Source organism: Blennius ocellaris, assembly GCF_963422515.1.
Source record: "Blennius ocellaris genome assembly, chromosome: 17".
NCBI classification, from domain to species: Eukaryota; Metazoa; Chordata; class Actinopteri; order Blenniiformes; family Blenniidae; genus Blennius; species Blennius ocellaris.
The window spans coordinates 12,710,846-12,830,615 of record NC_137666.1 but is presented as its reverse complement, the minus strand read 5'-3'; the positions used below and the strand labels follow the sequence as shown (position 1 = coordinate 12,830,615).

Sequence of the window (119,770 nt, the reverse complement as noted above, 5' to 3'; positions counted from 1 at the left end):
AAAGTTCGGAATAACATGGTAGAGCAATACAAAACTGTAACACTTATTTGGACAGTGTCTAACTGTGTGCATCTATGAATGGATAAATATATATATATTGCCACAACGGAAATGAGCACGTGTTTAAGGACTCTACCACAACGTTTCTGTAGTTTTGCTGATTTCCTTAAACTGCTGAGTGAAAAAGACACAGTTCAACCTCTGACCAGCAGAAAAAGACCAGGTTTTACATAAACAAAATAGATGCTTAAAAATATATATATTTATTAAAAAAAAAAAAAAATGTAAATAAAAAATAAATAAATAAATAAATAAAAAAATAATATATATATATATATATATATATATATATATATATATATATATATATATATAATAATGCACCTGTCTCTTTTGGATTAAGTGTTATTTTTTTCATATTAAATCATTTCATTGCTTGGACAACTAGTTTTTATTGATAATATGGTATTCAAATTAAAGATTCAATGCAAATCTGACAGCCTTCTTTATCTAAAAAGGCCAAACTGCTGTGATTGATCTGTGCATAAAAGCCATTACTTGTGGTTGGCTGAGCACTCAGATGATGGATGGTTAATATCTGCTCCAAATCTAATTAAAGCCGCTGTCTTCCATGAAGGAGTGTTGTTGTGATGGGTCTTAAAATCCAGAGAAACTTGTCAAAAGTTATATTTTGTGAATAGTTTTTTTAGGTCTTTATTTTTCTAAATTTTTTAAATTACAAGACATTCTGCACTATCTATATTCCTAAAGGTCATCCGGGTAATTCCCATAATATGATGGTTCTACACATGAAAGCTTTTGGCAGCCATTGTCCTATAGAATGAGACTGTGAACAGGAGAATAGAGATATAATGACTAGTTTTCTGTGAACCCTTCTTTATATTTCTATGCTATGCTGATTGTGTACACAACAAAGTAGCTTGATTATCGAAGATGTATTGAAATAAATGGTGATAAGTAGAAGATTTTAAAGCAAAATGGACCTGGAAATGTGCAGGATACAAAGGGGAAGCATATATAAGAAAGATTGTCACAGGCTCTGGCAGCTTGGAACAATGCCAAATCAAAAGGTGCTTGTTTCACTCTATTAAAGGAGTTTAAAGGCAGATATGGTTTTATAATGTGAAATGTGCATGACCACTAAGCATGCAGATATGAACACATGCTTCATTGCTCAGTAAGGGAAAATCTAAACATTGGGTTTGAGAGGGCCTCTTCACATAAACACACAAGGAGATCCTGGATATACCAACTCTAACGAAGTTACCACTGGATTTTAAATTCAATTCAGTTTTATTTATAAGACTCTAATTACACCATGGATATCGAATGGCACTTTTACAAAGGAAAGCCAAACGATCCCACAAAACCTCCCCTGAAAGAAACCTTGGCAACAATTAGGGTTTGGGGTTTGTATGAAAGAAAAGAAACAATCAGAGAGAAGCAAACAAGTTGACTGCAAGTTTTGAACACACTGGCCATAGGAAGCACAGATCACCAACTTCCACTATAAGATCCTGCTGTAAGTTACTGAGCAGGGATGTCAAACAGGGGACGACTTCACAAAATATAACAATTACAAAGAAAACATTGCTTTAAACCTTTAAAAAAAGAAAACTTTCCAGCCATGTATTGCAATTTTTGTTGCGACCAATTTCAAAGAGACATAGTATTTTGATTTTTCATTGCATTTTGCACTATGAGGCATTCTAAAAATGGCACAATGTTCAAGTTGTGCGTCTTTCTCTTTGTGAATTTCAACTTCTTCAGGTTTTGGAAAAGATATCGTAATTAATTTTTATTCACTGTTATTTCTTTGCACTGAAACAAAGCTAAACCATCCAGAGATATGTGGTTGCCCGCAGATTATATATAGATTATTGCATTTTCCTTTTACTGCTTCGAGCCACTGCAGATCAAATTTGACTTTATGTAGTGCCTGAACTGAACTGAATTTGTCACACCAAGTACAGAGAGATGGATGTTAGTGTTGGGAATATGCAGTGGTGACAAATTAATATATGGAAAAGATATAAAGAATATCTCCCGCCAATCTCAACCTACAGTGGCTTTATGAAGTCTTAAACTTTATTAGATAGGAAGGTTTCAAACCTAAGCCTAAAAGCAGAGACTTCGTCAGCCTCGATAACTGAAACTGGAAGTTGGTTCTGCATGAGAAAAGCGTGATAGCTGAAAGCTCTCACTCCTTTTCTACTTTCAGCAACGTCAAGAACGTCCAGCAGGCCTGAACAAAAAGTTCTGATGGAATGAACATGATGGCAATAAAACTTAGATGAAAGAAATCAAAACGGTTTGATAGTCTCTGTTTGAAGCACAAAACAATCCAAGATGAAACATAAAATCAAGCCTGCACGCTGTGCACACTTTCCTGAAGCAACGTATACATGTCAGCAGGACCTAAATAAGACATGTTTTCCCCTGGTTGAGTTCTCAAGCTGCTTTGTAACCACTGTCTGATGTGTGTGTTTCATGCCACACACTGTGCAGAGTAAGCAACAAACCACATGGCTTTCAGTGTTTGATTAGCAGAAGAAGAAGAAAAAGAGACAGAAAGGGAGAAAAATGGGGAAGAGAGAGTGGCTCGGAGAGAGCGTGAGAGGTATGGCAGCCATCTGGCATTGTGGGGAGACGAGAAGCAGCCGGAGATGGGAGCGAAGGGTCCCTCGCACCGTTCCATTCCTCCATCGTCAGATCTCCATGTTTACCCTGCTCGCCACGTGGACTAGAGGCTCCCCGTTCTGCCTGAATCCTGCCAGCCCGCACAGCGCCTGCGAGGATGGTAATGTTTTCCAGAATTTCGGGTGCTGGAAGGGTGCGTAGAGAGAGACGGAGGGGGGGGGGGGGGGGTGAAAGAAGCAGATCCAAAGGAGAAGAAGTGCCAGGTAGAGCTCCGGCAGAAGCTCTCGCCTCCTCTGGGAGCTCTTTGTAAAAGGAAAAAGCACCGAGTGTACTCAAGTAGAGGCAGAGTCAGTGATTAACCTCTCAACCTGGGGATTCTTTGGCACGGCCATTGCCAGTAGCTCATAATATTAAAAGATTTACTGTGGCTCACGATGAGGACAACAAATACATCACAAAGAATTGCAGAGAAATAAAACGATAAGCAGATGCGACCATAATTTTCCATTCAGCACTTCTGATTTATGTATTTTACTGGCAATGTACAATTATGAAGAAATATATAGCACTGTTTTAGTAATGGATATAAAATGATGCACAGGGCTTTTGGAAGCTTCTTTTTATTGCAATTCCACAGCTGTATTCAAAAGCGGTGTCAGATTGTTGCTTAATGTGAGCGAGGGAACGTTTTAATGAAGCAATGGAGCAGAAGTAGCTCCATTTGTTCATATAGTGCATCAGCATTCAAATGGAAACACTGCACTTGGTATTAAACGAACTTGAGGAGATTGTTCCATGTGTTATCTTAAGAAACTCAGAAATTGGTTTAATAATCGTGACTGCTGTTTTTCATAATCCATTCATCTTCTATATCAGTCCATTGAAATTGGGTTTGTGGGTTGCAGGGTCACAATGGCTGAAGGCAGGTTACGCTCTGGATGGAGACTCATATTTACACTACAGCAATTCAAACACATGTTTTAAAAACACGCACTCTGCACAGCATTGATTGCATGCCAGGGCTTGATTGAGGATATTTTTTGCTGTGAGGTAAGAATCCTGAGTATTAGACCAGATGGTCATGGATCAGATTAAGAGGTGAGTGTGGTAACCACTACAACACCATGCAGCATAGCACCCCCACAATGATTTAAACTTCTTGTACTTCTGCAAGTTTCGTATATTTCAGTAAGTGAGAAGGGTAACTTGGATCCGTAGTGACCAAGAGGCTAGAGATGAGAAATATGTAGATTTGATTCCCACTGTGGGACAAACCCTGTGTCGTACCATGGCAGCCCACTGCTCCTGGTCGCTAAGGACCATTAAGAATTGTGCTAAATATAGAGAAAAAAAGAAAGAAATTTCCCCAAGGGAATCAAAAAAGTATGCTTTTTTCTTCTTTTTTTAATATTTGTTACAAGAAGGGAATCATTCTTCTTTTTCAGGAATAATCCTCCATACTAAGAACTCACAAGAGTGAACAGGAAGGCTGGATCCCATTTTTTCTTGGAAAAAACAGATTATGATGTATTTGTGGAACCCCCTAAATTGCTATTGCGAAACATCTCTGTTTATTGTCTCCCTCCCCTAACAATAGCTTGGGATTTTCACCCTCGTCGTCACAACAGTCAGAGTGATCGGTTACCCTTCCACAACAGTTTCCCTCTCAAAGATTCCAGACCAATAACACATGCTGGAAACTTCAAACCGCACCAGCAAAAACCTTGGAGGATGTCTCAGTCTCTGTGGTGCATCACACATCCAAAAACTAACCTCAGCATCCACTTAAACAGCAAGTCGAGCCAAGCTTTCATCATGTTTGTTGGGCAATCATTTTCCAGACTGTTACTGAGCCTGGTAGCGCCTCAGGAAACCTCGAGCAGATCACTGACCAGACTCTCCCTGGAGAGGTTCCACCGCCTGAAATCCCAAACTCACCAGCAGGAAACAGCTAAGTGCCCTTTTCACCCTCCCAGCTTGTGTGAGTCTGTGTGTTTTTTCATGTGCGTATACATCATTTCCCTTCTTTTGGTCGATGTCTCTTTTTCCACCTGGAAACAGTGAGTCATTTCTGTGAAACGGTCTGCTCATGCAGGGGAGCACAGAGGCACAGTTCACCACAGAGTCACTCAACCTACAGTGCTTGTTGCTGTCTCAAAAGCCCCACGGCCATCACAGTAAAATATCCCCCATTCTAATACAAATCTATACTACAGCAGGAGAGCCTGTGTAAATCAAAGAGGGCTGTTTGAAGGTAAGCACGTTCTCAGGTAGTTTTGGAGGACTTAAAGACGGGAGGGGAAAAAAAAAAAATCTAATTCTAAAATCCTGAAATGAACTCTTTCCACATGCTGCTCCAGATGGCTGAGCAGCTTGTTGAAGCATGGAATCACAAAAGCAGCCAGACAAACTGTAACATGATCCCAAGGAAGTTTAAGGAATTCACAGTTGATTACTGGTGTGAAAACTGAAAGACGAGTGAGATGTTGTTTTCTGCCCACATGGATCAGACATTCATCTGTCAATGTGGTCGGTGTGATGGGAAACAAACTGCATGCACCAATGCAAAGCTGAGTGGCACCCGGCAGAAATACAGCTGCTTCTCTTTTCTGGCAGGGTTTTTTTTTTCTTCTCTTTTTAACATGGACTGAACTGTTGCATTACTCTGGCAAACTCCTGCAAAGTCAATTCAATTATGAATAAACTTTTTTAGATGGCTTGGTTTTTTTTTTTCACCCCAAGCCCATCGGCCATATTTACACTGTCTCTCTGCTTAGCCTGACCAATATTGCTGGCCCCAGTGGGTCATCAGCCCCGTCTGAAACATGTTAATGATCAGCTGCAAAGATCCACAGGGCAAAAAACAGAAGCGCATAAAAACGGCTGAACTCTCTCGGATGAAGCAGCGGCGTCCAAGTGTGTAGCTCAAAATGATGAGGGAGCTTAAAAAAGAAGCCAAATCTATCGGGAGAGGAATTAGAGCTCTGTGGGGAATTGGGATGACTCACAACTGGCAAACCACGACGTTAGACAGTCGAAATTTCAGTCACACGGACACAGTGAGTTCCCATCGGAGTGATTTGTGTTGGCATGGCTGTAGAAACAAAGGAGAACGGTTCACAGCCGCTGGCAGCGCGGGACAGTTTGTGAACACCGACACCTCCCACACATCCAGCAATGAGCTGCTGGAAACCGTTCAGGTAGTGTGGGCCTGTCTGAACGAGTGATTCAAAGAAGTTAAGCTACTTTTTTTATTAGGATTTTGGAGAATGCCCCAGTTACAGCTGATTCTGCAATGTTGTGGGATGACTACAATAATCAGAGATTTGCAAGGTTTAGTATCATAGACAGGGCAAGCAGGCAGCCTCATAGCAGAGTATTCTTTAACAACACAATAGTGTAATCTTCTATAAATATGAGACATTCTGTAATAGGGCCATGTCTGAACACACGTATAAAGGTTGTTTGTTGTTGTTGTTGTTGTGAAACCTTCCAAGTTGTTTCTCAGGTCCGGTTTACACATCAGCATTTTCAAGTGAAACTTCATTGTCTGTCCATATGAATGTCTATGTTGTTAATGTTTACATTGTAGTATTTTCTGTGCACATGCCTGTGTGATTTCAATACAACAGCACCCACGAGTGGCCCAACATGAAAACTACATTGTTTTCAACATTTCTGCCATTGGCTGTGTAAACGGCAACTCTTTTTCAAAATGCTGCCGTGTAAACGCAAACTTTTTCTGTAATGACAACACAAAATCTTTTGATACAAACTGGCCATGATGATTTAGAAATATAAATATTATTTAAAACAACAGACTCTTTGGTTTCTCACAAATAATTGAAGGATATTAGATAGCTCAAATATCTATGGTGACCCATGGTGAGCAATCTATTTTATTGTTGATTGAAGTTATCACTTGGGACACCTGATGTCCCTGCAATTTTTGAGACGCGGAATAAAAAATAAAAATGTCTTGTGCACCTTCATAATCTTATAATATCCCTTCAGAGACAAAAAAAAAGTGTCACTGCCAGGTGGTGCGTCATATTGGAACTTTCAAAGTAGTGTTTTTATGGCGACTTTGGGAGAGGATCTTCATTTATGTACTCCGACGGAGACAAAATCAAAGCCGCAGAGCTGCAATCAGAGATATTTACTTGAGGCTTACAGCCTCCAAAACCCAAGTAAGCACTTAAACTCACAGCAGGAGTCTTAAACTTGGCAGGAAAGAAGAGCAATTGAGAGATGCAGCTTTTTTTTTCTTCTTCTTCTTCTTTAGGGATAACCTTCAGAAATGTCCTGGTTACTGTACTTTATTTTCTAGAGGCACCAAGTCTGGTGGTGGGTCATGGGGTTTCATGTCCATCCCAAATTAAATTCAGGGGGTGGAATCCGCCCCACAAACAAAGCATCTACAGAGTCCTTGAGAGTGCACAGCAGCAAAACATGACTTTTTCACTGCTGTCAGCTTGTTTGGCTCAATGCACTTTTCCTTATTGCCACCTAAAAAAAACAAAACATTTCAGACCTACTAATGATTGGCAGAAGGTAGATTCATTGATCAATTAGTGCATGATGATTTTATTTAACCGACCAAAAAATATGTCGGCGATACATGAGTTTGGGATGTACAGTACTGTATTTACGGCTCCGTTTACACACCAACATTTTCAAGTAAAAACAGCAAACTTTCATTGCGTTTGGAGACTCTGTTCACAAGACAATAGTGGTTGGAGCCTCTGAAAATGCAACTTTTTAAAAATGCTGACACTGCGCACGAGCACCATGGCCATAGTAAATACTTTTTCTGCACCTTGATGGACAATAACAATATTTATAGTGTATTTGTCTCATGTGTGGTTTGATGACCAAAACAGCCAACCAAGGTTCAGCCAATCCCAGCTGAGTACGGGTGAAGGCAGACTTTCCCTCGACAGGGAAAAGAGAGAGCCATGCAACCCTGCAAACTTGCAATCGCACATACTTGAGTCATCAATTCCCCATTGGTGTTTTTAGACTGTGGGAGGAGACACCTGGAAAAGTCCCATGTATACACAGCGAGAAGATCCACAGGGAAAGGCTCAATAATGCTTGGGTTATCCAACACCACCTTGTTAGATAACAGGGTTGTGTTCACACTATATAAGATACCAAGTTTGTGCTGGGTTTTAAAGACAAAATCCTCTCCTCTGGAGAACGACATACAACACATGGTCCTTGAGCTCATGTTTTGAGTGTTTTCTGTATGCTTCATGTCTTCTTTGCTGTCGTTGTATTTTGGTGGCAGTGTTACAGCCCCACAGCTGGCCTGGTTTAAATACTGCAGCATTTCCCAGCGCACATGCATGTTTTTCGTGTAGATTCATGTGTGGAAGAATATTTTTGAGTCAAATAGCCTTTTTTTATGACTTAAGTGTGCCCTTAAGTTGGCACCCTCTGCCTCTCCCGACAAAAACTGTCTGGCTATGCCACTGCGCTCTAAAAGTGTCTAACTATTTTTGGAAATAATAAAAACGCAAACAAAGGGTCTATTTATAAGATTAAATGTGTGTGTGTGTGTGTGTGTGTGTGTGTGTGTGTGTGTGTGTGTGTGTGTGTGTGTGTGTGTGTGTGTGTGTGTGTGTGTGTGTGTGTGTGTGTGTGACTGTGCGTGTGCGCGTGTGAGGGGCGAGCGCAGTTGTGAGACGCTGCGCTATTGGCGGGCGGGTTTGCGCGTCTCTGGGAACCTGCTACTGGTTTTTCATCCACTCACACACAAACACAGAGTCACAGGCAGACAGACTGGCTATTCAGGGAAAAAAACGGCAGCAAGGAGGGAGAGAAAAACTAAACAAAACTCGCCCCCCGCCGGTCACAAACCTACAACTCCGAGAGAAGTGGAAGGACGCGATGTTGGGCACGAAATGCGAGCATTAATTCAGTCCGAGCGGACAATAAGGAAGAAAAAGTGCGTAAAGTCTGACAGCTGGAGAAATTAAACCGCGAGGAGGATTTGGGGATCTGCACGTGGAAACAAAAACCCTTCTCAGACACATCGGTAAGCTTCAGGTTTACATGTATCTGCATGCATTTGAGCGTATTTTACGCACGGGTAAAGTTTTATTCGTGTTTGCGCGGAGACGCTTTTCGCGGCTGCAGTGGTCAGTTGGCACGGACTGCGTCAATAACGTTGCTGCCACTTCACAGGGATATAAGCCTGCGTGGCACTGGAGAACTTAAACACTTTACGAGCCACGCTTCAAAAACAAACAAACGTCAAGTCTCCTGCGAACTGTGAATGATGTTTTCCATCCACCAAATCAGATTAATTAGAATTACTTTCTATAAATGGTAATTTTTCTGACGTTCGACTAGATGAACCATACCTCCTTGTTGTTGCTGTGATATTTTGTCACATTGGAAGCAAAAGGCACCTTTTCGGTTCAATCACAACCATAAGTTGGGTGTCAGACATTCCTGTCAGCGCAAAGTGGATTTGGGGTGTTGTCCAGCTCGAGAGGAGCAGCCTATTAGAAATGCTCTGCTCTCGCATCATCAAGCCACAGGAAACCCTTCTCTCACATGATAACACTGTATACTTGGAATATTGTCCACACACTGAACATCAGTCACATTCTAAGTACGCAAATACGTCCTATTATCTTGGTTTTGCAAATAAAGTGTTTTGGAATGAGGTGTTTGAAGGCAAAATTTTAAGTAAAATGCATCTTTTCAGTATTTGCATAGAAATATCAGACATCCAAGTGTAATTCTTGAGTACACAAAGTGGATTTGGGGTGTTGTCCAACCTGAATAGAGGAGTTGCCTGTTAGGAATTCTGTGCTTGTGTAGATTCAAGCAGCTAGGAATTCATATTTTACTTGACCAGTGTAAACATGTATTTCAAATCCAAAACTAAGCCTTTGTCGAATTTTAATCTTGTGATCCTGGTTTGCATTTTTCCAAAATGAACCTCAGCATTTGAAGCCTGTAACTAGTCTTTGTTCAATGCAAATGTAAAGTACATTTTTCGGTCAAATGTTTGAGGAGAAGAAGCTGCAGTAAGTTTGAGACCTTCCTTTCAGCACAAAGTGCATTTGTAGCATTGTCAAAACTGCACAGAGGAGTTTCTGGAAAAAAAATCCGGAAACCCTCCTTTCAGGGGATGAAAATGTAAACTTGTTGTCACGTTTTAAGGGCCCAGAATATCTGATGAGCCTGGTATGCATGTTTCCTAATGAACCGTGTGGAGTGAGGTGTTTGAAGTCTAAATATCACCTCAGCAGAGATAACAAGATTAGCCATGAACCTTAAATTCAACATCCATGCAACGGTTTTGATAAATTAGTGCATTGAAATAGAAACAGGCTGAAAACATTTGGAAATGTGTGTTCGTTGCTCCTATTTTAGTGTGTGCAAGGTGAGCTGTTGTTTTGAGCCACTCCGAGTACCCCAAAACAAACGCAAGATAAAAAAGACTAAACAAAATGATCGCTTTTTGAAAATATTTGTTCTCTGTTTTGGTTAGATTTATGGAGTTTGAGTTGAGAAATCTAAAAAAAGAAAGCAGAGTAGAGCCTTTTCTGCATGTATCCATCTCTGTATTTCTGACTCTTTTTCCTCCTTATTCCTGCCCTTGTGTTTTCAAATGGCTTTAACTAACCTACTTATATTTAAAATATTGCTTCTTCTTATTGCTGTAGCGCAGGGTTTAATTTGCTCTGGCTTGCCATAAGAGATAAGTGTCTGCCTCTTCCTCAGCGTCCAATTAGAGTCAGCCTAATGTAAACTCCCCCCCCCCCACCACCACCACCACCACCACCACCATCCTGTGGGTCCGCCACCTCAGCTCGCTCCGCTCTGAGAGGCGACGTATCCTTGTAGGCTGACATGAAGACATAAAGATGGCTGTTCCTGTCTCAATTGTACGAGTGAGAAGAGGAACAAAAGCTGCCAGACAGTGTTTCAGATAAAAATGACATTGAAATTCCTCCCCAAGGATCCCAAAACACAAAGGACCTGTTCCTGTATTGCGGAAGTGCACAGCTCCTCCATATTGAGCAACTCCTCTGTTTTGCAATATATTGGATGGAGAAGTGGTTAAATGAAGACATTCTGGGGTAGTGTTGTTTAGTGTTGGACTGTTGCTCTAAATGTGGCATCCAAATGTGTTGCTTTGTATCAAGACTGTAAACTTATTACACATTCACTATTGTATTCCTGATGTCTCTTGCCATTGCAACAGTAAATCACCAGTCACTGTTGGGGAGTGCTCTATGTTTGTATTTTTGCTATTTACCAAGTCTGTCTGAAATGTTTTACAGCTTTAAGGTGCTAGGCTATAAAGAATGAGCTCATTTGGGAGGGTGTGGGGGGGGTGGGGGGGGGGGGGGGGGGGGGGGGTAGTTGGCATGTCATTCATTGATTGATGGTTAAACCATGCCTCTCTGGCACTGTATAACCTTCACTAGCAGCTGAGTCACCAAGGGAAATGGATGGGTCGTTCCATATCTTTCCTTTGGAGGGAAAACCCAAAGGTGCTGTTCAGTCTGCTGCTGTGATGAAACGCTTATTCTGGCCTCATGATCAATATTTTCTTTCTCCTTTTTCTTTACATAAAAGTAGTAGCCAGCAGGATACACACGATTCACTCTTTGATGACAACCTGTTGTCTCACAGCGGACTATATAATATGTTCCCACTAGCAAAAGACAGACAAGCTTGGAGAGAGAGATGTCTTTTTGAAATTTCTACCAATTCTTGCAGATCCCCTTAGTTCTCGATACTCATTCAATACCATTGTAAAAAAAACAAACAATAGATACAATAAATATGTTATCCTGACACAGTCAGGTTCTCTGCTCATCTTGGCAGCCCTGCTCTGTGAGCATCATCGGAAACAACTGCAGTTCTGTGGTGCGACTCTTTCATTACGTCCAGGCGGGACTCTGACTTAAGAGGCATTTAATCATAATCCAGCAAATGGTAGCTTCACACCTTTGGGTCCTCAGCCAAACACCAAATGTCTGAACCTGCAGTTTCTTTCTCAACAACACATCATCAGCAGGATCAAACTAACCTGTCTTGGAACAATCTAAACTGTTACAGTTTTAATAAATAATAAATATGTGGATAAATGATAACAAAATCAAAAGGCTGGATCAGTTTTACAAAACTAATCAACAGTTGGATTTGAGTGTATACAATAAACTGAACTGTGTTTGTAGGGCCACTTCATCAAAAAACATGTTTAAAAATGACAAAACAAGTTTCATGAGCTTTGAAGTGTTTCCATCTTCTTTTTTTCCTGTGACTTCTGAGGCATCTTTTTCAAATTGGCTTTTGGAAATCTATAATTGAGACTTTGACAAAAAGTGTGACTCCTACTGTTTTTCTTGTTGACAAGCTGAGGTGTGACTGTGGAAGCCAAATTTCTCCAGTCTTTATGTCGTGTTTGCCAACAAGAGATTTCCTTGGCAGACTCGCACATGTGCCAACCTGCCAATTTCCGCTGATGCAACTATGCAAACTCGTACATCTATTATACTTCCTGCACAAAATACTATGGGTAATGGAGAATTTTCTTTCAAGATCGACTTGGTACTGAACTCAGTTCTTATAACAACCCTGCTGGACCAGTCCTCTACATTATTTAAAAAAAAACGCCGAACCTATTTGTTGCAAGTGAAAGATAACGATAACTTTCCAGAACTTTCAAGAGATGATTGACAGCTACTGAGTCCTTATTAGATATATATAGCTGCTTTGCGGTGACTCCTTTACAAAGTGATAGGTTTTCAAAGGCAGAATGAAGACATGACGAAGAAATTACAGGATGGAGCTTGAGGCAGATATTTTTGATCCAATAAGATCAGTCTCAGGCAAACTGCTGTAACACTGCCTCAACAATAAAGTCACTCAAATTGCCAGCTGGATGTCGGGGATGGATTTCAGCGTTCATGAAAATCAGTTTGATTCTTCTGCTGAGCGCAAACCTTTTCAGCTGTGAGAAACCAAGAATCTCTATGGTGTATTGTGTGTGTGTGTGTGTGTCCCCCCTGCTGACGACGTCGGTACACAGAACGGTTCAGAATTGGAGTCGCACATCAAACGACTGTTCATTTTGCTGTGGGGAATCTGGATGTACTGCCTCATCAGAAACAAAACAAACAACAAATATTGACAACTTTTCACCTGAGTCGTTTGAAAATGCGTGGAGATGTGGAGAACGGCTTCTAACCGGATGAACACGAGTGTTTGTTGCTGACTTTGAGCTGAGTGGCTGTCACTTCTCTTGGGTAGTAATTTTGGCCTGTCCCAGGTGTCATGTTTGTGCAACCACAAACTGATAATATCAGAAATTACACAACCACTGTCTTACAACACTGCACAGTGTGACTGCTTCTGTGAGGTACAGTAATCATTGGAAGTGCAGCAGAAAAATCACAATTAAAGCAAGTAAAACACGGTTTCCAGTCAAATATCTTGGTATAATTCCATATATAAACCATTTCCTTGTATAGAAATACTACATGCTTCAAGCTTTTCTTCGTTTTATGACTTCCTGAAGGCACCGTCTATATGCAGATGAAGTACGATTCTACTGTGAATAGAAGTACATTGTCGTGGTCGTCATTATAAAGTCTACTTCACACAGGTAATAAACCTATTATGCTGAAACGGCACCGTGTGCAGGAGCCTTGAGAAATCTTTCCAGCCTTTCATGGCCATACCGTTGTTTTTAACCAAATCAAACACATTTGCATATCTCTGGAAGTCGAAGATGGGGAAAACAAACCATTAATTAGCTTTGCTGACTGGCACATGCTCTCACTCTGAAGGAGGGATTTGGTTCCTCAATCTCAGAACTTGGACAGCCGAATCAGGAATGCCGTCATATACCCCGCTTGAGTGAGCAGCCCTTCTGTTGTGCTTGTTTTGGATTTAGTATTAACGCAAGGGTTTTTTCCAGAGAGAGACTGATGGACCTGGCATTTCACAATCCAGCCCTGCTTGATTCCCTGAATGTTGTTTTTAGGTAATAAATTGTTGAGATATTGTTGTTACTGGGCGCTTTTTCACAGTGTTTTATGTCTTATGAAATACCAGAGAGAGTATTTCCTCAGCATGACCTGGAACATAGTAGCTCTGTAACATAATAGTTCTTTGTATTATTGGCTCTTATCATTTGATGGGCTATTTGTGAGTAAGAAAAATATGTTATACTGTAAGGTGTCAACACTAAGGTTTGCCCGTTATTTGTTGCTGCTCTGAATTTTAATATGTCGCAGGCTGGCGTTGACACCATGAGAGCAGCAGGGCGGATGGTGTAATCTCTCAATTATTTTATGAGAGGTAACGTTCGCCATCTGTTCGTGTGGCGCTGTTGGAGGGCGCTCACTATTAGTGACACGGATGAGTGACAACACTCTCTAAAGATTGAATCTATGAGGATGTGAGCACTGTGGGAGGCCTCTGTCTTTAAAATCAAGGTTGTGCATAATTCAGCATGAAAGACACGCGTGAAAAGCTGCAGATGAGGCGAGATGTTTTATTTCTCGAATCCATGAAAGAAACTACTTTGTCTTTGCAAGTTTGTAAAGGATGTCTAATGTGAGTGGGAGGAGTAGATGTAAAGTACTTCTTGAAGAGGGTTTTTTTTTAAAAATCTGTTTAGTTTGTGATCCTGCCAGATGATTACGTTATATGTTTTGATGTACTTATTTTGTATAACATACTAATTCAGCTGTTTGGCTCATGCTCCAGCTGGATGGAATATTTCTGCACGGCTCTTGATAAACTCTTCTCTGTATCTTGTCGACTTTCCAAAAGGGAAAATATGCATGTTGACACACCAGTACGGTGCACCTGTGTGTTAACGGAACATGACTATATCAGGAGCACGCTATCTCTCAGCTTCTGTACACACATGGAAAAACACTGTCTTTTGAATGTGTGTAGTATTTTATTTAATTAGGGGCAACAAAAAAAAAAGGTGCATTTTCTGTCAGAAGTTCCCCAAATCCAGTCTACCTTTAGGTTTCTTTGGATAATTGTGTGTGTCTTTTTCTCCTGCAAAACTTTAATTCTTTTTTTCTGCTTGGTTTTGCAGTGCTGTCTATATAGGAATATGTAAATTTTCCATACCCAGCAGAGGACCGTAAATATCCAAAGGTTAGGTTGAAGCTGCCACAGGGAATGTCTCACAGGGCTGAGGAGAAATACTTTTTGCTTTCAGTGGTGGCTGTTCTCGGAGATAAGACCTGTGTACACAGATGCAAACTTTCACTTTTGCATTCACACTGACTTAAATATAAACCATGTCGTGCAATTAAGTCTCACCTCTCATACAATCCTTTGACAAATTGAGCTGTTCTTTATTTTCAAGGCATTTATACTCTAATGGTGCAAAACTAATTGCTTCTTCTAAAGGCAGGACAAGCAGGCACACGTACGAAATCTATATTTACTGCGTTTCACTTGACCACCTCCTACATTCTCTTACTCCCACAACAAATTAGAGCTCACTGCTTCATATTTATATGATTGATCCATAATGGCTCACTAAGTAATTGTCACATCAACTACCAGACTTTTAATTACGTGAGCGGCGGAGTGGATATATGCGGTAATAGATGGGATGCAGATGGACGTGGTCTGCGCCAGCTGCTGGTTCGGCTTTGACTTTTCATGTCTCTCCAGAGGAAAGAAAAGCCACACCCCTGGTTCACTTTGATAAGGTGCATCTGCTCGTCTTCTGAGCCCATTTCGTCAGATTCTTCTGCTTTCCAATTCCTCATGTGCACGGACTGGAGAGCGAGCGGGGCTGCTTCATGAAGGTCTGTGCAGACTAACTCAAAGACCACGCTCCAGTGCGGCCCCCGGGAGAGCAGCGATTTCACACTAACACACGAGGGAATGAGCGGGGCCACAACATGCAACCACAGTTAATAAAGTGTATTTGAAAGGAGGCTTTGTTGTAGAATGGGGTGATAAGCAGCCATTAAATATATGTTCACTCTTTTTACTGCCACAGCACAGCTCGGCGGCGACAACTGTTCAGCCCTGCGCTGTGAGCATTGCATAAGTCTGCTCAAAGTCAAACCGTAAGCTGTGCGCTGTAGCTGGCTACATTTCACTGCCTCGAGGCTCCTGTCTGCCGCCTCCTCCTCCTCCTCCTATTCCGACTTCTTGTTTTTTCTTCCTCAAACCCCCCCCCCCCCCCCCCCCCCCCCATCTCCTCGTCCCTGCCTCTCGTCATGCTTCAGTGGGCCACCTGAGGGGGAATCTGTGCTGGTGACAGCTTGAGGCGAGATGTGGGCAGCCTTCCTTCTTCGCTTGAGGATGATGTAGAAATTCTAGGGATTAGGGCTTCCTCAGGGAGGAACTCCACTGCTATCAGAAGGCAAACAAAACAAGCCACTTCTCAGCTGTTAACCTTTTTTTTTTTTTTGTACCATCCAGTGTTTATCCAAATGACAGCGAGAGGAAGGGGATAGACTCGTTTTTTCTTTTTGTTTTTTTAATCTTAATCAAAATGATGTCCGTGTGCTGCAGGTTCTTGCAAAAAAAAATCATTTTTGAAATTAAGTTTCCCCTTAATAAGAATCAGGAAATAAATAATGCAGAATTATACTATTACATTTTCATTGGAAAATTATGAAGAGACCCTGAAAGCTGGTCAAGAAAACAATATTTTAGAATATTGGAAAATGTCTCATTCATTGGATGTGACACCCAGGCCTTTGTCGAGCTTCGAGGTTAGATTGGCACAGCACAGCCCTTTCAGTCTTTATCAATTCTCAGTATGAGGTGCACGCCTCAAACAGGTTTGCACAGTCTTTGCACCATGTCTGACTTGCTAGAAAAAGACTCCCAGTTGAAAGGGCTCTCTTGCTTTTGACACTTGGCTTGAATGCAAAACAACTCTGTGCTTCTTTCTGCAGGAGCCTCACGCGTCTGTCTGTGAGCCAAAGTGTTTGGAATTTGGACATCTTAAGTTCCAAAGAGAGGCATATTTATTAGCCTTTTTAATTACTCTCCACACAGTCTTGGCGTGGATTTTTGTTTACTGTGCCTGCTTGCATTGCTGAAAGGACAGAGAGGAGGGTGGGAGGTGGGTGAAAATGAGCAGATTGGAGAAGGCTGCCAGTGCCTCCATTGCAGGAAAATATAGAATTTTGATCCTGGTGAAGTGACAGTTTAGAGAGGAATGAATGAAGGAGAGCAGGTGTAAAACATAGTACGTGTGTGAAAGGGAAGGAAGATGGTTGGTTAGTGACCAAAAGACGGGAGGCTTTATATGATTTGGCCGAGCTGAGATTTATCGGAATGGACAGCATTAAATAGAAGTAGGTTGAAGCTCATGACGGACTGTTTGGGGAGAATGTGAGAAAGACGAGATAAGAGTTTGGATGGTTCAGTTGTGTATGCAGGGAAAAGGATGTTCATAATAGAGCTACAGGCCATTGAGAAGTTTCATGAGTATCCATTCAGTGAGAGATGACATGCAGGTGATTGGTGTGAGGGAGGAGGATACAAGAGGCCGAGAGTACTGGAGGAAGGTCTGCTGTGAAAGTTATATAAAAGAACTAAAAGAATTACAGTGACATTTTGAGTACTTTCTCTTACTTGGTCTAATGCACAGAAGCTCTCAGGTTTGTCAGCAAGCTTATTAATATACAGTATGTAACTCTTAAAAGACTTTATATATCAAAGAGGTGATGATTTATGTTCCATTGTAAAAGTACTTCTATATGGTTTCTTAGAAATGACCAATAGAGGCAACACATTCAACAAAAATGGAACAATAACAGCTAATACTCTAAGTGGGACAATTTATCAGATTGTGTTGCATTCTAACAAGTCTATTGTATCCAAGGCTTTTATCCTCCACCACTGTCGAAGTGCTCTCTCCGGCCTGACGTAATCCTGCTTTAACAATGACCACAGGTCAACAATGGCCCCCTTTCAGCCTTTGAGTTTATAGATGTGGAAGGCGGCTTGTAGGCTTTTTATTACTTGTGTAAACTGCTTTTGTGCAAGTCAATGAAACTTGGACTCCGATTTGCCTGCACTCACGGTTTCAATGCTGGCTGCACTGCTGGAAAACATCTTTTGAGTTTGTTGGTGTTTGTAACCGTAACGAGTCGGTGTGATGGAGACATTGTTTTGCTGGTTGCTTTGGCTTCACAGTAGCCCAATTCATCCACTGGTTAACACTAACAGATTTGTCCATCAACAGCAGGGTGGAGTGGTATGTGTGGTTAAGAGAAAGATTAAGTTTTACAGTCCTTTTGGGAGCATTTGGATCTGATTAACCCACTTCATCACGTTTGAATCACGGGTTTGAACACTGGCCAAATAAGAACAGTTTTCCCTGACACCACCAGGACATGCTCACTGTCCCTCACTGTGTACTCTCAGTCTCCCAGAAACAGGCTTGCGAGTAAGATGTAGGCTTATGATGGAAACATGATTGTGGTTTTGTATCATGGAGACCCACCACCACTCTTAACAGCCTCAGTTGAAGTTATTTCATCTCTGTGAGTGGCGGTGCTTCCAAGGAGAACATTGGCAAAACATTTAGAGATATGGAATCTGGAGCCTGGCAGAGAAACAGAGTGATGTCATTACAAGCGTTCCCTATTTTAGAAGCCTGTGACTCCCTCTGTTATTACTTTAACTTGCTTTCTGAACTGTGAGCAGCGGAGTGTATGAATTCAGATTGCTTGTGTGGGATTGTTTCAACTGGAGACTCCTACTGGACCGCAGCAGTTGGCCTGAGGAGGAGGTTGTGATCCATTACAGTTTGAACTCTTCCATCATATAATGATACACTCGTGTAGTGAGAAAACTATCTATATCTTTACTCATACTCAATCCAGTTGACAAAGTTGGATTGTATTATGGTTACTTTCAACTATTAAAGTACAGAGTTTGCGGAGAATATAGACTGGGAGTCATGGCACTCTGCCACCTGCCATTGTTGCCTTTGCCAACGAAAGTTGGGCGACCAACGAAGTTGGCCAAGAAGGTTGAGACGCTCCCTGCTCAGTGTTTCACACAGTGATGTAGCTACCTGATCTACTTAGTTAGCATTGATAAGAGCTAATGGTTATCATGCTCGTATGCTTACTCATTTCCGCAAACAAATGTGGAGAGGCGAAGGTACGCTCTCTACCGAGTGCCTGCTCGAGTTATCATTAATATTAGCATTATTTCACAGCTGATAATAAGAATAATCCTTTAATCTATGCAAGTTTTTCTTGAGCATAATTCTATTTCAATGCATTTAGACATTGAATGATGTAAATGTCATAGCCAGATGCAACATAAATACATTTTAGAAGATGGATGAGCTGCAGAAATGATGTATTTCGATGTGCAAAAAAAGCTCCTTAAAGGAAGACGTGTTTAGTTTGTGTGATCTTTCATCATTTTGTCAGTTTTATGTGACATTCAGTTTCATACTTGTGTGATTCCTCAGTGTCAACTAAAAAACGTTTTTTTTCTTAAAAAACTTCCCTAACAGTGTTTCGGTACTATGCACACATGATTACTGTCGTAGTCCTTTTGCAAGTTTCATACTACTTTCAAATGCATGAAGGTGCCAAAACCGTTGCAGGATTTCCTTCATTGTGTGGATGGAGAACAATCTATTGCAAGGATATGTCCCTTTTGAAGTCTGTCACTTCCTGTGTTTGGTCAGTGGAGCCTTCAGGTTTCACTCTTGAATTTCTCTTACCAGAGTTTGTTTGGAGGCAGAATGAAAAGATCTGTTTGTTTTAGATGGGACTGATCTGAGGATTAAGTGCATAATAAGGATTTGGAATAAGTTGGGCTTCTTGGAAGGTGGCTCCGTTTGTTTTATCTTGCACTCATTTTCTCTCTCGTCTCCTCTTCATAGGTTGGATCTCTTCACTTTAACTACTCGCCGGCTGCCTGATACGGAGATGAGTGCCAAGTCAGCCATCAACAAGGAGGTCTTCATCCCCCACGACGAGAAGATGCTCGCTGCTGTGCAGGTGAAGCGGAGGACAAAGAAGAAGATCCCGTTCCTGGCCACAGGCGGTCAGGGTGACTACATGACCTTCATCTGCCTTTCAGGTCAGAACTAATGAAAACTTCTTTGGTGTGTAAAGCGGTTTCTTCTGCTGTACTTGCTCATGTTTCCCTGCGGGCTGGTGTCGGTCGTGCTCTTTCAACCTAAAGTCGCATTTCGCACATGTCTCCTTTAATTCTTTCAATAATGTTCACCCTGACGAGCGTGTTTACGTTTCCTCTGTCGAACAGAGAGCCACGCTAAAGCAATTTCCTTCTGGGCTTCGGGTTAATCCTTTTTTAAACAGATTAGATTTAGGCTGAGATCTAATAATTGTTTCACTTGAAACTGATTGTGTTTAAGTAAATTTTGCTGTTGAACCATCAGCTAATAGGTTTCTTTTTAATTGAATTAGCTATGCATATTACCTTGCAGACAATAAAGCCTATTTCCAATCCAGCATCTTAAGAAGATAATTCTTCGGTTTTAAAGGCCTATTAAACTAACTTAATTAAAGACTATCAAGACAGTTTGCAGGTACACATAGATGTTTTAAGTAAGAATTAATGATATGTTTTAGATTATCTGTTTTTTGTTTTTGTTTTGTTTTTTATTTAATGAAACCTGGTGCAATATACAGTGAATTGTCCTATTGAAATCTAAAATTTTACAAAGTTTTTTTACAAACTCATCCTAGCAGTATGGCTTAGAGGTTAATGTTAGTTTTACAATGAAGTAGTTTTCTTTGCAGCCTCGCCGATATCTCAGCTCGGGTCTCAGTGTCATGTTGTGTACTCAAGTTCAGTGAAAAAAAAAAAAATCTATGTTCTCTTGGACATTTATACCATTTGCTTGGTGTTTCGTAGGCCGGAATGAAGCCTCTTGTTGGCTGGTTTTGGCCCACGAGCCTTATGTTTCACACCCCTGTTTTAGACACCCTGAAGGGTTTATTAAGGAATGAATAATCTTATTTTCATATGAACATGTGTACTGCCTAATATCCACTGTGTGTAATGCTGGACTGGTCACATCCCCAGCAGCAGACCTCGTACCCTCAGTCGCTTTTATATTGAATATGATACTGATTAAGTGGAAAGTTGATGAATTCAACTCGTTTGCTTGGAAATTTCTACCTTGTATTATCAAAATTGTGTTTGTGTTTGACTCACTTAGCAAACAGACGGCAATTGGAAATAACTAATTCAGTATCGCTATCTGAGCTACTTTTAACATTGGCCAAGGTCATTCTGCAGTCTTACGCAGAGGCATAGTGATTCAGGTAGCGATCATCCTTGTGTGAGCAGCAGACCTTACTCATTTGACTCCCCATTGCCTTTCCCCATTCCCTGATGTGACTTTTCTCTCTCTGGGTAATAATATCAAAAAATGCCCCAAAATGATCGTTTCACAATTAATCTCAAGTTGCAAGTTCATTGACCGATCAAAAAAATTATTTATGACTTTTTGAGATGGCTTTATTGTCCTAAATGAAGAAAACATAGTACAATTAGGTCTTTCTGGACAGTTTTCCATTATGTATTGGGCACTAAAACATTTATCCTCGTGTGTGTGTGTGTGTGTGTGTGTGTGTGTGTGTGTGTGTGTGTGTGTGTGTGTGTGTGTGTGTGTGTGTGTGTGTGTGTGTGTGTGTGTGTGTGTGTGTGTGTGTGTGTGTGTGTGTGTGTGTGTGTGTGTGTGTGTGTGTGTGTGTGTGTGTGTGTGTGTGTGTAAGACACACAGAGTGATGGAGACAGGGTCAATGTTAAATCCTCAATGATGCTTTGGAGAAAAGCCAATTTAAACTGCAACTGAAAGTTGCTATCATGGGAGGATTTACAGAGATTTACCGTTATGGAAATTTGCTGTTGTCAGAAGCCCCGACCTCTTAATAAGGACTCAAATGCTGAATCGTGTCTGTAAATAGACTGTCCACTTCTTCTTTACAATGAATTTAGTCCATATCTATCCAAGTTTGGTGGTTTACAAATGATGCATATGGGTGTCGAGGCTTTCACCTTTCTCGACAAACAAGTGTTTCGAAACCGTCTTTGCTTGAATTTGAGCAGATACATCCAAGGCTTATTAACACTTTTAATGAAAAGCTGTCTTTATCGTGACGTATTGATGCAGATTTCTTAGATAATCCTTTAACTGATGATGGCCAAAAGCAATTAATTTCACGTGTTTAGATTTGATCAAAATTGACATGAGTTCCTTTGATATGAAGATTTATGATTTAATAATCACAATAAACTGATTATATATGGCAGTGTTCTTGTTTATTTGCGTTTCAAAGATGCTCTCGGGAGGCTTAGATAACATTCCTTCAACCATGGTAAATATATACAAAATATATAGTACCCATTATTACTTTTCACCTGTTTTTCTCATATCTGAAATTCACGGGGCGTTTGTGGCTGTCAAACAGGCCAGGCGTCTGGCATTGTGTGTTTCCTGGATCCATAAAAGAGTAATTGACCCTTTTTTTCAATGTAGGACTTTGTGACACTCTCTTGCACTGGAAGTTGTTAATGCAGTTGCTTTCAATCTTGTTGAGTGTGATTCAGCAAAAACAGTGTTGTTCATTTATGACCTCTGAGTTGACATATATCTTGTACCAGCACTTTTAAAGAAGACGGTGTGTTTTGCTGTAGCTTAGCATTGAAGAGCACTTGTGGAGCGTAGCTCTTTTTTGACACTGTAGGCATTTCAAACTCAAACACACAAATTCTATTCATGGTTCTTACTGATGTTCATATGCAATTTTGGTAACTCTCTTGTGATGATACATGGATTGCCATAAAAACTGGAAATAAAATATACATTTTCCAACCCAAATCTCAACACAAGTGTCCTGAGACTATGTATGGTTGTAGTTGCCATATATATACTATATATGGCAGCTATATGGACTTCAACAAATCCAATTAAATCGTGTTCTGTGAACTCTCCTATCTGATATCGATCGGCTGTTCCAATTGAATTAATGAATTTATTGGAAGAAGGGGTCTAACCTGGCTCATAATCCAATAATCATTCGGGGGCCAAATATTTGGCCCATTAGTTTGTTGTCCACCTTCTTAGTTGTCTTTACATGTCTGTCTCCACATGATGTGGTTAAGAAGTGATTGCTGCAGGAGACGACACTGCTCTGAAAATGTTTTTTTATTGTTGAAAGGCTTGAAAGACATAAAGTTAACATTTGCAACTTGTTTAAGTCAAGTCCAAGAGAAGAAAGTCTGGAAACAAACGCACATCTTATCCGTCAGCCTTACTGGTTGTAATATCAAAGGTAAATGACAAAGATAACACAAAGCTTCAGAAATGTCTTTGCAGTTAGTCCTTTTAATAGCTAATGTACATATGCATACATTTTTAAGTTAATAAAACAGGAAAAATCCTCAATAAATGATTACTTTTATGAATCCACATGATGATCACAGATAAGAAAATGTCCTTTTTTTAAAAAACAAAAATGACAAAATGTTGACACAAACCATTTCATTGCCTCATTACATAGAAGAGAAACAACATTGTTGTCTTTCAACACAAAGTCCTGCACAGTGCAGCAGTGCTGATTTTTATTGTAGGACAATCACATGCATTTCAAGAAAACCTGGGCCATATAAAATCACACGGAGGGCCAGTTTTGGCACACGGGTCTTGGGTTTCACACGTGTGCTTTAGACAGTTCACAAGTCCGGATGAACTTTGTATTTTTAGTTTTTAGATTGGTCATTTTTGAAGTACCAAGGGAAAATCAACACACAGGAAGTAGCAGAATGCTACACAGAAAGCCCAAGTTGGTGAAATGGTTAGAAATAGGATTTTATTACAAGGCAACATATTAATGTCAACCTAACCCTCCAAGCATACATATATTTTCACGAGTTGGTCGATGGGTCGTGTGTGCTTTTCACTCCACTTTTCTGAATAAATGTAGATCATTTCTTTCCAGTTAGCCTGTATTTAGAAATAAATGTTGCATAATATTCTAAAACCTCTGCTAAAACGTGCTGATTTTTTTTTTTTTTTTTTTTTTGCTGCCTGCTTTATATCAACGGCCTCCTGACCGAGCTGATGTTTTGTGTCACATGAGGGAACACGGTGATGAAGGCCAGCATTGTAATGTACAGTAGTTCACTGAGTCATGTGGCATTTCATTAAGCCAGCGAAGCATTGTTGGGACTCGTCTGCGCGCAACCCTGTGTGTGTATTTTATAGTCCTGTAATGAGTACGAAGACAGCCAACACACGCCTCCCAGAACATTTAAGACACAAGGCGAGTAGTGTGACTTCAGAGTTGCTCAGCGTGTGTATGTATATGAGGTTGGGGGATGGAGGGCGTCTGACATTCTCATGGCTCCAGTAGCAGATAGTTAAGGCCCAAGGCCATACAGTGGCAACGTTATGTAATCTGTGGCATGTCACGGCGGCAGGGAGAGCCTGTTTCTACAGTAGCTGTGCTGCAGAGACAACCGCAGGCACTTCAAGCTGGAGATGAACTGGGTACTGGAATCAAACACCAGGCTCAAACACTGCTGCTCCAATTCCTCGATCATATGCTGTATTCACATTGAAATCCAGTTAATATGAACCCCCCCCACCCCCCTTATAAAGAAAAACATAATTCATTTCAGTAGTTGATGGATTGACTGCAAATCCTTTGTTTTGAATAAATCACAGCTTTTTACATTGCTGCTGCAGCTGACCTTTTAACCGCAGCTCTCGAGGCGAGTCTGACTCTTTAAATTGCCTCTTTGTTGAACCAGCGGTTGTTTGTTTTTGGTAGAGAGTTACATTTATCAGTGCAGTGATATAAAGAAACGTGGACAGCCGCCACTTGGAGAGCAGTGTTTCCTACTTCAGAATTACATTCAACTCCACCAAAACCAGACTGGCTTGACTCACTTCGCTAACGATTGTTTAGCTTCAGGGTGGAAGCTCCGATATCAGTGTCATCTGAGCAAAGCAGACCAGCAAAATTGCCAAAACCCCTTGGAGAAATACAGGGATTTACATCATGTTCAATTCAATCAGATTTATTTTTTTTTCCCAGAAGGTCCAAATATTCAAGGTGGCTTCAAACAGGAGATTCATGTTTATGTATGGAGCTGTTTGCTCTGGTTCAGTTTGACCACTTTGCTTTTGCTGACACAATCCGGAGGGTTTCTGGGAGGATCTGGGAGTTCGGCCTGCTTCCAAGTAAATTCTGTGTGGTGTGATTGTGTTGAGAAAACAACACAAGCTGGATTATAAAACAATGCGAAAGCAAAAGTAAACTGATTATTCCTGTTCACGTTCAGACCATTGTTATTGTTTATTCATCGTAATTTCACAGCGCCAGACAGCACAACTTTATTTTTATATTATAATTCATTCCTAGCTAGGACTTGAAGGAGAAATGCCATAGCAATTTCTGTTTGGTGAGCAAACAAATCCAGAGGATTAAAATTGATTGTGTATAATAGAAATGAAAGCTTGAGCTGAAGGTGTTCAGTTGTTTGTTCATTCTTCTGTCGTGTGCCTACAAAGATATCACAGTAAATGAAAAACACAAAGTTGGACTTAAGAATTAACAGGTGGAATGTTAAAGCCAGTGACAAACTTCACCTAAAATTTAACTTTTGAATATGATTTCATACCAATCTCTCCCAGGTCAAAATATTACGATGCGATTGTGTTTTTACCTCTATAGGAAGCCGTAAAACAATTGTTTGTGTGTAGTTGCTGTGAGAAGGCCATCATTACATTTCTGACAGGCAAAAAATAGCTGTGCCTCAGGTGGGAGAGCTCTTCCATTGGTGTTCCGATGATTTGTACATCGTGTGAATGTGTCACCCTCCGAACAGCGAAGTTGCTTCCTATAATGGTCGAGCATCTTGCATTGTTTTCTGAACAAATGCAAGTCTTTTTTTTTTTTCTTGCTCCATTGTTGTGTGATTTGTGTATGGCTGTGTACTGTGAGATGATGTGGGGGGGGGGGATTACTACAGGTTTGTGTTGGTCAGGGTTTGATATTGTCTGTGCTCACGAGCTCATTTTAGAATGAGCTTTGATTGTTGAAAAACATGCTTTGTGGTTGTTTAATTTCAGTAGAGTCATGGTCATTTTTACTGCATATTGAGTGTTTTAATTGATGTAATTCAGAAACTGATGTTTAAAGTTGTTATGCTGTTTTTAATTAATATATGATGAAGGTGATTGATTTTTTTTGGGGGGGGGATCTGGGATGGAAAGCTAAAGGTTTTTTTATTTATTACAAAAAAATCAGGATTAGTCCGGCTTGGTGTGTATTTATAGGTCCCAGATGTGTATTAAACTACCACATATTGTTTATTTCAGTAAATCTATGGTCGCAGGACTGTGGCAACGTCCGTCTTAAAACGTCTCTTACCACATGAGACCATATATCACCGGTGTTGCAGTTTTCTGGGCTCAACATCCCAAAATCACTTCACTCCTATTTGATTGAAAACTGAGCTGGTGGGTCCACAGCCTGAAGTTTGGTGTTCATGGTTGTATCTTCTGTGCAGTGGTGAGTATGTGTATATCTGTATTTGAACCATTCGGTCAAAGTCTGCTCTATATCAGCGCTGACCTGACTGTGAACTGCAGCTCCACTGACTGGTGGAAGCATATGTAAGGTGGAAAGTTCACTTCAGTGTTGATATTATCATATTTGTCTTACTAAACCAAATGTAGTCCAGAAACCAAACACTCCTCCTTTCATGTTTTGTGAGGATATTTCTGAGCCGACTTTGATCCTGTTCACGTACACATAAACTCTCTGAGTTGTTCTCCTGCACCCAGAAGCATATGTTAACGCTTTCACAACAACATCAGGGGTCTTGATGATAGAGGAGTGTACTGGAGTGCTCCCAGAAGCTCCACATGACAAAGTTGGTTAGTGGGATTTCTCTTTGATCACTGGGCTTCACGCGGTGCCTTTTTGGCTGGACCTTGGGGCAGAAACACTGGACCGCCCACAGAATGTTTGGCAGCAGAGATGTGAGGCCACTTCGACCAGATAAGGCGCTGGGAAGGTTCACTGGACGTAGCCCATTTGTCTGCATGACTCTCATTTTTCTTTTGACCGAAGAAAATAGTAATTTTGTTCTGTCACGTCTAAAAATTCCTTTTGTTTATGTGTATATGACTGCTACAGGTTGTCAGTGAATGTGGGATAATTGAGGGAATTTAAAAGTTGCCTAATGTGTTAATTTCTATGGGGATTACCAAAAATTCCATTACTTAACTGGACTGGTTCGATGCAAGCAATCGTCCTACACACTCTTATCTGTCTTCAACACAAGCTTTGTGCCTTTGACTGCATTTATAGCTTGTGTTGTTTTAATGTTCATATGGAAAACATGGGTGTATCCATGCATTGTGTGTTCATGCACGCATAGTATTTTGTAGGTGGGTTTGCATGCCTAATTGTATGAGTAAGGCTGTGTTTGATTCATGGAATGGGTTAAGAAAAATTGCTGCGATGTTGTTTCTGTGATGTTTAAGCTGAATTTTGAATCACAATTTAAAGAAAATATGCTTCGTCACACCATGCATCAGTTTTAGAACCATTAAATATGACATGTCCTTTGTTTTTGGGACAAAGATCAGGTTTTTTTTTACGTCTAGTCTAAGAGCCCATCATATCTGTAGTTTCCTCTTTTTAGCTTTTCTGCATTTGTACTTTTGTACTTTCATCCCCACTCCATTTATCACCAGTCTCCTCCTGACTATTGATTCGCTCCTGAGATGAATGGGCAAGCAGGTTGTGTTGCTTATACCATTCAGAAAGTCAGAGCAGTTTTGACATTGGATCTTTGTCTCCACCCCCAGTAAAAAGCTTTAACCAAGACTGTGTTGCATTTAAGGTATTTACTACAAGGTGTTTTAAATTGTGTTTCAATTGAAATTTCTCAAGGAAATATTGTTAAGCTTCACAGTGGAGGCCGTGAACAGTTTGGACATCATTAAATATAACTATGCGCCTCCAGCATCCCATATATTTTAAGCGTGGACTTGAAACCCTGAAGAAAATGCAATGGACTCCACGACTGCCGCGCCTGGATTAAATGAGCTCTTATTTTACTCTCACTATCTCCCACTTGATGTCTTTGTGTATGAGCGATTCCACTGGGTGGTGATTAATTGATCTAATGAGAATTGGTTTAGGAGTCAAAAGTTCCATATTATTTCCCTATATGCCAAATCTTGATTGGTGTCTTGAACATAAAGTCTTTGACAACAATGCAGTGTCATTAATTATAGTCAAACTGTGTGCAACACAACAAAAACAACAACAAACCGTTAAGGTTTAAATTTACAGGTTATTATGGTATATTATATGGTATTATAATATATTGTGGTCTTTATGGCCCTGATATTGTCCATAAAGACTGTGCTTGTGTTGGTTGACTGCTTTTAATTTTAAAATCTAATGTTATTTTTTTTTACATTATATAAAATTCCCATTTCACAGTTTGAGTAACAAATAACTTCTAAATGGGAGCGTTCATGGTGGTGATGGAGTCGATGGTGCCACTGGCGCTGGTAGTTAGTGAAGCTCTGCACTCTTCTACAGTTTTCTCATTTGCTTTCACACTGCCTCCAACTGATAAAACTTTTTTTTTTTTTTTCTTAAACTTCTCAGCGAACCCAGACAAATGTTTAACAAGGTTTAGCCAAGCGTGGGCGTGTGGGTGGTCCGAGCTCTGTTGTGAAGACTGTTGCCTTCTGTGCATTGCCAGTTGTTGCAGCAGTGACTGACGCTCGTCTCCCAGTATTTACCGAGATGCACACAGCCCACTCATGCGGGACCAGATTCATCAGCATGAGACTAATACCATCTTTCCAGAAAGGTTTCAGTATTCTCATATGCATGCCATGCATACCACAGCTTCCTTTGTATCTGCGGCAGATCTAAACTAATGAGGTAGTTACCGCTCGGACCGCTCTCAGACTTTCCTCCCGCCCCCTTCATTTGATAATGTTTACCTCCCACCATCTGTCAAATGTCTTGGCCAAAATGAAAGTGCCAGCTTTTTAAGAAAGATTTCACAATCTGACTGACCGGAGCAGCATTTCTCCTGTGGACCAACACAAATAAAAGGGAGTTGTTTGCACTGTGTGTGGGTAAGAGATAAAACTCTGCGTGGTATCGCTGGCTCTTAGCTTTCGGTTGACTGAACACACGATACAGAAATTGTGGGATTGTGATTGATCCGACACACCTGACCTTGACGCTTGAATGCCAGCAGATGTTTGGTTGTTTTCCCATCCTCTCAGTCTCCAATAACCCTTCATTCCCTAGTTGTTAGTAGTTGGTATGAGTCCAGTCCAGTCTGCTCATGTGTTCTCACTGTGTCCTCATCTTTGCACCCAACACAAAGCCTCATGTCTTCTTGAAATATGTTGTATCTTTTGAGCCAATTCAAGTGTTATTTTTTTTTTAAGTCACAGGTATTTAAAAAAAAAAAAAAAAATCTTACTGAATTTATCTGGATTTGAAGAAAGACAAAAGAAAAATTGCTCAATAAACCCAAAGACATGCAAACAGTCAAATGCATTATCCAATATGATTGGAATCTGCTGTCTTTTACACACACACACACACACACACACACACACACACACACACACACACACACACACACACACACACACACACACACACACACACACACACACACACACACACACACACACACACACACACACACACACACACACACACACACACACACACACACAGAGCATGTGCAATTTTCATCTATCAGCTCCACCTGTTCTGTGTGTGTGTGTGTGTGTGTGTGTGTGTGTGTGTGTGTGTGTGTGTGTGTGTGTGTGTGTGTGTGTGTGCGTGTGCGTGTGCGTGTGCGTGTGCGTGTGTGTGTGTGTGTGTGTGTGTGTGATGTTGTGCATACAAAGCTTCCCTCTGTGGAGATGGCCAGGCTGTTTCATCCAGTCAGCAAAGAATAAGTGTGTGTGTTGTTTTTGACAGCTCTCTTCACACTACTTTCCCGTGCCAAAACCAAGCTGTCCATCATCATCCCCCATCAGCCCCTCCGCCTGTTCATTAATGTCCACCCCATTCTGTTTGCCTTCTAACCAAACGCTTCAGTTCCCATAGCACCCTCACATTTTTACATCATGATCCCCTCACAGTTCAACCCTTCTCATCTGTGATTTTCACCTACTTTTATCTTTTGTACTTGTGTGTGCATCTTTACTTCTCATGAAAAAAACCAAAAAAAAAACCCTGCAAGGTCTTCTTCTTTTCACAGGAATGCGATGATCGCTGTAGGGTAGGCTGCACAATGTTGCCGGTTGAAAGACTTTCCTTAGCTTCTTCTAAATCGTCTCTGTTTGGCTTCTGTCAGTGTCGCTCCCCCCTTTCTTTAGGGCTCTTTGTGTAGGAAAGTGATGTTCCTGCTTCCCCTGGAAGCAGAAAGAGGGAGTGTTAATGTAGGAATCAAAACAAGAGAGTGCTTCATTCTTTCACAAATGGCATGTTTGAGTACAAAAAGTTATTTGTAACTTGTTATTATAGTGAAACATTATGTTATACTGTGAATTTCTTATAATTATAGTTATATGGAAAGATGTGGTTCAGTTGGCAGACAGCATTGTCTTCCAATGGCAGTTACACTGTGCAGACTGTGCAAAAGCATGGTAATAGATTACCAGTTGTTATATTAGTGAAATGAGTGAATCCTGAGTTAAAATGTTAGTGATGTTAAACATAATAATAATATAAATATTAATAAAGGGATTTATGTCACAATAAAAAATAAGCATCAACAACAATCTGAAATCCACTTAAACTATAATATGTTGATACACATAATATAAAAGCAATAAACAGAACAAATGAGTCATGATGGCATAAAAGAATATAAAGTTAAAACTACTGCAGGTTACAAGAGTCAAATAAAACGAAATAAGATGCCATGACAACATCATTTGAATGCAACAATAACAATAATATAGAGCAACAAACAGATAATAAGTTAAAACATAAGAAGTCATGACTAATATAAATGGGCCGAGGGCTCAAAATATCAAATAGAAACTATATTACAGAATTTGCTTTATTGCGTATCCATCATTGGAAGTTATCAGTGAAAACATGCAAAGAAATGCAAGGACTTTACCAAGGCAGAGTGGAAACTGTATGCCAAGATCGTTGTCGCGTCCTACTTTTCGATAAGGATTAAAAAGACCTCAAGACTCTGCCCTCCACAATAATTCAGTTTTTGTTTTGAGTGAAAAGAAATCATCTAACCTTTGCGATGAACCCAACTGATCATGACGGAACATTGTGGTATGTTTCGTTTTAACCAGATGACTTCACGACTCTGCCGTCTCGTTTCTGGCTCCTTCGTTGTTTTTCTGAAAGTTGTCAAAGTGTTGACGGCCCAAAGACGGCAGCGAACGGCCCCGGGAGATGAGCTGATGCTGCCATTGAGGAGGTCATTATTGGGGAAGAGGACCACGCCACACATTTCTGTTCCTGTGTACTGTGACCTTATCGATTGGCTCGCTAACATAGCAAATAACTTTGTGTACACAGCGACATCCTCAACATTTTCTCTCTTTGCAAACAAGGCTCTTACTCCACATCCTTCATCTCATGTGAAATCAAGGAACAGAAGGGGTGGAAGAGAAGAGGGAAGAAAAGAGCTGTAATACACGAGTGAAAAGCCTGGCCTCATAAAAGGCAGCCATCCATATAATTAGCTGATGTGCGGTTCTTGTCAAACTTGGGAGCCTTCATAACTAAATATTTAATAACCAACTTTGGTTACTCAATCCAATTGACTTTCCAACAAATTTATTTTGCCGGATTAAACAACAAAAAAATTAAATAAAATAAAACCCCAAACCTCCTGGAGATATTGAAAGTAGAAATTTGCTCATGTGAAGCAAGTGGCCAGCTTTGTTTGGGAAGAATTTATTTTTTATTTCACAGAGTATTGACATTCTTTGATTACAGGAAGGTCTGCCAGTGTATTACGCCTCCGCACGTTTCATGAAGCTATGTTTCTCAATCTGTCACAGCAATTTGGAGGTAATCACAGTCCTCCTGCAGGGCAACGAGTTGCCAGATCAAATGAAAAAATATCCACCCGCCGGTAAGAAGAATTGCTCTCATGGCAATGCATTCATTTTGTATCCTGGTCATGAGTGTGACCACATATGATCAAATTCATTTTACCGGCACTGTTTAGTGCTATACATTATGGTTCTGTGCCTCGTAATCACTCTTCCAGTCAGGTGAGGACACCAAGGAAATAAGGTGCTCATTCCTCGTTTTCAGAGAAGCCCGAGCAATAAATCAGGACTTTCTGCAGGTGTATTGGTAACATCACTTCTTTCGGCCAGCTAATTGTGAAATATTAGTAACAAGATAGGTTTTAAAGGTGTCCTTTGTCGTTTGTCACATTCATACACTCGCTCAAAATTGATCTACCATTCATATACAGAGAACACAAGAATTGAGGAAAATAATTGGGGAAAAAAGTGTATTTTTTGTATGTTAACTCATCACTTATTAAACCATGAATTTATTTGAGGGCAAAGATCTCATTATCTAAGGGGTAATAAAATGATTCTAACAATATAACTGAAACAAATAGCAGAATCAATTATATAAAACACTGAAATAACAATAATGATCATCATGGGGAATACTTCCACACACTGGTTGGGAGTATTTGAAATTTAAAAAATGGCATGTGGAGGGCATAATTATTTCATATTTTGTAAAATCACATATTACCTCTGAACGTAATTAAAAATAACAATTGAGAATGTGAGTAGATTAAGGCTGGAATTGTTTTTTGTTTTTGTTTTTTAACTTTCTGAGATGGAATCTTTCTCAGTGCACTTGAGAAAAGGTATTTTCTGCATACAGATCATATCGATTCAGGAGATGCATCGGAAAACAAACCTCTGTGTGGAAAGCAGATGCTACGCTTGAGAATGAGAGCATTGCTTGGCCCAGTGAATAGAAAGGTGTTTTGGTTTAATTTCAAAATATGCAACGAAAAATCTACATACCACCACATGTTGTAGCCTATCCATGGAATCTACCAAAATCAATTTTAGATAGAAAATGTTGTTACAAATGCTGAGATGTGATTAAGGAGTTTGAACGAGACACTCCAGTTAACTACAACACCCTTTACATTTAATTATATGATTTTTCCCCCCACCATTAGACTGTGTGTGTCTAGTCTTGCATGAAATGTATTTTCAAAAAGCTTTAAACCTTCTCCCGTGTCAGGACTTCTGGTCTTAAATGTGACCTTTCCATGGTACGGATTAGGTTTTGTTTTAACAGTTTACTCAATCACAATACAATTTAACTTTGTGGGGTTTCTTGGGGACTCTTGGTTCTGTGAAGTCATTGCTTTTTGGAAAAACTAAAGTTGTATTGATCATGTCATAACTTCCATCCTCCTTGATATTAACCAGCAACCCAAAATGTTTTCATCACAGCTGCCAAGGAAGTGACAGGAGTGCAATTGGGTGCAAGTGAGGGGTGGATGGGTTTAAACTGAGGTTTGTGAAGAAGGAAAGACTTTCCAAATCAAAGTTTTTGGTTCAGCCGTGTTTCCCTTCTAATTTTAGGATATATCCTGCACTTCACTGGTCATGTCAAATAATTTCTCAATGGTAGCATTGAACACTTTGATGATAACGCCACAATCATGACCTCACAGCCTGTCATTCTCTCTGCCAATCACTGGCCAGCTGAATGTTGCAGTGATTTGAAAAAAGCACATTTATGTTTTCATTTCAGAAAAAGTTTGCATTTACACAACAACGTTGTGAAAACAATGTCCGTTTATACGGAAAGGGCAGAAATGCTGAGAACAATGTTGTTTTCCTGTAAGGCCACAAGTGCGTGCTGTTATCTGTTTTTGTAATGGAATCCCACAAACATGCAGGCAGAGAATAATATGCTACACTGGCGAATACTCGGATATTTGTCTAGAGAGAATACGAAGCTGGATCGTTATTATGACTCAAATAATTCCACCTTGGGTGCCGTTATCAAAAAGTTGTTTTCAGTTGCTCTGAGCAACGTTGTTGATCGTTGTCAGACTCCCAAAATGTAACAAAAGTTTTCCGTTTTCACTTGAAAACATCGTCATGTAAGTTTTTGCCTTCGTCCTGCATCCCTGCAACTTCAAGGCTGCTTCAGTGGGTGTTTCATTATTGAGATGGTACCCTCCGAACTGGACTTGTATGCATATAGATCCACAGCTTTGAAGCTTTTGAAAAAAAGAAAGAAAGAAAAAAGATTGGTTTGGAGATTTCTCTGTGGATTTACACCACTTCAGCTGTCTTCAGAAGAAGTGTCATCTGTAACCTTGTGATAACATTTCCAGCTTGTACGCAGCTGCCAGGGGTTTTCAGTATGCACACCAACATGTTTGCGAGAGCGGACCTGATTGATAGGAGTGCGATGACTGACTGCAGAACCATGGTCACCTATCGACTTTAAATCAAATATCATCTGTTCAGCTTTCTCCACTGCGCCTTTGCTGTCACTGCTGCGCTGTGGATTGGAGGGATGATGCATCACTGTGTGTGATAGTCAAGAATAGCTGTGTCATTAGATAATTGTATTATGTAGCTATGGGAGTTCCTACTCACACACTGATTTGTACATAATGTGAGGAGGAAAGGCTTGAGGTCTCTCTCGTCCTTCAGAGTCGTGTTTTTTTTTGTGTGTGTTGATTTTAGGGTCAACGTTTTCACTTTGCTCCACAGTTTAACTAGGTCTTGCTATATTGAAAATCCTGGTACGTGGACTTGTCAGTGTCAGTTGGCTGACGTTAAGTGCGATTTGTCATCAGTTTGGCTGAAAACTGGAAGAAGTATCCAACCGACATGTGACTAAAACACACGAGTAAAATGCTGCCAGATGGCATATTTTAGAACTGAGGGTATATGGTGAGTTGGTTTTTGCAAGACTGCAAATAGTCAAAAGGAATTGCGGATATACTTCATTTGAATTAAAAAAAACAACAAATGACAACATGTTATTGAGGAGATAAGGAGGTTTAATATGTCCTTGTTTTATTGAAGTTTTAATGGGAATGGCTGTATCACCCACGACAATATCTGTGATTTATCTGAGAGCCTCAAGCCAAGTTTCCATGTATTACCACTGATTTTATGGAAACAAATGACGGATCTGAGTTTGGCTGGATATTTCCTGTGTTCCTCTACAGGTGCAGCCTGTAAATCCCCTCAGTTATAAGTTCCTATGCGACTTAGCTTGTCTCTGAATCTTTATCTGATTATTAGGCACTATCTGAGATACGTGACGGCATTAATCAAACGGAAAGGAGGACTATATATTGCAGTATATATACCAGCTCTGACCGGGAGAGGAGAACACGGGGAGAGATAGTTAGACAGACGAGAAATGTGGGGGAAGAAAGGGAGGGAAGCATCTCAAGGGTCCTAACCTCTGACAGTCTTTACTGGAAGGGAGAACGGGATAAAATGGAAAGGAAATAGCTGCAAAGCCATTACTGTTTTTAATCTGTTATTTTATTTTTATTTTTTTTTAGCTGTGATGGAGCAGAAATAGTTCTTTCTTGTCATGTGGGGTGGGTGGAAAGACATATGAAGGGCTTCATTATTTACTCGGCAAACAGTATTTGTCCTCGGAAACCTTGAATTTTTTTGCTGCATTGTACATGACTTTGTTTTGAAAGTGTTAATAATGAAGCCAAATCGAATAATGGGCAAATTAATGGCTCAAGTGTGTTATATGAATTAGATTAGTCTTTAATAGGTTTTGTTGAGGTTACTGTTTATCCCTCATCTTCCCACTGATGTGTGTCTTATCATGATTTATGATTCCTTTGATGGCCTGAAAGGTGTCTCATACATCGAGTGCTGCATAAATAAAATATCGGCTGGTGGCAAAGGAGCAGGTCAATTTATGCATGTCCTTTAGAGACTGTCAGCTTCTCCTTTGACCATGTCTGCTTGCTGGAATAAAATGCATCCATTCCCCCCCAATTTACTGACGCCTTCTCGAGAGAGTTTAAGCAGGAGAATCATGAAGAGAGACAAATTGTAGTCTGCTGTCCTTTCTTGAAGCTCCTCTTTTTTTTCTTCTTTATACAGTCAATTTACTCTTTGTACTCGTCTATTACTGAGACATATTTGATTGGTTCTATGTGAAAACATAAAGAGAAGTGGGGTTAATAAAGCTGAAAGCTTGCTGTAATCAAGTCAGGACTACAAAGAGCTTAAAGACTGAAATTTACATGTAATAACCTTGAGAACTCCTCCGCCTTCTGATGTTTTATTTTTTTCTGCTTTACTGGTCTTCTTTCTCTCTGAACTGTTCAATTATCTATTGTTGAAATATATTCACTATTCGGTTGTAGAAGCAACACATTGTGTTAGTATTATATAATGTATGTTTGGTGGTATCATAACTTATTTTCTTTTGGTTTTTTTTATAGTCGATGAACATGGATAAGGCACATCAGATTTAAAGTATTGCCACACATGAGTAATGTATTTGAATTCACCTTAATTAATCATCCGTGTGTTCATTTGTAGGCTACAACTACGCAGGACATATTTATGAGACGCTATATTTTATGAGGAAAAACTCAGCCAAAGTGAGATCTTGTGATTTGGTCATTTAAAATGAAATGTGGTAGCATTTGGCTGACTTTACTTTTTAGCTGAACCACTTCCAGTAGGAAAATCCAATCAGCACATTATATCATTGCTAGAAAAATATATATTTTTTAAATGTTTTTCTCATAGGTTGTTGAAATGACTGTGGCTGTTCCTCCATAAGGAGTGCCAAATTCGTCATCTGTTGGTCTGTTCCAGCCTGCAGGATGAAAGAATAAAATAATTGCTGTAATTTATTCAAAATGAATTAAATTTAACCACTGACTCATCTTAACAAGGACTGCATGATATTAGATCATAGGATGTGCAGAAATGTTGATTATTGCAATAACAACATCCCTTCACAAGATGATCTTAATATCATTTTGCCTTTGACATTTGTTCTTCCATATAATGGGGCTCCACCTCTTTGCTGATTACAATTTTTTATAAGTTCACCACCTACTTTTTGTGAATTCATTGTAATTAATCATTTCATTTCATACAAAAAAAAAAACAAGCTGTAATTTTTGGCTTTACAAAGCATGATTTCACAGTGCATGAAAGAAGTTTATTACGGTTCAGTCAATATATGTACAATATATATATGATATTGCAGTAACGATAAATTGAAAACATTTGTGCTGCTTGATTGTCTATGCATCATTTCCTAATTTTTTGTGTTAATCGGTCGTCAAATACAGTCCAAGCTCTGTCTAAATCGCCGGTAGAGACAAACACAATGTACTTAACCTCATACTGAACAATTACCAATGTGGTTCGAATTAAAAACGTCCTTTTCTGTTATTGTCATCAAATATTATGTGTGAATGGGTGGTCATACAAGAGGGCGATGAGAAGTCAGCGACAGGTGCTGAATTTTGTTAAAATACTGTAATTTTAAAGCTTTGGATGGCAACTGCGATGGTGAGCTATCAGAGGATCAGGCAGGATATGAGAACAACAGCAACTTGGGTGAAGAGCCACTTCAGTGTACTGTGAGGGTGAACTTGTGAAAACATACACGCTGAAGGCTGCAGAAATTGTGTTCCCTGATTAAAAGAGGCTTCTGCCAGCATTCGCTTGACAGAAACTCCACCGCAGAAAGGATTTTATGATATTCTAGCACATTTTGGGAGTTAAACAACCCCAAATCCTTTGATGCATAGTTTTGTGATGCAGTAGATTTCCAATAGGAAAGATGTTGCACATTGGAGTGTATAATGTTTCTGAGACGCTGAAAAAAAAAAAAAAAAATTGCATGATGTTGAAGTCCAATTTTTTTTTTCTTATAGCAAGAAAGTCCTCTGGTCAAATTGGGCCGGAGGACCTTTCGATGTTGAGTATTCATGTTCTCCCTGTGTGTTTTCTCTGGATACTTCAGTTTTTCTCCCACAGCCCTAAAACATGCATGTGAGGCTCATTGTTGCCTCTTAAATTTAACATATATGTGAATGTGAGTGTGCTTCTCCTGTGATAGGCTGTTGACTAGTCCATTTTTTTTTAATCATTATACTATAATCTTACCAGTCTGATTAACTAGAGATCAAATCATGCTGTATGTGGCCATTGAACTGAACTCTTCCACTGTTCTTTTGCAATTATAATCAGCAATAAAGTGAATCTTCACCTCCATATTCCCCTTTTCATTCTGCAGGAATGTGCAAAGCATAGAAATGTAATGACACTGCACATTTTCAAACTCGGGTTGCTGCAGAGAAACGTTTTTCTATCGCTGGTGAAGAAGAAGTGGCTTGTTAACTGTGTGTAACTGATTGAGCCGAAGGCTGAAAATTATCGATTACACTTTTCCCACTCTCGAAAAGCCCTTTTAGTTTTCTCAGTAAATATTTAGGTGCCTCACTCCCTCACCAGCCCCGAGGATCGAGAACAATGCAGGCGGCATATGCTGAGTTATACCTTTGTAAAGTAAATATTTAACATTGAGTCTCTCCTCCCGCTTCTGTTCATAAATAAAGAGACTAAGTGGAAATGCTGATCCATCCAATTCATCTGCGTGATTAACGATCATTGTCCGTCTGGCCCAAGGTTTACCTATGACCTCATGTTTCTTTAATCGACAAACAAGGACATAAAATAATACAAAGCATGTTATACAGAACCATCCATTTGTTATTTCTATAAAGTTTGAGCTTCCTCTATTCACATATCACCACTATGCAGTGTGTGTATATATATATATATATATATATATATATATATATATATAGGGGTGGGGCAGATCCGATCCAGTATGGGGTTCCAATACTGGATATCCGATTCCAACATAATTCACAGATCGGAAATCTCCGATCCAACCTGTGGAGATCTCTGATCCATGCCTCGTTTGCAGCCAGTTAGCAGGCTAGTGTAGTAGCACTGGGCTAACCAACTTTTCATGACAACATGTCGCTGTTTGGGGCGTATTTTATGCTCAAAACATCGCAAAGCATCGACGTGGATGTTTGCAAAGCCGTTGAACAGCGAGGTGGCTTCTTGCTGTACATTCAAAACAGAATTTGTACACATACATTTAAATGTCAAGCCAGTTCATAAACATGTCATCCTTCACACACTTCGTAAAAAGTGATCTCACAGACGTGACTGAGTTATTCGCTAATGAAACCATCATATAATACAAGGCTGATGGTGAGCATTTTGTGAAATGTCATTCCTGTCGTATATTCCGATTTTCAAGATGATCTTTTACCTCTGACTCTGCAGAAATCTTCTGCTCTGTCCACTGTTGGAGCCTATTGCTGTCTATGAAAATAAAAAAAAAAGAAGATATAAAGTGAAAATAGAAGGAAAGCTTCTCCCTGCGGGGCTCGTATGAAGCACAGCAGGATTGATACCATCAGATGTAATGAATTCAACAGCGTATCTGATTCCATGGTCATATGCCTGCTGAGCCTGATGATTCCTATATCATTTCAGGCTGCTACTATTGATTTTGAACTGAAGCACATGGATTTGCTGAGCCAGTGCATCTGTATTTAACTCTATCAGTCTCTTCAAGGGGAGTCTGGATTTATCTGTGGTCCCCAACATGGAAGCGAGTTCTGCTTTACAAGCAGATCCGAGTCCGACTGCAGCTTGATAGTGCAGGTATTTCGTCAATTTTAGGGGTAGTTTCAGCTGCACTGGTGGCTCTGAAGGATAAGGGACAGCTGTTCCAAAGAACTGATTCATCACAGTGTTATTTTTAACCTGCGTTAGCACAGTGAATGATTTGTGTTTCCCAATCTTAAATGCAGACAAAGCTGAATCTACATGAGCCAACTTTTGTGCTGAGCAGTGCACCGTGCTTATTCCAGTGAATGAAGAGAGTACAAAACACTCCTGCAGACCTCTGAGTTAGTAGTTTAGATCATTTTGCCTTCTAAAGGCCACAAACAGGCAGCATATTGAGGGAGGAGGCAAAAGCATAATCGTGAATATCGTTCACAAAACTTTAAACCAGTTAGAATTATGGGGAGAAAAAAAAAAACAAAGACAAAAGATAGGACAGAGATGGGGAGCAACAAACAAACCATGCAGACTTGAAGGGGGCGGGAGGCTCAGGTCATAAAACTTTAATCTCCACTGTCGGAAGTTGTGCAGGAAGGCACAGAAACAAATATGGAAGGAGAGAGACTCAATGTTACTCCAATGCCAAAATGGATGTTTGGAGAGTGAGAAAAAGTCTTAACCGATAGCAGCACGACTAGAAAATGGAGTGGCCTGAGCTAGCCCAAACTGAAGAATCTCTCTAATAGGAGCGTTATGAGCCCTGATATTGAAATGGTAAATGGTCTAGATTTATATAGCGCCTTCTAACCACACTGAGTGCAGTCCCAAAGCGCTTTACATATCAGCTCACTCACCCATTCACGCTCACATTCACACACCAATGGGACAGAGCTGCCATGCAAGGCGCTAGTCGACCACTGGGAGCAATTTAGGGTTCAGTGTCTTGCCCAAGGACACTTCGACACATAGACCGGTGTAGACTGGGATCGAACCTCCGACCTCTCACTCCGAAAGACGACCACTCTACCACCTGAGCCACGGTCGCCCAGGTAGAGACTGAGTCAGCGTCCTTCACTGAAACATGGAGCTGGTTCCACATGGGTGGAGCCTGATAGCTGAAACCTCAGCCTCCCATTCTACATTTAGAAAACCTCAGAATCTCCAATAAAGTGAGAAAGAAGTGTTCTAATGGTAAAACAGATGAAGTACCACTAGAAACTAATTGGAGTGAAATAGGATTTCTCCTGGCAGTGGAGATACTTATCTAAAGTACTGCTGGTCTCATGTAAGCTCAGTCGGCCAGACTTCCTACATAAATCAAGTTATATGAACCCTCTCCTCCTTAAAATTAGGTCCTTTATTCATACGTCATATCTCTGTTTTGTTTGAGTGAGGAGTCTTTGTTTGGTTGATTATGTATGTAAGTGTGTGTGTGTGTGTGTGTGTGTGTGTGTGTGTGTGTGTGTGTGTGTGTGTTTGTGTGTTTGGTGAGATGAGACCATTAAATGTTGATGTTGCTTTGATTCAAACAGACAGCACTGTATCTACTGAGCCTGAGTAATTGGACCTTGTGGGGAATATCAGACCCACTTCTGGAAAGTGGACACACACACACACACACACACACACACACACACACACACACACACACACACACACACACACACACACACACACACACACACACACACACACACACACACACACACACACACACACACACACACACACACACACACACACACACACACACACACACACACACACACAGTTATCGGATAAAAGCCTGTCTATTGTGAGTTTACAATAAATGGCATTTGTTTTGCGCAATGATTTTTCTCTTTGCTCGTAAGAAATCTTCGTCTGGGTCAGACCATCTCAACAAAGGTTGATGAGATAACCAGTCTGGAGAAGGACTGCTTAATGTCATGCCACAGGAGGGAGAAGGAAACATTTGAGCTACAAGTCTTTATGGGTTTTCTTTCACTGAAGTGACACATTCTCCAGGAACACATTCATTCTTACTTTATTCTTTAAGCTCTAACCATTAAAAATGTGCAAATCTTCTTTTTTTTTTTTTTATTCATTTGGGTTTTTCACATTTATAGCAGTATTTATAATTGTCATAAAATTCATGTATTTTAGTCACAGTCGGGATCTGTTTGACATCAAAAGATCAAAAAGCAATGTCGCTATGAACGCTTGGCCGCCACAAGCCAGTTATCCCCGTGGTCACTTTTCTGACACTTCCCGCTTAAAACCTAAAAAGTCAGAAGGCTCTTGAGGCCCCACTTTCACGGCCTGTATTAGTACTGAAAATCAAGATCAAGCGAGCTTTTCCCCTTCTGCTCTACTGCTCCAGAATTCACCAAGTGTCAGATTGCCACTAATAGGGAACGAGAGCTGGGTGTAGACTGTTGTGTGAGAGGTTAGTTTTAACCTACTGACAATGTGTTTTGTTTTGGGTTTTTTCAATAGTAATCCTTTATTACTAAAAATGGATGCATTAAATGTATACAATTCTGGTTAGTCTTCTTTAACTTCTTCTTTCTCAGTTCAATCTTCGGCATCATTTGTATGATTATCCATCATTATAACTCGCCTCGGTCTAAACCACCACAACCTAATTTTTGAAAAACATTCCTGTTGATTTTTGTTGCATTTCATGCACAACAACACCAAAGATAAAGTTTCCGTTTCAATTAAGGGATCTATTTTAATTTACTAATGTTTGGGAAACATACTTCCCATGTGTGAGGTTTGACTGACAACCTTGAGAAATACAGAGTGAAAAAAGGTTTTTATCTGCATGTCTTCATACCTTCAGCAGGCGTTACACAATCATTAAAGCTGTTTTTGAACAAAATGTTCTTTTATTGAGGCGTTTCATGATGATCTTTAAATGAACCACGAGGCTTTGAGCGTAGCCAAAACAAAAACACAAGAGTGAATCTGGCTATCTCCGAAAAAGTGAAATAGAAATATGTAATACTGTGAATGTAATAAACAAAGCAAACCAGATAATTATCCCTCTGACAAAAATCTTTATCAAATATCAAATCTACTTTGCAGAAAAACACCACCAGACGAATTCTTTTGAAAGAACACATCTATGACACAACTTCATGACATCAGAGTGTTTTTTTATTTTTATATGCACTCATTTACAGTTGATTTCATGGAAATGTGATAAGAATTTTTATAGATGGGGATTTAGAGATGAGATGTTCTGAAGCCTCACCCTGAATCCAGCTGTTGTACTCTAAATATGTGTAAGACTCAGGGGCCTTTTGAGTATAAGTTGTGATATTGTTCACTTTGCATTGTTCTCCCCTCCCAAACCATGTAGCTTATTACCTCAAACAACTGCGGATGATTAACCTCTTGCATACATTTAATCTCTTGATGTTTTTTTTTCTTCTTTCAATTTACTCCTGCGCTGTTTACCCAGACTCTCTGTTCCTTTACATATTGGTTTCTGACCGAAACTAATTAAAATGTACTTCTTGTTTGTGACATGAATGCACTTTGTAAAAATGCAATAAAGATTAGAAATTATAATTCAGTGATTATAATTTCGACTGAACTGGCTCGTCTTGCTGTTGCAGGATATAGTAACAGGTGTGTTTGCAAACTGTAAATCTTTAACAGCCATCCAGCCGTCTTTCTCCATGCAGTGTAATACCTTGTCAACACAAAAAGGGACGTGTTAACGTGTGGGTGAAGAAGTAGCAGATACAACTTCAGTAGTCGGTCCTCACAAGATGCCTATCGTTACAGTGTTGAGAATAGAATTGTCTATAAATATGCTCAGAGCTCAAAACAGGAAGTAGTAGTTCTGCATGGATTATACAGAGACATAAACTTGGAAGAACTTTTGCATTTGCATATTTCACTGTTTACAAAACATAATCCTTCATGTTTCAAAGAAACTACATAAAGGCTCTTCTTTTCTTCCGTTTTTCTTAGACATTGAGTTGAAATATTGCAATTTGAATCTCCATTATCAGAAATGTCACCCATTTATTAATATTGAGGGGATATAGATCAAACTTATAGCGATAAATTGTCTGCCCCTGGCTGAGACAGCAGAATATAGCCTGAGTTGAACATGTTCTCTCAACACAGTGTTGTTAAAATGACATTTTTCACTAACTGTGGGGTTTGGAAGGATTGGCACTGCAGGCTGAAGCTCTGCGGATTGTTTTGAGTTGTTTTCAGGTGACTGTGCAGAGAAGGTAAATATCTGAAACTCGCAGTAATCTGGAGCTCACAGCTGCTTTTTTGGGAGCTGAGTGCCAGCCTGTGTTTTTTTGTTTTTTTAACTGTTGCTGCTGACTAAGCTAATGTTCAGGACCAGCAGGACTCTAATTACACATGCTTTCAATAAAATGAAAACAAAACTGATGAACTGTGTCAGCTAGGCTCCCCCTGTTTTGAGTGTTAAGCACATTTTATCGAAATGTTGTTTGGAGACTTTGAGGTTAGACATACAAATATTATCCACAGCATGTTTGTTTTTCACTGTTAGTTGATTGAACTAGAATATTGATTTCTAAGGCTGATCACTGCTTAACAGTATTGGTTATCTGCCTCCCTTAGGAGTGTTATATTGAGTACGAAGGGATCTCATAGATTTTATAATATAGTTTTGAGCACTCTGTTTTGATTATTGTTAAAATGAGAGCCAGCAGGCTAGATGCTGTGGCAATGGTTTGACCTGAGGCTCATGTCTCTCTCACTTACAGCTCAGTGTTGAAACCTCTTACAATTTTAAAGTGGCCTTGTTGAGAGGAAGCCAACACTCTCGTCAGCGACACCACAGCAGTTTCCCTTTGACTCGGCTGCCAGCTGTATGTCAATAAAGATCTGTAAGTTTAGTGCCGTGGACAGTAGGATGAAAAAAACAAAAGATTTTAAGCGTTTGTGATCCAACCTATCTTGAGTCAATGTACTGTATGATGTAGTCAGTCAATCCCAAGTCAACATTTCAATTAATAATTATAGTAAAAGTTTTTGCCAAGTTACAAAAGTTGTGGACAACTCTACTATATTAGTGATCAGTGGGCATGTTTACATGCACATTAAAACTCTGATCATTGCCAGATTTCTGGAGATTATCTGAGTGATCATGTAGTGATATTCTCCAATTTCTTATTACTTGCATACCCAGAAGGGATGAATGAAGCTTCTTGAGTTAAGCGGAGATGAATTTTATCAATGAAAAAAAAACCCCAACTCGATACAGTTAACTATAGTTGCTATGTTCAGCGAGACAAGGCCAGATGTTTTGATAACATCAGGGTGTTTAGTCGACATTATGACCGGTACATTCTACATCTGGTTACCACATTTCCCAGTTAAATTTACTCTTCATTAGTTTCCTTCAAACAAGCAGCCGGGCCTAGCAAAATGGGAAGTTCTTTGTCTAAAAGCAAAGTAGTGTAGCACTGTTCTTTTCTTCTGTCATTACAAAGCTGAAGCCTCGCTGACCAATTAAGTTGTGTTGTTGTTTGTCTCTCCTCAGCACCGAGGGACCTGACAGGTCATGTAAATGAATGAGTTTGTGTTGAAAAACAAATTTAAAATGGGAGGTAATGGTCCCTCTGCTCACCTTGCGTGATCTCTGCTCTTTGATTGATTTGCTTTAGAATAACAAACAAAAGATTCAAAAGAAAGACCCCATTAGCTGTTGTGCAATAAGTGTAGTTTATTGTTTTGTTTTTTTTTTTATTAAAAAGCAGAACGTCTATATGATTTCAGGCCTCTTTAGATGATCTAACCCAGCTTTTGTCTGTTAAATCGAGGCTTCAACAGACTGTCGAGCAGTGATGACAGATTTGTGAGGAGTCAGTCAGGCATAATGGTAATGAAGTCACTCCATATGTATAGTCGCTAAGCAGCTCAATAAATACAGCTCTTCTAATTTTTCATTCATTTATTACGATGTCTACTAGAGAGTTTCGAGGGCTCCAAGCCTCTGACATATGCCTGACAACAGGCAAAACTTATAAAGCTACACCTTTTAAGGATTCTCAAGCATTAAGCATGACCAACCTTATTCATGTTACAAATGGAGATTTACAATGCTGAGCACACATATGAAGTTTTTAGATGATCAGTCGCATCATGGATAGAAACAGGATGACGCCTTGCTCAAACAACTGAAAAAGAGATACCACTGTACAGTTATTTATTCATTTGAACCAACATTTGGTTACATTAACCAAAATTTTCTTGATCATTTTGATCAATCACTTGGTAAAAATATGTTATTCATGGAATATGTTATGTATTGGGGGGTGTACTGTTGCTAACAAAAGTTGCTGAAAATCTATTTAAAAACAATAAAGACTCACATTTTTTTGAAGATTTGAGTCTCACTCTGTCCTTATTGCTGTCGTTGTTTATACAGGCATAAGACTTTGAGCTTAAAAAGGCATTGTAGGGTACAGCTAAGCCAAGTGCGAGTGAAGTGTGAAATAAGGACAACTTGAAAGACACAGCTGAAATATTCAGCCAGTGCATCATTCTAGACAAATGAAGAGTTTAGCGTCTGTGGCTCGACTCAGGGAGGAAAATTAAAGTTGGAGCTTCTGTGGCTTCAAATATAAGACGTACCTCTGATACGATGACAATGCCATTTCCTGTTTGTCTATGTTATTACATCTCCAGTGTGTTTTTTATTTTCTTTTTTTTTTTGCGTGTGTGCTTGACTTTATTGCAGCTCAGTTTCAAGGAGCCCGATTGGTAACAGAAGGCACCAGGTTTGTGGATCTGTGCATTTATGTGTTTATTTATGTGTCAGAACTGGCATTGTAATAACACTAAAAAGATGATATACTTCTGAACATATGGGATCTCATGGGTTTTATGCAACATCAGAGAGGTTGTCCCCTCAAATCCCAATGACTCATACAAGTGAAAATCTCAGGTATGGAAACTGGAGCTGCCTGTCTGATAGATTAATGGCAGAGGAGCCTTGCATTTTCAACAATTCCCAGTTGATATAAAGCTCTTTAACATTTGCTCGTTTGACTGAAGTTAGCTTGGGGATTTATGCATACCAATCATTTTGCAACACTAAATAATTTCTATATGTCTTTCTGAATAAATTGGCATACAATGTCTATTTAGCGATGTGTCAAATCCCAAAGCAGAAACTGAGATCTATTTCTTTGTAGTGAAGGCTCAAAAGAGCTGAAGCAACATTTGTCGCCTGAAAGAGGTTTTACCAAACCACATTTTTTGATCTGACTGATGTACTTTTTTGAGCATTTTCCCACTCATTGGCCAGCTGTGTCACGCCTTCTGCCCATTTCTTCTGCGGCCATGCTTACAGTGCAACATCCACTGCAGACCAGTGTGCCTGTGAGTGGCATGCATGTTAATTGTGATAATGAAGGTCACTGAGTGGCAGCTGGAGTCCCTCTCTGTATCTACAACACTGCCTGTAGGGGAACTTGCTGCCTGGTGCGAACCTCACCGGGACATCGAAAAACACCATATGCTCCCCTCCCACCCCCTCGCACCTTATTCCGGACCTGCCACTGAGATATTCAATCACATCGCCCAGGGCCATGTAAGATCTGAGATACTATGAGGTCTATTGTCCTCACTCCAATTGAATCAGACATGACTATCTGCACTCACTAGGCTAAAAGTTGAATAATTCTATCAGACTTTCAGCCAAGATTGGGCACAAAAGCAAAATGGCTATTAGGGGCCATTTACTAAACAATTAGCCTCCAAAACAATCGTTTAGAAATGATTGTTTGACCAACAGATGAAAGTTGACAATAAGTGAGCAGTTTGAAAAGACTTGGAGGGCAAAATCCAACTGTACTCGTTATATTCAGCCTATCTGTGTTAAGCTTTTTATTCTGTCACAATCAGGACAGCTCATTAAAGGAATTCAGTCTGGGCACCTCCAAGACAGAAAAAAAAAAAAAAAGTCAATACTGCTGTTGGTGGAGCTCAGCATGGGTGCTGCTCTTTGCTCATTCTGGCTGCAATCACACCGAACAACCTGCTCAGACGTTTTCTTTTTGCGAGTAATTTATGCACCATTTCATTGCACATTTCTTTTGCAGTTGCTGTTGGGTTTGTCCTCTCTGCAAGTGCTGAGATGCCCTGTGGTGACTTTCAACCAAGAGGACACCAATGCCTTAGCTTCTGTCAACGGGTCTACCTTTCTAATGTTTCTGTATTTCAGCGTGACTCCGGTCTGACAACATCCGTTCCCTCTACCAGAAAGTTTGCTGCACATCCATTATAGGCTGCTCGGTCGCCTTTTGGATTTTTCTGGGAGAAAGCAATTAATCTTCAAAATGGCAGCTTTTCCTAGAGAGGACAAAAGGGAGGATTTTTGTTTCACGATACGTACATAAGAAATGTTGTACGTCTTAAAGTCTGAAGATTTGTTTTGTTTGATTTGTTGTTGCTACCTATCCTCATGTGTCCATGACGATAGGTAGCAATATGCACTCTTTCATCATCTGTGTTTTGGTTGACGGCAATCTTAGGCAATCTGAAGTGTGTGCATGCGTGTGTTCGTCTTATAACAAACTCCATCAGCTTTCTTTGTGTTTGTTCGCGGGTTTCTTCTGTTTGAGTCTCTTCTTCCCTTTTTAAATGCTGCCAAACTTTCAGTTCAGGATTTGTCACAGTTGTGTGTTCAAAAATCCTTGTTCCGTCTCGAACGTTCTACTCTGTATTCATGCAGGAGTAAATCAGGTTTTGATAGTGTATGATGTAAACAGTGGAAAACAATGGTTGGGAAAAGTTGAGCTAATTAGCAGTCATCAATAATAGTCGCATTTGTGGAATGAATATCAAAAATTAAAGTCACTGCTTCTTCAATGGAGGATACTTTGCCACTGAACCCATCCTGAGCTTTGGGTTGTTCTTCATTCCATGATAGATTCTGTCTCTTCACCAGGTGGTTTTGGTTGTTTTCCACCTCTTTGGGTATCTTTCGAACGTAGTTAATCTATCGCAGCCAGTGAGTCTTCATTTGAGGAGACATATTCATACTATCGGTCTTCTCATAGCGTTCCTCATTTCAGACCTTATTGGGCCAGTAGATATTACGGATATCTGATCTTACAGAGGCAGCTGTGATTAAAGACATCAATCTTTCTCGTCAAAACAGATGAGAAATCTTAAACAAAACTCTGGATTCCTGGTTTACTCGTACAATACAGTTCAGAACATGAATGTCTAAATCATGACAAACCGGATGCTTTTAAAGTGCTACATATGGACAAGTTGTGGAGTCTGTTCTTGAAATAAGTGTCTTATTAGTGTTTTCGGGTAGGTTTTCGGGTCAAGCGCCACGCTGTCAGGTAACGTGAAGTTGAGAGTGTCAGGATTTAAAGGTCAGATGGGATACAGGCTGGCACCGTGACATCTGACTCTCTCCAGGCGTCTCATTCGCCCCGTGTGTCTGAACAGGCCGGGTGACAGCAGGCTGCGGGGATTCGATTGGTCTACAGTTGAGCCTTCCTGTGTCGGACCCTGGGTGGGCTTTGCTCTGGTATTTCATGTTAAGGGCACAGATTAGCACCCCCGCTGACATCCACAAACAGTGTATAATGCCAAGCATGAAGATATTTATAAACTTCATAAAATGTTTATTTGTTTAACAGTTTGCTTTTATTGTGTGTCAAAGGTGATGTATCTCTAGTTACATTAAAGCAATTTATACTTGCTTAACTAAATACAAAGCAGCTTAGGCTATTTCTTGTATTTTTTCTGGGTCTGACGAAGCATTATACATGCAAGAAAAAAAAGAGGGTTATCACAGTTAAATATCAATCTCTCAACCACCAGCTGTTTCCCTGCTACGGAACATCATTCATGGAAAGAGCAGATGGAAACCCATTGACTCCGGGAACAAATGAAAGTTTTCCTGCATGTTCGTGATCCATCCTGGCAGAGCAGCAAGCTGTGCCCTTAAGACACTGTGTGTGTGTGTGTGTGTGTGTGTGTGTGTGTGTGTGTGTGTGTGTGTGTGTGTGTGTGTGTGTGTGTGTGTGTGTGTGTGTGTGTGTGTGTGTGTGTGTGTGTGTGTGTGTGTGTGTGTGTGTGTGTGTGTGTGTCACACCCACAGGGGACACATCCACTGTCTGTTTTCACATCGTGTAGTCATATAGTCATTACGATGTAACTCCCTCGACTTAAATTGAAGTCGCTTTAAGTTATGATCGATTACAGAAAAGCAAAACTATATTGAAAACAGGTTTTCTTGCCCTCAGAGCATCAGTTAGATGTTGACAGCTCTCCATTTCACTACTTGGCTCAAGGATTAATAGCAGACTCACATGTGACTTCAAACTAATGTAATCCTGTAAAAATGGAGATCAAAAATCAAAACAGAACCAGAGTATTTTTATCCTCGGGATCATTCGGAGGTCAAACCGATACGTCCGAGAGTTTCCTGACTGTTGGCGAGTTTTGATCTTTCCACAAACTTGCTTTAGTTTTTGTCAAATACATTTTTTTAAATATGCAGTTTTGGCTACTGTTACTCTAAATCCTATGTTGTGTTTTATTGGCATGCTGCTTTTAACTTAAGCACATTCCATATCCATGGACAATTACAGCTTTTCCTGAGGCTGCACTGTATTGGATGTTGTACATCTCAGTTTTTTTGTTTACTTTTATATAATAATTGTTTGTGCCTATATTCTTTATTCTCATTTATATTTTATTTTGTTTATGTTCTCTATTAGGGTTTTGGCGGGGTATATGTCTACCAATTCCATTGTGTGTCTTGCATGTACATTAGAGCTGACAATAAAACTCACTTTAATTTTGTCTTGATTTGTCAACTGTATATCAGCAATTATGCATCGTATTTTTTTCACGATCCCTCATTAAAAAGTGTCTGAAGATGACTTGGAGGTTTGGAAATTCGTCCCTGCCGAGAGGAATGATGTAAAACCAATAACAATATTTTGTGGGATGAAAGCAGGACTAATTGGATAGTTGAAGACATTATTGATTTGGTTTTCATGTTGACATTAGGGAGGTTTCTCAATATTTCATTCCATAACCACTGATTGCATTTGTAGGAGCATATTGCTCAATTTTAAGTGTTGTTTGGTCAATAACTAATAATAACTTGTAATTAACTGTTTTAATTCAGTCCATCAGTATACAGATGTTTGCTTTGGGTTTACACTGCTCTTTTTTCATGGATATTAGCCATCAAATTAGGTTTGACTCGTGTTTTTGGATTCATTGTGATTTTGTTAGATGAAACAAATTTACTTAACAGATTTGTCACACAGAAAAGAGAAAAAAACCCCACCCTGAATTATCCAAATTAATGCAATCACAACGTTTAAATGTGTGAATAATGTAAATTCTTCCATGTTCATTAACACTAATTGTGGGAAGTACTGCATTGCTTATAATCAATTCCCAGTTAAATGGGGTGTACATATACTTATAGCATCTGCAGCTGTTATTCTGTCTGTTATATGACCGTTCCGGGTGAAAAGTCTATTCAGAAGAGGCATCAAATGTCATTGGGGTGGCTGCTGTTTTTCCCTTTTTTTTCCATAAAGCTACAGGTGGTGTGGAAATAGTAGTCTATATTTCCTGAATCTAAAATGTCATTTTAACAACTCCTGGGTTTTGTCGTCGTCCCTTTGGAAGCACGGATAATTAAACCTTCTGTTATGTGCAAAGGCTAAATGTCATTTGTGGCTCAGCTGGCTGTCCGCGTGACCTTAATAGTATACGTGTCCGGACGTTTGGATAAAGTTGTTGATGAGCAGTTTCCATGAAGCCACCTGGAGTTGGTCTATCAAAGCAGCCCAAACCTTTGCTGGAGGTGAAATGTTGAACAGTTTGGGAGGTAAGCTTCACTGCTTTCCCCCATCATCTTGTTTAGTGAATCATTTTTGAAGCCTGTCTGTGTTGTCGTTTATTACAAAGGATTAGATAGCTGTTAGAATAAAAAAAAAAGGATTCATTATTATGAATCTAATAATTAATCCTGCTTGAAATATGTAATACAGTGTTGTGATTCCAAACAAGTTCAGACTTTTTGCTACGTGAAATTGCATATTAGTGAAATGAAACATTGGTCCCGCAAGCAAAAACTGGCCCACCAGTCGGCAGACAAAATAAGGCTGAGAACCTGAATCAAAGAACAGACTGTGGTAAGATTTACCATTGAAAACAGCTTCGTCTTTTCCAATAAAATTTCATTTGCATCAAATTTATTCTGCGAGCCCCAGGCTGGGTTACGTGACAGTGTTTAATGTAAAAGTTCATGGTTTTTATGGGTCCTCAGTTTGTATAAACCTGCAAATTAAAGGCTGGAGAAATCTTGGTTCTGAGAGGTGATAAGACAACATTACAGAAACATGTATTTGTTGCTATCACCCAATTCAAATGAAAGGGGGATACATGCACCTATAGTGAGTTTGACACCCCTTTTACATATATATTGCTGCACATGAAATCCTATCCTCATGCTTTGATCGTGAGGATCAAAATCAGGTGGATCTTATCCTGTCTGTAATATAAAACCACACAGATGGCTGCAGCTTTACAGTGTTGACTGTTTCTCAATACATATCTCTGCATCCTGACTTTTGAAATGGGAACAACAAGCTTTTTTTTTAGCCAAAATCACAAAAAGTAGTAGCCAGTCTGTCAAAACTGAAAGAACAAAATACGTCTTTGCTATTCCAAAAATGTCTTCTGCTATTGTTGACCCAAAAAGATCTTTGTCAGAGTTCACCTGTCACAGCCATGACAGCATCTGTTGAGTTGTGACTTCATGCGCACTGTTGAGGCGGTGTGTTGTTTGATTTCGGGGGAGAACGTGCAGTAACAGTATCTTCAGCGAGACGATGCCTCACTAAACCCTGACTAAAAGAGAGCAGATGGGCCGGGAAATGAAATCTGGCAACGCGCCTGAAACGTAATGCTTTGATGCATCATTTGATTTCAGTTTACAGGACCTCAGGTAGAAAATACGGGGATGACTCACTGGTATGCAGTCCAACATCTCTGCATGCTGTCCTGATAGCGGCGAACAACTTAAAATGAGATGATGGTTGAATTCAGATGTTTCTCATCTCATCAAACAAAAACAAAAAAAAAAACACCCGAACCTCATTCTAGACAAATAAATCCAACTTTATCCCTGAAAAGATCGGGTCTGAGAAAAAATGTTCAGGGGATGACATTACAGGAAGACTGGAAATTGGAGTATTTCCTAAAAAGTGTTCCCAGGATTATGGAAGCACAAGGATACTATGCCTCTGTAATGAAAAATGTTTATCTCAAGCTGAGTGTGGCGTCGATTGGATTATTACGGCACTTTAATAAAAGGTCTCAGATTAAATGTAACCCAGGTTCGACACCGAGGTTGCTTTTGCTTTGTGGATTTCTGCTCCAGGCGAATCACTTTAGGTCATCCAGAAGAAGTAAGTGCTGAGGAATACGCCTTGTTTTGACTGTTTGAAATACCATTGCATGCTGTTGTGTGACGTAATCCAGATTAGGTGGCTGTGAGGGTCTTGGTATTAATGTACACCAGAGTAGTGGCATGTTCAATACACTTTATACACATTTATTCTTGTTTGACACCTTTTGGTAATCCCAATTTTCTCTGCTTGCCTTATCATAATTTCTTTTTTCTTTGTATGAGGCATATTGAATTGTACAGGTCTTTTATATGGCCGTTTGGGAGCCTAGACAGACATATCTGTATTAAATCCATCCCATAGCATCACAGTAGGAGAGCCTCAGACCTGTGCCCCAGTGTAATTAAATATTTCCTCGTATCCCTGGTCTACGGCTCGAGAGGAATGTCTACTATGTGGGCTGGGGCCGAGCCTGAATAGTCGGGTTATTAAGTGGTCCGCAGAGTGCCGGGTGATGAACGAGCTGAGGGGGTCATAATGTGGAATACAGACCTCACTGGAGACCCTGTGTTTTTTCCTGCGATGTGTTCAGGAGCAGGAGGCAAGATGAAAAAGAGAACGGCTATGACCTGCCTCTGTGGAGAGTGAGATTGTTTTCTGGCCTTCTGTATGGTTTAATAATGATTTTTGTTTTCATGCCATTGACCATCAGTCTTTATAGTGATTGACTGCAATCTTTCCCGACATGCTCTGAAGTTTTTCATCAGTTTTTCTTAAGCTTAAGAGATGCACTTGTACTCTTTACAATTGTCAGAGGTAGAATCTAAAATATTGACTATCACTATGCTTTCATACCTTCCATACACCTCATTGAGTCGCTTTTATATTTTCTGTGTTGCTTTGATTTGACTTGGACTTATAGACTTTTTAGTGCCTCAGACGAGTGTTTTGCTTCTGAAGGGCTGATGTACATGATTTGTCAAGCCTTGAGAATCCTTTGAATGTGTTGTCCTTGGGTGAGTGTTATAATTGGATGGATAACAGACGTGACTGGAGGCGAAAGGCAGCTGGAACAACTTCAATTTTTAAAAAGCTCATTTGGCTTTGGTATTCTTAACATTCGAAGGGGCTTGGATAAAAGGAATGACTGCATTCCAAAGAGATCAAACATGGACACAAACTAGTCTTGTGCTGAGTTCATTGTTTCAGCATTAAAACCACCTGCTTTACATCGTGTTGGTTTCCAAAACAGCTCAGACTCATTCATCGACTACGCCTCTGAAGGTGTGTTGTGATATCTAGCGCCAGGGCGTTAGCAGCGTTTCCTCTTCATTCTTTTGAGTCTCACGGTGGGGCCTCCATGGATCCCACTAGTTTATCCAGAACATCCCACAGGAGCTCAGTCACATTGAGATGTGCAGACTGAAGGCTAAGTCAACATCTTGAACTCTTCACCTTCACCTTCCTCGAACCATTCCTGATCTGGGTGATTTACCCTGCTGGAGGAGACCTCTGCTGACGGAGAGCACAGCTGGCTTGATGTGGTCTGCACAGTAGTGTTTAGGTAGATGGCATGTGTCAAAGTTCAAATAGATCTGCTATAGTTAATCAGCTGTAACCTAACAACATATTGTCAATAAAACAAGTTTTAAACATACAGCTGACTTGTTTTGTCCTTAATAGAAATGTTATTGTTACACAAGGATGAACTGCTTCATTGTTGTGCTGAGCTAATGGTGTCTGTATCTGTTGTGAGTAAATTGTTACTCCCAATCGTTGTAAGAACCTGATCCCTGCACTACAGCGATTATTCTTTCTCTTTTACTGGTGGTGTCCTGTCACTGCGTCGGCACCATCCTGCCAGAGGAGGCCTTGTACACAGCAGTCGCAGTGTTTTCAGCCCATGAATAGACTGTAGAGGCCTTTGTTACCGGGTGTTGTTGCCAGTCTTGCCTGTGCTGCGGTTCATCGCAGTGACAACTTCTTTCTGAAGATAACAGTGTGTTCCAGCTCGAGCGGAGTGGGGGCAGCTTTAAAATAGACCTGTAATCATAGACCCCGATGGAGAAAAGTGTTAGACATGCCCTCGGACGACAGCTCTAATAACAAACCCCACAAAATCCAACCTGGAAGGAAACTGTTGGGATGTTTACCTTTCAGGATGGGGTCCTCTGTGCCATGGTAGCCCTTTAAAAATATGAAGTATTCTCCAAGGATTTTGTAAACGTAGGAAGATATTTCAGCTTTTTTTTACCTCAAGAAATGAGGTTGTGGGAAACGCAGCACATGCGTTCATAATTGGTTTCACTTATCTGGTAATGGCTTTGTAGTTCAAAGTATTCATCACAACACTTGGCACAAATTCTCTGCATAAAGTGAAAACGGTGTTTTCCTCACATGAACTCTAAATGTTCAGCTGGTCATTTGCAGAGTTGGCTGCAGCCTTGCATTGTTTACATAAATGTCACTGTAGAAAAGGGCTGGTACATATTCAACTTTTCAATTGAAGAAATGCAAAATTCAATTTTTATCCTATGATGCCGCTGAACCATTTTTTTTAGTGGTTATGATCGTCAAATGCACAAACATTTCTCAGCATGTGCACAAAGATTTTAACGAGACAGACAATAACAAGACAGTCCAGAGTGTCATGACTCCCAGGGCATATTTTCCTGGGACTTGGTAGTTTTGTAGTTGAGAGTCACCAAATAATTATCCAACTTCATTGTCTGTCCATATGCATGTCCGTGTACTCACCATTGCTTAGTGTTTATAACATCTTGTTCTCCACACTCGAGTAATGCTTCATTCCATAAACAAACCACAGCACCCACTAGTGGCTTTACATTTTCGTGTAAACAGACAGTGCTTTCAAAACTTGGCCATGTAAACACAAAACTATTCTGAAAAGAAACTTGAAAAACAATGCGTTTTCACTTCAAATATTGTTGTATAAATGGGACCCAAAGTCAATGTCAGGCTTAAACATAAGCAAATGACACAGATCATGATTCAGTTTACATCCGAGTTTTAAGTCGCGAGCTAAGTTCACTAATTAAAAAACACTTTTGTACTGTAAATAAAACACTATTAATTCAAATGAAATGGGATCAGGAAGTTTTCACATCAAAATATTATTGATGTAACTTGATTGGTCACTTTTTCTAAAGCTTTAGTACTAATAACTTTTACCATCAGTCATTCTGATTCATTCACTCTAACTTGTGATTTGTTCTCATCAAAGTTAAAATTGGAAAACAAAAGAGACAGAAAAATAAATACAGAATAAGCTTAATTGGCTCTGAAATTAAAAACAGTGCTTTAGAAGATAATTTCCTGTAACAACTGTTACTTTTATATATGTGCATATATAAAAGTATATATATGCCCTATCAGACGGTCTTTTAATTACTCTGATGGTTTCTGACACCCTGAAATATAAAAACAGAATGGAAATGATCCTGCCTATGTGTCACAAAGACAGCTTGATGACTTGTGTGACTCTGCAAGAAAACACTTGTTTTTCCTGCCTTCCTACAGTTTATGTTCTGTTAAATACTAACTTTATTCTACATAAAATTGCAATTAGCAGCCTTGAATTTTCGCCTTTTTTCTTTGCTCGTTGGACTGATGATTCCTCGTGTGGCCTCATTTGTTTAGTTTGTTCACAAACACATGATCTGTCCCCGGAGATCTTTCCTGTGCTACAAACGGAGGAAGCTTCTCAGCCAAGCTAAACAAACTGCAGCTCTGTGTACTCTATAACTTGACACCCATTAGCATTTCCTACTGTCTTCATTATATTCAAATTGCTTTGTAGAGTCAGACTTGCACGTGATTCATTGTACCCGAGCTGTCCCTGTATGAACCTCACCAAGTGGCAACCCACTTCGTCTTCGGGGGGTCTTTTATTTTAGTTTTTCCGTTTTGGGGATGAGATTGCCATGGCAACTGTGTGTAGTTAATGTTTGAACCGAGACAATTGACTGCTGACAGAAGGGACTTGATTTGTCAAGAGATCCTTTCGCCCATCTGGCTGAGACGGAGGCTGCGAAATGTTTTCTTTGAAGTTATGACAGAATGGAGCCAAACAATTAGAAACATACTTTCATCTTTGCAAACTGACACAAGTTATCTTTAAACCTTAGTCAGAAGTTTTAGTGTAAAGGGCATTCTGTGTAACAACACAAGCAGATTGTTGAATTTCCTGCTTCCTCGTTTTGTAAGACTTCATATTTTTCTTGGTGGGTACGTTTAGTCAAAACAGTGCAACTGGAGTGCTTTGTGGGTTTCAATTCATCCACTGTTATCATGAGATTCTGAATTTTTATAATCTTGCTCGAATGTTGATTATATTTCTGGCACCTGAATGGTAATTTTTGATATGGATCAATATTGACTTGCAGACTATTTTGTGTGAGACAAGCAAAGAGAAGTTTTTTAGTTCATGCCGCAGTGTGTGGTCCTTGTTCATATCGCCATGTTGCTCCATGCTGACTAGAACGTTTCAGGATTGTATTTATTTTCACAGTGTTACATTCAACATGTCCACGAAGTACTGACAATCATTCACAATCAGCAACTTGCACACTTCTCGCATGGGTCATTATATCATTACGGCGTGTGCTTGAACTCCTGGTGCTCACATTTCTGTCTCAACAACCACAACTATGATAATATTTCCTTGAGGGTAAGCTGATCTCGAGAATGTTTCCTCTGTGTGTCCACAGTCTGTGAAGTCTACAGTACATGTTTCCCCTTCTGGCTGCAGCACTCACACAAAGCCAAGCACAACAAGAGATTGGTCCCGTGGAGGAAGTGCAAGCATGTCACCATTTGAATATGAGAAAAAAGCAGGACACGAACCCCAGTGTGGCCTTCCTCTTAACAGCCAGGACCACATGGAAACAATGCCTCTGGCAGATTTTCGGTGGTTGAGGCATGAAAAATATCCAGTAGCTTTGTACCCTTTTCCCCCTTTTTGGAGATATTTAACATTTGATATTGTGTTCAGACACTGATGGCCTCTATAAATCAGCGGTAGTGTTGGTATCTATAGTGGTTCTCATACAAGTATGGCTTCAAAACCGGTAAATGGAGCTATTGACTGGGAAATAAATGTGATTAATGTGATCTTAATGGTGGAATTCCAAAAGCAGAATGAAAGAATTCAAATATTCGGTCACAATATATAGCAAACTTATCATTATTGGAATATCAACACGTCCAATAAACATATTACAAAAGACAGACACAACTGTAAAGAAATGTGTTCACTTGATTAATCCTGATTAATTAACAAAAACATCCCTTATTATTTTATACCTGGTGGCACAACGAAGTCACCAAACTCCTAATAGGAGTGACAAGTTACATGATTTATATGTGCTCACAGAGTGGTATAAACATACTCCTCTCAGTGGTATCGTCACAAAGTGAAGCTCTCCACTCAAAGTGTAATCCTTCTTGTTTAATGGCAAGATGGTCTCAACGTTTCAGAAACCACTGATCTCCTGGGATTTTCAGGCCATCTCCAGGGTTTACAGAAAATGGTGTGAAAAAGAAATGATATCCAGTGAAGCAGTTCAAAGTGCAGATATGTGGCTGGAAACAGAATTTAAGGGAGATACTCTCTGAATAGAAATATAATGGCAGACGATCTGCAGGGTAAAATGGAAAAAACACTGAATATTAGGAATTTTTTTTGTGTTTGTTTTTTCGTACAGTGAAATTTGGTCCAAACCACATACAAACCTTTTTCAGAATGTTTTCAAGAGCTTGTAGATCATGTAAGCAGTTGTGTCGATCGATCAATCAATCAAATTAAATTTATGGAGCCCTTTCCAACAGCCTCAACAGGTAACCAAAGTGCTTCACAGTGAGAAGCGAGAATAACTTTCTGGATTTGCTGATACTCTATTCTCGAAAAAAAAGAGAGAAATGGACTGATTTTGGGACTAAAAACTGTGATCATGACATCCCTCGTTGTGACTTTGTGCTTTGGGATTTAATCTTGGACCCACATTTACCCGACGCAACCGCACCACTTTTCTTTTCCTTTTTGATCAAATGCAGTTCCCACCAGGAGCGTGCAGTCGAGTTAATGTCGCACCGAATAACATATGGCCTTTCAGCAAGCATAACGATGTTAAATGAATATAATTTCTCTTCTTCCCTGATTACCATTTGAATGAATCCAACTCCTCTAAGACATTGTTTCAATAAGTGCAGAAGAGGTGGGAGTCAGCAGCAGGATTTGAAATAGATTTAAGAGGCACGAAGGTGTCTGGCGCTTTGATTAGGACCTCTGTTGAAGGTTCAGCTCCATGGCCTTGAGACTCCGATGCTTTTCAACCATCCACTGATTCAACTCAGCAGTCAGCTTCCTGTGCTATGTCGTCGGGGTTTTTTTGTGTTTTTTTTTTTAAATAGATACATCTTGCCTCCTCTTGTGGGCATTTAATATGCAATTCAAGCATCGCAGTTCACCATGTTATGCAACTTTTATCCTAACCCTGGAGTCAGCGTTATTGCTTTGAAAGCAGCCCTGACCCCGGTGGTGTTTATGCTAATGCAACAATGTGTCAGTCAAAGCCGCTCGGGCTTGAGGGTCGAACTCATTCATAATCATGATTTTATTTTTATGTTCTCTATGGTGTTGTACAGCATTTGTATCCTCTGAGTCATGCCTGCAATGTTTTCTATAGTTTATGATGAACTGCTGTTGGTGTATTTTTCAGTGTGAGCCACTCGCTCTGCTTTAATTCACAGTACATTTTATGATAAGCAGAATTAGTTGATTTGTCTGAATTGTAGTTTAGAGGCAGTTTGTGCCAAGTTGTCCATCAACGAAACTCGTTGATGGACGACTTGTTTAAGTGAAAATGTAAAACTTCCTTGGATTTAAGCTCAAAGCTGAGGATGTCTGTCTTTTCCTAATGTTGTTAAGGCTGCGGAATGGTGTAGTCGTTCTCACTTTGGCCTCTTAATCATTTCATTCATTTATTTGTTTATTTGTACGGGACAGTGCATATTAATGAACTTCCAATCTCTTCATGAAGTTACTGTAAATGTACTGGATTTAGCACAATGCTAATTTCCATCCATTTAGAAAAACAAAAAAAACATACAAACATATAAAAACAATATGGGGAAACAAAGATGGTAAAATAATTATTTCCAAAAACCTACCACGATGTGCAAATATTAAAGCGCTTACTCAGTAGTTTGAAATATGTAAAGTGCCTTTTTTTTTAATAAATCAAACTGTCTTTGGTTTTGGTGTTTCATCAGATATGCCCATAAATTGTTTATTTGTGTGTCCGCCTGCCTGGTGTGCCCTGCCTCTTTCCATAGTCAGCCAGACTCACCCAGAAGGCCCTTCGACCCTCAGTTGGTTAAAACTGTATGTTAGAATGAAGCAAATAGGTAGAAACCGTCTGGTTTTCGATGAGCAGATTGAAATAATTTTTTTTCTCTATTTGGTTTTATTTGATTTAATACTGTGTTAGAGCTGTGTGATAGTTGATAGATAACTTGTCATTGAGTCTTGCCACATGTCTTTGGTTAGATAAATCAAAACATATCAGTGAGCATCTGTATGGTTTGGGATTTGTACTACCAAATAACAGGGCACTTTCATTTGAACCTCAGTTTTGACCCGGGGTGACTGGGTCACATTATTCTCATTCATGCACGTGTCTTCACTTCCCATCAGCAGGGTTTCAGAAGTAGAGCAGTTTGTTGATTTTAGTGAGGCTTGATGCCATAAAAGGGATATAATGTATAATGCATTGCATTAATGTCTGAAATGAAATGCGGTTTGTTGATGGCATAAGATGTGATGTTTTGAAATCGACACAATGCCTTTTATGCGCGTACTTCCTGTTTGAGCATTATCCAGAATCACACAGGGTTTCTGGGCTTAGCTACAACTTTCCAGATTTCCCTTTCTCTCTACACTGTTACTTCCACGGTGCAGGGAAGCATATTATCTATCCCAGTTCATTCAGGTTTTTTATTTAGACATGTATGTTACGCCTGTTTGGGAAATTTGTGGTCCATTGTGCAGACCTGTACTGTATGCATGTTAATTTTTCATTTTTCACCTACTTGTTCTCCTTTTCTTAGTGAGAGGTTTTAGGCTCCAATGTCCAATCAATCATTGTGGAAGACTAATAGTTCTGTGATATACTTTATCATCTGACACCAATGTAACACAGAGACAAATTATACTTGCAGTAAATTCACTAACCTTAGTTTCTAGACGCCTACCCTTCAACACAGTGGTTCATTACATCCAGCAGTCATTCCCTTCATGATTTTCGCTGACTTCTGGAGCGCCGATTAACCTTGACCGTGACCCGAGACAAATGTGATCACTCACTTCTTGTTTTTGTCATGGTTGTTCTTGTCTGAGTAAAAAATAAAAAATAAATCCCTCAAAGGATGAAAAGAGATGTCTGTATTTTATGCATCTGCTTCTGTCATTCTCTTCCACCCTGGATCCTAAGGCCAGCACCTCCAGAATCAACTGCAGCTGTCTAAATGGATACACTAAACATATCCAAACATCGCTCGTCTCATGGGAGTTTGCTTACTCAATGCATCACCTGATGTAACATCAGGCCCTACCTATGTGTTCCACATGGTTTCCAGAGGAGGGTGTGGTCGGTCTTTGAACCAGAAAAATCCTGAACAATAGAGGAAAAAGAAGACGTGACATTCGGGGTGTGTGTGTGTGTGTGTGTGTGTGTGTGTGTGTGTGTGTGTGTGTGTGTGTGTGTGTGTGTGTGTGTGTGTGTGTGTGTGTGTGTGTGTGTGTGTGTGTGTGTGTGTGTGTGTGTGTGTGTGTGTGTGTGTGTGTGTGTGTGTGTGTGTGTGTGTGTGTGTGTTTTTTTTTTTTGCCGATGACCACAGAGAGTGACCTGAACACTTCCCTCATTCGGAGATGACACAATAGCAAAATGTGGGAGAGCGGAAGCAGGGGTTAAAAAAGCAACACGGCTGCATTTTATCCCAGAGAGCAGCAGACAGGTTTACTGTCATGTCACACATACACGTTTTGCAAACTAAAACCTTAACAGCTCAGAAATGAATGTGTTGACTTTGATCCCTGCATGAGCAAATGCTGTACATGGCAAACATGTGTCTTTATTGTAATACTGAGAGCATCAAAGGGTGAAGCTGTGAACAAAAAGACTCTGGACAGCAGGTGAACCCTGGTAGAAATGCAATTTTCCACCTGTTTAGATGTGTCAACAGCGCAGAAGAGAAAATGCCATCACCCATGATCTGTATGCCCCACACAGTGTTGACAGGAATATGATAACTAAGTGTTTATGTGCTTTAAACAGTTGGTGCTTAATACTGCTTCAGCATAGCAGAGATGTATTTCCCAGTACAGTATCAGGTTACTGGAAACACTTCAATAGGATGAATGGTAAGACCAAGCCCATGTTTAAAGCTTGTCTGATCATGGTTAGGCTACAAGAGGAATCTCATTGTAATCTTTTATCTGGATCTTTGTTGCTGTTGGCTCAAAAAAGAATATTGTTAATTCTTCCTTTTGTTTTCGCCGCCCACTGAAGGAAGTGTCCTTTGCTCTGGTTTTATTGTTGACCCGAACCGTCTGGTTATCATTATCACACACTTTTTCTCTGTCTCTTGTTTCAAGTGTCACAGAAACGTAATTTCCTGAAGCCTTTAGTCATTAGGCTCATTTGGTGCTTTATTGTTTGTGTTCCTACAGTGACTAATAAGAAGCCATCCCATGTATCCATCACCAAGGTGAAGCAGTTCCAGGGGTCTTCTGCCTTTGTCAAAAGGTCACAGTGGACAATCGACCAGTTACGACAGGTCAACGGCATTGACCCCAACAAAGTATGCTACATCCAGCTGTCATTTTAACATATTTATTAAGTATGCACTGATAAAGCTTTTCAAAATACGAATACTAACTTCTCGCTACTTGCAGATACTGAGTACAGATACCAGTTGGTGCATCTGGTGCAATATTCCCCTCACCCTACTTCTGTCTCTTATTCACTGAATTTTCTAGGATTGTCCAGAGTTCGACTTGATGTTTGAGAATGCTTTTGACCAGTGGGTTGCTGGTTCAGCAGGAGAGAAGGGCACTTTTATCCAGATCCTTCACCACACCTGCCAGCGCCACATCCCCACACGGAAACCGGAGTTCGTCAACTGTCAGTCCAAACTGCTGGGGGGTAAGGCATTTGAAATAATAACAATAAACCACTACTAACGGTGTTCGTTAATACTTCTGTGCTGCAACACAGTTCTGTGCTCCATGGCTCTGCAGTGCAGCCCTCTCTGCAGTCACACTGTGCTGAAAGCCAGTTTGAATCTAATTAAGTATGATGACAACCAGCACCTGCTGCGTATGAAAATTTATGCCCATCCCATGTACACAGCATCTGTTGTGGGCTCTGGTGAAGTGAGGTCAAAGAGGATGTCCAACAGAATATATCAGTAGTGACTGGAAGCATCTGACACAGTTCACTTAGTTTTACAGCACAAACAAACAATCAGGACAATACTAAATCACATTTGTCCTTAATTTGTGATGTTTTAATTGAAAATCATTATTTCAATTGTTGTTTTTCTTGCCGTTGAAAATACCACTGAACATCACAGTGAACGCTCTAATCTTCCCATTAAAAAAGGATATTGATATTTAGTCAATTAAACAGTGAAATTAGAAACTGTTAGTTAAACGATTAGCTGTGCCCAATACCACTGATTGTATGCTCAAAGAAAAAGCAAAGACGGAAAAATCAAATAAGCTGAAGCAAAATTATGTGCCGTGTAAAATATCAATGTAAAAGAACATAATTGGTCATTTTCTGGCTGAAAGTGGTTTGTTCACTGTTAACCAGATGATGAGAATGCAGCATCCTGGGTGGCTTAATCAGATATTGATCTGTTTACCCCAAGCTTCATCTTTAACAAGCATTCAGCCTGTTGTATTATTCATAGAGCTATTTAAGGGAACACATCCCTGAACCTGCCTCCTGCATGTTGTCCATCTGCCCCACATATATTGGAGGTGGAGATTGACACGGAGATTTTAAACTTTACAGAGTGACACATGAAGAAAAAAAACAAAATTGGAGTTAAGCTGCTGCAGGAATCCATTGCAATGCATACAATACACTGCAAAAAAATTGAGTATATGATGTATGTGATTCTACTGTATGTAGTTTTCCTGTCTTTCTGTTATTTTTTAATACTCATTCAAGCTTCAGCTGCAAGTTCATCTCAGCGCTAATAAATTCCATCGACTTTCCTCCTATTCTGAAAAACCATGTATTTTTAACTCCTCCACTGACCCTGGTGGTGCATGGTCTGTGTGTGTGTAGGCGGGGAGGCAGTGGTGTCCCAGAGAGCACCGAACTCGAGGCTCTTTAGAGTGGGCTGGCTTATGGAGTGCAACTGTTGCCTATCAACAGCACGCCCCCAGTAGATCTGGAAATTACTCCTAGAGTTCCTGTGGCATTGCAATAACGTCAGTAAAACTCAAGCATCACAGTATTTTGATGTCAGTTGATGCTTGTGGTATCAATGGTTTTCCAACAAAGATGAATATGTGCAAGAAAAATGTAAAAGTTGACAGTTCTCTCAGATTGTGACAGGAGGAATAAAAGAGATACCTCTTATGTCCACTCCATTTTAAGTCTCACACCAGTGCAAAACAAAAATCATGACGCTGCTCAGGTGTGGGACCATAACTGTGGTGGACACTATCTGCACAACTGAACCCTGAGAAAATGCCAGATATTCAAAACCCCTAATGCAGAACTTAGATACATCAACAGAGGAACTCATCTTTTAATTTGACTCGCATATGTTTACAGGTGGCAGAACATCTGATCAGACAGTTCTGTGCAAAACTTTGCAATACAGTTCTCGTCATAAAAACAACAGCAAACAGCTGATCTTTACTAAGAAGTACCTTAAACGTGGAAAAAAAATAGGCTTTTGAAGTGACAGAGCTCCGATCTTAACATGATCAAATCTGGTTGAGTTTAAGTGAAGAAACGGAAGGATCTGAACCAGACAGCAACTTCAGACGATATTTACTTCCTCCAAGTTGTTTCGACACAACCTTTGTGCAAGACAGCTGATGAAAAACTGATTTAAAGGCAACAGGTGGTCACACCAAATACAAATTTCTTTCCAGCTTATTCACTATGACATTTGCACGAAGTGATAAAAAATGAACTTTTAAGACCCTGTTTTCTGAAGCATCTTTCATCTTTTTCATGTCAAGCTAGCCAAAAACTCTCAGTAATACAATATTAGAAAGCAGTAAATTTGAGCCAGTAAAAGATTTATTGTGAATCCCAAAGAAGATGAGATAAACCTTGTTGATTTTCCAGCTAAATGAACGCAGATAGAAAGGGGGACTGAATAAGAATAGAATAAATGGGCTGAAAAAAAGACATTTGGAATTGTTAAAACTTGGAAATATGGGGAAACCCCCCACCCACTAAACTCAGCTTGCGTCTATAATTGGGACTATAATCTAAGTTGATATCCTTTCACTTCACCATGCCTATTAGATTCTATATACATGTGCCTTGTTTTAATATATTCTGTTTTAAAAAGACTTCAAAAAGTCACATCTGTATGGGAGTAGATGCACAGGCATGTGTTTTTGATCCTCGATGAGCCATGTAATTGGTCGAGAAACCAAATCGGCTAATTTGCTAATTGCCTTGTTATCGGTGCCAACTTGGGCTGCTGCCCACCCTGTTTCATCCTCTTATAACCGGATTCCCACCTGAGCATTTCCGTCTCACTTGCATGTGTTTACAGTTTGATTATAATTTCATGTCTCCCTCCAGTCACACTGGGTGTTTGATGTTAGATTGCCTTCTGGAGGAGACTGGAATTTAACACTTTCTCACTGAGATGTAAACAATAGTTATGGAGAGCTGGGGATCAAATTAGATAATTCCCTAACTTGTCGACCCTGATGGAGTTCCCTTAACACAGAATACCAGTTTTTACACTCACAATTGTGTGACCTATTTTACCCAATGAATAAATAATCAGGCACTAGTTTTTCAGTCACATGAAACAACTGAACGGTTGAGTGCAGAACTCATGATTTAATAATCCAAAACTTTAACCCCTTTCAACTAATTTCACAACTATAAACATGTTATGAACTTCAAAGCTGACTATGACTTGTGATATTCTCTCATCGCAGAAGACCAAGCTGTAGATTCAGTCTTTTCCCGTTGTAAGGTCTTTATGAACAGAATGAGGAAAGATTTTGTTTCACATCATGGTCGTCTGCTCACACAAGGTAAGCTCCAAAATCAAACCAGTGGTATCCCCCCCTACTAAAACATTTCCCCAAGGTTCTTCGACTGTGGCACCGTTTACATGACAACATTTTCAAGTGAAAGAGAGAGCCACTGAAAATGCAAGTATGTGAAAATGGCTCCTCAGGTGGCACATTTTGAAAAGCCTCTGTCTCCGTGGAAACAGGGGGTGGGGGGCATAGCTTATTGTTGTGTGTGTGGTTTCATTAAAAAGGCAAACAACAGCACCCACTAGTGGCCTGGCATGCCAACTTGATTCAATCAGAGTCGGTGTAAACAGTTCATCGAGTTATTTCCCACAGTCGGAGCTTTGTACCCACATCTGTGATGTCAGTTCATCTAACTTCATGACGCGACCCTGCGACGTGTGCAGGCATTCAATTTGCATATACTGTACTGCATTGTTTCTTAATTATGGGGGGAAATATCTTTCTATTTTTTACTAATATTTTTAAAATACTCTGTAGTGAAAAGCCTGTCTTGTATTCAGACCAATACAATAAATCATATGTTCATTTGGGACAGTGACAGAATACTCGTTTCCTGATGAATTCTTCAGTATTTAACCTTAATCAAGACTTTAATGACTGAAATAATATCTTTTGGAGCAGGGCGTGATGCTGACATTTATATGCTGATTAAAGCCACATAGCGTTGGCTGTTAATGAATATCTACCAGCTGTTTTTCTGGCACAGATAGACACAATGTGCAGTGATTGTGTTCGGAGCCTCGAAGTCTTTTTTTGTTTTTTTTGTATGACAATGACTAAACTGAAAGGGAAACTGAGCGAGCAAGGTCGAGACTTTTCCCTCATGAAAAGATGGTGGGGGCAGAAAATGTCCTTGCTCCTCTCTGAGTGGTTAACCAAGGGGAATAAAGCCGTCATTCGCATCCACATTACTTTAATATGATCATATCTGCATAATTGGAGTCTGCATAACGACGTGCAATAAAAGTAAATTACATGTACTTCAGACAGGAAAATTATATGGACTAATGACTTAATCATTGTTATATCATTTGCTGTGAACTTCAGCACTTGATTTTATACTTTACATCAATCAATCGAATTGTGATTGCAAGGTGTCAGAACATATCCTAAACCCTTCAGAGATGCTCCTGGTCTGCAAGTGGTCAGTATCTCTCAAATGTGCTCAAGTAAAGAAAAGGCAGTGACAAGAAAACACATTCTATTCTATTCTATTCTATTCTATAAAAAGGCTCAAATAAGCTGCATCTACTCCTATCCTGGTTCCAGATATCATAACACGCTTCCATCGGTCCATTCAGTCCATCCTTCAATGAGTCAAGCAGTAAGAATCAGAACTTCATATTTTAGACAGTCAGTTATAATCTTATGGCTTATTGTTTTAACTGAGAGTGTATTTGAGTTTCTGAAGGTCAAAAAATATGCAGCTTTCGATTCCTGAGCAAGTTTTTGATGGGTAAGACCCTAGTGTGAACTGTCCCTGATAATATTGACATTTTTGACTGGCTTTGGGAAAAATCTGTAGGAGAAAACTGTATTTGATTAAAAAAGTGCAAAAAAAAAAAATGCTACTGTATAGAAATGGTAGGCATGTGCCAGGAGCCACAGGGGTGTGCGGAGGGTGGGGTGGGGTGGAGGGTGGTGGTGGGGTAGCCTTCCTGTTTGAACCACTGCCATAGTTTTATTATGTTGCTGTGGTTAATGTCAGGATTAGCATTAATTAAACTACAGCTGAGGTTTTATCTTGCAGTAGGGGCAGCAGAGCCCTTCCTGAAGCCCTCAGTGATGTCCACTTTCTGATGATTTCCTCCCATATTTCATACTTTATTCTTCTATACATAATCCATTTGGAAATAATGAGCCCCTCACCTGTACCTTTTGCACAGCCAGTCCACTATATCAGAGGTGTCAAGCATATTTCAGTTCAGGGGCCACATCCAGACCAATTTCATTTTGAGTGGACTGGGCCGATAAAACAGTGCCAAAATAACATTTAAATTTAAATTGTTTCTTTGTTGTGCACTACTGAAAATTACTCCATTCTCAATATAAAGACAATTTCAATGAAGCCTTCTGGTGGAAAGCGCAGCGAAATGGCCAAAACACCTTTATAGTTGTTGCATTATGTATGTTTTTTACAGATTCACCCTGACAGCAAAGCTTTGAGGTTAGTTTGGTAGCACGCAGGAAGCTGTTCTTCATGGCGGCATTACCAATATCTCATCTCAGGTCTCAGTGTTGTGTTGTGTGCTACTCTTCAGAAACGTGTTTAAAAAAGAGGTTTGACTTTTGGAAGTATAAGAAAAAACTTCTTACAGTGCTTTTATTCACTACAGATCATTCCCAAAAGCTGCCAAAAATGTCTTATTGTGACGATAAGAAGGGAAGCTTTCCGTCAAAAGTTTTGACTTAACATGAATCAAAGTATGTGCCTGTGTAGATTTAGTTGGAGAAACAGCAGTTGGTAGCCTGGATTTACTTACTTGTTTTTGACCTCTATTTTATAGCAACAAACATAAATCTGATTTTGTGGGTTTAAATGTGAAGAATCCTTGAAGATGAAAAAAACAGGTCAATTTCATTTAATAAGCATGTGGTTATAGTAGTTTATCTCTATGCCTGTTTATTCCTTCAAAACACATATTCCCTGTGTGAGGGACATGCATTTGTGGGATGAGCAGAAGAGCTGAGCTTGAGCTTTTCTTCGCAGTTGTTTTCCTTATTGGAGACTTTTTCAAGGCAACCTTTTTGTGTATAGGTGTCAATCCCACTTCTCCACACAGTTACTTACTTTTTGGGTCTGTTTTATAATCAGTACAGTTGGCTGCACTAGATTAAAGATATCATCTAGATTAATATCTCGTTTTTTGCTGTTAACATTTTGAACTAATTGGAATATTTGCAACGCTTAATCATGCCATATGGCCTCTCTGTGAACTGTAAATCTGCAGTTAAAAAAAGGATACAGTGTTTTAATGTCTTTCTTTTTTTTAATTACAGCTAAAACTGGGACAAGGGGCACCTAGTTTAAAAAAAAAAAAGCTCTGTACTTCAGAGTGGAGAGGATGTGGATGTTAGTGAAACTATGAATAGGACAATGATCGCTCAGCAAAGTCTTTCACAGAATGTTTCTTTTTTCCTTTTTTGTAGTTTGGGATGGGTATCAGCAGCCTAATTTGTAATATGCTGGTAATGCAGAGCGTTTCTGACGGAGTTTCGAGTGCAGATAAGAATGTGCACATAAAAGAAATGATTGTAAGAAGCTCTGTTCTTTAAAACGCCCACACATATTATACCCCGCAGCATTATCCCAGCACAGGGATGATACCATCACATATGCTGCCAGAATGACAATTTTCAAAGTACTCTGGCATATACTGTGTGCTCGGGCCTTTTGTGTAGGTGTTTGTTTTCGAAGTTAACTGACACATCCTATTAATCCCATACACTGAGATAGTAAATGTGTTTTTTCTGTCAGTGGTGTTTGAAGTGTATCTGAGACGCTGATAACCATCAGGTTATTTTCCTTATCATCCCAGCAGTGCAGCTTGTAATTTGCAACAGTATGAGAAAAGGAGGGGCTGGTTTTTAAGTCCCACTTCCTTGTTATTTTGATTTTGCTCACTTTCTTGATTCTGGAGGATTTTGTTGCCAGAAAACTGCTTGCGTGTTTAGTTTGAGGTTTCCCTTGTTTGCGATACTGTGGCTGATTACGTTTATCAGTGCAGCAATGGAATTCCTTCTACATGGTAGAAAAAAGCTTGTCACGAATATGATTGTTCAAGGGTCACCAGTGCAACATCACAGCTATTACCAGGTGAACCTTTGAATCACTCCATCATTAAAATAAATTAAATAAACGCTAAGAAAAATAACGACCAAAAATGTAATAACTTTAGCCATTCTGAATGTAATGAAGCCTAAAACTGAATAGCTTCCTAATAATATAATGTGTTAATATAATTGTTAAATATGTCTTACAACAGTGGATTAATATGATCACTATACTATCTGCTATACCAATTTCTGATAAGCAGACTGTTAAAAAAACATCTTCTTTTCTAAGAATTGTAGCTCTGTTTATGTATTATTGCAACGGCTGCAGTGATTACATTGCAAATATTTTTTTAACGCTTCATTATTGACAAAGTATTATTAGGTGCATAGATCAAATCACTTATTACACAATTGGCTTTATCATATTTAGAAAGGCCAACATTATTTTATTATTGGTTGTTACAAACCTTTGGAGTGGCGATGGACACTGCTCAAGTGGTCTCACATAAGATTCTATTCCATTCTATTCTATTCTATGTAAACAAGCTCTTGTTTCTGACTAGCCTTCACTCTAAATTGATACACTGAGGCTTTTTGTTTTGAAACACACCATGGCACTGCATAAGATAATCTACTCCTACATGTTTGATTCAGCCTGTGTTGCTGCACCCACCTCATAAAGTCTTCCAGAACATCTCCCAATCCCACATTTTTCCTTTCTCACTAATTACATTTTACACTGGAGTGGCCCACAACGTAGCCTGAGAGAGAAGAAAGGGAATCAGTGAAGATGTTGGCAAGACGAATAAATAGACGCTTGTGTCTGTCCACATGGTGTGTAGTGGCTGTGAGTGTGGAGGAGGTATATTGAGGATGATGGGAGTATTACTCCCTGAGCTTCCCAGGAAGAGGAGTGGATTGACAGAAATCTGCCTGGAGGTGAAAAGGTCTTTTCTTCTTCCAGTGAAGGACTAACTCCATTAGGAGAAAAGATATTTTTAGGAGAGTGCTATTGTCTGGCTTCAGTGAAATACTGACAATGTGGATTCCCAAGGGATTTGGAGCTAATTTCATCACTGGTCCATGTTTATGATGTGGTGTGTTTACTTTAATCTCTGGAAACTCGACTAAGCTAAGATCTTGTTTTTTGTGTGCATATTTTCCAATTCCCTTTTGCTGCAGATGTAAGTATGAACACGTCCATGCATCCATCTGTGTCTGCCATGCGGGTGTGTCTCTACACAAATTGCTTCGACTTTATCAAGTTAACTTCTTTTGAAGGAACACCAGCTGGCCTCACCGTCTGCCTCTGGGTTGTCATATAATCCTGCAGTAGAGCCTTCCCAATTACCTGTCACTCAGTCTACCTGCCTCCGTGCCGGGGGACACACACTTACTATATTGCAATTACCTGTGGGGAAAAGTAGGAATCTGGCTTGTCAGGTCGTAATACACTTGATACCTTCAAGCTTTACTTCATTGTATCCCGAGAAAGTCATCACATATAAGAATACACTGACTGTGGAGAACTGAGTCTACTATGTACTTTCTGATTATTTTTTTTGCAATTATATTTGACGTAGGAAAAGTGTATGACAGAAATACATAGATTTAAATATACAATATAAGCAACTGGTGTCTATGTTATGCTACTTTCAATGTAAAAAGTTTAAAAGATTGCTTTCAGGTGTACAACTAAAGTCCCATACAATTAAAAATAAATGCCAAAATAGACATACAATATATGTTCAGACAGATTTAGAAACCACGTTTCAAGTGATTAATGCATCATTTGTGCATTTTCGTTTCAGAAAAGCTTCGCATTTATGCTGCAGCATTTCGAAAACAATTCCCAAACTGCAGATATGTTAACAACGATGTATTTGTCATCCCAATATGCTACAAATATTAACAATGGGGAGTACACACACAACCAAGTTGGGTTGTTATTACGATGATTCTCAAATAAAACCACTAACTGGGAATCGTGCCACTCTCAGCCGTCTCTGACTGCTTACATACCAAAGTGTCCTTGGGCAAGACACTGAACCCCAAACTGCTCCCATTGGAGTGACAGCTCCTTGCACAGGTGCAGCTTCCAATGGTGTTTGAATGTATGGGTGAATGTGATGAGCTATGTAAAGCGCTTTGAGGCTGCTCACATAGCTAGGAAGCTATATAAGTGAATCCCATTTATCATCTTACCATTCACATCCAAAACGCAAGAAAAGTTTTCCCTTTTCACTTGAAAATGCTGTCGTGCAAATGAGGCCTTGGAAACAAAGACTGGCAGTGTGTAAACATACAGTACAGGTGCATCTCAAAACGCATAAGAAAGTTAATTGTTTTGACAGTGACTCTTATTGTCATAACATGCAAACTAAAAAGTCTCAGTCATTTGATAACAGAAAAGAAAGAATCAGTATTTCTCCATTTTCATGCATAAACAATTAAAATGAAAATAAGAAAGCAACATGAAGTGCTTGAAATGGTTCAGGTCTCAGTGATATGGATGTTAAGATTTGAAATACATGATGGGAGGAAACAACCTTTTATATTATCTGTGATGTACCAAAGCAAAAAAAAAGGGTGGGCACAAGATGGCACCTAGTTTTTTTTTGTTTTTTTTAAGGGTCTTTCTAAAAGTGAACCAAGGAGATTAATAACTGAGATTTTTTTTTTTTTTTTTTTACCAACTTCTAGCATGTTGGATCATTCAAATGAAGAAATGAGTGTAGTTATAATGAAAAAACAGACTTTTGTTTGCACATTACTGGAATCCATATATTGACATTAGTGATCATTGAACTGGTACGGATTTTGTTGGATGTAAAAGAAAACCATATTTATTTATTTATTTTTTAAATAAATAGCCACTAGACCAAAAATACTGCCCAATGTGTTAATTTCTTATTTTTGCACATTCGTGAGTGGCTATGTTCACCGGTGTTTGGCTTCACTGTCATGTTTTGTCTGTGGCTTGTCTTTGGGGAAAAGTAAAGAGTGTCACTGCTCCGTGGTGCTTCTGTTGACATCAGCAGTATTTGACAACATAAAAACCACGTAGAGGTATTCTAAAAGTGACATGCGAGCCTGAGGTACATCTCCATAAAGTGACGGATTAAACCCCACTGGAGCAATGGAACTGTGCAGAGGAAGAGAAAGCTGCAGGAAGATTGCTGCTCCTGGTCGAGTTGTTAGCATAGTGCATAATGGCAGCACTCCCCACGTGCGGTAGATTAATGGCTTGTCAGAGGAAACATCCGCAAGCTGCCCCTGTTATCTGAAGATGTGCTCTCTGTCTTATATCCAAGGTTCAGTCTTCAGGGCGGCCAATGCAGACAAACAGACCTTTTTTTCAGCTAAGGGAAGAGGAAATCACTGAGCTGACTCTAGTAGTTCAATATTAAAGAACAGCAGCACGAGATGTCTCCAGGATTGACACTCTCCTGAAGGAGGCATTAAAGTCCCAGTCAGTTGTGTTATTGTTCCGAAACTTCCGAAAGGTTAATTTCCCCTGATCTTTTCTGAATGTAAATCACCTTCAGAGAAAAGTCATATGCTACCTTTTCACTGATTGCACTTAAACCGCTACTTTGATGAGTTTGCATTACTCTTGTTTCCCCAAGTGAACCACGCTTACTCCTCCCTTTCTCTTCTGTCTTCACTTTTCCCCTCGTCTCTCTCGGGCGCCTGGCTTGGCTTCTTGGCTTCCGTCCTTATCTGCAGGTAACAGTATACTACACTCGGCTGCAGACAGTGTGACGAGTGCTGTACAGAAGGCCAGTCAGGCTCTGAATGAGCGCGGTGAGCGATTAGGCCGGGCCGAAGAGAGGACCGCGGACATGATGAACAGTGCCGAGCAGTTCTCTGTCACTGCACACAAGGTGAGGCAACACGTTAGCAACATGCACTACAATACATGACCTCAGGGTGGTGAGACTGTGTGTGTTTTAACAGGCAGCATTGAAATCCTGAGGCCTGTGTTGTGTTATTACACTTTCATTCATTCTTTTTTATGTAGAGCATATACAGGAAGGGTTGGGGGTGTTTTCCACTTTGGGAATAAATTGAACGAAACACAAATTTCAACAACTTCAGGTTTTGAAGAAAATGAACGCTATTAAAGTAACAATGTCATGCTGGAAAAAAATGACTTCAAGACCATAATAAATGGATCACGTGCATCATAGACTTATTATTTGCATCACTTGACCTAGCACCCGGCTACAAATATCACTTGATGCCTGTAGCTCTGCCATTTTCAATTATATCTTTCATATTGAAACCACAGAAAATGCAACATTCAACCGAAATGTGCAGCCAGATGTGTTGAAAACAGTTTTACATTGAGAGTTAATTGCGTCTGTTTCAATGCATGAGAAGTGGCAGCACTGCCCCTCTTGCATTTTGAAATACATACTTAATTAATTAACACATTAATTAATGTGTTTGTGCGGTCTGTCCTGTGAAGTTGATGTATTTCATTTACCCTCTGCCACCAAAATAATTGAGCCAATGGGGGATACATACATAGACTGAGCAAATCTGACCCTGTGTAATGCTATACATGGCTTCAATACCCCTGTCTTTCAGTTAGGGAACTTCTCTGCTATGGGAAGATGGTAGTTGTTTCCTCCTCCCTTATTTACCCCCTTTAATAGTTTATGTGTGTGTGTGTGTGTGTGTATGTATGTTCCTTCATATTTCATCAAACCCACATCTCTTGTTTGTCAGCAACACTAATTGCATGCTGTTTAATGAGGCTGTTTGCATAAAATGACTCTTCTGCAGCAAAAAAAAGTTGATGAAAGAAATGCATTGCTTTGTAATGAGCCCACCTGATTGCCATCATAATAGCTGTCTTTCAGGCAACATTGTAAACATCATAAATGTTTGTGTGCGTGGACGGTCATGCTGTTAGCAGATAGCCTCTGCTGACAGATTTACTAAGTTAAAGTGGGGCATCATTGACTTTAATAGTAAAGTCATCCATTATCTATTGAAATGGATGTTTTGAATGAGTCTTAATGTCACATTCGTGTTGGTGGGATAATTGAAAGACATTTGAAGAGCCTCACTTGGCCCTCTCACCACTCGCAGATGAGCTCCCCCACTGTGATGGATTACAAACACTGCGATAAGCAGAGCAAAAAGCCTCCGATTCGGTGGATTGCGAGGGAAAACGGCTACACAACCCCCACGAAGAATCACTCATTTTGCAACATTTCTCATTTTACTCGCTGTCATTAGCCGTTATAAGACTTCCTTCGTGATTTATCATTTGTCTTGCATATATTATTACCAGGCCTCACACTGTTGCCTGTCCAAAGCCTTCCGTGAAACTGCTCTGCATACTAAGAAGTCATTCCCTATTCCGTTTGATGACGACTTTGTGAATAGATGGGTTGGGTATTCTGTGAAAGATTTAGTTTTAGTACTTTTTAACTCGACTGCACGTGTTAAAGGTGGACCTCTGCACACATTGTGGCTCTAATTTACAACCGAGTGCAGCAGCAGTGTCTGCGGCACTGAGTGGGGGTCACCTTGACTCATTTTTTTCCCCTCCTTCTCCACAGTCCACCTCTGCAATCCCGTTTCTCCACCTCACCTTTCTGACAGCAGAGAATTTAGCTGCACTGCTCTGATTTAATCAAACACACTCATTCCTGTGTGCTGCTCTGCTGCCCCCACATGATCGATCCATAGAATTCAGTTCATTTTACAGCAACATCCACAGTCTGTGTGTGTGTGTGTGTGTGTGTGTGTGTGTGTGTGTGTGTGTGTGTGTGTGTGTGTGTGTGTGTGTGTGTGTGTGTGTGTGTGTGTGTGTGTGTGTGTGTGTGTGTGTGTGTGTGTGTGTGTGTGTGTGTGTGTGTGTGTGTGTGTGTAACATCCTTGCGTCTCCACACCCTGCAGCAGCTTCATGTGAGATTGACTATGGTCATTCCTTTAACGAGTCTTCAGTCAGTCCCATCAGGACCCTTTTTAATGAGATAAAAGAACGTGTAGGAAGACTCATTATCTGCCCACTGGCTACTTTCTTCTCTGTGAAAGTGCTCTTAAAATTCTGAATACATGCAATTTGTCCTGATTTCATTATGCACTGTGCCCACCATTGTGCTTCATCTAAGAGTCTGATGCATGTGGTTCTCAGGAGGGTGAGTTACTCATGCAGTGACACTGCTTTCTCGGGTTTACTCACTGAATTATTGTGCAACCTCCCCCTACTCTGATTTTTCTACAGCTTGCCATGAAGCACAAATGTTAAACCACTGCCAAAACCAACCGGGCTGGGGGTTCGGCAATCGCCAGCTGCTGTGCAGGAGAAGGATTCCAGATTTTATGCTTTTTAAATATTTTAATATGATTAGTATTTGTTAACAATGTTAACACTTTAATGTTTTTGGGTTATTGTACTCTGGTGCGTCTCGTTTCTAATGATGTTAAAGCATCGAGCAGCGGGTAAGAGGAGGAGGAGGAGGAGGAGAGGTGAAAAAAAAAATACAGAATGTTTCCTGCATCTGTTTGCCAAAAAGTTACAAGCCACAGCCATGACTGTACTCAATGACAGCAGCCACTCCATAAACATCCTCTTTTTCACTAATGTGGGTGTACATGTGATGACACAACACATCATCAGCAGTCAGTCCCAGGCAAGACGCATCTTGTCTTCTCATGTGGGTGACTGAGCGTGGCAGTCTGATTTTTGAGTGAAGACCCACTCACAAGGTGTTTAAGTCAAGCTGGATCGGGTTGCAGTGGACCACATGGATATTTTACACATGCATACAAAGATAAAGCCTCATTTTTTTTTAACCTACGTTGTGTCTACATAGACATTTCAGCAACAAATTCTGGATGTTAGATGATCACGTCTATGAGGAAAACACTCGCTCTACCCCTGAATGTCAAAGAATTCCAAAAATATACTTTCTTTATTTTTGCTTTGACTCTTGAACGTCAAGATCTCTGTGTGTGGGTTTGGTCCTTATTTTCCAAATGCATCAGAACAATATTAAAACAAATGATTTACAAACTGCCATAGTGGTCAGAAAGACGGCTACCAGGGAGTGAAACTAAATACATTTTTCTATGACGTGTCATTCAAAATCAACCAAACCACATGGGATACTATCCCAGCATTATGGAGGTGTATTTGAAGAACATTAATTTCAAAGTGAGCTTTTTTAGGTATATGTGTCATTCAGTATAATAATTTGTGTTCAACAAGGGTTTTTTAAATTGTGAGGGGAGGCTCCCTGTTGGGGGTGACAGAGAGTTTGAGTAATTTATGAACAGAGTTTATTGGCTCTGTAATGGAGACCAATCAAAAGCGATAAAATAATCTTGATACAAAACAGTAAATGTCTCAGTTGTAGGCTATATATTAAGAATCAACAGATACATCCAATTGTTAATGAGAGGACAGCGTAAATATAAGGATGTTTGGCATTCAACCAAATATTGCTTGGCGATGAGAATTGGGTGTTCACCTCCCCACACTTTAGAAACCTCTTGTGTTAAAGGGAGTTACATCAGTAAACCAGCTTCTGCATTGTAAAAAGCAACATGTAATTCTTCTAGTGCTTCTATCTTGATGTCCGTAGAGCTGATTTGTGTCCCTGAGCATGGGACCCGTTTAGAAATTAATCCTGGCTGTATTTCAACTTTAACCACTCAGTAGTCATCCCTTGTGCATTTTGTATGATTTGGGTTGGTCATAATAATATCGTGTATGCCGATAAAGGACAAGGTGTTTCAAATAGCAGCGGTGTGTCGTAGTTTCTTTGTCTTACTTTGTCAGTACCTTCGGCTTCATCACTGGCAAGACTCCGCCAACACCTCCATCACTTGAGATGTATTTGATTCTTTTTTTTCAATTTTGATGATTCACGATGCTACGATGCACTGATGACCTTTATCTTGCAGCGCACTCTTGAGTTCATAATGAATCGTTTCAGTTGCCTCACTCTTAGTGTGCTTTGACTCCTCTCTAACACTTTGGATGTTTATTGTTTAAATAAAGCAAATATAAGGATAAATTTACATTATTCTCTGTGTTTCTTTTTATACTTGACTTTCACTGTATTTACCTCTCACATTGATGTTCTCTTCTCATAACCTGCAGAATAATTGTGTCAAGGGTCATTTCTGTTTATTTTTCCGTCTGATGTGCTTCACTGCTGTTATCCAACTGATCACAAATCTTTGCAAGACTGTAAGAAGTAAAATAAAGTCTGTTTCACAATCACACCACAATGGTTTGTTATTAGTGCCTTTTTATGTTCACATTTGACCTCGGTTTGCAAATCAATATGCTGCTTTTTGACTCCACACAGTGTCTATATTCCCTTCGTGGATCAGTGACGAGTCATTGGTTACAGCTGAATGAAATCATTAAGCATTAAAAACTTGTACATGTTTTGCATGGATATTACTATTACATACAATGTTGAAATCTTGGTATATATGGGAATAAACATACTTCATGTTGTGCAGATTGTTTCCTCTGTACTGTCACTTACAGAAATAATGCTTTTGTATGTTACACAAAGGAGTAGATAATTTTTACTTGTAATATTTTGTCATTGCTATGGCTCACTTGCTGAGATTACAATTAAAGTGACATACTGTATGCTGAATCTAATTGGAGCCACAATTGTGTTTATAAAAAAAAAAAAAAAGCCCCCTATTTTCCAGCTGCAGTGAAGACTGACCTCATGTGGTCAAATTTAAGAAGACATTGCAGTTATGAAACGGAATCATATCTAAAAAAAGTGAACCAATTTCTTAGATTTTGCAGTGCTTCAAGTTATAGTTATAGGAAGCACTGATGCCTCAAAGAATAATTTCTTTTTTATTGGCATGTTTTAGAATACAAAAAAAAAACATGCTCGATCTCTGGAGGTTTTCAAGATTCGAACATCATTTACATGGTGAAGTCTCAGCTTTTTTATTTACATGATTTTTTGTGGTTTCTGTGAAAAAAGGGATCGGTTTTAAAATGTGTAAATTCGAAACATTTTAAAATGAAACTGCAAAAGCAATGCGTTTTACTTGAAGCAATATTGTGTAAATGGGGCCTCAAAGTAACTGAGGCGAACGTTTAAACGTTAGAAGCTTGTGTTGACTAGAACATTTACTAGTTTATATTGAAAAGCATATCCCACAATGCCACATTAACTGACAACACCTTCACCAATGACATTGAAAACAATACAGCGAGTGAAGTGGTTTAACATAAATTAATTAACTAAAGTAAAACTAAAATTATGTTATTTGGCAACGGTTAATGGGAAACGTATGCACATTTAAAGGTAGATGGAGTGAAAATGAAAGACAGTTTCTTGGTGTCATGCAATTAATGATCAAATAAATTGGAAATCTCATAAAATTCTGCATATTTAGCATCAACCATATTTAAATGACTGCAGAGGTTTGGGGCAACACATAAACATGTGGGTATAGAAATGATACAAATTAGACTCTTCTCAAAATGAAAAATACAAAAATTCACTGCCCTGGTCGAACTTCAAACAACATAAATAATGTATAAACAACAAACTTCTTGAAAATATTCCAACAAATTTTTTTTTAATATTTTTTAACAGATATGGGGAATATAACCGGAGAGGGGATTTAAAGTTAAAGCACAGTAGATTTCGCACAACGCTAAAGTAGTTTTGTCTTTCTATATGTGGAGTGAGATTGTGGAATGAATTGGAAGCAGAGTTCAGGCAGTGTCCAAGCATGACCCAGTTCAAAAAACTGTACAATACAATGTTTTCACAAAGTGCAGGCAGGAAGACAGGCTGTGACACTGTAGTAATCATTTATTATTTATTTATAGTATTTATATATCATTTACTTACTATTTCCGTTTGAAATATGAACAGAAATAACTACTGAGATGTAGAATAACTAATCGATGAGATGGAGAAGGGGTGGGAGTAAATAAGCTTAGGCATCGCCCAAATCCTTTTCGGCAATGTTGTGGCATTATTTATTTATTTATTTATTTATTTACTGTCTGAAACACTGCTACTTTTAACCAAGCAGAGAGTCATACCAGTGTTGAAATGACTCAATGCCGTCCCCCAGTGTACAACAGAGGCAAGGCTTCAGATTCACACAGAGCTCCTTTAAGGTCAGCTCACCTTTAAAGGGGTCATATTATGTCAAATTAATTTTGTAATGGTTTTCCAACAGTAATAATCATCCCGATACCTGAGAATGAGGCCCTGGAAGTGAAAAAAATCTGCCATCCCTCTCCATGGCTTGTTGTAAAGTGTGCGCTCCAACAAGCTAATCAGAAATCAAACCCTCATCCGGGGTTCAGCCCATCCCAATCAAGGTAGGCTCCTCCCTTTGACCCTCCCACAATTAGGCAGCTCTCCTCTGCCACATGGCAACACGAGAGGAAGTACTTCCTCCTCGTCCCAAGATGGGCATGTGTGGGCATACTCATTTGAAATAGTTGAAAAGCTGTATAATATGAGTCATTTGATTAATACTATCAGGTCAGGACCAGTCATGGAATTTAAAAACGAGAGGTAAATGGGAGACTGTGTGCACGCATGTGTGTGTGTGTGTGTACGTGCACTCTGATGGACTATGACATGTCCTGGGTGTATGCGTCTTCATCTGCAGTGAACATAGATTGGCTCAGGTGCCCTGTGCAATCTTCAAATAGATTAAGGGGTACACTATAGAAGATGATGGAATTGTTTTTAAATCACGGTAGAACCACATGCTCAGTGAAAATGTAGACCTAAGGTGATGAGCGTGACGAGTTTGTGCCCCTCACAATCATCAGAACAACCTTTCTCTAACCTATTTCTAGACTGTAGGTGTGGCATCTAAGACATATTAAGTATTTATCTTGAAGTGGGCCATGTTATTGTATCTCATTACAAAATATCTGCTGGATAATTGACAAGGCTGGAGAACTATACACTGCTGATAAAGCTTTATCTGCATACAGGCCAGGTGAATAGAAATACATTTGATCAACACGTGTATGTTACCTTCTTCCACTTTTCCTCTTAATGGCATTTTAATCTTCCAATTAATGATGCAGATCAATCTGACAAGCAGGAAGGCAATTAGTGCAGTTGCAGAGAAGAAATGTATGATGAACAGCTTTTAGAGCTGGAGAAAAGGGGGAGTAAGCACCTCATTAAAGCTCCGGAACAGGACTCTGCTGCCATTACTCACTGCCTGCTCCTGTGGATCATTCACATTCAGGCCGTTAAGAAAAGTTCAGCTCCCAGTTACGTCCTCCTTTACCTTGTAGATCTCAATGTATTGAGGTCTGTGTGTGATCTGAGATTCATTTCACACATTCAACCTTCTTTGTTGACATGGTTTTCACAATCAACAATTACTGATATCATCGGTTTCTATACCGTCTTGTGATTTTAACTTTAAACTGATGATTTAAAAAATGGTCTTATGTATGAATATTTCGGTTTAGTTTACTTGTGCCAGTTAAACTACCACTATACACCTCTAGGGGGTGCAACAAGCAAGACCAAACATTTACATAGCACCAATCACAGACATGCAATCATATCTAACTAAAACTTTGAAGGTCATTAAAAACAAAGGTAGAAACCTACTGAGAAACCTCACCATAAATACATAAATAAAAAGTAAACTGAATGAGGAAAAAGATGAAAACAGGGCATATTTGGAATTTGGATGTAAAAAGCAAATACAGCCTTCATTTACTTTAGATCAGTAGAATCAATTTCTTATTTCATTTGTATTCTTTTTATTCCTTGACAGCCAAATATATCAATTCAGGCTATATTGACAATATTTAAATAAGTTCTCTCCATTACCATGCCTCATTGTGTTGTATATGCTCCTCTTTAGTGCCTCCTCGTTTAATTCAAATTTTCAAACGTACATTTTTCAAGTGTTTTTCGATGAGAAGATCCATGAATTCAGTCAGTTTGCATTACTGTGTTACAGTTGTTTATTGATTACTGTTTTTTGGGGGGCAATTTCTGTTTGATGTGTCCATTGATTGCATGAGGGTTCGAGGTTGTGAATTAAGGGTTGATTGAGAACTGGTCAATATCTGTAATTGTTGCAGTTAATGACAGAGCAGGGCAAATAGGCTGTTAAGCAGTTTCAGTGGTTTCCAAACCCGGGGAAGGATATCTCACACACACACACACACACACACACACACACACACACACACACACACACACACACACACACACACACACACACACACACACACACACACACACACACACACACACACACACACACACCCCACTGAAATGGGGAACACATGTTCTGACAAATCTTTTTTTCTTTTTCTGAATATGGAGGATTTGTGGCACATTCTATAGTGAATATTGTCTATTGGCACAAGGAAGCAACTGGGATACATTCTCTCTTTGGGAGCATCATGTTTCAAAAACACATATATATATATATATATATATATATATATATATATATATATATATATATATATATATATATATATATATATATATATATATATATATATATATATATATATATATATATATATATATATATATATATATATATATTTTTTTTTTTTTTTTTTTTTTTTTTTTTTTTTTTTAATATATTTTATATATTTTTAAGTGTATATGTCAATCCTAATTATGCTAACTCGCATATAATAACTGGCTATAAGAGCTGAACAATGTTAAGTGAACATGTTGTTTGGTAACACTGTTATGATATGATTTGCAATAAATAGAAACTTAAGTCTCCATGATGATAATGTCTTTGTGTTGTTGAACTTGTTTTCGCAAATCAAAGTACTCTTTCTCTGTTGGCTGATTACATTTAAGTGAAGATTATGTAGATTTAGGAAACAGTCACACTTTTCTTCAATATTTATGATGCACAATGCATGGAATGTAATTTATCACAGTTGAGCCAGTGTATTGCAATGACCATACATTTTTGCTTCATTTTGCAGCTCTACCGGCTCCGATATTACAGAATAGAAGTTGGATGAAAAACTCCCCCACTCAGCTGAGTGAGCTCCCTGACACACGTCAGTGTTCTTTAGTTTTAATTGTGCCCAGGCCATGACACAATACTGAACAAACTCATTTCTTAGCAAGTAATAGGAGGCCTTGTTCTGTCGAGTGTCACCTTGAGAAGTGCATTGACATTCCTGTCAGCGGGGGAGTTGGGAGTTGTCCCTTCAGCAGGGCCTTGTTCCCTGTCTCACTAACTGCCCCAGCCAACTGGCCCCGGGGCAACTCCGTTTTAATCAGCCAGCCTCCCCAAAGCTCCACACGAGTAATTACAAGTCACACCCAGAGGTGAGCAGGATGGATGAATTGGGAGCACACCTCGGCTTTTCATTATCGTACATATCTGTGAGTAGTCCTATTAGTCAGGCCTGGATTTCACCTCAAAGCCTCACTTTAATAACCTGTAGCTGGATCTCATGTCTGCCCATGAAGTAGTGTGAAAATTGTGATTCTGAAAATATTGTATGAGCAGAAGTTTGCACCAACAAACTTAACTTTTTCATGTATATGGATAAATGGAGGTAGAGCAGATTAGGTATGAATTTTCCTACCAATTACACCCCTCTGACATTAAATATGACAAGGATATTGCTATTCCAACATGACAAATTAACCAGAGAAGCAATCAAACTTTTTTGTAATGGATTAATTTTATATCTGAGGTATAGTTTAAGTTTTTCCATTAATCAAGCTCTGGAGGAGAGGTGAGGTGCTAAATTCTTATTTTAATTTCACTTGCTCAGATTAAAAAAAAAAAGAAAAGTGAATCCCATTAACAAAAAAAAGTGCCAGTGTTGTTTAATCTTTTAATATAATTTTGACAGTGTGAATCACAAAGTGCAGTAGTGTAATGGTAATCAAGTAACTAAGAGAAATGACCCCAAGTTCAGTTCAGTTATTCCGATCTCTGTTTTGCATGTTATCCTTGTGCCTGTGTAGGTTTTTTTTTTAATAGTCAGCTGGGATCAGCTTTAGCTCTCCATGATCCAAATTTGGGTACAGCAGGTTTAGAAGACAGATGAATGGAGAGTGATATTTTCGAGGTTTCCCCGAAAAGGCAGGTGTCGCCTGTTTAAGCTCTGTTAGTCATTTCAAACCAGGGCTGTCAAACATTTTGGTTCAGATGCCACATACAGACCGAATTCATCTTGAGTGGGTCAGACCAGTAAAATAGTACTGTCTTGTAAAGAAAATGCACAAATACAAATCGTACCTTTGTTTTGTGAATGCGACATGGGAGGAATCATGGAGGGGCTCGAGAGACCTCTGGTCTGATTTATCTTATGTTGATTGACCCTGTTTTTACTACTGTATTTTAATTTGAGTTTTTCTAACCGCAGTTCATAAGATAAGATGTTCTATCAAGCTGCCCATCTGTCTGGTGTCACTGCATATTATCAGTTCATTTGAGCCTATGCTCAGTTATTTTGTGGATCTAGTTTAGTCTTGTGCAAAATTTGCTCCAATCTCACATGTCATAATCGTTCCTTTTTGTTGTTTGGCGTGTGTGTCAGGTTTCTTTTTGTTCCTTGATCTGTTCATTCAAAGCTGCACAATTACATGACAGCATTAGTATTTGACCAACGACACATTTCATTTGCACGTTAGTGCTTCAATTTGAAACAATGCATGTTATACGTGAGTGTCATGTCTAATTTATAATTTCATGGAGTTTACATCAGTGTAAGAGAATTATGTGAGAAATGAAACCAAAGTGAAGTACTTGGGCAATCACAAAGAAGTCAAACAATAACTTACATTTATGATATTGCGGGAATGCCCTCATAATTCCAGACATTTGCAGGGGCTTGTATCTTCCCAAAGATCCTCAAGGCTCTTTGCAGTCACCATTCTGCTTTCGCTTGCTGTGGCATCTTGAGCCCGTGGATAATGACTTAAAGCTGAGAAGCTTGGCACTTTAATGTAGTATGCTTGTTATGTCAAACTGAATGTACCAAAGCAGAGAACACTTTGAATACTTATGATCAGAACTGGTTGTTTGGGGTCTTCACTCCAAGTTGGAAATCACAGGGTCATAATTTAAGTCTGCAAGGGAAATATCAAACTCAGTACATGAGTTGACTATATTAAACTAAGTTTGGTGCACTGTGTAGTAGAGTTTACCAGTCATACCCAACAAGAATTTCACAGGTTTCTGTGTGGAGTGTGCATGTTCTCCATGCTCCTATGTAGGTTTTGTTCATTCTGAGTACTCGGAGACCAAAAACATGTATTTGAGGTTATTTTGTGAGTGAAATTGCATGTAGATATGAATTAGAGTGTGTGTGTTTGCCCCTCTTTACCCAAAGTCAAGTTGGATCAGCTCTGTGACCCTGAGTTGTGTAAAGTGATATACAAGATGAATGGACACAGTGAAGAATATTGACATGTTGTTTCCAGCTATTCAGGTTTTAAATAAATACATGCAAATCAAATACTTTTCAATGCATGTCTACAAAATATATGTATATCTACTTTGCCATGTGTGCAGCTTGGTACAATACTGTGTGTGCTGAGTGCTGCAGGTGTGTGTGTGTGTGTGTGTGTGTGTGTGTGTGTGTGTGTGTGTGTGTGTGTGTGTGGGGGGGGGGGGGGGGGGGGGGGTGTAAAAGGTATGCTTGGAGGGAGATTTTGGATTTTACATAAGGAAAAGGCAGAGAGTGGTGCAGCCTGGGTCACCCCAGCGATGCCCACAGTGACTTGGCAGATGTGAAGCGAGGCGAAGTGCACAACAGCTGTTTGCTCTAAATCGAGCAGCCTATCCTCCCAATTCTCTCCTCTGCCTTTGAGTTCCTGTGGAGTGCAATGTCAGCCGTGCTGGAATCATCATTCATTATGCTGATACACCTCACACAGTTCCTCGTTACACTTAATTTGTTTCTTGGTCCCTTTGTTGTTGGCCAAAGTTCTCGCTGACTTCACTTCTTTTGTTATTCTATGATTTGGTTTGACGAGGATGACCCGTCTTACATAATTTCTTATGCTTATTAACACACCTGATAGGATGTTTTTGAACACAAAGGAAGAAACACAGTGCAAACGGCTTCTTAGTATGAGTATAACCTTAAATTTGTGCTGGGAATTAGCTTCTGAAGACAAATACAAGTTGAAGTATAAGATCTGCAATGCATTTACAGTGTATGAATGATTGTTGTGCAGAGAAGGATGCATATGTGCCACTTTTCAGGTACTATGTGTTAATAGAATATGATATTTTGAGCCTGTATGCACTTTTTATCTTTGTGTAAATGTGAAAATCATGCAGGAGTCCCATGGTATGATGTGGCATCCTCTTCGATCCAACCATTTTCTTCTAGTGTATCCAGCTGTTGCAATATTGACTTGACTGGAAGAAATGGATTGTCTTCCAACAAGCAGCGACATGCAATCTTTCCCTCTTCTGGGAGCACTCGGTGCTCTGGCTCCACTGCAGTGTTAGGGCCATTGTGCGAGTCAGTATTGAAGACATATCTCAAACGGGGTGCATCTGTCCAAGGGCGTATATAGAGGATACATCTGTTATGTGAGCGTCATTATGCAGATCTTATATTGAATCTTAATGATGTTTGCTTTATTTGTACTGGCTCATTTTTTAATTCTATATATTTCAACGCATGAGACTTTCTCCACATGTGAATCAAGCATATATAAGAACATTGTATACATCAACTTTTAAAAGGAGGCTTTGAAAGAGGTGTCCAGAGGTGTCTTTAATGCCTGGTATGTAGCAGGACTATCCTTCACACAGGAAACAATCAGAGGAAGCCTGAGATCCTGTGAGCTGCTCTTCAGAGTGAGCAGGTCATCAGTATGCAGACAACGCCCCACAGTTTTGCAGTGCAGGCTGCATGAAGCCTCTGAATTATGGTGGAATATGCAGGAGGGAGAATTCATAACAAAATCTGTCACTTGCTGTTTGTCTATGATACATCACCACAGCCTTGTTAATATTCTCCAGACTCCAGCGGGGGATTGTGGGCCAGTAAAGGAGAGAGAGAGAGAGTGTGTTTCACGTGTCTTGGCCGGAGGTAACTGCAGTGTGAAGTTGTAAGGCTGCAGGAGTTTGTATCTGCCTCTCTATCGACTCGGAGGATTTATCTCCTGGTCAATGAGGCGGTGCAGAGAGGCATGTGTATCAGCAAAGAGTAACGACAGCCACGGCACTAACACCAGGGGGCAGCAATTAACATGAATTAATCACATTGATTTAGGCTTCATCTTCCCTGGCTGCGCCTCTGCTTTTCTCTGCTTCCTACTTTCACATGCACACACACATCTAACCTGTTCTTTATTAGTGACCTGATAATGGCTCCTCATCACTGGGAGTCATGAACAAATGAGGGTTTTTCTCTTTTACACTGGATGAGAAGGTTGTCAAAGTGTTCCATCCATTCTTTAATGCGGTTAGAATGATTCAGAGAGTAGAATCTGAGTTGGAATTAAAATAGCAACACATTAATTTGAATTCATGCATGTATATTTGTGTTATTTCTGTTCTCACAAAGACATTATATGATAGCTTTTGTTTTCTGACTCAAAAAGAAGTCTCTCCTTATCTGCTTCGACACACAGCGGTGAGTTTTAAATCCTGGTGCCCGTTCTGCCACAACCAAGTCCCCCACACTCACATTCAAGTGTTCTTCCATCTACTTTATTTCAGGGGGGTTTCCCATGCCCAGCGAAGCACTTTCTCCTCCTCCTTATTGCACACACCTTCAGCACATCCCCACGTTCATCCACTGAGTGGCACTGCAGCTTAAGCCGAGTCCTGTGGAGACAAAGAACCCGACTGAACCTTCAGGAGCACACCAGCCTACATCAGATGCTCACTTCAGTGCCAGCCCCCTAAAAGTTACCCAGGATGCTTAAATCTGCTGAGCTGTCTCGTCCTCCTGCTCCTCTCTCTACCGCAATATGACTTTTTCTCCCAACTCCAGAAGAAAGTTCTTAATAACTGTCTCCTCGCGGTTCTCCCTCCTTTCCTTGCGCCCTCTCCCTCTCTCATATGCTCTGACTCTATCGTCCTCTTTCTTTTTGTATAGAGGCATCAGGTCAAATCCAGCTGTAGTCTATCTAATCCCTCTAATTCTGTTAATCTAATTTTTGGAATATGGTCACACTGCGGATCTGTACTGCTGCTTCTCAACAATCTGGTTTTCTCTCTTTGCACTCAGATTTTTTTTCCCTAAATCCTCTGGAGTCTAGACTTGTTCTGACATATTACTTCTAAATTGTTGTTGACTGACACTAGTTTGACCTGGTGACTGGTCAGTGGACATTTTGTTTGTTTTGAGGATGTTTCTTTGAGTAATTGCTTCATTCCTGTGATTAATATTTTCATTACTCATGTTTTTTTTTATAAAGTTAATGTCTTTTATAAGGGGCAGTTTAACCCACTGGAGTCCTCAGTTATTTAATTAATCTGAATCTCATTAAGTTTTGAAGTAATGAGGGCAGGCTCATATATTTCTGAATAAAAATTCAGCCTTCAGTTCAACAGCTGAATCTTCCTTTAGCTGTTCATTGTTATCCGGGAAGCTATAATTGACCCCGATTGTGTTGCTTGTTCGGACTTCTTCAAGGTTATTTAATGACAACGAGTCACGGATAAACTGAAAGTTTGCTTTAGGCACCTCCGATCGATGTGAACTAACCTGGAGTTCGTCTTTGAGAGTGAACTATCTCATGGTTGGTGCAGACTAGTGTCTCATTCAGTATTCATTAGAAGCTGCCAGTTTGCTGTACATGCGTGTTTGAGGGATTACCAAGGTCTATTAGCAGATAAGAGGGACTTTCTCAGTGGAAATCACTGGAGATAGGGTATGTAGGTTAAACATTATGTGTCCCAGCACCCACTTTCTAATCACATTTACAATTCACAGATAAGCGCAGTGTTATTTGCATCTTGCGGGCCATTTCGCCACTCGCTCACTGCATTGAAATGCCACTTGTTTCATCATCGCTGCCACTCTACGCTTGGTCTCTCTCACTTTTCCCCATCATCTATCTGTGGCTCCTGGCTGCGGCAAATCTCTGCAGCGATTGTCAAAAGAATAAAAGCGTTTTTATCTGCATGGAAAATCATCTTCTCGACACATCCTCCTTCAACCTGCTGTCATGTAAAAGTACAAAGGAGTGTTGGCATGGGGAGGGATCCAGTTTGTGTACAGGGGAGCAGGAATGGTGTCAGTCTTGGGGATTAGGGCCAGACCAAACAGACATTTACGGAAACTGAAAGTGGGCCGAACGGGACACACCCTTGTGTCACATCTCACCGTCTGGGTGTGTTTGTCCAGTCTGACAGCTGGATTGACAAAAAAAAGCAGATAATATTCCTTTATGTGCCTGTCTTCTTTCCTCTGTCACTTGCTATTTTTCCCCTCTCCATCTCTGCGGAGCTCTCTTTTGATCATGCCTCCCTGTCTCTATTTCCCTTCAGCTGTATCCCTCTGTCCTTTCTCCTGGCCACCCGTGGCCCACTTGTGAATTTATAGGTCAACCGTCTGGCGATTTCAGGTCTATCTTATTTAATTCCCTCCCCATGGGTGTCAGGAAAATGAGATATCGGCTGCAGCTCAGTTCTCAGAAATACAGTAAGTTACTGCCTGCTGTCCGCTTCACCGATAGACTGCAGGAATTTAATCTGTGCTACTCTCCATACTGAATGTCATTAATAAAAAAAAAAAAAAAAAACAGAGGCGTCTATGATGGTCTAATTATATAGAAGAGGGACAGAATGAGCAATGAGGAATTATATGGTGGAGAATAGTTTCGCACGGAGGTGGAGTGGTTTGTGCTCTCACCTCACAATGAGATCATTCCTGGTTTGATGATTGATTTTGGGACCTTTCTGTGTGGAGTTTGCACGTTCTCCCTGCAGATCGTGTGTGTGTGTTCACTGCAATCCTGTGAGGTAGCAATTGGTAAAGAAGATGTTAAATTGTCAGTTTTCAATGGAGCTACTTGTCAATATTTCCTTCCTGTGGCTTTCTGTAGCAGGTCAGATACATCTTGCCTTGCTCAGTGCATGAGATACACCAAATACCTGGTTTCTTACTTTCTCCTGAATGTCCATAACAAGTGTCTTTGTCTACTTGGTTTGTTTGTTTGTTTGTTGTTTGTTGGTGCCTCAGTGTACCAAGAAGCCCTTTCTTTCTTCGATCTATTTTCATTTCCCTAGTGAAATATATAGATGTGTTCCGGATGACTGCAATGCAGCTGAAATAACAGCAACGGTTTTATTCTCAGATCAGACAAAAGGGAGGGTGGCATGTCATCTAGGCCTGCAAAGAGTCTTTAAAGAGTCCCTGTACTTGCAGGATCTGGATCTGGGCTGGGTCAGCTGAGCCATCCAGCCAGCAGATCCTCAAAGAAGTGGAGGAGACAAACACATTGCTCCCGTCTCAGCATGTGTGCCCCACAACAGAGAGACAGAGATAAAACAAGAGATGAAAAGAAATGGCCAGAGACTCGAGAACTGAAAGAAAAATGCAAAAGAAAAAGTCAGGAGGAGTAATAAGCATGAACACCTTAAAGTCACTCTGAAGTTAAACTTTGACATTCACAAAGAGAAATATTCATGATACTGTAGCCACATACAACACATTTTTCTGACACAGCACAGCAACCTCCATTCATTATGCACGACTGCAGTATTTTGAGATCCTGACCCGAGTGCCTCTCAGTGTCGACTCAGCTTCACAGAGTCCGTGTAAGCAAGCCAGACAGGTGTTTTCCACTCCGCATTGTCTTTTTGTTCAATATGGCTCTCACACCTTAGCCAGGCCTCACGCCAGAACAGCAGGTGAACCACTGTCATGCAACGACCACCATGCGTCAGCAAATGTAAATATAACAATGACTTTGGGGGGTTTGAGTTAATTTAAATGCTATATGTACCTCTCTATCTCCTCCAACGGAAAATTCTGAGCAGCGTAAAAGGGGCAGGGTGCCTGAATTATTAGATTATGCCAGTTTAAGTTGTCTCTGATGTAGACATAAAGAACTCAAATCCCATAAAGGTTGCGACAATGTGCAGAGGGTAATTATGAATTTCATTAATAATTACTAAAAAGTTTTGATGGTATTAATTTCTTTTGTAAGAAGAAATTCCTTTTGTTTGTGGCAGTAGGGCAGAAAAAATTCTTGTCTGCATTTAATATATCCCACAGAAGCATCTGGGTAGCTATCATTAGTTTAGGGGCCCACAGTGACGCTCACTTTCTTTACCAACAATCTCTTGCTAGTTCATGAATTTAAATCAGCAACCATCAGGTTACAAGCTCACTTCACTATTTTTTCCTATTTACATTTTACTGTTTACTTTGCTTTCTATTGCTAATCTGCCATTTCTTTCAAAAAACCTAGAAAAAAAATAAAACTTCTCAAATTTACTGCCACCTTTCCAACAATGGTCTCTACAAAGAAGAGCAGTCGAGTTTCCATTCTCATCAGTGCAGAAACCAGTAATTAATAAACTCTAAAAGTCTCACTATGTTTGGCAGTCCGTTCCAGCACCCTCATGACCCTAAAGTTAGATAAAGTGAAGTAAAAGATCAATCTATAATTGTTTTTACAGTACATTTTTATACAGTCTTTGTGCGTACTTCAGATCTGGATGAATTCACAGATATCTATAACTCGCAATGGGTGTCAAAATTGGGTATAATGGATGCTTCGCTTTCAGTCCGTCGAAGCGAGGCTCCAATTGTGTCCTGTCTCAGTGATCATTGCACTCTGTCAGTGTCCTGCTGCCTATCAGCCCTGGATGACAGACAATTAGTGGCAGTAGAAATGGCTTTTATAGCAGACCCATTCCCCCTGAATTCCCTTGTCACAGCTCATTGCGATAAGACAGGAACTGTAGGAGCTCTGCAAGTGGAATAGCAGGGCAGTTACATCGGGCATTCATATTTTAACAGCCACTTGGACTGAGATTCACTGGAAGATGAGCACACACACACACACACACACACACACACACACACACACACACACACACACACACACACACACACACACACACACACACACACACACACACACACACACACACACACACACACACACACACACACACACACACACACACACACACAAATACTAACCCAGCACTTAGAAAACAAGCCCTGCTGCATCAAACACAGATGCATTTTCTTTTAGGACATTGTGCTTGTGTGCTGCATTGAGCTCTGACTTTCCTCTGCAGTTGATGAAGTATAAAGTTCAGGATTAGAATGTATGCTGCCACAGCATGCCTTAAAACTACTAACTTATTCACTTCACAGAGGCAATTAGGAGAAAATGAATTCTCACTGTTTGGGAACACAGTTGATGTTATTGCCTGGGTGGTGGAGGTAATTATTTTTGAGTTGTGATACGAATACTGCCAGAGGAAACAAAAAAAAAGATGGGGGGAAAAAAATAGTCCCAGGCGTCAAATATCATCAGGAAAATAATTTGTTTTTTTCTTCACTCCTATCAGATTGACCTGAGATGTTATTATAGTTTGTTGCTTGATAAATCTGAAAATGGATGCTGCTGGTCTACCGAGTCTCCTGCAGTGAAAATGCATTCTGTGCATTGACATGAGTGGATGGGCTGGTTATTATCATTAACCGTTGCCCTTGTTTTACCAGAAATGAAGATGACTAATGATTACAGGGAGAAAACCTGTGACTCATGTTGCCTTCTGTATATGTATGTCCCTGCATTGCTCATCAGTACAGATCAGGGATCTCAAACTTCCTCAAACTTCCAGAGACACATACAGCCCAGGTTGATGTCAAGGGTGCTGGACAGCAAAAATAACCTTTATATAACATATAACACAATATATATATATTTGTTTTTTAAACATGATGCTCCCAAAGAGAGAATGTGTCCCAGTTGCTTCCTTGTGCCAATAGACAATAGTCACTATAGAATGTGCCACAAATCCTCCATATTCGGAAAAAGAAAAAAAGTCCCAATTAACCTGCCACTACTTCATATTGGTTTTGTCCAATCTCATATTAAGCATGATTGATTGAAAATAAACCAAAATGACCATTAATTGTGAAAAAACTTTATTGTGTTTTCCATATTATGAGCACTAATCCCAACAATATCCCATAGTGGTTAGCACTCTTGCTTCACAGCAAGAAGGTTGTGGGTTCAAATACGGTCTGGCTCTTTGTATGGTCATCATGAGCCTGGGTTTCCTCCAGGTTGTCCAGTTTCTTTCCACAATCCACACAAAAAATATGCATTTGAGGTTACATGGTGACCCTAAAATGGTGTGTGTGTGTGTGTGTGTGTGTGTGTGTGTGTGTGTGTGTGTGTGTGTGTGTGTGTGTGTGTGTGTGTGTGTGTGTGTGTGTGTGTGTGTGTGTGTGTGTGTGTGTGTGTGTGTGTGTGTGTGTGTGTGTGTGTGTGTGTGTGTCCAGTGATGGACTGGCGGCTTGTGTAGGGTGTATCCTGCCCGCAGTCATAGTTTGCTAGGATTGGTCTAGCAGCACCCTGCGCCTGCGGTATAGAAGACGGGTAGATGGATAAGAACGATGATGATGATAATGTAGCTCTCTGGTGCCCTCTCGGAAAAACCCACACCACACTATAAAAACCACTGCCGGACTTCAGTACTGTGATATTTAACATGTGATGAAACACTAAACTTCATCCATCCAATGTTTGTATTGCTTTCATCTGGAGAGGTCATCAATCCATCATCAGTAAACATAAGAAACACAAATGTATGATCAACAATTCAAGGTTATATTAAAAACAACAGCAGAATATTTCAATACATTAAGAGAACTTGTTTATTTCCATCCATCTATAATATAAATCCAATGAGCTGACATTTAATTTAATATAACCTTGATACATACTTTACTATGGGGTCAGTGGTGCCTAATTTATAGTTTATTCTTAAAGAAACAGGAAAAATAAATATCAAGTGAATTAATGCATTCTACAATGTCAGCCATCCATGTTTAAATACCATGCTGGACATTTATATAAGTTTCTGCTTGTGATTCAACATTGGTGAAATATGCAAATTGATATCTAAATCTATGGTTTCAACAACAACAAAAGACTATATGCACACAGGTTTTTGCAATTGTTTATTGTACTGCAGCATTTACACAATGCGTGTAGGTATATGAGCCTAATGAGGGCAGCTCTCCCGGGTGTAGGCTTCTGCACACCCTTGGATGCACATTACGGCACAGGTAGAGGTTACAGCATGTGAACCATGCTGAGAGGATTACACACAAGAAGCTGTTTGAATTAATACTTAATGAAAAACCAGTGGACCTGGTAGGAAACAAGCACCGCACATGAAGCTGGTGTCATGTGTAAATCGCAGAGGTCATAGATTTAAAGCCGACCTTTGTGCCATGACCCTTTGCATCTCTGAGTCGGCAAAGCTGCATATAGTGTGCACTCAGCATCCCGTGGCTGGATGGAGAGGCAGCTGAGGGAGCAGAAGATGGAAAAGGGGAGGAGGAGCTCTTTAAGTGAAGCTCCAGAGGTTGGCGGGTCAAAGGGAGGCACTGGGCCTCTGAGACCCGTTTTGATCTCCTGGTCAATGCTTTCACACTGCTTGACTCTGTGATGTAACACTTGTGTGCATCTTTGATCAGCAGTTTGACTTTTGTGAGCATTTCCACAGCACACTGTGGCTTCAGCAAAATAAATTCAAATATATTGTGAAACGAGTGGAACAATTGGTGACTCACCTACTATAGCATGTCATTTTAATGCAACCTGATCCTGATTGATTTTGTACTGTATACTAATGTGCATACATTACAACCCTATACAAACACCCACGTCTTGTGTTCTACAGTCAGTAGTATAGTTAGTAAATGGTAAATGGTAAATGGTCTAGATTTATATAGCGCCTTCTAACCACACTGAGGTAGTCCCAAAGCGCTTTACATATCAGCTCATTCACCCATTCACGCTCACATTCACACACCAATGGGACAGAGCTGCCATGCAAGGCGCTAGTCGACCACTGGGAGCAATTTAGGGTTCAGTGTCTTGCCCAAGGACACTTCGACACATAGACCGGTGTAGACTGGGATCGAACCTCCGTCGCCCACAGTAAACCTATCATAATCCTGCTGTTGTTTATTAATTCAGGGCTGTTTCCTTTAATTTTGGGCAAAATGCATATGGCATCCTGAAAGAAAATTCCTCTAATTTTACGGTTCCCTCGAGCTAGAATGAAATAGGTTTTGCTAAAATATAGTCATTTTCATAACGTATACTCTGAGCCACAACAAAGAAAAACTTTCAAGGTTAAATTTAAAAGTTAGAATGGAACTATTTTACAGCCCACTTTATGTCATTGGAAGTTGCAATTTTTTGATTTTTGAGGCCCCTGGAAATTGACACTCCTTCGTTAAATTGTGAAATGTTTTCTTCTTAACTGGAAATGTTAGAATATAAGAAGATATAGTTGAGGAAATAAGAAAAAAAATCTATCTATCTATCTATCTATCTATCTATCCTTATGAGTGTCCACTAAATGTTTAAGTAGAGATTTCTTTGGAGTTTGCTCCTCGCGGACTAATCAAGACTTGCTGTCTTGATTTGTGATTCCACTCTGTAACACATTTGTACACAGTGTCCTGCAGCCTCTGGAAGGCGGGTGCGTCCGTTGGTCTGTTTATCTTTCTGTCTACTGCTCAATGAACCTGTCAATCCTCAGTAATGGTGACTTCAGCCTCGACCCTGACCTGGACCAGACATGTCAGAGCTGTCAGCCTTTCTATAAGCCAGCACGAGTTGTTTCAATCTCTTCCTCTGTGTTTGGACTCAGCTGGTTTAGAGAAAGACAAATTATCATTTGCCCTCACACAGCCCACATTTGATCCTTTCTGAAACTGTGCTGACATGGTCCTATAATTGACACATGAAGGTTATTTGGCTTGATCAAACAAAAAGTACAAAGTGAGAATAAATGCATCTCAGGGGAATTTTCCTATAAGCTATATTATCTGGTCCTGTTCCCTTGTTTTATGTTGGAATGTGGTGAGGATCAGGTGGTAAAGCGGGTCTTTGTCCAATCCCTGTGTTGGTTGTTCAATATGTTGAGCAACACACTAATAACAGCAACAGACTAACTGCTCCCAATAGAGCTGTCAACACTGATATGTGCACAAATGGGTGAATGGGAGTAAAGCCCTCTGACACCAAACCATTGAAAGTATGCTTTATTTCAAATTTGTCAATAGTATTATTCTGCTGTACTCCTATTAAAGGTCTGAAACTAGCTGATATTTATTCCGCAACAACAGGACACCCTGAATGCTATGAATGTTTTCTATTTTAACGTTTTCATCCTTTTTTAATTATTACATCTTGTTTCGAAAGCCGAGTAAACTTGGAAACAGTTTTGATAGATAAGTTACAAGTTTTTAGTCCAAATTGGATTGTTGAATTGCAAAGGTCCATAATCAGCGTGAACAAAATTAAAAAACAAACAAACAAATGCTAGATTACATTTGAACATAATGGATTCTCAAAATTCTCTATTGTGACATTATCATAATTAAGTCACATTTTTACTTTCTATTTCAAGAGTATTATTTTCAAGCTTGTAATTTTACACAATATAATTAATTCTAATTATAATTCATACAGTATCGTCTGAATTAATATTTTTTTTAAATCATAATCTTTCTTGTAGTTAATAAATAATAATCATTCAAAAATGTGATAATAAATACATTTTAAATGTAGATATTTATTGGGAAATATTTATATAAATACATGTTACCAACAATGCAATTATATATGGTTAACAGTACCAAAATAATTAATTACACATTTACTTTTGGTTGAGAATCCTTTAATCCTTAATTGTGCTTTTTCTTGTAATTGAATATAATTCAGACAATGTAGCAACAGTGGCACTTTTGGTATTATTTTCTCTTCTGATTGATAGTTAATGATATGCGTAGAAGTTCAGGTGTTTATGCCCGGCTTTGCTTTGTTGTTCTTTCACTGGTCTTGATTGTAAAAATTCTTCAGCTGTTACGTTGCAATCTTATGGCTGTTTTCCCGGTCACTCTTTACCTCCCCTCTCCTTTGCTTCTCTGACAATGTGTCAGTCTCTCCTGTGTCTCTATTAGACTGATCCCTCCATCCCCCCCATACCTTATCCCTCCCCCCTCATCTTAACTCCCCAGAGTGGAGTGATACTGCTGATGCATCACCAGCCAAGATAATTTGTTTAAATGACAGATTAGAAGGGTAACTCGATTTGTGTCCAATACAGTATGTAGTGTCTGTTACCAATCTAATAAAGCCAGCCTCCCCGCACCCCCTTTAGCTTCTTCCTCTCCCAGCTCCCTCCCTCGTGGACACGCTTCACTCGGCACTGTGTATCTGCAGCAATAAGCTCAGGCAGCAGTGTGAAAAGGAAAAAAAAAAAGAGGGGGGAGGCTTGTCTCCAGTGTCTGTAACATGATTGCAGGCAGGGGCCACCAAGGCCTCCACATTAATTGAATTGCGAGGCCGGGAAGCTGCGAGGTTTGGCGAGGTGCTCATTGACTCATTGATCGGCGCAGAGGGGCTTCAGAAATATGCCTTGCAGTCGCGGCCAATCAATCAAACAATTAAGCCGAGTCTCTGTTGCCGGCCGCGCTCCATTTAAGTCTAACCTCCCAGCTCCCGGTGCTGCACTTTCCAAATTAATTGCTTCTCACCACAGAGTAGGCGCACCACCTCGCCCCGTGTCTGGGGCCCCCCTCGTGCCCCTGGGGAAAAGGTAAATGTGAGTCGGCATTTTGCACAGAGGCTTCTGTGCCGACTGTGACGATACACAATTGCTGCCCACTTTGTTTTTTTGTGCAAGTGGAATCCAGTGATGCTTTGTTGGATTTAGTTCCGTCCACTCTTGTGTAACTATGAAAGGAGCTGACACAGTTTGGAGATGCGATAGGGTAGGTGAAGGAGAAAGGATGCACTCCACAAGAGGAGGGGGCAATCATCAGCGTGGCCTTTCCTGCAGCACACTCCTCCTCCTCCTCCTTCACTCTCTTTCCCACTTCCAGGCTTACAGGGGCAGTAAAACCTTGTCCAACAACAGCAGCAGGAGGATTATTCCTCGTTCATGGCTTCGTGACTGGAATCTACAGCTGCCCTCTTCTCGCCATATGGCATTATCAATTTTGTTCACTATGGCGGAGCCTGTCACCTTAAGACTGTGCATCCCTGGCATGCCGCCCCAGCGAGCATCTGTCATGGGGGACTAGTGGGGGTTTGATATCTCTGTCTCACTTACACTCTGCCTTTTTTCCTTCTGCTCCTGTATCCCTCTCCCTTTGCTCCCTCCTCACATTCCCCTCCTCCTTCTCATTTCTCTCACTTTTGGGTGTAACATTGAGAAGGCTTTAGCAGAGATTGGGAGTCGAGGTGAGATCCTCTTGGGTGTCTGCCGAAAGCCCAGTTCTACAGCCACTCACTGCTGCCCTTCTATGATGGAGAGACGGGATATGATAAATCAAAAGTGTCCCTTTTTTTTTTCCAGGAATGTGTCCTTAATCTTTTCCGAATGGCCACCTGGCCTGATTTGTGACCTTGAGGATGTGTGTGGGATACAGGAGGGAGCAGCAGGACTCCACATGCACACACTCGGACACTCACATACATTCTGGCGTATGACATGAAGTGTGTTTGTCGTGTGGATGTCCTTGGGCGGTTACACACACACACACACACACACACACACACACACACACACACACACACACACACACACACACACACACACACACACACACACACACACACACACACACACACACACACAGAAAAGTGAAGAACCTGGAAGGTCACCAAATAAAGAGTGAGGGTGTGAGGATTGATTCAGGAGGCAGCTGATGTAAAACACCACAGACAGATACATTGCCAGATGTAACTGGTCAGTGTGCACAGAAGCATGGAAATACAGCTCAGCATATTTGTCTTGTGAAAAATTATCCATAGCAATGTATGTAGATTATTCCGACTGGGAGACTAATATATGTATGTTTATAAAACGGGGATGTCTGTAATGATGCCCTAAAGCAGCACGAGGTACAGCTTTTAGAGCAGAGTACCACTGTGTTGTAGGTTACTAGTTGAATATACTAAACTGTTGATTATGTGACTGAGAGAGCGACTGTTTTCCAGCAGTAACCTGGTCATGTGCTTGAATTCATGCAAAAGTCTTGTGTCAATTATCTGTGCATATATGCATTTTGCAGTCGTACATGTTTGTGTGAGTTTGTTTTCCACGTGTTGTGTTTCTACAGCCTGCATGTAGGTCTATATGTGTTCTGGTCTGAGCGAATGTCCTCATAGCATTCACAAGGGGTCAATCTTTGGGCTTTCGTCATTTAAAAACAAAATCATATACTGTATATCTGATCAGATTAAATACAATCGCTATTATTTGCTACTGTTATACAGATACAAATCAGTTATGTCTCTCTCTCTCTTTGTTTCAAATCACCTGTGTCAAAGTTATTTCCTCTTTGGGCAGAATCCTATTGAAGACAAAGATTGCTAGTCTAAATGGGATTTTCCTGGCTAAAATGAAGGTTAAGTAAAAGTAACCTTTTCTTCTTTTTTCAGCACCAGCTTTGAACTGGAGCATTTGCACCACATTAAAATCATCCCAGGCATTGAAGAAACTTATTTTAGCTGGGCAGCACTGATCCTATACCAAATAATTTCTCGATGTGTCCTTCATATGTTCCTTTTGGTTCATTCTCTGAAATTTAACATTTGCCTTGCAGATTGCTAAAACTACTTCCAACACACTCGGCGAACTTTCTTGCACGAGCTCTTGACCTCGCATAGTTTTAAAGCACATACTTTATTTTTATTTATATTTAACCCAAAAATCCTTGGCAAGATTAAAAATGTATTTTACAAGTGTGTCCTGACCAAGACAGTTGTACAATGAAGTTTCAAACAAAATAGGTGCACATCAATCATATATGAAAATGGCAATACATTGAAAAACACAGAAAATAGATGACATTTTTAAACATACAAATTTGCTGAAAAAAAACACAAAACAAAACAAAACTGCCTATAAATTAAAATTAAGTCCATTATTCAAAACATTGTCAGACAGATGGATCAAGTCACAAAGCAACTATTTAAAAGAGTCCAGTGAAACCAAGTTTGTGAGTTTCCTTGTTTGTTTGTTTTTTGTAGTGCATTTAATTTAGTATACATTATCTTGAAATTAGTCATGGTATTAGTTTATAAAATATGCCAAGATTAATATAACTTACAAAACCTACAAAAATATAACATAAAAGCTACAAAAATCCAAACCTTAAATTTTCAATAATTTAATTTAGTGCCCATCTGTTAGTGTTAGATAGGCTACTTATGAATATCATTATATCAATATTAAATACATATGATGTTGTAAACAGTTCTTCTGCACATGAGTGTCATGACTCCCAGTCCATATTCTCCTCGGACTTGATACTTTATGACAGTCGCCTGTAATAGAAATCCAACCTGGTCATCTGCCCATACGAACATCCATGTGCACACCACCTTTAATATTCATAGTGTATACTTCTCTGCAGGCATGTGTGTATGTGCTTCCATTATACAAAAACAAACAACTGCACCCATTTTGCCCTACAAGAAAACTACATTGTTTTCAAAACTGTAAATGTGAACCTTTCCTGAAATGAAAATGCAAAATTGCTGTGTTTTCACTTGAAATGTTGTTACGTCAATGACCCCTGAGCTCAAGGTCAAAATTGACATTCATTTTGTGAAGCCATGAAATATGAACCATATGCAAGGGTTAAGAGAGTAATTGCTTCATCTTTGGTCTCAGAGATGTTCTAACCTGCTTCTTTATGTTTCTAACAAATAATCATCACCCTGAAAGCTTTCATTCTGGATGTCTTGACTAAACAATGGAGGATGAGTGATGATGAAAGCCAGCTGTCAAACGCACTCATCTCTGTAGCACTCTGCATTCATATGTCCACTAAATGTGTCCTTTTATATTCATGCCTTCTACAAATTTGCACTTGAATTGCATATTCTTCATGAAAACGTTTCATTCTTTCTCTGTTCCTCGTGCTGAGTAGCCTGTACAAAAAAAAAGTTAGCTGCTAATGGCTATCACACTTCCAATCACCAATTAACTAAAGAGAGGAGCCGGTTAATTACTTCTTATAATGTTCACCAGTCAGTCCTTTGAGATATATTATGTTGCATTATGGGGTATTTCTGCCAGTTAATGTTTCTACTTTCCTCGAACTGCTCACCAAAAAAACAACACCATGCATTAAGCTATTTTAAGTATTTTTACTTTATCAACGACAAGCCCAGAGGGGTGAAGCATGGTCAAAGTATCTGTTAAATTCTAGTCTATTTTCTCAAAATCAGCCGATATAGAATAAATGTATCATTATTTCTGACGGTATCTCACCTGGAAGAGATAAAGATCTGTTCATTGTCAGTATTCTGTCAGATATAAAAACGACAGACAATGCATGCGATTATTCGAGAAGAATTCAGGCAAGCTAGAATAATTATGACTGCTCCACTCTTGGCACGCAAACACTCCACAGGAAACTGGCAGGTGCATTTTAATGAATGATGATTGTGTGGAGTGCATGCTGAATCTTTCGTGTGTGAATGTTGGGAAACAGCCCCATTTTGTCTTTTGGGCTCCGGCTCTGTCAGGTCTGATTGCTGACGGAGCTGCAAGTTTTGAGTGTAAAGCTATTGCGGTGTCCCACAGGGACCTTATTAAGGACACTTCAACATTTTGCTGAGGCGGCACAGTAGACATACAGTTCATATACTCACATTATTGATCAGTTTGGCTGGACTGTGCAGTAGTAAAGTGAGAAAATAATATGTGCACAACATTTTTGACTCATCCTGTATTTACATTGATGCTTTTATATGTGATTGCAAATACATGCATTTTTTCTCGATGTATTTGTGCTGTGATATTAAATTAATTACTGTGCAAAAATCTAAATACTTTGATTCTCAATGACAATGTAATTGTGTCCCAATATCCCCATGGAACGAAATAAACAAGAAATTTAAGTAGTATGTATGATTAAAGATCATTATACATCCACAGGTATTGATTTTTAAGTGCACTATAGCTCCAATATATCAAAGGTGAGATTTTGTGGTACAGATGTTCTTAGACCTAACAATTCTATGATGAAACAGCCACATTTCTTCATTTTCTTCATTATACCTGATTCAAAGGTTGGGCTAAAAATATGAGCTTGAGCTTCTGCAATTAAATGTGCACAGAGGCAAAGGAGAGACGTAAATCATTTCCCCCTTTACGGTTCAAACTGACCAGAAGGCTACACTCTGAGCCTCACCTCAGCTTACTGCAGTAAAAAAGAATTTATCACCGCAGTGAAAGATATTTGATTGAGAACCTGGAGATGGAGAGCCGACTCTGGGGGCAGTACTAGTGCGCCGTTTGTTAAACATATTGCCCGATTAAATGAAATGATGATTAAAGGCATCACATGTGATTGATGTGTTTGTTATTATTTCATTATGACCACAGACGTCAGAGGCAAGAAAGGCTTGGGGGGGGGGGGGGGGGGGGGGATTGAACATTTTCCAAAACCAAGTTATGTAATACCAGTGGTCCAGCAACGACAAGTAGGATTGAGATGTGGCTTTCTTACCAAGTCTGATACAGTTTATTTTATTGTTGTCTGAAATCTTGCCAGTCACTTTGATGAGTGGCATATGTGGCTGTCCTCCAAGAAGCGTCTGTGACAATACAAGCCCTGGAAATGTTTGGGAGGAACCAGGGATTGGACCACAGTTTTACTCTTGGGCTCAGTATTAAACCTCGTGAGACTGCCAACCAAGCACCTGCAGGCTCCGGTAGGCAAAACTCTCGAATGTCAAAACTTGGCATCGGACGAAATCTTAATTTTGTTGGGCATACTGATGCAGCCAAACCTAGAAATTCAAGTGTGTGTCAGTAAGTGAGTGAGTGTCTGAAGGATGGAGCCCCCGTTAGTTGGCTGAGGTCCATGTGCTTGAATTGTGAATTAGAATTCCTCCAGCATTTTATGTGGGAAGCAACTGTCGAAACTCATCTATTAATCTTTCTTGTCGATCAGTTTACATGCACACTACCAATCTGATCATTATCAGATTTCTGGAGGTATCAAATAATTCATGTGATCATGTGAACATAATCTGATATCAGCACTTAATCTGATTATGATAAGTTTGATCAAGATACCAAAACCTCTTACCAGTGTATATCTAATAATCTATTTTGTTCTTGTATGTCTATGCATTTCTTAAAAAGAAAGAAATCGTTGACCAAAGTGAGGTCAGGATGCAAACAGAAGACAAAAAACAAGAAGCATTACGTGCAGCAGCAAAATGTCAACAAAAAGCAACTTCTGGAGAGCAGAGATTAATTTCATGGTAAATTAAATGAAAACTCTCATCTTCCATAAGCTTTCACGTGAGGAACACTAATGCTAAGACAGAATGGTCCTACTCTTCTATTTCTATCATCTTATAAACAGGCTGATGCTGATGCAGTAAAGAATGTAACTTATTTGATCAAATTGATTAGATGGTTGACTTAAATTCAAATCTTGGCTCTGCAACATTTGAAACTCGTTTTTTTTGTTGTACTTCATGTATACCTGATTTGTTCAATCTTCCATCCCCCTTCTGTTCTTGGTACAGTAAGTAAGAAGTGATGCAGACGCTGCAGGCAGATTCAATGTACTATTGAACCGTTTAAAGGGCGCACATTGATCTCGGTTGGAGGCGATCGATAAATAACCCCTCATGATAATCAAAGAGGGATCAATACATGACCCTGTTGCTAAAATGGGCATCAATACGAAACCTTGTTATTGTCATTTAATGATTCAATCAACCGGGAAACACATTTCATGAGTCTTTGAGCAACTATTAAGAGAATGGGTTTTATGATATAATGATCAGTTTTAACAGTGATTTTATTTATGTTATTAGGTGTCAGATGCAAGCACATTTTTTTTTACAGTTTCTTTTTACACTTGACCGTTTGATTTGTAAGCAGAGGTCCATGACATGACAAATCTGTATGATCTGTGCTGTCCGGTTTTCACATCGTGGTGAAAGCAGCAGCAGCAGAGTCACAACACTTCCCAGGCATACTATTTTGTACTGCGCAGAATTGTATTGTCAGATAGGAAATATTCGCAGGATTATGACAGTGAATGAACATGCACAGCGAGCACTGTATCTGCTAGATCCTCCCACAGGTCCCTCTGTTACATTACTTCAGAGCATTTAGGAATGAGCGGCTGAAATAAAAGCTGCCTCGCTGACTGATTGAAGGCTCTTTATTATCAGTGGATTCTGACTCATTAAGACCAATTGGCTCTATTAATCTTCTCCCCTATTAAGTAGCGCGAAGATATCCAACAACCTCAGAGGAGCTGGAGAAAGGATGTACAGAAACCCATGCAGTGAAAGTGTTACTCTCTGTGGTAGCTCTTGGAGATTTAATTTGTGCCACTGGAATAAAGACATTTTAAAAGGGCAAAAAAGAGAGTATTGCAGCACTGATACTGGTGCAGATTAATTCTGCACAGTTTCTTGCCATTTTTGTTTTTTTGGGGGTTTTTTTTTGCAGGACCTACATCAAGGACTAATACTTGCCACAGTGGGCTCACCTGTCGGAGATCCATAAGGAAACGCTATCCTGTAGCCCATTAAACTATTAATCACATAAAGCAGTTCGGCAGTTTAAACCACACACAGCAAACATGTATTTAAATGCACAGACACTGGAGTATCCCTTGACTTCAGTAACTGTCAATGCTGTTTGTCCACACAGCTGTATACATAGCTTAAACAGAGAAAACACAGCCAGTATTTGAATTGCTGAGGCAGACCGGCTGTGTGTTTGGCTCTTAGTCAGCGACAACATGACCTTCATTCGCATCTACCGAGACAACATAGATCCCTGCGAAGAGGAGGAAAGGGATGAAGGGAGCAGTGAGGATGGGTGAGGGCTGATTGGTCGTGGTGGTGGTGGTGGTAATGTTTCACTTCTGTTCACTCCCTGAATTTGTATGAGTTCCCGGCTCTGAAACTGATACTCTCACAAACAGGAAGAAGTGGGGAGGAGGAGAAGGAGAGGAGACCTTTCAAGGTGAACGAGGCAGCACGTTTGAAGGGAAGAAATGGGGAGGGGGGGGGGGGGATACAAAGCGGATAGAAAAGAAAATGAAAGAGATTCAAAGAATGAAAATGGAGCATCAAGGGTGACAAGGAAAGCAAGAAGACAGGGTTTAGGAATAACAAATAGATTCCTTACTGTTTTTCAGACAAAAACTTCATCAATGAAAGTAAATTTATGCATAAGGAAAGCAAAGCCTCATAATACGACACCAACATTTAAAATCAAATTTATAAAGATTATTTACTTGTGAGGAGCGAGAAAATTGCAACTTGCTGAATAATTGAAAAGGTGCACACAGGGGTGATATAAGAGATGTTATGCTGGAGACGACCGGCCATGTTTCACCTCTGGAGAACTTGATCTGCCCGCCTTGCAGGCTTGCAGCATTTAAAATTTGACACACATGGGATATGTAGTTGTGCATGCATTTATGCCTATTCCTTTAGATGCATCCTTTAGGCATTGCAAATACGACACATGAATATTTACAAAACAAATTATTAGGGGATAACATCTTCCTGTAATCTCACCATATGTCCAGTGGGGAATATTCAGCCATATCCTAACCACACACACACACAGTGTGGAACAGGTATAATGAAAAGGTCAGAAAATGTGTGCCTTATGTGCCTTTAATCAAAACAGCAGGTGCAGTGGAGTGAGAAACTTCCCACTGCTAAGGAGCGGAGATCGATTTGATGGCAGGCTATAAACTAAGAGGGAACACTAGAACAAACACGCTGACCAGAGGGGAAGGGTTGTAATTATGCTTTTTTTTTTTTTTTTTTTTTAAGGGAAGACCCTGATAATCATAGTGCAGACGAGAGCGCACATTGGAGATTAATTACCAGGCACAGCCAGACAAAAACAAACACATACCCTGTTGATATGCGAGGTCAGCAGGCCCTTCTTTCATTACCCAACATCATTCCTCCTGGTCACAATGGACATTCTCACTTCACGAAAGAAGCAGGGATCCGCAGGCTTCACAGTTCAGATTCTGACTCATTATCTTGCTGAGTATCATGTCCACACAGATCTATGTACTGAGTATCTGAGTATAAACTTGCTCCACACACATTTGAATTCATTCTTCAAAATGCAATGTGCCACCAGTAATTGGGTTCACTCAACTTTTTCACCCGCTTTAATGTGTTTGGGCGAGTTGCATAGCAATTGTGTCATGTCTCAACTTCCTATCCCTGATTCAGCCATGGATAATTGATAATTATGGGTGTTGTTGTTCTAATTAAACAGCTATAACAAGGCAAAATCTTCCAGTCAACATTGAGGGTTAAAAGCAAACAAGAGAAATAAACACAGTACTTCAATGAATCTTTAACAGATGTATAATTGAACAAGGCAGCTGGCACAACATGTTTCTGTTTGACCTGCGATACTGAAACGGGACACACTCAATATGTATCTTATTCACTTCATCCATCTTCTATCCTGATTCATTGCATCCAGTGATATGTCACAGGTATTCTGTTGAATGGATAATAATAATAATAATAATAATAATAATAATAATAATAATAATAATAATAATAATAATAATAATAATAATAATAATAATAATAATAATTCTTATTTTTTCTAATGCCTTTTCATTTAAAAATCTCAAAGTGCTACAAACACAAAAAAAAAACCACAAACGCTAAAAATGAAGAATTTAAGCACACTACACACTGTTCGGGAGCTAATTTGAAGATCACATGGAGTTTGGAGGTGTGCAGCTATTGACTCTGCAGAAAGATGGTCACCCCTGTGCAAAATATGTGTCAACATCTACTGACTGCTCTGTGATTCTTTTGTGGCCTACCACACCATTGTCAAACTGCTGTTGTTCACAATTTAACATTTGTACTTGTAAAGCAGGAATACTCAGCATTTCTATAATTAAAATCTAGAAATCCACCAAGAAAAAAAACATATATTGTAGAGAGAAGACTTATTTATTGTCTTATAATCCTTGTTTGTTATTGTTAGGCAGATCAAAACTAAATATTTTATTGTATTTTTCTGTTGTGTACTTGTTCAGACAAGAAAAGTGTTCTGTGACTGTCATTCATCAACAACAGTTACACTTATTTTAATGTTATATATTTTCGATGTGCTTTCTGGTATTTCACTAAGAAGCAATGGATTTGTTATGTGTTGTACATCCAAATAATTCTTTTGGGGTTGTGTTTTAATGGACCATGCTTTAGTATTATGTTAATTCAAACAGAAATGATGAAACTGATTGCTCCAAATCCAATTTAGGTGTAGTCAGTGTAACATATACAGACGTTATTCACAAAGTGTCGTGTATCATTGTGTTAAGATGGGAAAACAAGCGTATATGTCCTCAAAAAGACGTGTATAATTAAGTGGCCCATTTGAGAGGTATCTGAACTTTTCTTCTTTATTTGGGTTGTATAAACCAGAAGGTCAGAGAAGAATCATCTGACTCAGATGTGATGTAATGTATCTCCTCGAGCTGACGAACTAAAGCATGGGGAAAGACATGCTTTGTAGTGACTAATGTGCCTGTGAGCACCACGCTGTAGGGGTCAAGGGTTTGTAGACACGTGTCGTCCAAGGAAAAGACTCCAATCCCTCCAGAAATATTTTCTAATTGTCCCCAATCAGGCATCCTGCATCAGTTTGGCTATTATTAAGAATGCTTTATGTGAAATAACACTGAGAGCTCTCGAACATGATCTAATATAAAACAAGAGACAAAATTTATTTTGTCACCTAAAAAGAAAAAAGAAAGAATGAATGCAGACAAAAAAGGACTTTGCCTGTGCCTCAAGCTTTGACTCTGACTTCAGCTCTGCTTTGACGTTGTGTCCCGATGACAGCCTCTGTTTCAGCTGCGAGACACCCACAAATGACAGCTGTGTGTTTGACTCTGCTGAATGTAACTGCCATGACCACACGCACACACACACACACGGAAATATTTATTATAATCCTGAATGTACAGTAAAGATAGTGCAAAGTTGTTCAAAATGTAACTGCACACACATGAACACACAGCACACACTTTGATGAGTTTACACTGATGTAAAGAGACGCTGTTAGTAAAATCAAACATTTGCCCCCCCTCCCCATTTGCATCGCCAGCAAGGCTTAATTACTCACTGAATCACACACGGGCAGATTTGAGGCTCTCTCCCGATTACTGTAACTCAAGAGGAGCTTTCCATGTGTCACTTTAATGGCTGTGTGCATGCCTTCACTGCAAATCTGCGCTGCCCAGCTCCAGGCACTATGGGGAGAAAAATATAACCAACAAAGAGATCAAATGTTTTAATCCAAAGGAAAGGAGGTAACTCCTAAAGTGACAGCCTTACAGTGAATTCCAATTTTAACACAAACCTCTTTTGAGACTTTTTGTCATCTGAGGACTGAAACGTGAGATGAGGTAGTGAGATTATGTAAGGCCGTCTCCAAAATCCTTTAAAGCTGATATTGAGCGGTTATTATGTTCAACATCTCAGTTTAGTGTGTTTTGAGTCCACAGTTTCAGATCCAGCTACAAACCATTGTTTGCATTTCTTCCTTTTGAGTTTTACAGGAATCTTTCACGTTAGAACTGATATGAGATGACTGTGGGGTAAAGGCAGAGAACAGCCAGTTCTGCTAAGGTTAACACTCTAGACTCAATATGAGAAAATCCTTGGTTTGAGTCGAGGTTTTGAGGCCTTTCTTTCTGGAGTTCTTCCTGAGGTTTTCTATAGTTAGTCCAATTATATTCGAAAACATACATTTTGAAGGTAATTGTTTTTTTCTAAAATTGCTCGTAAGTCTTTGTGTTTGTCCTTTAATTGACTGGTGATCTTGTCCAGGAAGGATCCTGTCTTCGCCCATCATGTCTGATCGACTGACGTGTTGCGCATCTAGAAAGCAGATCTACTAACAGTGATGAATGCGTAAAATAACTGATTATCCATTGAGCATGTCTGCGCAATCTGATTTACGCTGGAAACACTTTTTTTTGGAAAAGTTACATTTATTCATTGATTTCGTTTGAAATTTGCTATCATGTTCTAATATATTTTCGAAATTTAAAAAATGTTTGTGCTGGAAGGTCCTCCATAAAATCACTCCAAACAAATGAAATGATACCTCCAGCAGATTTTTCTCATTTAAACATCCTCTAATATATTAAAACCCTGATTTAAATATAACTTTTTCACTCATGGTGTCATTCTTCATCAATCATTTCAGTGTGTGTGCACTTTAGCAGACTTTAAGCAGGATCTGAATAAATCAGACCCATACATTCAGCTGGACTCAGTCCCAGCCTCCCACACGCCTGGATAGATTTATAGAATGGATGGACACCCTGGACATGTTGCCACTCAATCACACATCCAACACAGGCAACAAACATATTTTTGACATGAAGGAACCTGACGAATTGGACATCAACATCAAAATAATTCTACCCAAGGCTGCATTATTTAAATACTTACAATTGAAAAGGTTTTCATCATACAGTTTTATTGGATGATTGCTTTAAACCCTAACATTACACATTTTTCACAATATATAAATTAAAGATTCTACATCTGGATTGTATAGAAAGTTTTACGATAATTTATGATCTTATCTTATGTCCACAATAGCATGATGTATTTCATTTACCATGAATAAAACTTACTTTATTCAGGATTTATTTATGATGATCATTATTATTACCGTATGTATGTGAAAAATGTAAAACATTTTGGGTTTTGTGTATTTTCATCTCTTTAGAAAACATCATTGAATGTCAGGCTAAAGTAAATCAACTTTGACCTGAACAGTAAGTGATTTTTTCAGTATTGTAGTGACCACAGAGCTGATTGCTGCAATGCATTTTGGGAGTTGGGTTGGTGGTGTTTTATAAATGTCTTTATTGGGGGTTATATTAGGCTTATAGTGTTGGTAATGATTGTTTTGTGTTGTGTTGTTTTTGTTGTTTAGTCTGTGTAGTTGGTTCGTTGGTGTACAGTAGTTTAATAGTTGTAAGTTGGCAGAGGGTTTTGTGTGTCATGTCATCCTGCCATGGTGTTCCTATGCATGTTTGTATCAAAAACAAAATCCCTTGTAGCTCTCAGCTGGTATAAAAAGAAAAACAGTTATCTGTGTGGTTCTTATGCATTTCTCGCAGTATAAAGTATCAACTTGTACAAAACTAGGGCAAAGGTGGGAGTTATCATATATAACTTTTCTTAGTATATGGAGATACAAATTTAAGGTAAGTTGATTTTTGTGTATTTTGGTTCTCTTTAGGGAATATGAGTTATTGCCCAACAAAGGATTTGTATACTCACCAATACATCTCTGTCATGAAAACTGTGGCAATACTGCGAAAGGTTCAAGGTTCAAGGTGTTTTATTTGTCATTTCAACAGTAAAAGCCAGGTTTCACAGTGTAATGAAATTCTACCCTGGTGCCGACATACATAAATAAATAAGTATATACACAAGAAAATAGAATAAAATAAAATAAAATATAAAATAAAATAACAGAGCAGTGCAAAATATTAGTCAGAAAGAACGCTTGTGTGGGATTTCAGCTTTTATTTGAACTTCCTGCTAAACCTGAATGATGAGACATATACAAAACTGAAACATATGCGTTGCACATGCAATTCTTTATTCTCCTCCTTCTAAAACACTGTACCACAAACCCTTGTACCAGATGCATGATTGCAATTGAAAGACTGTAATGATGAAAAATTACTTGCAGGATCTGCAGCTGATGAATGATGCAGTGGGTGCTTGAGGTGATCTGGATTTTTTGCCGTGGCGGCACATTGGCTCATAGATTCAGATCTATGCGGGCGTCTGCCTGTCTGTCTGTGTCTCTTTATGCTGTGATTGGTCATCAGTCAAGTATAATGACAGCTCATTTGGACCTAATCTGTCACAGGACTACAACTACTCTGAATGTCTTTCAAATTACATAGAGGAGAGGAAGAGGAAAAGACGGGAAGGAAGCCAAAGGGAAGACAGGAAGTGAGCAGAGAGAGGAGGCAGTTGTGTAGTTTTAATGTGTGCATCATAACGGAGGTAAAGCCGGAGTCAGTCTTGATTTTCCAGAGAAATTGGATCTCTGGCATTCACCCAGAAACCTCTTAAGTATATCCAGAGGAGTCTGGCCAGCTTATTCTACTTTCTCACCCTCACTGGACTAATTGATGCTGGGGCATGTTACATTCTGGACCTAACAACCACCACTACTTTTGTCTTCAATGCATTCACACATAATGTGTTGTATTAATAACAAATGGGTGTCTGTGTGTGCTTGCACATATAGTAGGTGTGTATCTTGTGGTTTACACTGCTCCCTCTCTCTTATACAGGTACTGAAACTGCTTGTTGTGCATTCATGTAAAAGCCATTGATTTCCTTCCTCTTCATTTCGAAGTAGATCAATACATGTCCAGGACAATGCATGTGAACACACAGCTGAAAATCAGGGAACAAGCCCTTTCATGTCTTTTTTTTCCCCGGGGTTTCACAAGAAAAAGACACTAATTGGTGTCCCGCACTAACCGTGGTGTCTTGGATTGACTTGCTGTTTTTAAAGAGAGGCTCCACCATTGCCTTTCAAAGTTATCGATTTTAGCATATACATTTCCCCATATAAAATTAAATGTATGACCAGATACATTTTATTGGGGTTTAGTGCAGTTTCTTCCAGAATGTAACTTCCAAGGGAATGTATAATAAGAATGATACATTCTTCTTGTATTAAAAACCTCAGTGGTGAATGACTGCTATCATCACTGCTATGCCCATCAATATTTTTCTACCAAGTTTTAATTACTTTTGCATTGGAAAGGTCCCACGTTGCGAAGCGTGGCTTCATAATAACAGATTTACTCACCAGAGCTGTTTAGTCCCATGTTGCTAAATTTACTTTGACACAATTTCATTACAGTGTTGCATTAAATATTCATAGAATCTGAATGAAAAGCAGTTGAGGGTAATTAGGTGTTTGTTAATGTGCAGACTAATCCTGCATTGGGCATAAAACACTGACTGACAGCTGTCAGCTTAATATCATTTGTTTACTCATCATGCCTCACACAATTGTCTTTCTTCTGTGTATTTACTGTGTAAGTACTGTGTAGGACTGATTATGTGTTTTGCATCTTGTGCTTACTGACATGCATGACACTGCAGATTAATGAGGCTTAGATATGTTTGTTTTCTCTGTCTGATAATATTACCATGTTAGAAGGCCTCTCCATTTGCTCAGTTATCACGGAAACTGCCTTTGCACAACTGGATGTCTTGAACTCATAAATCTTCCAGGTCCTTTCCTCAATTTGGAATTGGATTATAAAGCTGTTCCTTGGGGTGTTTCTTTCAGGAAAACCATGGATTTATTCATTTTTAAATGTAGATTTACTGAATGAATGAATAAATAAGTAAATAAATAAATGTTTTGTCTGTGGGGTGACAGAGAGCTTCAGTGAGCAGCCAAAAAGATGGGGTCACGGGGGTGCCATTGTTCATTTTATAAGCAGAAATCATGACAGAAAGAAAGAAATGTGGGATAAAACTATTATTTAAGTCAGATGTGTCTAACATAAGAGTGGCGGACACAACACACCACTGAGACCTGAGCTGAGATAACTGTGAGGCTGCCATGAAAGCTATCTATTTCTGGTAACTAGGCCCAAAGCCATGCTGTAATGGCAAGTGTGTAAAAACATGCATAATTCAACAGCTTCAGGAACATTTTTGGCAAATTTCACTGTATTTTGCACTAGAGATTCTATTAAAATTGGATTTATGTTAAGAATGTGGCTATTATGCGTAGTATTTTTTTGGTTTTCCAAAAATATGGACATTTTCATCACATATACATTGTGCCACGATATCTTCAATGATTAAATTTAAATATCACTAGCCCAAAAGATATTTCAAATCAAATACATCTAATTAGTCAAATGAAACATATGCGTATTGTTGTCTGTAGAGTCCAAGATCAATGAGTAATCAGTTTTGTTCAAGCTTTGCGATAGCGATCACAAATCTCGCTCTAAATGAGTGATACAGGTACTTACTGATAGTCTTTGGGGACCTATTCAGATATGTATCTTGGTGAAGAGATTAAAAATGAGAAATGAGGATTGCACAGTTGAGGCTTATTTAAGTGATACGGTGCATGCGGGGCAGTGAAGACAGAAGGATGAGGGCACAGATAGAAGGAACACAATGGTCTGATAGCACCTGCTGCTGTCCGCAAGACCGCTGTCACCACTCTTTTCTCATAACCCCCCACTGCCTGTCAACACCAGGGGAACGCAGCGCCATGCGGTAACACGTGACACGTCAATGGCCCATCACAGCAGCGTACATGCACAACCACAGATACACACTTTGTCATCACAGGTTACAGCTGCATGTGGATATGTCCTTGTAGGTGCAAGTGCATCATGTCTGAGGCATCGATGAGAATCAACTCACATTTTGCCACATAACACCAAGTGTTATATTAATGCCTTTGAAAACATTGCACAGTATAGTTAGACTGCTTTTCAATTTCCAACGTCCCATTTGTGTGACAGAGTGCAACAGACTAAATTGCTGATGGATTGTCAACCACTATGTGTCTGACGCATCATTGCTTACACAGTATTTTTGAAGAGTCTGTCATGTCCATATGAAGCATAAAATGCGGAGCTTTCAGAAACTCTCTGTATGAATTGTAAGACTTAAGTGGCTACAACATATACACGTGCATAAAAAGAATGTAGACAGGCACTTAAGATCCCTCTATTTCCTTACTGCATTAGCGACGTTGTTAGACTACCAGCAAAACTGGTGCATGTGTGTTTAATGTAATGCCTGCTTATACCAACGCACGCAAGAAAGACTCAGCGGGATGGGATCTAATGCAGCTTTCAATAATTCATCTCTGGAGGGAATAACAGACATTTATACATAATTGCAATGCCATCACATTCACAGATAGATAGCAAAATACTTAATCTTCAAAAGTTTAGGTTCTCTCATATTTTTTTATTGGGATGAAAGAAAATCCAAGTTTATTCTCATCATCCAAAAATATAGCTAATGTAAAGCGAAAGTGAAAAGTTATGAAACAAAATCTAATTATTTGATTTTGAAAGATTGTAAACACTTGCTTGTTTTACAATGTCACTCTATGCCCAATGCTTTTGAAATCAACGCTACCAAGTCAAGCAGCATTACATTAATAATGATGAGTAGTTGTAAATCTGTGATTGTACATTGAACATTGAGCCAAAATAAGAGAATCCTCTCAGCTGGTGGAAAGCTGCTTTATGAATTGGACAGTCAAAGAGAAACAAAATAATGCCATAAGATGATTAATTGTGAAGTGTAACGCTGAATGTGATCAGTGTTTAGTTTTCATAAATATTTGGAGAAAATGTGTCAGCCTCTATGCAGCGTTGACACCCAAATGTGCTTGTATTCAAATCTAAGTGGGCCAGGACAAGCTATCCTGTCAGCTTTACACACACACACACACACACACACACACACACACACACACACACACACACACACACACACACACACACACACACACACACACACACACACACACACACACACACACACACACACACGCACACACACACACACGCACACACACACACACACACACACACACGCACACACACACACACGCACACACACACACACACACACCCAAAGCTGTCCAAAGCTGACAACCTCAGCAGGACGGGGGCCTTCTTCCTCTTCATCATTTATTCACCAACACAGCACACTGTGGCCAGTACTTCCTATAGAGCAAACATTTATTCTCAGCATTCTTCAATTTCCCTCACAAAGCTCTTTTCAACCACCATGCTTAGCCTTTTCACTCTGCATCGTGCCGGCCATATTGGTTCCATAAGCCAGTTTAGGTTGCTGGTATATTGTGATCTGGTCAAATACTGCTGATATAGGTGTAAATAAATACATGTGTGCATGGACAGTATTATGCCCGGGTGGACAGGATGGAGTCATGTGTTCCACAATACGTCCTCCGAAAGATCAGACAAAGAGAACTGACCCATGGTAACTCTTGAGAATGACACCTACATGCAGAGGAGCTCCATCTCAGTCCAAATTACAAATGATTATTTAATTTTTAAAAGTATGATCTTTAAAAAGTATTAAGATAAAACAAAATGTCCTTATCTGGAGCTTGCCTATTCCAAAAAAAATTAAATAGAGTGCACATTGACCATTCAAAGGGAAATTTATCCAGGTGAGTTCAATGTTGTTGTGTCCTCTAAATATATGTCAGGACAAGTTTGTTGGCTGTTTCCCTATTCAGGCTTCTAAGTCAAACATGGGACTCTACCAACTAGTAAAGTCCTGCCTTCCTAGCTGCATGACTGCCCGGTTATCTCATGGGAAATTATAGCATGATCTCTTTGAATAAGGAGAGAGAGGCCTTATCTCAAGGTGGGGGAGTTCAGGTACCTCAGAGTCTTACGGTAATCACAAGTGTTGGGAAATGTAATACTTAGATGACCCAAGCAGCCGCAGTAGTTCAGTCACCTACTGAAGAGTTGTGATAAACAGAAGGACCCGAGGCAAAGCTTTAGTGTTTAAAAGATTGAAAGGTGAGCTTTTCACTAGTCCAGGAACAATTTAAAGTGAAGCATCTTTCTTGACACATTTGACCCAATACAGGTGGTATAGAAAACTAAGGGATTAAGAGGCCTCCTGTTGTCTTTTGGGAGAGATGTCGAAGATGATCAACCGGTATCCAACCCCAATGTTGGACCTGCTGAAGAGATTTTGCCTCTTGGTTGTTCAGAAACAGCGTTGAGTTCCAATGGGAAAGAGAAGCTTCCCCACTAACAAAAACAAACACTCAAATGGTAAATGGTCTAGATTTATATAGCGCCTTCTAACCACACTGAGTGCAGTCCCAAAGCGCTTCACATATCAGTCATTCACCCATTCACGCTCACATTCACACACCAATGGGACAGAGCTGCCATGCAAGGCGCTAGTCGACCACTGGGAGCAATTTAGGGTTCAGTGTCTAGCCCAAGGACACTTCGACTCATAGACCAGTGTAGACTGGGATCGAACCTCCGACCTCTCACTCCGAAAGACGACCACTCTACCACCTGAGCCACGGTCGCCCCATATATAAGCAAATACTTGCATATGCTTTCCCAAAAACTCTTTATTGCAGTTTTTTCCCTCATAATTGTGCTTCGTGAGGTGCATTGTAATGCATTCATTTTTCTATGCCCGCTAGATAGTTTTCCTGATGCAGATGGAATTATAGCAACCATAACATCGTCACAATGATGGCCCGTCGGCAGCGTGTTGCATGGGAGGGAAAAATGGAAGGCAAATTCAAGGTTGATGATTTCCCTCATGTGTTTTCATAATGCATTTTTCATGTGCCTCGTATATTGTGAACCAGGACAATAATTCAATTATGTGGAACAACTTAAATTAACTGCTCTTAATTAAGATCACCATGACAGAGCAGTACAAACATTTATAAAAAACCTTCATCTTACATCGTGTTTTCATATCAGGGGGAAGATGCTGGTGATATGATGGGAAATACAGAGAGGATTGTGAATGATTTGATCAAATCTTATCTAAATTGTATTCTACTTAGCTGTTATTGTCATGACTTTGGGCCTGATTGATTAAGAAAGCATAAAGCGTGCTAACTTGCATACTCATGTGAATAGATTGTGCATTCAGTTTGCGTTCATATTCAAAGTGATGACTTACGTTTGTTTGCTCATACTCACAAGCTAAACATGAAACGTGTCACCATGCAGTTTGATGTGCTCGTGAAGACGCTTATCAAATATATCAAAGCGTTACAGCAGATAAAGAAAGAGTAATTTATTGATCCCATCAGGAAAATTACTTCTCTGCATTCAACCCTCCCATTCATAGAAGAGAGGAGCAGTGGTTTGACTGGAGTCACATTGTTGATCTGTTAGCTGTGGGATCTGAACCTGCAAACTTGTGATCTCAAGCTCTGCTTCTCTAACCTCAAGGCCACCCCTGCTACAATCAGAATTCGGAAAGAACAAAACAGTGATTGATCAGTGATTTGAGGTACAATACAAAACATATCTTATAATTAAATCTGCAAACAAAAGTTGTGGCGAGCCAGCTGAGGATCTCTGACATCTCTGCTGAGCCAGTTTGCACGTCCTCTTTCAACTCAGACCCAGTCATGAACGAATAACTTTACCAGACTTTCTAAATCACATCGATTTCTTGAACATGCACTAACGCTCCTTATTCATGAAGACAAAGAAGTTAATGGAAGGTGTGTGTTGTTTTGCAGCTCTGTCTGACACTCATTCAGCTTCCACACACAATATCAAGTTCGCGATCAATTTGATTCGCGCGAACCTTTGGTTGAACGGGCTCTTTGTTGTGAAAAATCAAGATTTTGATGGAGATTTTTTTTCCTCTCTGAAAATCCAATGATGGTATGAGAAAACTGAACAATAAGTGTCTAAAAACACACTGGGTGTGATTTTCTATTGTTGGATATCTACCATCAATAGCAAAGATATGTTACAGCTGCTCAAACCAGCCAGCAAGTGCATTGGGAGGTAGTAAAATAACAGGAGCTGTGCAGTTTCCGTGGACCACCCAATATAACTCAGTCCCACACAGGCTTGTTCATATAAGCTGGAAGAGTAATGACCAAATTTATGGTTTTCTATTGAAGTATCAATACCACCTGAGATGTGTCATAAATCAAAATGGTGGGCAACGTAATGAAACTATAGGAAATTGCTGCAGTACTCTGTGTACCGTAAAGGAACCGGAATTCTCCAAGATAGTAAAAAAAAAAAAAAAAAAGCAGATGTAAGTACAATTTTATATGGTGGGAAAAGTCAGGGATATTTGTAGCTCGCTGTTAATCATTTCCTCCATCTGTCTATTGCATACATCAAACTGGGACATCACAATTTTATTCACAAAAACGATATGGTTGGCGCAGTGTTGCTGTTGTTCATTGAGATGTATGCTGTATGGGAAAGCTCGGGTTATCATCCCTCTTGATGAAAGTCAAAGCTCGAGTCAAATGCAAGCGCCAGGTGTGAGTCATGGATTGACAGTCACAAGAAAGGCTCCAGAGCAAAATGAGTAACACTCTGAAATGAAACGCCTCAGTCCGCAGGGGGGTTTTGTGAGCTCTGCGTCATTCCTCCACCCAGTGCTTGTCCGCCCCCTCAGGCGAGCGCAGGAAGTCCCTTACCGGCGGCTCGAGTCTCCCTGCCCGCGTGCAGCAATGACATTGTCTCCCAACTTGAATCCCGCCGCTCTCCCTGCTAACCTCTGACCTTGAGCAGCTCTGTCATGCATAAAGGCTACTAAGTTCTAAGAAGCATGGGGATGACGCTCCAGACTTTTGCTCACAGCTCCACTGAAAACTTTGCTGCCTCAGTCACTACATACCAGGCGGGCATGTGTGGCCAGGGTTGCAAAACACCAAGTTTTGAGGGATTAGTCATTTGAGTTACAGAAGGCTTGAGGGAGCCGTTCTGACTTGTGAAATAAGATCAAGTTGTAAGATTGTAGACAGGTTTGAATTGGAAGTGGCAAAGGTCAATTCTATACTTTTTCTGCTGCAAGCACAAAGAGTGTTGGGTAGCCTGTTTCACCTGGAGGCCCCATTGACACGACAATGTTGTTTTTGTGTTTGTGATTCAGAAAAGTTTCCCGTTTACGCAGCAACATTTTGACAGCAATGTTTGTTTACACGGAAATGGCAAAAACACAGAAAATAATGTGTCCATCAACTCGCACGTGTGCAGAAGAAGTATTTATTACGGTTGTGGTGCGCATGCGTAATTGCAGCATTTGAGAAATGTTGCATATACCTCCATTTTCATGGAGATAGAGTCAGAGCAGTTTCAGAAATGTGTGCTTTTCTCCATTTCTGCAGAGCTGGAGCATTTTCAAAAAGTTCCACTTTGGGAGCTGCTTTCAAAAATGTGATTTTTCATAGGCTTTGAGCACTGTTGTGCTCAAATGTGAAATGTATCACACCGTTTCTATTCTTGAAATCATTGAAGGTTTGCGCTTATAAAATTATATTGCATGCATGTAATTGCCGAAGCCAATGTTAAAGCTACTATTTTTGATTAGAACAGCTTCAACTAATGCTAAAGCAAATACTAATACCAAAGTTAATGCTTAAATGCGTAAAAATGTTGCTCTCCATTGGTGGCAACAGCTTTGACTTTATGTTTATGTTAATAGGATGCTGAAGCTGATGCAAGCATCATATTGCAGAGATGTGTGGAATGCTGATCTACTTATGTGGCACACTGAAATTTATAACACACGCACACTCGCACGCACACACACACACACACACACACACACACACACACACACACACACACACACACACACACACACACACACACACACACACACACACACACACACACACACACACACACACACGCTATCCATTTAACATGTTTGCTTCCATGAATATGCAATGTCAGTTGTGTCTCCCAGATCGTGCAAAAACACTGGGAGGAGTTTATGCTAATGGTTTAATGTACAACATGCAAAGTGA

General features: G+C 39.7%; 1 protein-coding gene across 1 annotated transcript; it reads left to right on the top strand.

Moving 5' to 3' along the window:
* Window positions 1–8,454: 8,454 nt before the first annotated feature.
* stxbp6 (syntaxin binding protein 6 (amisyn)) lies at window positions 8,455–78,148 on the top strand. Its single transcript, XM_080513293.1, has 6 exons — window positions 8,455–8,704; window positions 19,556–19,755; window positions 62,522–62,652; window positions 62,831–62,996; window positions 73,622–73,779; window positions 76,140–78,148. The coding sequence occupies exons 2-6, from the start codon at window positions 19,602–19,604 to the stop codon at window positions 76,161–76,163; spliced, it is 633 nt and encodes a 210-aa protein (XP_080369419.1). The 5' UTR covers window positions 8,455–8,704; window positions 19,556–19,601; the 3' UTR covers window positions 76,164–78,148.
* The last annotated feature ends 41,622 nt before the right edge of the window (window positions 78,149–119,770 follow it).

Excerpts from the sequence above, each read along its gene's own strand:
- stxbp6 (XM_080513293.1), top strand. The coding sequence starts at position 19,602 with ATGAGTGCCAAGTCAGCCATCAACAAGGAGGTCTTCATCCCCCACGAC. Across the intron at positions 19,756-62,521 it reads GACCTTCATCTGCCTTTCAG|TGACTAATAAGAAGCCATCC; the intron begins GTCAGAACTAAT and ends GTGTTCCTACAG. Across the intron at positions 73,780-76,139 it reads TCTCTGTCACTGCACACAAG|CTTGCCATGAAGCACAAATG; the intron begins GTGAGGCAACAC and ends ATTTTTCTACAG.